We start from the raw sequence: 144,179 nt of genomic DNA on the forward strand, positions 1-144,179 counted from the left end.
TGTGTACTTTAAAACAGCATTTTTAATTTACTGCAAAAATGTATTAATACTGCATATAGGTTGGAGTTATTTGTTCCCCGTGCTGTCAGTAAACAGAAAGGATGAAAATTAGATTTTAAATCAATTATGTGAAAACTTTCTTCGATCATCGTATTATTAGTATGGTGATTGTGAACGATTCACAGTGATTTGTACCTTTAAGTTAAACCATACCTATCACACTGAGCATTCTTTTCTGTCATCTTGCAAAATCATACATAGATATTTTCAAATAGACAATAGAGTTTGAAATGCTGTAAAAGTTATCAGTTTAAATTATTTACATAACATTTTTGATTTAAAAATTTGCTTTGTAAGATAATAAACATTAATTGTAAAAGGCCTCTTTCAAGGGGAGATAATTTGCTGGAAATTTTCTATAGAAATGTAATGAGAATTTCATTATTTTTTTTAAATATTACAAGAAACAGAATTCGGTGACCCAAAATTTTCCTTTTGGAATATTAAAGAATGTCGGTTAAGTTTTCTTTATATTAATAAGACATTATAAATGACAGTTTTTAATCGTTCAAAATTCTCTGAAGAACCCATATAAAATGTCATAAAATTGACTTTGTTAAGGCTCAATTATCTCAAAAGTTAAGTGACGTATATTTTTTACGATAAAATTCTTAAGTATGTTCATTCAATATCATCTTTGAGAAAAACGAGGGAAATAAATATATTAGAAATACAATGTAGTATGTTCTGTTATATACCTTAAGACATCATCACAGAGAAATTTTTTTTTTTTCAGTATGTAAAGTAATCACATAATATTTTGCTAAAATATTCATTCTTACGGTATGTTATGAACTGAAAATTGCATGAGACGTTGAAAAGTCCGTTTCAACTCATTTCTCACCAAGAAAATGGTGTATATTTTTCTGATATTTCTTGTTTGGTCGGTTTTCTGAAGTCAAATGGTCTAAAATGTGTAACCCGAAGTTATCGTACCCAACAATTTATTGACTACTTCTCACTGTCCTGTCCGAATTTTACGTTTTCCTAAAATCATGAAGAGGTTAAAACTTCACCTTAAAACTTTGGATAATATTGAGGTTATACCGTGCTAGATTATACGATAAACAGCTGTTTTACAAATCACGTTATACGCCCTTCTTGTCTGTTTCGGTGTTTGAAGTCCCATAAATCGTAGATGAATTTTAAAAAGAGATATTTCCTTAAGGACAAACATTGTACCACAACCATAATTATTTTTTTTTTTGAGAAGTCGAGAATATTTAGAGGGTCAGACGGTAGTTTATTTGAAACAGAATGAAATCGATCCAAGTTACTTTGATGCTTGATGTAAAATGCTGAATATAACCGTTCCGATGTTTTGTAAGAGTTGTGCCCCTCATCCTAGGTCTACCTTCTTAAAGACACATACACATTTTACAAGAGGACCAAGACAAGGAAAATTCGTTTACAAAAGATATTTTAAATAATACCACCCCCCAGAACTTTTATACATGGTCAGGTAATACAATGTTAAAAGGTTCTTTATACAGCCAGTCACCAATAGATAACTGATAATACTGATATATGTGTCACCATTGAGAACAATTCCGTGAAAATAGACTAAGCCTTGTTTTTTTAATTGTCTGTGATTTCTGTAATTATATAAGCAGTTGTTTGTTTTGTCTACACCCACCTTTTTCTGTAACTCTGATATTTGCAAAAATTTATCATATGTAAAATACTCGTACATAGAAAAAGAAAACTCAACGAATTCTTTGATTCCATTATCTTTTATGGAATGTCTGTTTATTAACAAAAAAAACCATGGTTAATTCTACAAACAAATGCTCACACAAGAGAAAAATGACTTTACACCAGTGTTTGTTTTCTATCAAAATGGGAAAACAAACAAAGAATCTGAGACACCCAAAAAGAAAAAAAAAAAAGAGAATGGCTCAAATATTCCTAAATTATGATATAATCTGATTTGATTGAGTGGAAATTAGTGCATTTTTTTTTCAAATTACAGATGTTGGGATTTTTCATACCCAAGAAAAACTATTAATAACTCTATCTATGGTAAAATGCAAAAATTAAAATACATTACAATCATTTGAAAATCCACATTAATTTTTCAAACCATTTTATGAAGAAAACAAAAAAAGCATTCATTAATTTAATTGAACATTCATAACCTGCACATATACACACATAAATATAAAAAAATGACCACAAATATCGTAACCATGAAAATAGCCCAAATATTAGGGTTCAAGGAAGGGGAAAATCGTGTTAAACAATTCATCATAAATGAGAGGAAAAAGTTGTTCCAGAAAGATTGTGAATGGAGAAGAACAAATTCTACAAACATCTACAAAAACAGAGAAATAGTTTGCAGGACCATGTTCCAAACATACATGGGCAAAGACACAAGCCTACTCTGTAATCTATTAGCTGATGCCAATTTTTCATCCTAATACTTAACAGGTTTACTGCAAAAGACCAAGTTAAAAACTATTTGTTTCCTCTCACTAAGTTTAAGTAGCTGTCTTTGTAAGAGTCATGCAAAATCTGAAAAATGTGATACACCCTAAAAAAGGCTACATATTTTTATTTTTGTAATGAAGTTGTTTTTTGGGTCTATACTATGAAATGAGTAATTATTCATTCAAATCTGCCTGCTCTTAGGAGATAATCAAAGTTAAAAATTCAGTAGATTCTATTGTATTTGAGCGCCATTTACAGAGTTGTCTCCCTTAATTTTGAAATCAACAGCGCATTCTATATAATTTTTATCTTCTAAGAGCACGGGTTATATGAAAAACCACATTTTATTTTCTGTTTAATATGAAATTCCAAAAAAATATCAAAAATAAAAATATGTAGGCTTTTTACCCATGAATCATTTTGCATGATTCTTAGCTGGAGTGCTACTTAATAGGTAAAAACAGTACCGTAAGATTTTTTTTTCGTTTCATTTGGCATTAAATGTTTTGTATGTTAGATGGTTCTGTTTTGTTACATTGTAGAATCAAAGCACTTGGTATGTGAAATAAATTAAATTTTGAGTATGGCAAATTAAATAATGGCAAAACAAAACAAAGATAGTTTGTATTGAAAGTTATGAAGTTGCATCTCTGATAAAGCTCATGGCAAATATATGAAAAACAATTTGCATAGTTAAATCACAAAAACACACTAAGTCCCCTTGGTAACCATTGATTCTGGAACAGCTCAGGAAATAGAGGAAAGAATTTGGTGTCAAAATAATACTGAATAACAGGTGCAATAAATTAGACATGCAATACAATCAACAAAAATATGAATAAATACTGGCATAACTAACAAACAAACAAACAAACAAATAACAGATAATTTGGATATTGGTGCATCCCATAGAGTTTTGATGAGTCTTCATTACATTTTTTTGGTGAGTAATGCCGGATAAAAAAACCATTTCTTGTATACCTGTTAACTCTCAAACATTAGGAGGATACTCTCAGAAAATCAATGAAAAATTTGGAATATCCCACATTAAAAATATGATTCGTGGGTGGTTTCGGTTAAAATCATTACATTTTCAGTGAAAATATTAAATTACTAAACTTTTACATCAAATATACGCTTTTACAAAAAAATTATCCCATGCAAGGACATGAGACAAGTGTCACTAGGGGAGAATCTGTTCCAAGGTTAACAGGTATGTATCTTATATAAGAATACTTCAGGAGGTAGACCTAGGGCAAGTGACATAACTCTTGAAATCAGTGATGTGTCTGTATCATATTCAAGTTAACCAAAGCCTATCAAGCTTTCATTTGAAATGGAATAAAATCAGTCTGAGTTTCTTTGATGCTTACATGAAATTGATGTAAAATACTGAATACAACATTTCAGTGATTTGTAACAGTTGTGTCCCTTACCCTAGGTCTACCTCCTTAACATAAAATCTGAGCCTTTTCATTCAACTGGCCTGGCTAACTTAATAAGAAGTGTTAATAACTGGGAAAAAAAATTATTATTTCACTGTGTCAAAAATAGTACCTATTAATTCACAAGTTTTAATTCAAAAATGGGTGAAAAAAAATTGTTACACCACAGAAACTTATAACATAAGTTAAAGTAATTTAAGGAGGTAGTCCTCAGGTAAGGGACATAACTCTTGAAATCAGTGATATGTTTGCAACATATTCTGTTTCACCACAGCCTATCAAGCTTTCATTTGAAATAGAATGAAATTATTCCAAGTTACTTTGATGCTTAGATGAAATTGCTGTAAAATGCTTTCCACAAACATTCCAATGATTTGTAAGAGTTATGTCCCATACCCTAGGTCTACCTCCTTAATTTAATGAGAAAATACATTCACACACAAAAGTGGGACTTTGTCAATATACAGTATGAGACAGCTAGAATACTGTTTTGAATTGGATCTTGGGAATAAATCCACAAAAAACACACAGAACTTTATCCCTGAAAAATATCCATATATTCATCAGGTGAACAAGTTCATTTCTATAAATTATTTCTATTGGACGGTGCAGAACAAATTTGCATATTTTTAACAAAAGTCGTTTTACAAAAAAATTTCACCATAATTGCCAATACAGCTACAAAAATAAATGTTATTTATCAGTAAAATATACTTGTAGCAGAATTGGAGTTAAACAATATTCATATTTTAAAATCTTGTAATGTTATAAAATATAACATTATTCCATTTTCAAAATCTTCAAGAGAAAAAAATATATGTTTTGAACTCAAAACAAAAGCCAAAAAATGTATTTTGCAAATTAAATGCCACTTGCGCCAATCAAATACATGTATAACATACCTTTTTTTTTGCATAGAACAATATCATAACAAAATTATGTACCGAGTTTCAAAATAGTTTCATTTTCTTTACAAAAACATTGTGTATATGAAAATACTTCTGGAATGTATTACTAAAAAAATCTGTGTATAAAATAGATAATGAATGTATATCAAGAATAATATCTGACTATTTTTGTCTCACCTCTTCTAGAATAAAACATCTCTGGAAGTCTACATTTCTTAATTACTGGATACAATGTATATATATGTTACTGACTAGAGTTTTGTTTAAGGCCTAAAATAATATATATATGTTTCTGGGACCCAAACAACACTGGTTAACACATTATTTTTTATCATCACCTAAATTAGGATATGTAAATGTGGTTTTATTTGAATCCGACCAAAATAGTTTATGCCCTAAGAATTTGAATTTCATTAACAAAACACTGAACAGTCCCACAAACATAAAATAACAATAGATACAATTGTTGGCCTTACTTCTGAGTAATTATTAATTTTTGAGAACTAGTTTTAAATATGAATAGATTTTTTTTCCAACTCTTGTAATCTCTGTGTACACTGTGTAATGTGTCTAAATAAAAAAACTACTGAATATGATTTTTTAGGAATAAAAATAAATCAATACTTCAAATAATTTTCCTGACCATATTTGTTTTTCAATTTAAAAGAATAATATGTATCATAATAAAATAACAAATACAAACTCGGCACAAACACATCTATAAAACCATATTTAACTGCAAATGGTTTGTACATGAAAAAAAAATCAGCAGTATTTGTTAACAAAATGTATGAAAAGAAAAACAAACGAAAAATCTATTCAATTCTGCATCATTGGAATGTTTATTTTAAAACTTGCATAAAAAGATGAAAACAAATCAAAGCAGTATATAAGTTGATCACAATGTGCAGTGGTTACCATAACAACCTCCTATTTACATAGCTAAAACAAATATGCTTGTCAAAAAAATTATATTGACAATACTTATAAATTGATCATGTAATGAAAAGTGAATTAACTCCCCTTTTACAGTTCATATTGAAAAAATTATAATTTGAAAAAATACAAGTTTGAAATGTCAATCTATGTTCTACAAAAATATTCATTTTAATCAATTTTCAACAATTTCAAATTGAAAAAAAAAAACACCTGGAAAATTTAATAAATATTCATAGGACAAATAAGTCTAGAATGATTCATTTGCATGTTTCAGCTTGTGAGAAGCCATTTGAGCTGGCCCAAGAACACCATAATTACATCCACTCTTCAAGCAGTGGTAATGACTCTGCTTCTTTGCATACTGACAGGCAAAAAATCCACAGTCCTCTGAAATACTATATTTATGAAAGCCCTGAGAGTTTATGCTTTCCATTTTAGCATGGTTTTTGCGGTGGGTGAGAACTTTGCTTGAATCTGTACAACTATAGTCACATTTGAGACAGTGAAAATGAGATGCCTTTCCTTCATATTCACAACCAGTCCGATGGCAATCTTGATTCATACGAAACTGTTGCATTTCTCCACCAGTTAAACTGTCAATTCTTTCATGTCTTAGAGTGTGCTGGATAAGACGAGATCGGTCACTAAAGCTGTATCCACAATCATCCCTGGCACAATGAAAATGAGTGATTCCTGACCTGTAAGCACATTTAGGGTACCCACAGTCATCTTTAAATTTAATTCTTATATATCCATCCGGAATGGAATCATCTTTGAGTCGCTTGGGACTAGAACTTGTTCTTTTTTGTTTTGAGACAATGGTATCAATAAAGTCAGATTTTTTTGGAGCAACACGTTTTCGTCCAGACCATTTGCTGAGATCTTCAGCTTCATTAGAATCATGATCCTCCAAGTTCTCTGTTTCCGAAATGACAAGCCTTCCTTCATCTTCATCATTTGAATTCTCATTGACGACAGGATTCTGAGCTTTCTGAGCCTTGGCAATCATACTTGAGAAAGTATTAGGATTAAGATTGAGAGATGATTCAGCATCTTCCATGTCCTCCATTTTTTCATTCTCAAGTTTCACTGAGATAGCATTAAAATTTCCAGGCTTTGGAGCAATATTAACGAGACCTTGACCTTCATTTTTAGGAACTTTGATACCATGTCTGCCAATATGGGCTCTGAGTCGTGTTGGATCAGAAAAAGCTTGATTACAGTCAATGCAATGGTAATGGTCACGTTTCTTTAGTTTACAAAATGGCCGACCACAATTCTGCTGTGCATGATAATGCATAGAGTTCCTTAACATGGTCCATGATCTTTTCTGTTGGAGCAGTACTGCAAGAGGAGCAGCTGCTAATGGTGTCATTGTACTTGTTACTGTTGGTGACTGTAACTTAATAGCTGACTGCAGAGATGCCACATTAGATAGTCCAGGGGAGAGAATTGAAACACCTGGTAATGCTAAGCTTGAAACAGGAGCAGGTGCAATAGGAGTCAATGTTGGAGATGGTGGAAGTCCATTGCTTGAAGATGATACCACAGGCTGCATAGTGAAAATAGGTGAACTGGCAGAAGATGATCCAACAGTTTGCATAGTGATAACAGGGGAAACAGAAATTCCTTCAGCTTTGGAGAGGCCTGACAGTGGAAAAAATGTTCCTGATGTCTTTATGGTTGAATTTGGTATGATTGGCTTAGTTGCCAAAGTGTTAAGTGCAGTACCAGATGACATCTCTTGATTGGTTGTTGGAGAAACTAAGCCACACCCCTCCTCAGATGCTTTATGTTTTTTGTCATGTTGAAGCATTGTGCTGTGTCTAACAAAGGAATAATCACATTTGGGACGTACACAGTGAAAATGCCTGTTAGCTTTATTGTTATGACAATGTGGTCTGCGACAGTTCACATTTCTATCAAAAAATTCAAATCCTTCCATAATGTTGACAAAACTGTGGAAATCTTTGGCATGGAGGTTAAGAACGTCCATACGCTCTGTTGCTTGGTGACATCTAGGCCTTGCACAATGGTAATGTTGTTGAAATCTGTAAATACAGAACTCATCAGGACAATTCTCTCCTTGCTTAAAAATTTTAAATCCATTAATAACTTGTGGAATTCCAAAATTATCAATTTCAATAGCTTTGGTTGACTCTTCAATTTCCTCATTTGAAAGTTCTACTTTTGGAATAATAGGGATATCATTTTTGGGATACTTTGGTGGCCTCCCCCTTCTCTTAGGAGACCCATCTTCATTCTTAGATGCTGAAGATCTATATGATTTCCCCGCAGAAGCTCGGGCATACTCATGAATCCTGTAATGCTCCAGTCGCCCAAACGTTGGACCAGAATGTGGTACTACATGAGAACAGCCAGTCTGAAAAAAAAAAATAAAAGAATAACCAATACAAGGTCCAGTATCTAGTTTCTTTATTATTGTAATCCAATGAGATTACATTTCTGCGCTAATTCATGCAGATGAAAAACTGAAAAAAAAAAAATTAAAACTAATCTTCATACAGGACGAGGTCATCTTAACAGTAGTCAATATACATTTAACCTTAGAAGCACTGACAGCCCAATTTCAGTCTGACAGGAAGTTAAGTAGTGATATCAATAAGGATCTCTACTTGTTTTGAATCTTTTACACAAACAAAATGTTAATCTGTTATTGGCTCATGTCTTAAAGTTTTGATACATGATGAAGAAAAATAAATGTATGTTGATGTAAAACTGTAAAAGGTATAATTATTTTGAAAAATATCAATATATTCAACTTAATCTTCTCACAGGTTACACTTGCCTCAAAACTAATTAATCATTGTACAGACGCATGATTTATCATGAATTAGGAAGCAAAAATTTAAAATAAAATGCAACAAACAATTTGTTTACATCCAATGAAATATTAACCTTTCTTCTACACCACTTTGTATTTTAGAATCCTATACACATTTGTCAGTTATCAAAAACAGTTAAAAACAGGTGTCTTCAATATTAAACCGATCAATTCAATAACCTTGCTCACATATCAGATTACAGAGTGAATTTCATTTTCCCTGATAATTTTTTTTGGATCGCAAACATTTTTTTTTTTTTGAGAGAGATAACTAAGTTATCTTATGATATTTTGTATGTAAGCTCTTATGTTTATAGTCTTTTATAAAAAGACAATAACTTATGTACAGATTTCTATCAAGTATCATTTTCCTGATCAACTTTAAAAAATCTTAAAAGCTTTTCAGTGGTTTATTTATTTTTGAAATAAAAAATTAAATAATAACACCTACGTCTAAATACAATTGCATAATTTTTCAGTAATCATCTCACATCAAGGTTAAGGTCTCAGTATCGTATTAATTTTCCCATAGACTTCTATAGTGAAGTGCATATTTTTAGGATTTTTAAAAAAATATGTAAATTGATTCAATAAAACTTTCACTTATGTAGCATTTCTAAGGACATGTGAAAAAATAATTTCCCGCAAAGAAAATAGGGCGAGTCCACCTAGATCGGACAGAAAAGTAGTCTTGAACTATAAATAGCCATTTTCCCTACTTTCACTTTCATTTTGCACTCACCAAACCAACATTTTCAGTGGAACATTTTTTATGTTATTATGTTAGATATTCTTTTAAAAAAGATCTTCATCTTACAGTGTGATGTTTGCTATATTTTATAAGTCATTGTTCATATCTTTTGACAAAACATTAGTTTGTAGAGAGGCAAAAAGAAAATGTACTATATTTTTACAGCATCCATGTTTTGACGTATACCCGCTCAGGGATATGCAATACGATACTGGTACCTTAAATCATGCTTTAGTTAAACCAGTGAAATTGAGTTATTTCCCTTTGACCTTAAACCTCATCAATAGGACAGAAGTGAACTGTTTGTTGAACAGCTAAGCCATTGTAATATTATCAAGATGTTTAGGAAGAGTTCTTGACTTAAGGAGGTAGACCTAGGGTAAGGGACACAACTTTTACAAATCAATGGAATATTTGTAAACAACATTTTACACAAATTGCATATAAGCATCAAAGTAACTTGGACTGATTTCATTCAGTTTCAAAGTAAAGCTTGAAAGGCTTTGGTGAAATTAAATATTATACAAACATAACACTGATTTCAAGAGTTATGTCCCTTACCCTAAGTCTATCTCCTTAAGTGGCAAAAGTTTACAAAATCCATTACTGAGGTGTAGACACAGAAGCCAGGTTACAATCAGGAACCCATTAAAGTTGTAAACCATGTAATTTTAGTAAGCAAGAAAAAAATATGAAAAAAATCACTTTTATTTCTTTCATTATGACGAACATATTAAACTTGTTTAAGTTGAGAAAATGAGCAGTAGTCCATTCAATATCCACTATTACACTATACATCTGTGGTGTGGACGAGTTTCCATTATGGTTATGCAGGAAAATTACTTACCCATATACAATGGTAGTGTTTCTCCTTCAAACTGTATTCACATCCTTCAGGACACATATCTAACTGTTCATATGAAGAATAGGCCACTGGAGTGATTCTATCTTGTAGTTCATGGAATCTGAAATTTTTACATTATGCAATATAAAGACTTTATAGAATTATAGTCCCACATTACAAAACAATGAAATGAGAAATAATTCTATGCATTAATTTTTGTGAACATTTTTAATTAAGGCTTTCAATCATTTGAATTCATTATCAAGGAAAATCTGGGATTCATTGCCAACTGAAATTTGCCAAGAAAACAAAGTTCATGTTTACAAGCTAATAAAATTTCCAATGAAGTGGGTAAATCCACTTACCTACATCTGAATTTTACCACAAAAAAATAGATAAAGATTTAAGACTACAACAATGGAATATAACCATAAAATATACCTTGCATGCTCTCGAACACCATCTTTAGATTTAAAGAGAACCAGACATCCCTCTACCTTACAGTGGTAATGGTCCTTGTATAAATACTGACAGCGAGAATTACATGGATCATTTGCTGTGTATCTGAAATGTACATTATAATGTAAATAATTTTCTCTTACTACTAAAAGTCAAACAACAAAAAAGTTTACAATTACAGCAAATCAAATCTTGAGCTAACTTAAGATAAGATATACCGGTAATGTAGATCAAAAGGCAAGATATCAAAATAGCTTTTCAACTAGACGGCAATTATTGCTAGTGATTTTACTAGATGGCAATGACTGCTAGTGATTCAATCAGATGGCAATGATTGCTAGTCATTTAATCAGATGGCAATGATTGCTATTGATTTAAACAGATGGCAATGATTGTTAATGATTTAACCAGCAGGCAATGATTGCTATATTTTACTAGATAACTGCTCTCTAGGGTAAACTGAAATTTTAACATGCTTGCTACAGCTTGAATGTTGACTAATTTCATTTTATCATCTGGAGTGGGGTAATAATTTAAACCACTCATTACTTAGGAAGTCTCTATTTTTAAACTAAATCCTTCTATTTTACATTTACATGATCAATTTACAAACCTTATGAGGTAGCTTTTCCATGATTCATCTTTCTCTCTTCTATCTGTAGTCTTGGCTGACATTGGTGGAAGAAGATGCTGGGGAGCAATAGATGTTGTCATATAAACTGGTTGTTTATTCTGAGGAAGAGGGATAGAAAAGGAGGTCATTTTCTCCATTAGTTTTGGCTGAGACAGAGCTTCAACAGTCTTTGAAGTTGTGGATGACTCATCTGACAAACTTGGTATTGGAAGGGTCAAGGAACTGTTTAACTGGTCCCCGGATATTTTTGAGCCAAACTCCTCAACGACTGCTGAAACTTTCTCAGTTTTAATGGGAACCTCTTCAGCAATGGAAGAGTCATCAATGAAGGATTCTGATTCTGATTTAAAGCTCATTTCATCTGACATACTATCCTCCTGCATGTGGTCAAATTTGAAACGCTTAGCATCACCTGAATCTACACTATCTGGAGCCTCTCTTTTGATTGTTACTGGAAGCATCATTGAGTCTTTGACTACTTGAGACGCAGCAAAGGGGCTGTTCACTGAGTCCATGGACAAGTCCTGTTCTGAGTAAATTCCTGAGTAAGAGTTGTCTCCCATGCTTTCATTCATGTCACCACTGCCATCTCTGTATTTCTGGTATGCTGTTTCAAATTCTCTTCTTTCGTGTTTCCTCTTATGAGAGTAGAGTTGAGCAGTTGAATGGAGGACGTAATTACAGCCTGAAAACATAAAATTACACAAATAAGCATGTCTGTGTGAACTACATGTACTAGAATTTTATTCCACACCTGACTGAATACTGTGAAAGTACTATTGTTCGGGGGGACTTTCGTGGTTTTTGTGGGTAGGCCAAACTGCAAAATTTGGTTCTCAAAGAAAAGGACAATCCAACTGATGTGTTTACTGGAAACCTAAAAACCATGAATTTTGTGTTTTTTCCTTAGCCACGAAAATTGGTATCCACAAATTAAAGTACTTTCACAGTACATGTTTATCATATATTAAGGATTATTTGTAAATGCAATTAGGCCTATTTTCCTGACCTTTCTAGACAAGAGTGTTTTAAATAAAACATAACATGGAAGAGGACTCAGCAAAGAAAAAAACATTTCTTGAGTGGAGGTAAACAAAGAAATTTATTATACTTGCAATACTATTCATCTACCTCATTCTATAGTATTCAAAGATTGGACATATCTATCACTTTGTAATCATACTGGAGGGGGGGGGAGGGGGGGGATAGATTCAGAAATTCTAAAAAGGGGGTCCGTTCAAGTGAATTCCCATTTTTATCACATGAACAACCAAATTTTTCAAGCATAAGAAGAAAGCTTGTATCCACCTATGTAATTCGAAGGAAAACAAATTTTGACCCCAGCACCTACCTGGTCTAATGCAGTGAATATGGTTACTGACTTTAGAGTACCGACAACCCATGTAACCACAGTGTTCATACTTCATAAACTTCTTAAAACCATCTCTAGATAGAACTTCATCTTTCTGGTGGTAGGTTTTATGCTTTTCTGAAAAACAAAAAAGAAAAATAAGAATCTAAATCATAGTCAAAACCTAGAAAACTATTTGAAGTTTGAGTTACCTCCCTTGTACCTAATGATAACAACTATTTTAGAACTTCCAAATGGTTAGGATTTAAAATAAGTATAGTTCTTCACTTCTTTTTTTTACAGATACCCCTGGAGAGAAATAAATTCAATTTGAATGGTAAATTGACTAAAATCAAGTTCTAGGAGGATCATTTTAATATCAACCATTATTTCAATATCCCAAGTCTTTAAGAATAAAAAATAAATGGTCATTTATCATCATTTTACCAAGAATCATATATAAAATAAACTGAGAATGACCAGATATAAGGTCTCCTAAAGTGATCTCTGAAAATTAAAAGAAGAAAGCTATGAACACTGAACCCTGGACAAAAAAAAAAACACCTGTCTAAACATGACACCATTTCAAGTACCCTTACCGGTATTTCTTGTTTCAATTTATATATATATTGTGTATAATGTTGTTTTGGGGCCAGCTGCAGCCTGCCCAGTGGTGTGAGGGTTGCTTCATTGTTCACTAAAGTGCCATGGGAGGCCTTGAGCTGACATTTTTCATTCTGGTGACGTTGTCTCTTTGACATATTCGCCACATTCAATCACCTTATATTAGTGTAAATACATTCTGAACCTGGGTAAATTGATCAACTGTCTAAAATGAAAAAAAATGTTAAATCCTTAATTGGTTCTGTTTAGACAAATTTCACTGCATTTAATTTAATTATTCATACCCATGTCAGCTTTATTCTTGAAGGTAAAATTACAGCCTGATCTCCTACAATGGAAATGAGTGGTACGCTGCCCGTAGAAAGAACATGATGGTGTCCCACAATCCTCTGTTGCACGGAAACGTTGAAATCCTTCCTGAATGATAGCAGAATCTTTACGGTGATAGTTAGCATGCATCTGAACATCTGATGTACTAATGTAAACTTTGTCACAGCCATCCTACAAAGCGACAAGTTATGTATAATAAATTGGGTATTTGGGGGGGTTGGGGAAAGGGGGGTTCTAGCTTATTTTTTCTTAACTAGATTTATCTATAGAAGGCAAAAATAATTATGTGTTTAGTTCATATAAAACCAACATCTTCGTTGACATTTACCTTCTTTCCAAACTAAAATGACTTAAATTTAACTGGAAAAGATATAACAGTAATTTGAAGAAACTTTTTTAGACACAATTGAAATCTGCTTTAAAATAAAGATACTGGTATATTTCCATGATTTGTCTACACACTCCACCCCAATATTTTTAAAGCATATTCGAAGGAAAAGTTATTGTATGAATATTTTGAACCATATTGGCATAGTATAACAATTGACCAACTATGAAACACATATTATACATATCAGAATTAAAACATTGCAGTGTTCTAGGATTACACTTTCCCGTCACCAGGGCAAATGCAATTTTGGTAAGGGAAAGTTGTTTACTATGCTCCACTTTCCCTTTGGCAAGTAGAAAGCTTGAAAATTTTTTAAAGATTTGTAAAGTTTGAAAGGCAAACTTCAAGTGTGGGAAAGTTAATCTCCATTTGATTTTTCCCACGGAAACCTAAAATTTTGAAAAATCCTAGAACACTGCATTGCCTACTGAAGCAAACTATATAGAATTTTTGTTTACCTGGAGACAATGATAATGTGTCTGTCTACCATTGTGTGTACATGACCCAAACTTCTGGCTACAGTCATCTAATGGACTATATCTCATAAAGCCATGTTGTAATGATTCCTCTCTCTTTCTGTGCCACTTATAATGTCTGACCATTTCTTCTTTCTTGACGAAGACTCGAAAGTTACAATCCATACAATGGTAATGTTCCCTGTAGCCAAGCTCCTTGCAGTATTTAACTTTACAGTCTGTTCCATTACTAAATCTAGAAGAAAGAAAAATAATGTAAAGATTTTATCTCACTAAATACCCCACAAGGGGTATGTAAGTATATTTTTTTAACATTTCAACAAATAAACAAAAGTGTAAACATATTTACAATGCTACAAAGAAATGCAAATTAAAATCAGTATTGAGACATATAGGTATAATTCAGTAATGACAGGGAGTACAAAATTGAATATATTATATAAAAAAAAGTTTGAGTTATCTCCCTTCCACCATTCATATAAAAATAGTATTATTCAAAACCAAAGTTACCTTTTGAGATATTTTGAGTATTCAGCAAGTCCTTGCTTTACAGAATGTGCAGACAATGGAGAACTTGAGATCTGTTTCAAAGGCTTTACAGCCACCTCTTGTGAAAGTTTTGTTGTTACAGTTGCAAAAGCTGAGTTTCCACCTGTAAAGACAAAAAAAAGGTTTCATTACCGTAGCTCAAATGTCAGTAAACTGCCATCCACGTAAAAACAAACAGCTTTTCTGCTGTAGAAAAATCAAAAGAACCTTTGAAAGCATTACGCTGAACATCAACACTTAAAAAAATAAAAACACTCTGTAAGACCACTCCCATTTAAGTACAGTGAAATCGGTTAAAACAAAACCAGGTATAAAAATTTTAAAATATAAGAGAATAGTTATGATCTATATGTTTAAAGAGACAACAACACCACCAGGATGAAAATGTCAGCCAAAGGCCATCCATTGGTCTTCAATGAATGACAAGTAAGTCCTCATACCACAGGGTAGGATGCAGCTGGCCCCAAAAACATTTTTAAACCAGACTCTTCTTAAAGTTAAATGCAAATTAAAATCAGCATTGAGACATGTAATGACTGGAAGTACAAAACTGAAAATATTACATAAAAAAGTACGAGTGATCTCCTTGTCCATTAACTGAACATAGGTAAACCAAACAAGTGTCTAAAGTCCAAAAACAGATTTGGTTTAGACAGTTTTCAATGTATTAAGTGTATTAAGTTTTTGTAAGAATCAGGTAAAATGGGAAAAATCAGAAACATGCATGTTAAACCCCACAAATATGACAATATAATTTCATTCAAAGATGCTTTTTCTATTTGAAAAGACCATTATTTGATTTCTGCATCACTGGGTTTGCTCAGAAATTTTTCAATAGAATTCAATAGAGTTATCTGTCCTTGAAATGTTGATTTCCAGTGCATTTTAATGAAATTATATCTCAATTTACCAAAATGATATGGAAAATCTTGTCTTTTTTCCTTGACTCTTAATAGGAAGCAACTTCATTTTTCTTAAATTAAAGGTATGAGAGCAATGGAACAAATAAAATAGAACTCTGTAATAGATTTTTTTGGTGTACTTTATGTGTAATGATATTCTGAGTTTATTAAACCTTAATAAACAAATTAAAAAATAATGCAATAAATTTCCATATAAACAATTTGTACTGTTTGTTTGTTTTTTTTTATATAAATCTTCAGCTGTCAACATTTGCATGCATACTTAAATAATAATAAAATATTCTTTAATTGAAACAAAGAATATATTGTTTGGTAGAATAATTTTTCACTTTGTGTTGATTTCCACTTCAAAACTTGTCGCAATTCTTACATAAATTTCAAAATTAGAATAAATTACATCAAATTAAATTTAAAATGCAACAAGGTGAAAAAGTTTTGACAACAAAAGTCATGCTGGCACACGCATGACTAAAACTTTCTAAAAAACACTTATATACAAGGAAAATAATCCTATATTTTTTTTGGAAGTTTTTAACCATATTTCATTATAATACTAGGATAAGGGTTTTTTAAATGTATACATGGATATTTAAAAGATCTATAATGTTTTTTGAAAAGATTTGAAAACTGGCCAAATAAATTACTTGTTCGAACTTATTTATGGAAAAATCACAAGTTTAATCAATAAATTTACAAAATTTGATCTCCTTACTGATAAATAAGAATAACTAACTTTTCATAAATAAATCACAATAAATGAAATAAATGCTACTTAAACAGTCCTATAATCAATTCTTTGAGTTGTTCACCCTCCCCTCCACAATTACAAGATGGTATTGTAAATGATGCCATCCCTATTAGAACAAGGGATAATACACCCAATTCCATTACTTTCAATATCTAATTGAGCAGTTTTGGTAAAGTGACACCATTGAAATACAAATGTGCTTAACCAACATGAGCATTTTGTTTAATTTCAGCATTCCCTACTTTCATTCTAACAATACTTTTGACTTATTAGGCAAATGCATGCATAACAATTAAACTGAAGTTAATTTGCTTTTATATGGCAGTTCTCACACATGTATAAAAGTGACAAGGTCATTCCATAAACCAAGTTAAGGCAAAAAGGTAGTAACAATATCAGGTGCCTCAAAGGAATGAAGCCATTTCAGAATTTCCCCTAATCTTCATAAATGAGTCTCAACTTTGACCAAACAAGTGCTAAAAAAACAGCTTTGAATTCATTAAAACAATTATGAGTCAAAAGAGAAAAGAAGACATTAACAATTCAATTATTGTTCAAAATTAAATTTTGAATCTTGGTTATGACAGGCTAAATGTACAGCGTGTCAAAACAAGCGTATGCCGCGATCCTGAAGAACCCAGCCTAAAAACCCGTAGAATTAATAAATTGTCCCTAATGCTAATTTTATCTATTTATGTATGCAACAAAGCAACGTTGCATGATAAATTTTAATTAAAAATGTCTTAAAATCTCTAAAAATGACAGAATTTTGTCAAAAATTTGCATTATTAAGTGAAATAGAAGGAAGTAACTGCTATGGTCACGACAGAAACTTGATGTTTTTACAATTTAACATTCTCGGTCAAAATTATGACAGAAATGTCCCAATCTTATTTTGAAAAACTTGTTTAAAATTCTAAAATAGTTTCTTCCATAAACTGTTTATAAATAAATGACAAAGCCCACAAGAATTTCAAGAAAAATATGTTCAACAAAAATGTACAAATGGTTAACAAAAATCAGAATGCCATCACATTATATTAAGTCCATAAAAATAGTTTTAATTTATGGAAGCTGAGTGGATTTATAAATATTTTTCTTTCTATTGAAAGCCTTTGTAACTATTCATTTCATTTTTTGTCCAAATGTCCCAGCAGCATTATATGATACAAACTTCTGTAACAGACCTAAATATCGGCAAAAAAATTTTGAAGCATCAGCATTGGAATGATTCAAATACATAAAAATCAAAAAATGTGGCCTAACATGAACGCATGAAAGAGAGACGATCTACATACACAAAGTAGTGAGCCAAATAAAGAAAAGATTGCAAACAACTGAAGATAAGGGAAACAAGACATCACACAAAAAACTGAAGATAAGGGAAACAAGACATCACACAAAAACTGAAGATAAGGGAAACAAGACGTCACACAAAAAACTGAAGATAAGGGAAACAAGACATCACACAAAAAACTGAAGATAAGGGAAACAAGACATCACACAAAAACTGAAAATAAGGGAAACAAGACATCACACAAAAAACTAAAGATAAGGGAAACAAGACATCACACAAAAAAACTAAAGCACTAGCAGTATGAACTCCCACAAAAAACTAGGGAGTGACATATAACAAAGTGACACCTGACAAATGACCCTCAATATATCATATAAATTATATAATGAATCCACCATCACAAAGATTGTAAGAAACATATGTAACAAATGTTTAAATTGAAAGGTAAAAAGATACTGTTTAACAATATTTCTCTGTCTGTCTGTTGGAAAGCATTATAAATAATCATGCAGATACTTTATGAAAAGAAAACAATTAAGCATCTGATAGGACATTAAATGATACCCCTGCCATGTTGCAAACAGTAACAACTTAAATAGCCCTAAACTTTTGTGTAAATAATCCAATCAAATTGAAATGCCAAGTTGATCTGTATTTTATAATACTCAATAATTATACAAAGTCTGAAAAAGATCCTTGAATATCTTCTTAAGTTATCATCTGGAAAACCACTGATGGATGAACAGACCGACGGATGGATGAAAACTCTTTGGAGGGTATCACGTAACACCTTTGCCACCGTCTGGCAGGCTATAAAAATGAATATGCATCCATATTGCACAGATGCCTAACCATCAAAATTAAGGTTTGGATTTATTTTATAGGTTTTTAGTCAAAATGCTTATTTTTCTCTTTAGATTGTATTATGAAATTCTCTAAAGTGAACAAGACCTGAGACATTTTTTGCAGGCCATGGACTGTAGGGTCTGTAATTAAATGCTTCAGTAGATACTATTAAGCCAGATTCATAAAAAATAATGGTCTACATGGGCCAGTAGTCCCATCCTCAGGAACTCTGGGACCACTGGTCTACATGGGCCAGTAGTCCCATCCTCAGGAACTCTGGGACCACTGGTCTATATGAGCCAGTAATCCCATCCTCAGGAGGCAACAGGAACTCTGGGACCTATAGGACCACTGGTTATATTAGAATTTGATATAAACTGAGTTGTCCAATCCCCAAATCAAATCCTAAAATATGCCGTGGCAAATCTATTTTAAAGTTTTTAAAATCATTAAGTGGATAAACCAAATAGTTGCAGAGAATTTTATTTTTGAAAAAAAGAGTGACAGGAAGTGATGAACAATGGAAAAACAGTGTACCCTCCTCTATTTGGGGCAAGTGTAAAAAAAAGGTTTCTATATTGTCCTACATCTACAATGTAATTGAAGGATAGTTGACAGACAAATTCAGGAACTAAATATCTCAATGCCTCAACTTATTTGGCAGAGCACTAGATTTAAATGAGAAAACACTATTCCTACTGCTTGTATACTAGTAGTAAATCATTACCATTGTATTGTTAGGCATTCATGAATACATCAAAGTTCATTTAACTCCAATTATTCAGTTTTTCACACAAAAAAGGGTCTAATGTTAACTTTGAAAAGAAGTAAAAGTTTTTATCATGTTTTATCTGTAATAAATTGGCACAAAATGTCAACTTCCAGCTGCTTATCTATTTCACTTTTCACATTTTGAATTTTACCGAATCTAAGCAAAATATGGCAATGTCGATAAATTATCTCGCATTTCACCTTCAAAAGTACGATAAATCTTGAGAAGGCTTGCAGCTGACTTTTTCTTACCAAATTACCTATTTCTCCGTAAATTTCTATACCATATATTTGGACTACATAATTTACCATATCAACATTGTAATTTTATCAAAAAACCTCTTGGCAAAGGCCCCAGTTACCATACATACCCCATAAGGTTATACACTTTAAGTAAATCTATTTCTCAAACCTTTATAGCCCTAAAATTGGACTTATAAAACTCAAGACATGCATTAAAACTCTTGAAAGTACATGAAAGATTTTTTTTTTTTTTTGGTTCTCCTTTTATCTTTAATTTGCACATTCTAAACTTCTACATATAGAGTTTAACTAACTTCCCTGGAGGTTCAAATTAGTGGTCATCTGAGGTCCAGGACCCTCAATTTCTGACCTATGACCTTTGAACAGGACATTTCCCTGAAGGTTAAAATTAGTGGTCATCTGAGGTCCAAGTCCTCAGTTTCTAACCTATGATCTTTAATCAGGACCTTTATCTGTATTTCATAACATGTTTTCCTTTTGGTTTTCCTCAACTGTTAATTGGTGTGTACACACGTCATTTACAATAACTGTCAATAATGTGACCTGTACCCAAGCCAAAACAACATAGGGGTGAAATTATTAGACTTTGTTGATAGGTAATTAACAGAAACAATACAAATAATTAATTACCATCAAAAGCCCTTTGATCTTTAATACACATTCTTTCAAAACCGTGAACATTATTTTGTCGGCAGTACCGTCATTTACAAATGATGCAAGCTTTGAAATGTAATAAAAGGCCCAAAGTTTGGAATTGGCATTATACATGTCTCGACCAACAAACTGACAAGGTGTAGGGTTATAGAACACATTAATGGAAACAGTTCTTAGAATGCATTGCTATTTTTCACAAAACCAGCCACCCCTATAAACTGGCCATTTTTTCTTGTCCCAGTAGTGGCCGGTTTGGAGAAGTTTCACTCTACTTCTCAGTCCCTTTCTATCAATTTCAATTTTGTAACCTGGTTAAACCAAACACCTGTCTAAACTGGAAAAAGTTTTTAAGTCAAAAAAGGGGTTCAGCTTAGACTGGTTTCACAGTTTAATTTTCTCAAGAAAGGTTCATTTACCTTCCTGAAGTGTCAATATGTAACTGACCATTTAAACTTTAAATTTAGAGTAAGTATCTTGATCAAATTCAACTCATCTCATATAAATTAAAATTGTTAAAGTAAAGTAAATCTTTAGTATTCTATATCTCACCTGAAAAGACATTTTTTCCCTAATTTCTTCCAAAAGATGGAAGACCTCAAGATATATATTTTTTTCATTAATCTATCTTTAGTCACTTATTAAAAATTCTTTTAAAATTCAAGACTCAAATAGAGAGTTTTGTTGCTTAACTGAACATTCTGCTCCAAAGTTTGATTTTCAATAGAAAATCAATTAAATTTCGTTAGTAAAAAGTTGTAATACAAATGCATGACGTGTGTTGTTACCAAAATCAATTAAAGAACCAACGCACAGAAATTTTCAATGTCAGTTACCAACAAATGCAAGATTTTGATGTAAAATGAATATAACTCTTTTGTCGGCCCTAGCAATGAATACATGGAAATTCAATGTTTTAAAATATTATATTTATTTTATTTATGATATGCTCTCAACCTTTGAAACATGACAAGTATTTATCTTTTAGAGACTATAAAAATATAGATAAAAACCTTTAATATATTTGTTAAACAAGTTGTGATTTGAAGAATGACAAATTTTTGTTGCCATAACGTCCAATGATGAAAAATGTGTAACACTAGGACGTGCTAGTATGTTTTAAGGTTCACTGCCCAGATTTATAGTTAAACAACACTGATCTCAATCTCCTTTGTCAATAGAAAATTTCAAAATTTTCTTTGAAATTGAAAAGAAACTAAAATTTTAATTCAATATTTGGAATTCATTTAAATTTTACTTTTAAAACTGAAAGTTATGGAACTTTTTAACATCCTGTGAAAAAGTCCTAGATGCTTCAAATAGAAAGGAGAGTCACACATAAACAAAAAGAAGCAAATAAGAAAATATCAGAATCACATAGGAACATTTTCTTTTAGATTTTAAGAGTCAATGGACAAGCTCTACATGTATATAAGGAAACTTATGAAATTTTACTTTGGGCTGACAATGTACTGCCTATTTTAGGACCAATATGCAGGCCAAAAAAAAAAACAAGACAAACACCTAGTTAAGTCACAAAAATATCACCCAGATGTGTATACCATGAACTAAAATAAAAAAAACAAAGGCACCAAGCTATCTTAACCACATCCATACCTGTTAATTTTTGGTACAGTAAATGCGGAAGGTTTTCCTTTATTTAAACTGTCCCATGTAGGATGTTTTTACAGAAACGCAAATTTTCATAAAAATTCAATTATTTAATATTTTTCACAGAAAATGTAGTAATTTAAACAAAAAAATTACATTTTTATGTGGGAGATTCAACATTTTTCATTCATTTTGTGGGAGTCTCACTCTAATTTACATGTATATACATTGAACTGGAACTCTTCTTATAAACCATATATACAGGTTTTATACTATTACAAATTTCAGCATGACAGATTTATTCGAGTAAAGACAAAGCAAAGCATAAAAAACACAAAACTTCAAAGCAATACAAGCTGCAACATTAAATATTCTTTAATCAAACAAGGTTACAGACTGGACTGTCATATCTTCCTGTCAATGGTACTTATATCTAAATAATCTGAGTATCTAAGTTACATGTGTGACACACATACTATTCTATTGTTACAATTTTATATCATTTAAACTGAAATAAACAAAAACTTGGCGGAAACATGATTGAACAGATCTGTTTGTATAAAAGATATTCATAAACTGTAGATATCTCTAAGTACCATTATTTAATGTTAAATCTTGAAAATGTGGATAAATTGGGGTTGATAAAAAGTAGGAAAGTTCTTCTTTGAACAAAAAAAAAACAAGGAAATAGATGAATAAGAATCCCTCACAATGTTTTTAAATTTGTTTTATTGTCTGTAAAAATGTGTCAACTTTTTTCAAACCTTGCAACAATGCTAATTTTGTTTTTACCCCTGGTAAAATGAAACCCAGCACCAACCCTAAATTTGTTTTTTATCCTGTTAAAATGAAACCCTGTATCAACCCTAAATTTGTTTTATCCTCATTTTTTAGTCAGAATACCTTTCCAACAAAAAGATACTAAAGCAACTAGTTTTTATTCCCCCTTTAGTTCAAACAAAATTTCACAAGAAATGTACTGTATTATTAAATCATTTTAGATCAAACATTTCATTTTCTATTCCCTGAAAAATTTTAAGGGGAAATTTTTGAAAAATTTCTTAATGAGAATTAATGAGTATCAAATGTTTTAAAAATGGCCTTGAAACATTTTTTTCCTAAAAAATCCTGTCAACCTGTCAGACAACTATTTCTGATAACCAAAATAATTCAATAATGCTCAAATTAATGAAATTTCGGAAATTTATTACACATATTGAATGCATTACAAAAATTGAAATTTTCAAGATGAAAGGTGAAGAGTTTATTAAATAATGCATTCTAAAAAAATTTAAATCTTACTTTTTCTGTTATGTTCTAAAATTTTAAAAATTGATAAATCTTATTATGCAAATTGGATGGCAAGAATCTTTAATACCTCAAAGTAGAAAATTGAGTTGATTTACATGCATAGTTAATTATTTATCAAGGTCAGCCTTTTTTTGTCCTGTCTATAGAATGCATTAAATTTTTATATACCACCTAATAATTGCTCAGTAACCTGTATATTTAAATCATTCATAACTATGGATTTTCACAACATTTTGTTACAATCAAAAACAAACAGATCTTAGAAAACTTTTGTACCATAACAGAGAATAATGGTCAAATCTATATCAGTTGTCATAGCAACACTTAAATAATCTGAACAGTTATTATTACTCCATTAAAGTTAACATAACCTGTTGGTCTGGATATTAATGCATCAATTTATTGGTGAATTTTCTGTTTTAAGCACTCCCTGGCCATTATTGGACATTATCTCAAATGAAAGAAATTCCAATTAAAATTGTTTATTGATCCTTTTTACAAAATAATGGAAAACAATGGCAAGTTTATGTTAAAAACAATATGTATCTATGATATGTAACGCTCCCTTTCTTTCCAGACTGAATAATTTATTAATAAACACAGGTATTTTCGATTACTGGTATTTTTCTCTCTTTTATGGATTTGCCACCTAGGTGTTGCCCTAGTAACAGATCAATCAAATATTCTCCCGTAAAATAAAAGTTTTTGTGTCCCATACAGAGAAAAATCTATGGCTTTTATCTTCAAACACTTGGAAACCAGCGACTTAACATGAATAAATTCATTGTTACTCTGATTTAGCAAACTCTGAGATTATAATAAAGGCTTTTCTTAACAGAAACTCACATTCTACATATTTTTTGGTTAATGTTTGGTGAATTCTTGTCAGTACAGCAGTCTGCAAAAGTGACTGACACCAGTGGGAGTCTTACACTATGGAGGATAATAACAAAATTACCCAACTGATAAACTCAAGGCTGTAGTCATAAGGAATAGTCCAAAAGAAAGTCAATATATCAAATGGCAGTATCAGGGTAAAAAAACAGAAAGCTGGATATCACACATTCCAACAAAAAATGCCCAGAAAATCAGGAATCTTTAACAAGACTGTTAACATTTGTCATCATCAATTGTTTGTCAATGAGGTGCACATCTCAAACATGCATATAAACACTGTGCAGACAGTTAAAAAAAATAATGGTTCAATGCTTTGTTAGTGAGTACACTAACTATGTATTCCTGAGAATGATAGACATACAAAGTTGACCATCTACTAGGACTGCTTTCACTGTTGTTGAAATAGGTAAAAGAATACCAAAGAATGGCCAACTGAAATCCTGATTGGGTAAAAAAATGGGCCATTCTCAAAATAATGATCATAGTCACTGCTGAGAAACTAACATACTTATCAATGAAGTCAGTAACCATTTTAACATAGTTGACAGGGCACTTTAAAAAAAGGTAATTTTAACCAAATTCTACATAGACCTGGCCTGGGTTTCATAAAAAATCTCAAACTGAGATTTTCCTTCAATAGAGAATTGGTTGAAGTTTGAATTGAGGACGGACTTTAAGAAAATCTCAGATTGTGATTTTTTTTATGAAACCCACCAGACAGAATTTACGCGTAGACTCTAATTCATCTGAAATTTTCTTACCCTCATTGAGAGAGATAGTTCTCAGGGGTTTAAAATAATGCTGGTCCATGGTCCTAGAACCTCAATTTCTGACAAAGGACCATTAAAATTTATTTACCTAGGATCCTGAACCTTTCCTACTTTATTGGAACCTTTCACTTTCACCTGGTGGACCTTTAATTATGGATTTTAAGAGTTCAGAGGACCTGTCACTCTTGAATATAAATTTGAACCCCTGATTTTATCATTCATTAGCGCTTCTTCTATTACTTAGGTCATTTGGGAAAAAATTTGCTTCTATTTAAAGTTAGAGATGTTGCTTGAGCAAGAAAGTAAGAAAGTCCCAGAAACCCTCATCACCTTAATCAGCTATAAACTTTAAACTAGGTTTTTACAATAGTATACACTTCTTAAAATGACAAATCTCGATTTCTAAAACTTTTAAGCTATTCAATATCTTTGTCCTTTCTATCAGATTATGTGACATTCACTTTTGGAGAAACATTATACACTTCTAAAATTTGACTTTTAAAAGTCCTATTAAATGTCTTAAAATATAGGTTAACACAAAAATGATATCATCAGTGAAACCTGAAAAAATTTATGCATTTCCACAAATTTATCTTTACTTTATTCAGGCTCATACTCCAGAGATCAAATTTCTGATATATCTAGATATACGCATATAGTATAAGTCAGTAACTTTTTTCTACATTATTCCCTACTTTTTAACCATGTTCCCAAGTATGTAATTATAGGATTTGAAAAACAGGAAAATTATGAGTACGTTTTCATCATAATTACTGAAAATGGTTCAAATGACATTTCACAAGCTAGTGAAGTACTTGTAGAAAATATGAAATTTAAGTAAAAGTGTTGAAAAAAAAAACTAAAATTAGAATATGGCATTTCCTGCCCTCTGTGGATACTTGAATAAATTCTCTATTTTAACTCATATCAAAGGCTACAGAAAAGTCCCTCTCACTTAATACATATTAAACAGACTTCTTGAATTTCTTATATCAAAATTTGGATCTTAAAAATACTTAAAAGATACAAATTCCTTTTCCTTGTCAAGTAATGAGAACTAAGTTAAAACTAAAGGGTTATTCAACCCTTGAGAAAAACAATCCTGATACAGTAGTTTCAAATTATTTTTTTCATTTAGCCTTTTAACTAAGATAGCTTGAAGAAGATAAAAGAAGCTTAAAAAAAAAAAACATGAAAACAATCAAACTAAGACATGAATTTGAAAGTTATCTCCCTTTAAAGTCAAAAATTGAAACGGATATTTGCCTCCTAAAGTTTAAAACAGAATGAGTACAATAAAACTATGATTCAAAATAAAAAAAGAACAATCAAACTAAAACATACAGAAGATGCATAAAATTTTCAGTAAACAAATATGCTTTCCCTTTAAGCTCTTCAAATGAATTTTGAAAGTTATCTCCCCTTAATGTCAAAAATGCCTTCAAAAGTTCAAATTTAATGTTTAAAACAGAATGAACATGATAAGGGGATTAGTTTATATGGAGACTCAAACCAGTACATACTAGAATTTAGTTTTCATGTAACCATGCCCAGTATCAACATTTCTACAACAAATATCCACTTCATTTTATTCTTTTTATGACTCAATCTCACCATAAACACAGTTTCTTTGTAGGAAGAATTTACAAAATCAGGTATTTTTCAATAAATTGAAGGACAAAAGGCTTATGAATAGTATGTGAGATTGCATTTTTGTACACTAGTTACAAATTTGAATACTATTAAAAACTTCCAAAATATGATCTTTTTGTGTTTTATCATGGGTTTTACATTCAAGAATAAAAATTTTATTGAATTTCAATTCAATCAATTTTTAAACATTTACTTTTACTTTGGTTTCATGCCAAATACCTATTTTCTCTCATATTTAAGAAATAAACCTATCCTGCAGTACTTGTTTTTTAAATTAAACTTTCCCTAACACATGACAAGAAAGTTCTCATTTTTTGCATTTAGTTATTTGACCATAACTAAGTTTACTTAAAAAGCTTAAAAGAATATATTGAAATTCAAACAAAGGGTGTTTAGAGTTGCTCTGGTAACTCTAACTACTGTGGCTTATAAAAGGAAACATTATAACTTATAACAAACTGAAAATATGAAAATAATCCTTTTGTTCCATTTTCTTATACCAAAGTCTAAATCCTTATTGTTAAATCACCGAGGAAGTTAGGAATATTTTTTTACTAGAGGTTTAAAGTCTTCAAAATCATTTAGTAATTCTTTTTATCAATATATATGCCTTATAACACGTTTCAAGAATCTTTGAAAAGGTTTTTGAATGGTTTCCCAAAAAACTCAATAATGAATTCATTTCACAAATATATATTTAAATATTTTAACAAAACAGTGACTATGGAATTGTGCAAAATGGAATTTTTATCAAAACCTACTGGTTCCAATAGCATTTAAAAACATTAAATTAATCATATGTGTACACATTTTAAAATAAAGTTTACATATTGTGTTGTGGTTGCTATGGGGACATAGATCTATATATTACCTAATTAAGGTATTTAGTTTACAGGGTTGACCTTTTTAAATAGATTAAAGTTTGGCGACGGTAACTATAGCATTCGTTGGTCCATAGACTCATGATATCGTAGTTTATTAAACTTAATCCTCTATTCATTTATGTGAAAAACAGTTAAATACTGTATAAATCTTATAATGAATATTTAATTTACCAGTTCGTTCAAACAATAATGTATGGAATAAATTCAATACATCTGATAACCATTTTTAAAGGGTTCGTGTTATTTCAAAATTGCACTTTTTTTAAAAGACGAATAAAAGAAATAAATTAATAGATCTATCAAGATTTACAGTCCAACGCTCATGTAAGACTGCACTTATTTGTTTTAAAAGACAATATTTTAATTAGAAATAAAGAGATTTTAAAGCTATATCTCCATATCATATTACTTATTCACAAGTTAGCCAGATTTTACAAAATTATGCATCAATTTTTTAACAAAGTGGGGGGGAGGGGGAGGGAGGGTTGACTTCAAGTCCCCTTTTGTTCAAAGAGGAAGAATGGATGGACAATGCTAACACTTTTGTATTATTAATAGAAAATATAATAAATGCAAAGTTTAGCATTTTTAAGTGAAGTTCTAAGACCATGCCATAAATTAGAGAAAAAGTACACTGGAATTTATTGAAAACCATCTCAGTGGACCATCAATATCACTCTCACTTCACAATTAATAGCTTTTACCCAAATGACAGTCAGGACAAAAATTGAAGGATCTATCTTTAACCTAAAATTTCAACAATTTAGTAAGATCAGCACACAAAAATGCACACATTTTAACTTGACCAAATAAAATTTTACTAAAGCTAGACTTCAGGCTTCAAGCTAGAAGTACAGACATCAATTTCACAAAAGTTGATGATAAGTTACAACATCGCAACAGAAAATAGCACTGTGATATCATAACTTACAATCAACTTTACACTTACAATTTTGAAGTAAGCTGCAGTCTTATTTCAAGAAAAAAAAACCAATAACCATTTCCTGACTATTTCAAAAAAGCAAACAAAACTATAAAAAAAACCTACCATCTGTCTGTAACTTATGTGCAGTGTTGACAAAGTTGGAATAAATGCCCTTTCTGTCGACAATATTAGTGAAACCATTCTTCTGGGAGACAGCGGTGATAACTTTAGCAATGTCTTTGCCCTGTGACATAGTACTCTGTAGAAGTTGATTTGGGTTAAAGTTACTGAGTTGGGCCTGTCTTGCCATGCCGTCAGAGTTCCCACTAAAACCATACATCTGGAGTAATTCATTCATTGTACTCTCTGCATAGTCTTTCAGACCAGAAGAATCTGGACTTTTTACCATATTTTCAGCACTTTTATGAATATTTCCAGCAGGTTTTGATAAGTCTTCAGCAGTATCAATATGATCAGCAGTTTTTGATAGATTTTCAGCAGAGAAAGAAAGGTCTTCTGGTCCTTCAACATCACTATCTATAATGTGTTCGCTTCCTGAGGATCGTGACATGGAAAGATCGAGGGGTGCATTGGTTATGAGACTAGATTTAGGGTTTGAAGCTTTACGAGAATGCTTCTTATTGTAAAATGATGTTGATGATGCAGATGAGTGTTGGTTTGTTTCACGTATCGCAGAGGCTGCAGCAAGAGCAGTGGCAACATCTATTGAGTTTCCATTACCATTTTCTATGCCAACAGCACTGTCATTAGAAAGATCAGGTTTATTGTTAACAATTTCAGATTCAAGACTTTCACCTTCATCTGATTCATTTTCTGGAGGAAAGTCTGTATTTTGATTATTGAGCGTATATTCAGCAAGTTCATCTTTATTGTCAATATCATCAATCTGGTCAATTCTATCTCGAACCTGGTTGATGTTTCTTGGCACAGCTGATTTTCTTTTCCTACGACTAGAAGATGGGACGGCACATGACAGGTTTTCCCTGAGGTCTAATGGCGAATCACAGTTACTGTTGGTATCTTCGTTTTGGTCCACTTCCAAGCGCTTACCGTTATAAAGTGAACCTGGCATGTCTACATTGTTATTACTTTCCTTGTGGTCTGGAATTTCATTGTCAAAGGAAGTCAGTTTAGACAATGCCACAGTTTCTGGACTGGGACTATCATTACTTATCCTTTTTAATTTGGCACAGATGGCGTCAAGTGATCTTGGCTTAGTTTTTGTTGCTGCCATGTTATTCCAGCTTTGGACCCAGCTATCTTCGTTAGAAAATCTGCGGCCCCCTATCTTCTGAAAAATACAATATGAAATTTTTCTATATAGACATTGTTCAAAGTAACAGAACTTCAAATTGAACTTCCAAACTTTTTGTACAATTTCACCTCATTTTGTTTTTTAAGAATACACATTGAATGTTACACACGTACATGTGTGCAACACTTAAAACCTGGGTGATGATTCAGTTACAAATTTTTCAATAATGATTTATAATCACCAATTGTAAAGTTGACTTATCAAAAATGGAAGATATACATATATAAAATATGCATCATTCCACTCACTTCATCAACAAACTGTACATGAATATTTATTAAATTCTAAATGTCTAAAAGAGTTGAGAGAATTTCAAAACAAAAAATTCCCACGTATCTATAGGTCCTTTATGTCAGTAAACATGAAATTTTTCAAGTAAATGAATTTCTGCTTACCGAGTCATAAAAATTATTTAAACTTTCTACAAATTTACTTATGTTCACCAGAAAACGTCAATAAAATACTCTAACCCAATTTTCCATAATCACTCCTACCAAATATGATAAAAAAAGTCGTTAAAATTTAGCGTCTTCCCTTTATATGAAAAATGAGTATAAACATGATCAATACCATAGCAATAGATAAATATTCTTTATAAAACTTTAAATTTCTGTCTTTCTTAACAACTAGTAAACAAGGTAACCTTCAAAAGGTGACAATCATAAAAAAATACTTAAAGGGACATATTCAGAGAGTAGAAATCTTTAGTTTTTATCTTAAAGTAATTATTTAAGCCCTATTGATGTCCATTCACAAAAGAAAGATTTTTAATAAAGAGAAAAACAGGCATTTACTGTTTTTGTTTAAATCTTCTTAGTTCTGATTGAGAAAAGACAGAACTTATTGGAAACAACTTGTAATAGAGAAATGAATCGGAAATCCTGATCAATTAGAAGTTATATTGATCATTTAGAGAAAACTCAGGCAAATATAGTGGTCCTTCAGATAACTTCATCTTTCCAAGTGTACTGCAGGTGTTTAGCTTAAGTTGCACTCAACTAAATTAAGGTTGTGAGGACTGTAACTAAATGAAGAAAAAAAAATTGTTCAATTTTAGGTAACCTTTCAGACCTGAGACCCCAGAGGTTAAAATTAAAACTGATCCAAGGTCCCTGATTCAGGACCATTGAAACTCATCTACTTAGGTCTTGGGTCTACCCTTGTATTGAGGACCTTCTTTTTCTTCTAGTGAATCTTCCTTTCATTTAGGATGCAAAAAAGTCCTGGACTTTTCACTCTTGAAAGTTAATTTAAATTTTCTTGTGACCTCAAAATATATTTTCTCCAAGAATTTTGACACTTATGGGGTCTAAATGACCAAACAAAGCAATAAATGTTATAGCATAGCCTAGCACTAGATGTCATCACATAACACTTAATTAATTACAATGTGACTAGAAATAACTGAAGTAGAAACCAATTAATCTGACATTGGGCATTAAATTATGGATTCCTGTTTTCAGCTGTAAAATGTGGCTTGTAATAATAAAACTGGCTAGTTCCAACATGGATGATCATTGCACTTTGACAATGAAGCCATACCCATAGTAAGAATGACTATTATGTTTCCAGAATTGAGAAAAAGACTTATTAGGTATTTGCTGCTCCTTTTCAAAAGACTTCACAAAATACCTCAAAAAGCAGGGGTTCACATTAGCTTTCAAGAGTTATGGTTTCAGGACTATTTCTTCATCCATTTGGGGAAAATGAAAGCTCCTCAATATGAAATATCAGTGTAAGAAACTGATGGTCCAGTACTCAGGAAAAAAGACACTAAAAGGTCCTGGTTCAGAAATTGCAGACCCTGACTTCAGACCACTTCTAATTTTAACCCCTTCATAATGCAAAAGGCATTTTCATACAAAGAACAAATGAAGTAGGAGGGGGGCATCACTTTCCATAGAAAGATTGTAATTGTTCAAAATGGTATAGTCAATGGTTAAGCATTACTTCATTAATAAATGAATAGGGACTAAGATTGGGTTATATCATCTATATTATTTTCACATGTCTTACTAAATAAGCATTTACTATTATCAAAATGCATTTAGTGCATAGACAGAGAATTTTACAACAAAATTTAAGTTCACAAATGATATACATTTTCCCAAAAGTTAAAATGAAATCGAATGATATTTCATACATAAAATCTTCAAGGTTAAATAAGACAATGAAATTTCCCTTCATGCCCAAGTCCAAATCACAGTTTATATAAATCTTCTGATCTCACCCAAACATGACTTAATGACTATTTAACCTAAATAGTACAAGTTATATAAAAAGCCAAAAAATTGAAATTTTTCAACAATTTCACAATGATTAATAATAAATCTACAACTATCAAAATTTACCTGCTATGTATACAATTTCCAAAACTTAGATCAGGTTTTTGTCCAGATATAATTGTCAAGGTATTTAATAGTAGCCTGTACATATATCTAAATATACAGTTTTACAAATAAAGAACCTTACCACATAAAGTTTCATTGGAAAAATCCAGTATACACAAATAATACAGTTTAATCACACAATGTTTAAATCTTTCACAAAATTTTAATCTTCCATTAATACCTCAAAAAACGGTATCGTTCCTATGAATAATTATGAGACGAAACGTTTTTATAATTTGCATATTTCTGTGACATTTATATAACTGATATTGTTTAGTAATTATTAAAACAGAATGAATAGACTATAATGACAAATGTGTACACGACATTTCATCAAAATTGTCACATTTATTGTGATGTAAACATAAATTAACTAATTATCAAAATTAATTTAACAATTTTGGTGTAATATAGTGTTTATATTTATTTCCTCAATGAACTTTGATCCCTTGTAATGAGACTTTAAATTGTTCATTATGTCACTTAAATCTTTTGTCAAGTGATACGACTTACCAACCTAGTAGAAAACATTAAACAGTCTTTGTGAATCATCTCCCTTTTGAAAATAAATCTCAAGCATTATCATAGACAAAAAAAGTTGATGACAAAACAAAGAGTTCTGAAGAAATTTTAGCACTTATACTTGTAGTCACATGCAGGCATTTTTTATGAATCCTCTTGTCATATAAATGAACCACTTCTCCCCCTTAAGGCTTTAAACACTAACTGTGGGGCTTCAAATTATGAAAGGTTCATCAAAGCCCTTTAAAACTTTTGGAAGATCTTATCTTGTTATCAAAATGTGAGAAAAGGGACCTTTATTCCTCCATTGTCTGACTTTAGCACAATTTCTGTTTTCATAAGAAACCAAGTCAAAATTAGAGTCTATAGAAACTCTCATCAAAGAATTCATACAGTTGGCTTATAGTGGTACACAATAGTATTATGCTTCAATTTAAAATCATTTGCAACATAAAAATTCTCATTTAAAACAACTACATTATACCAAGAACTTAACTGGATGGTGCAATGTACAAAATATGTATTCAAATTTCAAAATGGTCAATAAAATTGTCTTTCATTACATAAGTGACCCATCAGTGTTGTATACACAATTTTAATGCAAAATTTAAAAGGCACAAATGAGTCTGAAATGCCCACCTGAGGCTCATATGTTTACCTTAACTAGTGAGAATAAAAATTCTATAATGGCCTTTTGGTTTAATTTTGACATGATATTATTATATATCATAACTCATCCTGCAAAATTTACCAGGTACCTGCTTACTGTGTGTGAAAGTTGTTGACATTGACAAAAAGGGGCAATAATTCCTTAACTGTGTTAACATAAAACTTTGGTCTTGTGGTTTAAATTGAAGCACTAATGATTTTATAAAATTTCATGTATTATCTGATAGGCTGATGTTTGAACTACCTGAAAAGTTGGCATATGATACTGTATACAGTATACAGTACCATTCCATCATTTTGTTTTTGAGATATGTGTAACAAAAAAAAAATGCAAATGCATTAAATATGGCAGAAAAAAAGGGCAATAACACCTACAATGAGTTGTCTTCCGAATCATTCTACATTTTATTAACAGTTATGGCAACCTTTTTGTATAAATTACAAACATGACTGATATAGTTTTGAAACTTCATATGTCAAATATGATTATGACAAACATGAGAAACAGTAGCTCCATTTTTTCAGAAGAAAAGGTTTTTGTAAAACTTCAATGGACAACAAGGCATAAAGACAGTCACCAAACATTGGCTTAAACTCCTATGGGTCCAAACATTTGGTGGCTCAAAAACTGTAGGAAGAGATATCTACACAAATCTTGTCCCCCTTTCCAAACAAACAGATGGATGCACAGACAAACAGGGGTAAATTCATATGTCCCCCTCCCCAAACAGTCAGTTAGTAGGACATTTTATCTTAACTTCGTCAGTCACAATGTTATTACCTATCACCCTCAGGACTGATTTTATTTTACATAATTTCATTTAGTCTAAATTTTGAAAAAATCTGAAGTATACAATGTATGTATACCAGTTTATTAAAACACTTCCTTCTCTCAAAAACAAGTTCACTTAAAATCTACCTAAATATACAATACATACATGCTCGTAAGACCCTGCTTACTTTTCCTATCATAAATAAGTTAAAACAAGATAGCTTGAAGTAATTGATTTCAGTTACTGAAATAAGAAAAATTATCTAGAAGAAGAGAAGTTTTTGAAATTTTGAAGTTTTAATGAAGAAGTATCATCTAAAATTGAAAGGACAAACTAAGTTGTCACTAATAATATGATTATTTTCTTTTTTTCAGTCCTTAAGTTAAGGTATAAGACCATGGAACATGACTTTTGTAAGGTCAGGGTCAAGTTCACCAACTTCATTCCATAATTACCTTATTATTTGCTAAAAATCAGAATTTGAAATAAAGAAAATATGGTTTCAAATTTCATCATGCTATGAAACATTACTAACATTACACTATAATGATTAAGTACTTGAACAGAATAAAAAAACTGATATGTGCTTCAAACTTTACTTGCAGTTATCAGTACACATACATACATAATCTTACGATATGAAAAAAATATACAAAATGCTCTAAATTTAATACATATATGTTAAGATTTTAAGCGAAGTAGATACACCTACCACATAAGGTACTTCATCTACTGGCGAAATCCACAAAATCCACGTTTACAAAAACTCAAAGTTTACCTATCTAAAGCAATAAGTACTAAGATAGTCCGACTCTCTATAATATCAGTACACTCACCTTGACGACACTGCAAATTTTGGTACAATTTACAACAGATTACACAGTATATCAATTTAGATAAAATTGACAAAAATAAAATTGTATAGTTAAGTACGCATTTGGAAAGTTATATGACCCTACATGACAAATCACCCAAAAATGTCAAAATTTTGTCAGTGTCAATAATTTTTTTTCAGTTTTATAATTTGGTAACATGACTAATAAAATACTGATTTACAATTTGACTTTGCTGAGAGTGTGGGAAATGTTTTTGTTCAACATGTTGCCAGAAATTGATATCAAACACCAGGAACAAAACTGCAATATGAACATGAAACGGAATGATGAAAATACTCAATCTAACAGAAAAATAGAAAAAATAAATGGATAATATCAAATTTATCTTGTGTTCTAAGACAAAGACATGATAATCAGACCCAACAAGCAGAATGGTAACTAAGTGGCAAAGAATAAAAAAAATATTCCAAAACCTGGCCTCTGGTGGACTCTTTGAATGCAGAGTGTTTTGTTAAATTAGATCTTGTTAATCCTAGATGAAAAATACTGTGCTCTATGAAAATGTATGCTTATTTATGCTTACTTAAGAAGCCATTTTTGTGCAAGTACCATTAAACTTCTTTCACCATAATCAATGAATCTGTATAGTAATTTTAGTATTTACAGGATATAAACATATTGGTGAAGGCAGTTTTTACATTGTGCCTGTCCCAAATCAGGAGTTTCTAGCCTCTGTATGTCTTATGTTTTCACCTTTAGTTTATTTTTTATGTTACTTGAGTATAAAAGGCAACTATTTTGCTGTACCTATATATGATGATGGTTTGGGGCCAGTTGCAACCTGCCCTGTGGTGTGAGGGGTTCCTCGTTGTTCAATGAAGACAAATGGGTGGCTTTGGGCTGACACTTTTATCCCGGTAGAGTTGTTGTCTTTCTTACCAAACCTGTTCTCCTTATATTTGACCATACATCACAGAAACTAGATATTGGTTTAAAGATGTAAAATCACTAGCAGAAGAAAAACCTTAATACTCCAAGTGAATTTGGATTCAAATGAAAAAAGACACCATGATTAGTATACACCTCATATTATACCAGTTAACATTTGGAACAGTTCATATGGGAAATTCTTCCTCCCCCATCCCCAATGACACGGTCTCATGTGACTCACTTTTACATAAAAGCATTTTTTTATGTAAAAATTGATATATTTGTACTTTTCACAGAAAATACTGTGATTTTCACCAAAAAAAACCTCACACAAATCTGACATTTCAAGTGGATTTTCTAAATTTTCCTAAATTCTTCATTGACATTGGAGTTATTTTCCATTGATTTTGCAGGAGTCTCCCCCATAATGTGGGCAATTTTAACCAAAAACCTCCCAATAATTTACAAGTGGGAGTTATTTTCCATTGATTTAGTGCAGTCTCCCCCATAATGTGGGTAATGTTAACCAAAAACCTCCCAATAATTTACATGTGGGAGTTATTTTCTATTGATTTTGCAGGAGTCTCCCCCATAATGTGGGCAATTTTAACCAAAAACCTCCCAATAATTTACATGTGGGAGTTATTTTCTATTGATTTAGTGCAGTCTCCCCCATAATGTGGGTAATTTTAACCAAAAACCTCCAAATAATTTACATGAGGGAGTTATATTCCATTGATTTTGTTGGAGTCTCCCCAATAATGTTGGAGATCCACATGAACATGTATGCCTGCTTGTTATAGGGGGTACAATGACTGTATTTTCCAAGAATGCTGCGAAAAAGAAAATTTGCTAAGTACAAACCCTTTTACTAGTTCCTCTTAACTCACAGTTAAATGAGACCTTGAAAGTTTGCAGAAATTCTTGGAAAAACAATCAGTTCTTTACAAAAGTTCTACATATCATCTTACAAAATAAAAATTATATTATCATAGTAATACTTTTAATGTTAGATAAAATTGTTACATTAAAACTTTGAAGCCTTTATAGAGATATAGGCCCAACATACAATCATTTTATTTGACTATGTTAAGTATAGTGACTATGGAATTTTTTTCATAATATACCGTATGTGTTTTTTACAATTTTGATGGTTAATGATATCGCATCAAGCAACTAACATGCCCAAAGCAGTAGAGCTAAGGGCATAATGTAGAGATTGAAATGGGAAGTGGGGTCAGTTTTTGAACAGTTAAAATGAGTACAGAATATGGATGCTAAAGTACCAGTATATAGGTCTACAAACTACTAGCTACATGTATCTGACTGTAAGATGCATGTAACTTGATAAGTGAGCATGAAAAAGATGGTACAAAACATGACCAAATTTCTTTCTCTTATATTTTTTTCAGGAATCTTGAATCTTTTGTCAAGATTATGTTAAATGGATTTTGTATTTCTAAATCTTGTTGCAACATAAATATTCAGAAGCTAAATGGTTGTGACAATAATCCTGACAGTTTCTACAAATTACCAATCAACCAAAGCCTAGAGCACCAGCTCTTAACATATTTCTCTCTATTTCCTTCGAGTAATTGATTTTCGTCAAGTCTCTTATTATGTTAACGAGAAATAACCTGTTAACTAATTATTCAATTTAAAAAAGTGCTTCAAAGAATTAATAATCAATGTGAATTACCTGATTCAGGTGTAAAAAGTAAGTTGTCCAATATCTCCGAAAAAATTCACCTTTTTACAATATGCTAAGTAGGAAACTTCTAAGGAATTTCTAATTTCAGGTAACTTTTGCACCTGTGGGTTCCTATAATAATTTTGGGAATTGTCATGGCAACGCTTGATTCTATTGGTGAGAGGCATGGTATGGATTGGAGTTACTATAACAATCAAATTGTCCTAACAAAGATTTTCTAACAAAAATCAATTAGCTAGCAAAATTCTTGTTTTTATCGTAAACCAACCTATTTGTATGGTATTGGATAAATTTCAATTCCATGATACACCTGCCTTACCAATCAAATATACTAATTTGAAATATTGAAAATATTGTCGATTCCTCAATTTTCCTTTTTTTGGCATAGAACCCAACATTTTCTATCCAATAATAATCATCTCTTTAGAGATCAACGCATATCAATTGTTTGATATCTGAGATGCAGGAAACGTTTGCTTTGGACAATCAAGAATGTGGTCATTTTATTTGTATTCTAATGCATTTAAAATTTCAGAGGTATCCAAAAGCTTAATTAAGTAATTTAAGTCCTGATTATATTCAAATATTTTTTGAGTTATTACTGTAAATTAAAATGCAATCATATTTCTATATCTTCCTTCAAGTTAGGTCTCAAACTGAACACATTAATATCAGATATCCCAAATAATTGTCACTGTTTGAGGACTGTCCATTTTTTTGTTACTATCCACAGTGAAAAGTTCCAGTTCTAGTCCCAGTTTCAACTGAATGATCTACTTCAGGAAAACCATAAGTCCCCCATAAAATGCCAATGAATAGGTTTGAAGATCTCAAAACTGTTAAATGATTTATAAAAGGCCCTAGGTAAAAAATTGAGGATCCTGGACCTCAGAGCACCAATTATTCAAATCCATGGTACGAATATCTGTTGGTTTAACATTATTAACTGAAATGACCAAATGACATGCTTAAAGTAGAGAAAATACAAAATCTAAAAATCTAATCCATGAGGAGTGATTTTAAAAATGTAAAAAAATTACTAATGATGAAATAAGTTCATTGCTAACATTAATCATATATGTCTTAACTTTTTAATCATAAGATACATGTACCGGCACTCTTTATTGTGGTTTACATACATGTGCCTATTACTAACATTATCATTACCTTCATCACAAGGGGTAGTAAAGTTCAAGAAGTTAATTCCTTGAAATAAAAGGAATCAGAAATAATTGTTAAGTGATACTGCATTGTGTTAGCCACAATTTGTGACTAAATACTCAGATTTATGGAATTTTAAAGTTTGTTTTAAGGACAGGAAGTAAGTTTTTAGTGTTTTAAACTTAAACAACTTCCTAAGGAAGTCCAATTAAGCAACATCAAATATTGCTACTTAAGAAAACTCTCAAATTTTGTGAAAAAGTATTTCATAAGGGGAGATAACTAAAAAAGTAACCTGAAGGTGCTTGCTCTTAAGGCCATCAGTAAAAGAATTATTTTAACAAAGGTAGCAAATTTTGTAATTTATAAGAAATTTTTAACCAAAGAATTAAAACAGAGTAACAGATATGGCAACTTCTTTTGCCAGTTGATATGTTGATTGACCCATACTTTTATCAAAAACTGATAAAAGCCTGAAATTTTCAGTTTTTGAAATACAAAATGTATAACAAATATTTATGTAACAATCTTAGAAACAGCTGCAAAAAAATTATTTGAGCAATTTAAATGAAAGGAGGTTATTACTCTTGATGTTGTAAATATAAAATTGTTTTTAACAGCTCTTTTGAATAGTTTTTGTTGATATGGTGATGTATATAAAGATGTACTCATGGTGTTATACTAATAATTTGCTAATGTCTACCCATTTCCAATTTTCACAATGCTGTTATTTATCAAATTTGTTTGTAAAGAATGTCATACATGTATGTACAAGATATGATACAACAAGAATTACCAAATGCAAATATGTGCAAAAAACTAAATTGGATAAGTCAAGTTGTTTGATTGTTTGAATACACAGGTGGAGAAAATATGATTGTATCAATTCAAGGACTGGTAAAGTTGCCATGTTATACAAAATTTTGAAACAGAAAATACTAAGGGAGTCAGATAAAGGAGGCTTAAAAGCAATTAAATTATTTTTTTTACAAATTCCAGAACTGAACTGACAGACAGACAGACAGACATACCAACAAGTCTATCTATTTCTTCTTTGTCTTTATATTATAGATAAGAAGATTAGAAAAAGACCCCAAAAAATGAGAATACAAAGCAAATTTCAATGGCTTAGGTTGCAAGCTTTTGAATTGAAGCATAAATTCTATTGAGATATTGAAGTCTTACCTTTTAATATTCCAGTTACCAAAGGCAACTGAAACTATATGGTAAACCCACTTCTATATATGTATACACTTTAGAATCATATTAGTTAAACATATATATATAATGTTCATATTCAGTTTAAAATCCATTCAAACTTTGTTTTTCTAGAGAAAAGTCCCACATTTTCATCTTGACAATAAGTCTAGTAAAATAGTTATAAATCTACACTTTCATTATTTTTAAATTCCATTTCATAAATTCTTTCCTTCCTAGCATTAAACTTCTTAAAAATTTAAAAAGTAGGTTTGATATTATATTCCATAGAAAAAGTGGTTTATTTCACACTTGGGATCAAGCCAATTTTTCATTATGGTTAATCTTTAAATTTTCATGTCCCAAAACAAAAGCTATCTTGTTACCATGGTAATTTAAACAGTCAATGGTTAAATAAATTACCTGTATGAAGCATTAAAAACAAATGACAGAGTTGCTATACATATTGGGTATATATTTGCATTTCTACCTGGGACATTTTTTCATGACTAAACCCGTTATATCTGACTTATGATTACAAGTTTCCATGGTAACACTATTTCTATACAAGACTATGCTTGTCAATCAATAAATTTTTGAATAAATCTTTAATTGAGTGTAATAGTAAACATGTTATAATACCTGAAGAACTATTTACCTTTTAGTGAAAATATCTATAAAACTTAAAAGGCCATTGGCTATAATGTAAAAGTATTGAGTTTAAAAGTATTTTCTTTCTTGCAAAAAAAAAAATGCTTGAATAGGATGTGCTAAAAAGAGAAAGGTTCTTCAGTTCCTGATTTGGAGCAGCATATACATGTAATAACTGTGTTAGCTGTAGTAGAAAATATGCATTTCAACACTGTCACAGAAACCATGGCATAGTCAAGTGCCATGGCTAATATCAAATGTATTAGAATAGGCCATCCTCAAAATTTCATTGGCCACATTCAAGCTCAACTATAATTTAGTTAATAGCTACCTTCTACTGCTATTTAAATAAAGAATAAAGGTTTCATCAGACTGTTTCTTGAACCACATTTTTTTCAGAATTTGTTCCCCCAAAAAAAGGTGGTTATATCAGTTGAAATTTTGCATTGACAGTTTTGGGATAAAAACAAAAGCTTACTTGAATGAAGTCTAGAGGTAAAAAAATACAAGATTGTTTATTTTCAAAATGCTTTTACCGTCTTCAATTAGGAATACTGTTCTTATGACTAATCAGATCAATTCTCATCTAAAGGTCATTTAAATTCTTTGGGGGATTTAAAACATTACATGCAGTTGCAGATCCACCCTTTTTTTAAGGAAACTTTTGTTAATTTTAAGTAATATTTTGGCAAAAATTAGCCAATATTTGCAGAAATCACATCCCAGGCCATACTTAAAATAATATTTGTTTCCCCTTATCTGACCCTATCTCCTGGCTTTGGGTAAGTAGGTAGGGAAATATTTTGCCCCCAAAGTTCATCTGATACTGTAACATCCATCTGATCCTGTAACATCCATGAACGAAGAAGTGAAAAATGTTGCTTTGATTTTTTTTAAAAATCTTGTCAGAGAATGCCAATAATTTATTTGGATAAGGCCATTTTTATGGGTTGGTAGGGTAAAGGGAAACAAACTTAATTTTAATTTTGGCCCTACTTTTTCAAAGTATCTGGATCTCCCCTGACATATACAAATGTATTGACACTTTAAAAGTGATCTCTGTATGTAACATAGATTTTTGTTAGTTAAGCAAAGTTTTTGCTATATTTACATTTAGATTCATGGCATTTTCTGACATTTCTTTTCCTACTATCCCAATTCTCTCCATTCATGTACACGTATATATGTACACCAATCAGATAGTTATTTTTTTAATGGGTGCAATTAACAACTTGAAAATTTTATTTTTATAATCTTATCCGAGTTCATAGCTTAATTCTAAGCAAAAAAAAACATTTTTTAATGATATAAACTAACCAACAAGGGCATTTTAATGTATATATATATCTATATTGGTTTTTCAACTTATGCATAAAGTATTAACTATAAGCCTATGATGATTCACATGTCCTACACCAAATTAAGAAAAAAACACTTATTATTGGCATGTACAATTAATATTTAAAAGCAAAACATAAAAAATTAACCAAGCAATTAATTAATGTAATTAATTTAATTAGCTGCAATTGAATCAATAATAAGCCTTTTATAGCCCTACCTCCTACTATATTAAATACTAAACAACAGTATGATATATCAATTAATTGAATAACAGAATTAAGAAAAATGGGTAATCAGGTATAATTCGTCAATTACTATATGTTTACCTGTTTTCACCTGTATGGTCTTGGACCAGAAGAAAAAGTCGTCTGCTAAAAGTTTTTTTCGGCATGCAATTCGAGACGAAATAATTTATGTAACATGGGGAAATTCCTTTCCTACTCATTTATAACGTGCAGCGTCCGTTGGCATGGTGACACAATAACAAATTTGAGAGAAAAACCGTTTTTGTTGAAAAGTTTTAGTTTTTTAAATGTGTTGTCGGTAAGGTAAAAAAAAAGCACAAATCAAAATTACAAACACTATAACAAACAAATAAATTACTCAAATAAAGGTACATACCACGCAAGAAGACAAGAAAGGCTTACAAGTAACTTTTCACGACAAATCTGACTTCTGTCATTCGTCCCAAAATCATGCTGGAAAGTTAAAATCCTATTCTCGCCAGTTTGCAAAGTGCGCGAGATTTTCCGTGACCAACATTTTCTGCATTTATGCTTATTTTCAGCCGTTTGTTGTGTGCCGTAGAAATTAAGTAATTCTAATTTGTTATTTGTCGATAGCCACAAACATAATTTGACAACTTCGTACTAAATCTTGGAGTAAGAACATTTTTTCAAGTATGGTCACCCTGACAACCGTCGGCCATTTTTTGTAATCAAAACATTCAAAACGTGTTTGACGCTCGTTCCGCAAAATGTCAGATAACGAAGCAGAGGAAACTTTTGGGGAGGAGGAAGATAATGCAGAGGAAGCAGGAGGAGAAGAAGGGGAAGAAGAGGTACTCGGTGAAGATGAAGAAAAGCTCGGGGAAGAGGAGGAAGTGGAGGAAGAAGAGGTTTATTTTGTTTACACTTTTGTTTGTTATTAGCAAAAACAAATTAATATGACATATGAATATGACGACAATAAAATACGTGATTTATGGCTTAGTAATACTAATGCGAAATTAAAATTGATTACCCGATGAATAATTTTAACTGCAGTATACGACAGGTGCTCTTGCAGGCGCATTTACTTTTTGTTTCATCAGTTCATCGATCTCTAGACTCTACTACTGGATGAATAAAGCCACATACATACACCAAATTTGAAATAAATTTATTCATTTGGAGAGGGCAGCTTTGCTAAGTGGTTAAAGTACCCAACCTAGGAATCAAGTGGTTGACACCACTATGGGTTGAAGCCCTGTATGTGCAAATGCTTCCATATTAACATGTACTTGTCAAGGAGTAGTTCTTGCCAGCTAGTTATTCACACTATCCAATTTTTCATCCTCTCTTGTGAAACAAGTTCACACCAAAAATTTAAGAAAAAATTTCTGATTGCTGATATTATGCTCTCTAAAATTAGCTATCATATAAAAATTTTCATTGACTTGAGGAATAAAATTTTAGTGTGCTGATTGGCAAAAATTTTCTGTCCTAAAAATGGCAAGATATACTCTTTGGCCAGTACCTTCCATATCCCAGGGATTTCTCTGATTTTCTAGCCTGGAGTATCAGACTTTCTCCCCCACAAACCTAGTGATTGTTGGCCTGTACATGCATATACTTACATTATATTCACCAGCCTTAAATAAAAGTTAACCTTTACCTTATTAGGAGCCTAGAAAAAAACAATATACATTAAATATCTGACGTACAAGGTGATTTCAGTATTCTTATTACTTATTCATCCTACATTAATTCTTCTCTTTAAGAATTGGCAATAATAAAAATTGTGTTTATTGAAAAATATTTATCATAGCCAATTCTTATAAATTAATTTTAAAACATATTTTTATCTTTAAACATGAGAAAAGTAGCTTTGAATTTAACTGAATAGGGACGTGTCAATATTTTTTTATCCATTGAGATATAATAAAATTATTTTAACCAATCAGATTAAATTATTTGTCTCAAATTAATTTATTTAGAGATGACAAAAAAAAAAAGAAATCAAAATTATTTTTAGAAATGACTCATATCAATTTACAGTTGAGACAGATCAACTAAGAAATTGATATAGCTTGGATTTGATCAACCTGCTACCATTTGTGTTGTCTACTATAGTACTCATTGTGAAAAGCTAAATTAATATTTCCTCCAGTTTGTCCAACAGTGTTTCTTTCGATATACTGCAATCGTGATTTTTAAAGATTCTCATTCCTTCAGATACATGTATAATATTTTTACAATATGATGATATTGAATTCAAAGAGAACATTGTGAAAGATAAAAATCGGTAATGTGAAAATATCATACCAAAAATTTTTTTTTCAGAAAGTGCCAGATATGCCTCTTGCAGAAGAGCAGATAGCAGAATGTTTATCACTTCTATGCAAAACAGGTGATGGTCTAGCTCATGCGTATGTTAGACTTGATGTTCACGACAGGTTAGTATATATGCTCATGTCTGGAAATGTATATGTGTAAATGTTTATATGTGACATGTTTGGATTCAAGTAATCAGTTGCTGATGCATTTTTAATTGATCATCTTAAAATTTTGTATAATTTTAGTTTGATCAATATAGATTGTCCCTTCTCAATATGACCAGTGACATCCATTTTTTTATCTGTAGATATCCTTCCTATTTACCAGACTTGACCTGAAAGAGATAGACCTAGGATAAGGCACACAACTCTTACAAATAATTGGAATGTTTGTATCAACTCATGTAAGCTTTAAGTAACTTGGACTCATTTTATTTTGGTTCAAATGAAAGTTTGATAAGCTTTTATGAAACTGAATATGATACAAACATATCACTGATTTCAAGAGTTATTTTCCTTTCCCTAGGTCTAGCTCATTAAATAAGCAGCACAACAGGTGACAAACAGGAAATAGGAACTGCTCACCCTTCACCTTTAATGTGTTCTCCATAAGATTTAACATCCTGGTAACCCATGAATTTCAGTATAGCTTCTTGCATCTAAAAATTATAGTGTCACATTTGTATTGGACACTGTGGAAAAGTCTTTTCAAATAGTATCCTGGTAAAAAATGTAGCATCAGGGCAATGTGATGATATATATGGCCCTTGGGAGATTTCTTTAACCCAGTTTTAAGTTGTGTTCATGCTGTGTACTTTTTTGGTTCTTTTGTGTTGAATAATTCATTCTTTATATATTGTCCTTTAAAAGAATTTCCTTAAGTGTTCCTGGCATGTTGAAAATCTTCATTTAACTACCTCCAGTTGAGAGATAATTTAAACCACTTATTACTGAAGGAGAATCTTATGGAAACAATGCAAAAGATTTATATACTGTATATATTGTCAACATCCGTGTTATAAGATGAAAAATCCTATTTTGCTTACACTAAGGCAGGTTTTATATTCATGAAAGCATTGAATGACATCCTTTTTTTTTTAAATCATTCAGTACGTCGAAGTTCATAATTGAAAAAAAATAAAATTATTTTAAACTATGGGTATAGCCCCAGGTCCCTTTTGTGGAGGGTGGTTATTGTGCATACATGACATACACTTCCATGAGTTAGGGTTTAGGATAGAACAAAGGAGTTATACTCATAAAGTATGTATATTAAGCATGCTCAGCTAGACATATATTATCTTGCAGTTGCCATAAAAAGGTTTATTGGGAACCATGCTGTTGTTGTTTTTAGTTGTATGTACAAAAGTACCAGATACTTGTGCTTATTGAAGTACTAACTTATGAAATATGTGCATTTCTTTTTTTCAGGCAACTTACAGATATTGGAATATTAAAAGCATTTATTCATCTTCGCTACCTTGATTTGAGCAAAAACAATCTTAAAGACATTTCGTGTTTAAGTGCACTAACTCATTTACTGACTCTGAAAGCAGACTTCAATATGTTATCAACTATAAAGTTAGATGAAATGCCATTCTTACAGATTGCTAGTTTTAATGACAATAAATTGAAAACTTTGGAAGGATGTAGTCACCCCATGCTTGAACAACTCTGTGTAAATAGTAAGTAAATACTGCACTCTTTTATATATTAATATATAACAATAATTTTTTATTACATTATGTTATATGGAGTAAACATGAACCTTTGTAAAAAGGTAACTATACAAAATATGCTTTAAATAGAAAAATAATGGACTTAAATATAAAATTGTTATGTTGGAATAAAAATTGCTCATAAACAGGTACATACATATATGTGTATTTCATATCATGTTGTACACTTCAGACAGTTCATGTGGAAAGATTGCTGCTGTACACGGGACTCAAAGTTCTTAAACCTGATAAAATACATACATGGAAATGTTTTTATATAAAACCATAATCTATAGATGAAGTCAAATCACCCAAAAGTACTGAGTATAAAGTCTTATTTTTCCACTTTGTTTGAAGCCATTAGCTGATTTTACTCTTGGGTTATATTCAATATAAAAGGTGCAATTAAAATCATATTTATTCACTATAATTCTCTAATTACCATTTCTGCGAACAAAGCAGATAGTAAAGCTTTGAAGATGCATAGATTATAAAAAAAATACAAATCCATTTCAGATAATTTAATTTCAAAGGTGGATGCTTTAGAACCAGCCAAGTTATCCAGACTTCACACGTTAGAAATTAGAGGCAATAAGCTTACCACCACAGATGGGTTCAACCTTCCCAATATAAAAAATCTTTTCATCGTAAGTATACCAATTACATTTTTTTTTACTGTTAAACTATGATCAAAAGAAAAATGTAAATTCCATGCAGTTATCTCTCTGAATTAGCAGTGGTAATAATCTTGTAACAAAAGGGAGATAAATCAGATTTGTTGAGGACATATAAATTTATGAAGAATTTATTTAAGTGAGGCATAAAAATGATTAAATAGCTACTTAGTTAGTAAAGAGGTATTCTTTCTCATAAAAGGGCATTTTGCAATGCATTACCAAAATCCCAATGCAATATTTTTTTTTATTTTTTGGGTAAAATTATGATTAAATGCTAAAAAATTGGTTATGACTGAAATCATTTCCTGTCGTCATCTGATATTAAGTAGAGGGATGCATCAAAAGGAAGAAAGGGTACTTTACCCCTTAATTTTTGCCTGATCTGGATAATACATTAAATATATATTTTGGGTTTTTAGTTAAAATCAGTTCAGCTAGTAGAAATTTAAAAAAAAAGTAATATAATGATGTGATTATTTCCACGATTTAGGCTCAGAACATGATTACAACAATTGAAGGCTTAGACAGACTATCAAGTTTGACAACTCTTCACATGAGAGGAAACCAAGTTAAATCTCTGGATGGATTCTCTGATGGTCTCCAGATGTTACAATACATCAACTTAAGGTATATTTTAGGGTATTTAGTCGCATAGATAAAGGGAGATCATCACAGATTTATTGTCATATTTTTTTATTATTTAAAAGAACATGCAGCTGTTCATAAATTTAAGTTAATAAGTTGTATATATGTATTTAGGTATTAATTCGATTGTTAAAGGGAGATAATAATTGACAATGATTAATTATAATACAACACAATTTAATTTTCTTCTATTTGTATTTGTATTCAATCTGCTAGACTAAAGACAAAACTGTGGGTTACCTGGTATAGTCATGTTTATATCTATAAAGAAACATGAAAACTACCTGTAGAATAGAAACGTGTCATTTAAAAAAATGGTAGTGAACCTGATGTTTTAAAACTACACATTTTAATATTAAGGAGGTAGACCTAGTGTAATGGACACAACTCTTATAAATCATTGGAACGTTTGTATTCAGCATGTAACATCAATTTCATGAAACCATCAAACTAACTTTGACTGATTTCATTCTGTTTCAAATGGAAGCTTGACAGGCTTTGGTGAAATTGAATATGATACAAACATATCACTTATTTCAAGAGTTATTTCCCTTACCCTAGGTCTACCTCCTTAAGGAGAAAAATAAACCAAGTGTATGGCTAGAAATTTAATAATTTATAGATGATTTGGATGGTGGAGACTATAACAGTGCTTCACATATAAGTTTAACATGTTTTTTTGTGTCCAATGGAAGGGGTTTGTCATTTTTTAAACTCACTTTTTTTACAGTTTTTAACATGTTTTTGCTTCCAGGGGAAGGGTGTTCATCATAGTCCCAAACCTTGCTGCCTATGGGTATGTAAACTGTGTTATAGGCAAAGAGGTGACAGAGAGAATTTAATTCTGGCTGAATTTATTTTATATGTGTTATCTCTTGTAAACATGAAATACAAGGCCTAAGATATAATGGCATTTAATTACAGGGAAAACAGTATCATGGAAGTGAAGACAGAAGTTCCAAAACTACAGTGTCTTCCATTGCTGAGAGCTTTAGTGTTATCAGGTAAAACATTGAAAAGAAATATTTGATTAATGTAAAAAAAAAACATGGGATAAATGATTGAGAGCTGTTGTATTGTTAAGATGAAGTTTCTTTACTTTATCTCCTTATTATGTATTACAGACAAACCTGTTTCCACAATCACCAGTATCCAACATAAACCTGTCATAAAAGACTATGATTAAAGTATCCCTATCATGGACCTTTGTCAAGTGTGGTGAATAAACCTGTATATAAAGACTGTCTATCGTATGTGACCATAATTTTGCCTTACATTTTAAGGGAGAAAAGTCACATTACATAGGTTTGACTGTAGATGATGTAATAAAAATTGAAACTACTAGAAGTATAATGACAGAATTCTAGTGAGCCACTCACATACTCCACACTTTTTGATGTATTCGACTCCCAGTTCAAGAAATAAATCCCATGTAAGAATATGACTTTGTAATTTAATTACATGTAATCTTTATGGTTACCAACACTGCATCGGAGTTAGAAGGAAATCTGACAATTGATAAAGGAGACCAGCATTCTCTTTGATTTGTACCTTATTCCTCTTCTTTGTTGCCTGGGGTATAAAATTCAGAAGTGTCATTGTTTTCCCTTTCCTCTTTTGTCCATCTGGAATGTTACTTTTTATGAACAACTCGGCTGGTGTTTCATGAAAACAGAGGATGCTTATTCTACTCACTGATGCACCTAGTCCATGCTCCCAGGTTTTAAATGCATATTACTTTGGTCATTTCATGTTCTTTGTTTTGTGTGTCTAATTTTTTTTTGGTCATTAACCCAGGATTAGGTTCTATTTCATTACCATTCTAATGCTGGTTTTCTTGATTTTCTTTTCGAAAATTGTTTAAAGGATATGATTTTCATTGGCAATATTCTATAAAAAAATAAATTTTATTTTAAGAAAATCCATGCACAGAGGAAGATGATTACCGAATTGAGGTACTGATTGCTTTGAGGAAATTAGAGAGGTTGGACAAAGAGGAATACCAAGAGGAGGAAAGAACAGAGGCAGAGGCTATTGCTGAACAGAGGAAAGAGGAAGAGGCAAATGCTGAGGTATATATTACTTCTTGATATGTTTAGAGTGACATCCCAACACACAGTAGTGATTTTACCCTAGCCACATATGCAAGTTTCCTTTTTTTTTTAAAGCAGTCTTAGCAATTATCAGTGTGAAGCAATTATTTAAACTTTATTAAACCCAATTGGATTTTCATGGCTTACATTAAAATCTTTCTTATGATTTTATACTTATATGTGATTTTTTTTTTGTTTCTTTGATCCATCAGTCATTAAAATCCATGGTATTCTAAAAAAATCATATTTACCATTTGTTTCTGTACATATTGTCCCTAAAATCTATCTGTAATAGTAAATAGTTGTTTTTATAGGTAAATAAATTTTAAGGGAGGAAGGAAATTATGTTCATCTACTGTGTATTTAGAAATGCTAGACTTTGTATACCATGCTAAATAGACCCCTTTAATATTTATTTCCATACAGAATAAGGAAGATGACCAACAACAAGAGGAGGACTAGAGTAGTATGTTTTGTCACTATGTGAACAGCTTTCAAAATTGTCTTTGTGCTTTTCAGGCTTTAGTTTAAAATTTAGTCAAATCCATTCCTGATAAAAGGGAGATAATCACATTTTTTTGACATTGCATTGATCAGTCACTTGGGGTCTTGGTTATTTTAACTATCCTTCCATTTAGTAATAGGTAATTGGTGTTCAATGGGGAATGAATGGATTTGACTATGGATGAGGATCATAAAGTTAGTTTTTGTGTCAACATCAAATCAATCAAGTAAATTTAAGTTTACCATAAAAAATGTCATTCCACCACAGCTAAGCAGAATATGAAGATTAAGTTTTGTGATCCTCATTTTAGTGATTGCTCTGTTTTGTTATGATGAATAGGCAAATCAGTATGAGAGGGTTTACTTATTCTCCATGACATGCTCATTTTTTGTAACTAGTAGCAGTTTTCTATCATCATTTGAGAACAGTGATGTTTGTATTGAGCAAAGAAAAATACTTTGTAAGAAAAGTAGCCAAAAGACAACTTTTTCATCTTAAATGTTTGCCATTTAAACCTTTTCTGAATATAAGTAATTGAATATATACATTTTTATGATTTTGAATTAAGAGACTTGGTTTCAGGGGGTGCACCTGATGTGCATCTCCCCCTAAAATTGGGAAACAATTTTTTTTGCATGAAATTTTAAATATTCTCAAATTATATCTCCAAATATTTTTTTTTTGCCACTTAACTTCCCTCTTCATTTTATTCTATTAACAACCCCTAACCTGAAATCCTGGTTTGCTTCTGATTACAGCAAGTTGTATAGTTCAGGGTTAGATTATTGCCTGATTAAAAATACCTTAGGTAGTAGACTGGACAATTAACAAGGAAATTTGTATTTTCTGTTACTTCATAGGTATTTCAACCTAAGCTTGGTAGAAAGTTTAATTTTCATTGTCAACTGTCAAGTTAAATCCTAAGGAAGTTCATTAGGTGTTTGTCATTTAATTAAAGAAAGACCTTTTATATTTTCTGAAGTTAACTATTTTAAGTGCTATAACATACGACAAACTAGAAAGCTGTTACTATATATCAAATATGTAATAGGAGATAATATTTTTTATTTCAGCATTAACATGTGTGGCTCCAACTTTGTACATTATTTTATATTACATATATCATGTAAATTAAGTTTTAGGTTCCGCAGCGTTGATGTACGAATTTGATCACATAACAATACTCCCGAAATTATTCATTTAAACTATTAAACATGGATTCCATGTTCAGTCCAGTATATAAGGATCTGAAAAATTCCCAATGATGTTAGAACTGTAAAATTTGCAAACAAATGTTTTGTCGTTCCCTCAGCGGGACTGGAACTCTTACCACCGACATCAATGGCAACACTGCCAGCACAAAGTCCAGTACCCTAGACCACTCAGCCAGCTAGGCTATATAAAAATATAGCTTCCGATAAATGGGTCTTTTCTCCTTGTTCTAATACAATGTATTTAACACTACAAATTCATTTTTTAATATTACAAATTTGATTTCTAATATCACAAAACCCTTTTTAATATTAAAAAATCATTTTTTAATAATAAAAATTAAATTGAAAAAAAAAAGATTTTTGTCAACTTTGGCTTGCAATATTTATCTTAAACATTATTGAAGTTCATGCCATATGACTTTGTGCTTAAATATTTGAAATGTTGAATGTGTGCTTGATTGGATAAAATTCTGTTTTGATTTATCTTTCACTTTTTTAACAATATTTTTGGTAGCTTATACATAGCTTAAGCAAAGATGGCTAATTCTGTATCCATCAGTCAAAATTAGACCTTAGGATTAAGACAAAGAATATTATTTATAGAGACACTGTCTCTTTCTCAACAACCACCAGTTGTACAAAGGATTCTGAAACTTGATCAAAGAAATTTTGATTAAAACAGTCATCAAGGAAAACGTTTGGATGCACATGCTCAAACCATATTTCTGAGATTTTTTTGTATTGATATTACTGATATACTGTGAAAGTACTATTGTTCGTAGGGTACCAATTTTCTTAGGAAGACCTAACCACGAAATTTGGTTCCCAATGAATAGGAGATTCTCATTAATGTGTATAATGAAACACTTCAAAACCACAATTTCAAAGTGCTTTCTAACTATAAGTAGAGGATTTGCAGTCAGATTACTGGTTTATCATGAGGACTGCTAATTTTTTTTTAAGTTGTATTGCATTGCTTGGTACAGTTAATACTTGCTTAATTCTTGTAATGACTACTCTATAGTTAGTTACTAACATCTAACCAAACCTAGGTTCAAAGTAAAGTTCCATAATTGAAACCAAATAATTTCCTTTTCTTTTAAACTCATTTACCAAGAATAGGTTTCATTATTTTACACCAAAATATTTTTATATCAAATTTTAATGTTTTTTCTCAAACTATTTTGAAAAATGACTAAAAGGTCACAGATTTTATATTTCAAATGTGAATAGAACCAAACTATTATACAAAACTTATTTATACTTCATATTTATGATTGAACAAAATGTATCTATAATTGATTTGCGTTATTTTTTGTTTCAGAATGAAGATGGATCTGATGATGATGATGAATAAGCGAGATAATCTGCATATCAACCAAAGTTTCCTAATCTGTGATATGACTTTTTGAACTTTGTAACAGTAGAAATTTGTCACCTGTTCATATTTAAAAATGTCATTGAAACGTGAACAAGACTTTAAACAGTGATCTTTGTTAATTTATGTTTTATTTACAATAAATATTTCTATAAAAAGTTTTTTGACATCTTTAGTTACATTCCACCAGAGGAGGTTTATGTTACACCTGGATTTTATTTTAATAGTTATTTCTGTATAGATGGATCCTCTCCCAGTCCCCTTTGAACTGCCTTGGTATTTCTTATTTGCAGAGTTCAATAAAGGATATAGAATTAAGTTCCACTGGCTAAAATGATCTATCCAATTTTTATATTACTGCAAAAAAATGATCAGTCATATAACAGTATCACCCTGTCATTGTTGTCTTCTGCTACTCTTTGTTGGTATCTATGAACTCTTGTTTCTTTATAATAACACGAGTAAAACTTATCTGATCATTTTGATTTTAACACTTTGATAATAAGGACAAGGTGGTCAATGCCTTTTAGTTTTTAGGGATTTTTTGTTGATTACATGACGTTTGTTTCCTTATATGGGAGTACCTTTGGAGGCATTGTCTGAACAATATTAAACTTGTGGTTATGATGTTTGAACCCTATAGAATCCATCAAACAAAACAGCTGAAAATTATGCTTTAAGGGGGTAGACATAGGTAAGACATATCTCTTGAAATTAGTGATATGCTTGTATCATATTCAAATTCACAAAAGCTTAAAAGCTTTCATTTGAAACAGAATGAAATCAGTCCAAGTTCCTTTGATGCTTACACGATATTGATGTAAAATGGTGAATACAAACGTTCCAATGATTTGTAAGAATTAAGTCTACCTCCTTAAGCAGTCCTTTTGATGCACATGATGGTAGTTTTCATACCTTCTGGGGAATAAAACTGTTCAATCTACCACTATTCCATTGATCTTAATCCAATTAATGGACATCACAGCTGAATGATGATACACTGTTATCAGTTTTCGCAAGTTATTGATATCAGATCTTTTTTATCCACATATTCATCTAGAATTCTAGATCCATGGATACTCTCTTGGATATCAATGGTTCTATGCGACGGATACCAATTCATCTTTAAGGTCTTTCAGAATTGTTAAACCAATAGTACCCCTTTTAGGCTCACCTGGACCAAAAATGATGAAATTATCATTATAGCAAGACCTCCTGAATCCTCCAAGAGTTCAAGTTGTATGTCAGTTGGTCTTGATAGGTAAAAAAAATCAGATTCTCTTTAATCTCCTGTTTTTAGTCAATAGCTAAAGCCAGAGTGTACCTCTCTTGTTCTGCTATTTGTCACAAGTTGAATAAAATCCTCAGTGTGGCACAGCTAATATAATGCAGAGGTTTTACTATAAAACTCTGCATGGTCATGACATTCAAGCTTAATACAGATGTGAATTTGAATTGTGATTAAATACTCGAAACGGTATAGGTTATGCAAAATGAATGTGGTCAGACAAGAGGCTTCCAGGGGCCTGAACCACTCACCTGGTTTGAAATAAATTGAACAAGGAGTTGTTAAACAATTTTCACCAAAGAAGACTTTGGTAGGACTTACCATAAGGATCATTTCAGCATTTGAACATTTCCTTCTATCTATCATAGTTTTCAAGATATTGGCTAAAACTGAAAAAAAATGTCATTTTTCACCATTTAAGGGCTACTCTTACAAGGAGTAATCTGACAACTTTTATCCCTGAAGACTTATGTATTTCTAAAATAAGGATCATTTCAGCTACTAAAAGAATTTGACTAAACCTAATGGTTTTGGATATATCTGTGAAAAACTGCTGTCTGACCCCTATGTTCTATTTTTAGTAATGGTGGCCATGTTTTTCGACGGATCAAAAATCCCAACATTCTATGCAAAATATCCAAAGGATCATTCATAACCAGTTTGGTTCCAATTGGTCAAGTAGTGTCAGAAGAGAAGATTTTTGAAAGAAATAACAATCAAAATAGCAAAAATATGTCAAAAAGGACAATAACTCCAACATAGCTTAATGGATTAAATGAAAACTTCAACATAGGTAGATCTCATCATGCAGAACACTTTTAAACTTGTCAGAATTTGGCTAAACCTAATGGTTTGAAGATATATGCGAAAAACTACTGTCTGACCCCTATGTTCTATTTTTAGTAATGGCAGCCATGTTTTTCGATGAATCAAAAATCCCCACATCAGTTCTATGCAGCGTACCCCATGAAACATTCATACCAACTTTGGTTCTAATTGGTCAAGTAGTTTCAGAGAATTGTTTTATATAATTGTTAACGACAATGGACGCCAAGTGACGGCAATAGCTCACTTGGCCTTTTGTGAAAAACTGCTGTCTTGAGCCCTGTTCTATTTTTAGTAATGGTGGCCATGTTTTTCAATGGATCAAAAATCCATACATCAGTTTTATGCAGGATACCCCAAGGAAAAAAGGGCAACAACTCCAACATTGCATGACATAATAAAATAATCATTTGATCACAGATAGATCTCATCATACTGAACACTTTTATCCTGTCAAAATTTCGCTAAACCCAACGGTTTTGGAGATATATGCAAACAACTACTGTCTGACCCCTATGTTCTATTTTTAGTATCGAAGGCCATATTTTCGACAGACCAAAGATTCAGCCAGGTGAGCTAAAAAAGATTCGAACACCAGTTTTTTCTCATGCAACTGTTGAACCCTTTGGTAAGAGCCTTGTTAGGGAGCGCTTAGATCTTACCTTGGTGTCTGAAATTTTCCTATTGTGCACTTGTATCAGTGCTATACATGTATTCTAAATTTCTATCACATACATCAACAAAAATGAATAAACATATAATGTAGATGTTTATTTAAAAAGAACCTAACAAACAAAATTCCATTTTCTTTCTCTTTCTCTTCAAAAAAGCATTTCTGTCTATTTTCAAGTAATAAATAAAATCTACACAAAATTTTTCTGTAAAAAACTGAATCTGTTTCAAGTAGAACTGTTCCCTGATGATAGATGACTGGTTCTTCCTGGCAATGATGAGTTGATGGGTAGCAGTGGGTGGGTTATCTTCCGCTTCACACAATACAAGGTCATCCATCATCGGAGCTGCGATTCATTTAGTGCTGGTGGAGAACAAGGCAAGGAGTCCTGCAGCTAAACCTACAGATGCTAGATAATTACTGAAGATGGTTAAGGACAAAAATTAGCATTTCATTTTATCCTGTTTTTTGTAGTTAATACAGCAGTTTTGAATATTTGCTAAAATCTATATGTGACCTGTATCAAACTTTGCGATGTCACATCCTTTATTACATGCCTGTATAAGAGGGCTTATCTTTATCATACCACTTTATCACACCCATAATCAGAATTTTCTTTCATTTTTTCTCTTCAAAGCAAAATCAGAATCACATGTTGTAATAGTATCACATCAACCCTAAAACCAGACCATGACCACATAACCACCAGAATACACCAATGCAATTAAAATCTAATTAAAATGAGACAATCAATTGTTCCATTCAGTCACTGCATTTAAGATCTAACAACACTCTGTTCTATTTTCTGTTCAACCAATCATGTAAATTTATCTTTCATGATTTTGAAAGGAAAAAAACCCAAGGAGTGTGAAAAGGTCAACTCAGAAAGTAGAATGGGATATTGTTGGATCCTGCATGCAGTGACTGAATTGAACAACTGATAGGTCTAGTTTTAATTAGAGTGTTGGAAGATAATTAATCTGTTATACTCTTTATGGAAATTGCATTCAAATTCCAATAATTTTTTTCACATATCTAATAACTACGGAATAACAGCAGTTATGAAATTAAAATAGAAAATATTACAGTGTGCCAAATTGAGCAAGGTGTGATGGTAATGGTGTTTATCAGGGATGTCACAGTCATTATAACTTCACGTAACATTGTCAATTGTAATTGCCGGAGTAAGAAAATATCAGGCTGTAAGCACAATGGAAAAACAATAAAGTAGTTGATAAAGAAAGGATACAATGTAGGTCCAACACTTTTCAGGATGTAGAAAGAACAGACAATCAGCAGAACGAGGTAGAGAGCATTGTTGTAGAAGATTGAGAATGTGGTGGCTTCATAGTCGGCTACTTCGTTCTTCTTCCATAGAATTCTACAAGTAAAGGTTATAAATACATATTAAAAGAAACTGACTTCTGTGATATTTAAATACAGAATAAAAATCAGGACAATTTTAAATAGAGGGGGTGGGGGTTAATGCATCACAATCATTGAAGTTACTATCTTGAAATTGGTACATGACCAATTTAGCTAAACCTGAAGTAAAAAACTGAGTAATGATAACTAAAAATTGTTTTTCTCAATCATAAACAATTCAATATGCTGTGATGAGCACATTACCTACAGACTTGTCTATGTGTCATTTTTTTGTAATTCATTTTAATGTAATTGAAATAACACAAACAAGACCTGCTAAAGACATGATATAAGTCATTTCATCAGCCTAAAATTGTGATTTGTATATCAGATGGTGGCAGAGTGTAACTGTTCCACACCAAACTCTTAAAGAAACCAACACACACAGAATCTCCATGAAAAAAGCAAAAGAATAAGTATTATAAGACAAAGCATACATGTTAACCTTTGGAACAGTAAATAAAGGACATTCTCCCTAATTGTCTCAGTCTCGTGTGGAAGATTTTTACCTTTCAGCCATTTTTTATTGTAAAAATTCAAATACTTAGTATTTTTCTCAGAAATAAAGTAATTTCAACTAAAAACCTCACACAAAATCTTACATTTTATGTAAAAAAAATTTCATTGTTTTTGTGGGAATCTATCCCCTAAAGTGGTAGAGTTAGCAGATATATCTCAACGGATTTTATACATTAAAGATTATGAATTAACAGTTAATGTTTCCTATCTGAATCTAATCACTGTGCAAGAACTTCAGTCAAAAGTAAAATGGTGCTAGTTACTGCTACCCGATACCTTATTCTATGATTTTCAAGTTTAATTTTGCCCAACAAAAAAGACATCTCCTGCCCTTTAATTGATCTTAAGCACGCCTGAATCATGGAGTCAGTTGATTTTTCATCTACATATACATGTAAATTAAGGGAAACAAAGAAAGATCTGTTATACTGGTTTATATCATACATGCTGAAGTGAGATTCAAGACTTGACTGCATTTATTTTCATTTTTTTTTTTCAAAATACAACTGATTGACTAATGATTGCATTTTGAAGCTTACCATGAATCTATTAAATTGAAATACCTTTCATCTTTCTCTTTCTTTGTCATTTTCTTGTCATCAGCAAATTTCTTGGTCATTTCTCTTGAAACAGCATCTTCTCTTTTTAAAGCAATCCTGTTAAGAAGCGTTAATAATTTTTTAAAATCAAATTTCCATAACCAGTTTTTCTTTCAAGAATGACAATACCAGAAAAGAGGTTTCCTTAGACCAATTTAGTATGGCACTCAGTGTGGGAAACCATTTTTTTCCCAACTTGCCATTCTGGCTAATGTAATATTGAACTTGCTAGTCAAATAAAAATTCAGCTAGCCAATTTTTTTTCTTTTTTTTTCTGTACTATCATCTGTTTTCTCTTGGATTTGATTATCTTCTGCCTTTTTTTCTTTCTTCAACTGTCTTTTCATTTTTTTTTTTTAAATTTATCAAAAACTTTTCCATTTTTGAATATTCCCTCCCATTGAAGTTTTTCATGTACTTTACAGTAACAAGTACTCCACTTCTGAACTCATATTTTAAAAATAAAATTATATTTCAACAGATTCATCATTATGAAACAAGAAAATGTTTATCATTTGCTTCTTGTTTATTTAAATTTTGACGATAAACAACTAATTTGCAAGGTAACATATCTTAAATTACCCAGATAATTTCGTTTGAATACTAATATGAGATCGGGACCGTCGCATAGGTTTTGGCACATCCTGTATACCGGAAATTAATATGGCAGATAGTAAAAAATGGTTTACAGGTCAATAAAATTGTGCCTATCATGCCAAAATTCACTTGACATATTCAAGCTAAACTTCTTAAAATGTAGGGAACATATTTTGAATGTATGATGTTAAGGTATGTTTTACTACATGTAAATAACCTGTTGGCTCATTAACTTTCCTTGGAACTTGCCAATCAAATGACGGTCGCCTAATTGACGAGTGTAAGCTAATGAGAACTCGCCACATTACACATCTCCTCGTATTTGCCGAGCTGGCAAGTGGTGGTTTCTCACACTGGGTACTGCACCATGCCTTCATTAATTTTCTCATCATGTGTTCCCAATTGATGTCAGAACAGCTTTTAGGTTTACATATACTTCAGCATTTTCATGTGGTTTGCAATTTATACACTTTTTCAACATCACACTACAGTAATGGTGTTTAGGCTAGTTTCCATTACACCATAGCTGTCACATTTAGTACATAGTTTTTTTAATCTAATTATGTGCTACCTTTGTTTTTATAGCAATTAAACCTTGTTTCTACATTTGTGTTTTGGTTTACTTAGTATTTCATTGATTTGTATGCAAACACATTTTTCAAGAATTCCACTTGAAAGTCTCTATCATCAGTAATAAGAGTTGACTGTGTAGCCTTTTCAAGATTCTAGATTTTCACTAATGTAACTTGTTCTGCCTTAAAAAAAATATTAAAACAAACTGCAATATCACTACTTACTTGTGCTTAAGTATAAACTTGACATTTTTATATGCTAGAGCCACAAGGTAAGTGCTAATTAATGTTCCAATGGCAAACAGAATACCAGACTGGTATAGATCCATCTGATGAATTCTCCAGAATAGCCCTGAAATATTTAAACAAATGCAAAAGAAATTTGAGGTTGTCCTGTAGTTAAAGCATTTTTATAAAGAAACATTCTATCTATTCAATCATTTTTCACTGATCTAAGCCAGCTGACCTCAACTTACATGAAAAACTTCTGGAAGGAAGGTGAATAAAAATAAGAACTTGGTTTATTTCTTACCTATATCTTGGTTAAATTTGAATTCCAAACTTAGAATTATGAACCAAGATTTTTACAAAAAGTCAATTAGTAGGACTTAATGATCTTAATCTAACCCTGCCCCTTTCCCACATTGAACAGCTGTTCAAATATGCTCTGCATACCAGCTAACATGTTTAATATTTTCATAAATATTCTTCTGACAAATTACAAGAGACTATTAATATGGAACATGGACTATTTTTTTTTCAACAGCTCAACTGATTTTTACAGAGAAAAGTTTTAACAACTTTTATGAAAAGGTTATACTGTTAACTGATATGTATGACAGTATGATATATCTAAAAAAGGCTGTAACCAAAAAAGTTTTATCACTCTGCTAACCATTTCAAGTATGTTAACGTGTGAATCCTTTTAAAATACTGTATGTACCAAAATATGCAACAATGCCAACATGGAAGAAAAAACTGGCAATGGCATGATTACTTAATCCCTTTAGGGATTCGTCGCTGGAGATATTTTTTTTGTTTTGATCGGTGGTGGTCAAAACAAAAAAATATATATATATCTTCAGCGCCGAATCCCAAAAGTGATTTGATGATTACCGTATCATATTCACAGCGTATGTGGCTATGTCTACTCACAGATTGGAATTGCTGAGACAATAAGAGCGTTCCCGTAGAACAAAGCCGACGATTTTGTAGACACATTTCTACTAAAATCTTGGAGAAGCAATTCCTCTTCTTTGGTAAGCTGCTTGTTCTTTCCTTTTCCAGACATATTTCTGATTAGTGACTCCGGCTGAGAGGTCGATGTGGCAAATGCGATCAGGAAGTGACAACGTCGAAAGAAGGTAGATAACTCTTGTGTACCAGCTCGTCACCAGTAATTTGTCGCCCCTAAAAGTAAATTATAACAAAGTTCTTCTTGTTTGTTTTTAATGTTTTATTGCTTAAATCTCTTTCTCTTCTGTATACTTCTATTTTTATCCATTTTTAAGCCATTGATGTGGCTCAATTCGAGTTCTACAGATAGACTTCAAGATAAATAGATGTATGCGAAAGAACGTGGTCCAACTTTCCCTAAATGTTTATTGGCATGATTGGGAAACATCCAAGCCAATAAGTTTTTTTAATCCTTAGAAAGTAAAAGCAACCGATCATTGAAACAAAGAAATGCCATTTTAACTAAAACAAAAAAAAAACACAAACTAAAAACCGCTTCTCAAACGATGAATGTAAGATACGACTGTCAAGTCAGTTGGGCTACAAAAAATATCGTAATTAACCTACATATATTTACTGTTTTTATGTTTTATTTATTATTATTTTTTTATACTAAAAATGAAGTTATATTTTCACACAATTTTTAAGCTCATTATCAACCATCATGCGCTTTTAGGTGAATTTTGTATTTTTTTTTTAAATCACAGAACACAAAACAACAATAAATTGTAATGGTTGCCACGTTGCGGCTTAGAAATTTCCGACTCAGTGTTCAATTATTATAACAGCAAACATTTTGATAAGGCATTTTGACTGTTGTTGTACTTTTCTTCTATCTGATTTTTCACAAATTCGCATTTTTAGGATCGAACAGAAAGGTGTTTTTTTTTCCTTTCGGAAAATTTCGGACATTAGAATATCTATTGAAATGGGCCTTACTTGTGGTCAGAATCCTGAGTTAGATGGCACAGGGTTTTTTTTCATAAATAAAATGCTTTATTTGTTTTAGCTGGATGTAATACGTCGCAAACGCATATATTTTCCCCGGTTATATTTCACTTGTAATGATCAATTTCTGCTCTGGGATATGGACATGTGACTAATAAAGACCAACGTAAACGCACAAAATATATTTAAATAAAATAATGTATTTTGTACACTTCCAAAGATTCTTCCGAGTTTTCATTTTCCCACACACTGCACTTAATAAAACGTATACCACACTGCACTTAATAAAACGTATACACCAGAGGACATCTTTGAATATCTTTCGCAATTTTCTTTGTAAATAAGTTTAATTATCAACAAATTCATGTAATCATGCAACAAAAGAAAGAGAAATATTTGTTTGCAGTTGGATACCTCTTTGGTGACAATCAACATATGAAGAAGCCGATCTTGCTGTAACCATCGACCTAGCTTTCTGCTGGAGCTAAATAGTGATGTCCGTCTGTCAGTAAAATTCGTCAACCCGGTAGTCCGTTCGTCTAAATCATTGCATTTTTTCTCTGTATTTATCACGGCCACTTAATATATTTAGACAGAAGCTTTAGATATGCCATACCTTGGGATTCGTATAGCAAAGAATCTCACCTTTTCTGGAACTCCTCAGCTGGATTCCCCCCATCTATTGTAAAACCTCTAACCTGATTTTATGTGTTTTAGAAACTTTCCAGAAATCGGCAAATACCGACAATGCACTTGATGGTATCGCAAGAGTCGTAATCCCAAGTATGTACCATAGTTTTTTCTTCTGTTACTCTACATCAAAGAAAAAACGGCATAAGCATCAAAATATGTAATCCATATAAATAAGACGTTAGGAATGTCTGATCATGAATGTTATATGAAAAAGGAAGGAATTTAATTCATTGGCAATATCCTCCCTGTTACATTGAGTGCATACCAACATGTTTTTCTATACATGAAAATGCATGTATATTTGTTATCCAAACATTGCAAAATTAACATGCAATTCGAGTTTGAATTAGTACTGTTCTTAAAAACGATTTTGGCGGATTTTGATTTGCAAAGATCTAATTAATTTTAAAATTGGTGAAAAAAGATTTATTTTTAAAGAGTTACCATGAAGATTTCGGTATTCTACATAGATAAATTACCTTTTCTTGAATAAATAATTAAAGGACATGCGGTTGTAGGATCAACAGTCTTAGGTACATCCAAACTTTGGAATCGAAGCAAGACTGCAAATTTGCAATACAAAGATTGGTCACTTACCCGGCGGTATTCGAACACTTTCTTTGTATGCCCTGCAAAAAAAGTAGAAAGTTACAAAATTATACGAATTTAAGCCTCGATACCCCTTTTTTCCCGTTGTATATGAGTGACATCGTTGCTGATGAGTATTGCACGAGCAGGCCAGCAGACAGGAATTTGTAGAGGTGGTTCTTTAGACACGCGGAGCGAGTTTTGCATCTCGCGCGACGAGGTGCTATCGACTTCAATCGTTTAAGGGGGTCTTCAGAACCCCAAGAACTCCCCGGCTACAGGTGTGACGAGACACACATGCATGAGCAAAATCATTCATAAACACTTCAAATTATTCTATGTTACTTTATTGTTGATATCACAGTTATGCTGTTCCAACTAATACTGTCTTCAGGGTCGGGTCCATGATTTAAAGCTAGGTGGCTCTACAATCTAATTACAAGTAGATCTTGTATTCCCGCATTCAAGAACGTAGTGGACAAATTACAAGAGTTAGTTTTTTTATTAGAACGGGTGGCCTAAAAAGAAATAAATGCCGATCGAATCTTAGCGTAGACTGTGAAAAATCAAGTTACCATGCACAACAAATTCATTTTTTTCCAAATTTAGGGGGTGCGTAGGCCGGACCCGTCCTTCATGAATCTGCATGTATCTTCGTTGCCACCCATTAAAATCGTGAAATCCTATTACTTTCTACACGTGAGAGCGTAATGGGAAATATGAGAATTCTTCTAAATGATGACTATAGAAGTACCCGATGCGCCAATGAGGTTTCCTGAAGTCAGTTTTTAGATGAACGAGCAAAAATGAAACAATATCCCTTAAATTTCTTTTGGTGGTTGATCGATATATTGGTAACCTTAGCTTGTACCCCTGAAGACTTCTGGAGACAGGCAAATGCTAAAGATTGACAATTTTAATACAGATAGCTCATATTGTTAAACTGATACTTAATAATTATAAATTCTCCATTCCACTAACGACACCCGCGTCGATCTTTTCTAACGCCCGCGCCCCGTGCAGGTCCGGGTGTTAAAAGAATAGGCCTGCAGCAGCGCTAAGCTTGTCGTAAAAGGCGACTAAATAGTGCTCAGAAACCTAGCCGGGGGCTAGGCGCTCTGCCCACAGAGCAACTGGGATGTGTGCCCCAGGTGGGGTACCCCTGGCGTGTTACATGCTGGGGTTGTCAGGCTATAATACGGAAAACCTGACCGCAAACCATAGTGGTGCACCGTGTTGGGAAAGATGCCACGTTCCTCGCACGTTAAAGAACCCTGCTGTGGTATTCGATAGGAGTAGGAACCTTTGCGCTCCGCCACAGGAGGCTAAATTGCCCGACCTTACCCATCCCCCTTTTTCCAGTGGCAATCAAAATTTGTCGACCCTATTATCCTTGTGACCCATCCTTTTTTTCATTTCATGTTCATTTTATCATCCATTTCATGTTCATTGTCTGAATATAGCTGAAATATTGCTGCTCGGACGTTAAACCCCAACAAACATCTAACGCCCGCTCTTGTTAATTTATGCATGTCATAATTCTAGATCCGCCACTGAATTGTCAATTCCTAATTATCATATAAGAGAAAACATTTATTTATCCAGACAATATTTATGTTCTTTTCTTCACTCTCCAATCTTTTCTCGTGCAAAACCCGTAGCGGATGCAGAAAATCAATTTAAGGGCCACCGTGGGCACAGAAGAGTCCTCGATAAACACATTTTATTGCACATATAAACACACAAAAATACGCTTTTTTATATATTTTGCAAATTGATTAGCAACACCCCATCCCCGTCCCCTCTAGATCCGCCGATGTATAAAGAGTACTCACTCCGGGCTCTTTCGGTTAATTTCGTGTAAAACTTTGGCAACAAAGAGAAACAAGTAGCCTTAATGGAACCCTTGGGTAACATTCCCTTTCAAAATCTCTGGGTCCGCCCACGGCCCTGCACAGTATACACGTACATGTAAAAGTACTTTTTTCCTTGCAACGGTCGTTCTGATAACTACCATTATATGCGATGTATAAAATCCCCGAAACTAGGATTGTTTAACGATGATACGTCATCTATATAGCGGAAACTGAGATTAAATTAAGAATCTATTGCAAAACGATTTTCTTTCTGAGAAATTATTACCTCCTTTTACCAGGCTGGAGTTTATACAATTTACTTTCACAAAATTCCAGGTACATTATATATGCGAACTTGTAATGAAATAAATAGAACATATAATATTATCCTCATATAAATGTTTTATTAATAAAATATTTGTTGCATTTCTAGTAGTTCTGATGATACTTAATTACAGCAACAGCTACGTCATAAGATTTGTGGACCACGCAATAAGTATCCCATGATGGATAAAACTGGTAATAAGACATACAAACTCGATATATATTTTCATTGTTTTCATATTATTCAAGTTTGTCTTATAATGAGGGAGTCAATAAAGTAAATTATACTTGTCAGCGACATAATATATTTGTAACTATGAAGTCCCTATTCTAGCCAATATGCCATTAGTGGCTTTATTTTTACACTGTATTTGATATAATGAAATGTCTTTTTTTCTTTTCTCTTATGGAGGTTTAATTATATATAGATGAAAAACTTTAAAATTTACACAGTTTGCAGATTAAATGTTCTCAATAAAAAGACCGCGCCACTGCCTACTGTGTAGATTGTGAGATTTTCCGTGTTTCTAAGATCTTACACTGGAAGGGCAAATTATACATATTCTTAGAAATACTTGTTTAAGTGAAATAAAAAAAAATCTTGAGACTACATGGTCTTTGCAGGGGTTAGCCACTGTTTCAGAATATTTATCATATTCTAATTATTGAAGTCGAACAAGAAATTAATGTTTTAGAGTTCAAAGTCAAGCAAAGTAATTCACTGAACTCGAGGTCTCGCGTTTTGGAAATTTAAGGAACGTGAAAGTGATCGAAAATGCAACATGTATGACCTAATTATTTATTACAAAAGGTTAAAGAAGTCGCTTACACTCCGTGGGATTATTTCCAAAATTTGATAAGTTTAAGATATATTTTCATATTCGATATTTTTATGGGGTTCGTACTTCTTAATTTGCAATATAAATGATATTTTGTGCATTTGTGGTTATTTTTCACAAAAAGAATAAAGATGTTCAATTTTTGTCATCTTAGCAATAATACGTCGAGGCTCTCTATGAGATAATACATATGTTTATTTTTAGTATTTGAAAGACATAAAAAGTGTCATTTAAATAATTATACAATTTATTATTACTTCAAGAAATTTCCAGGTGTTACAACAAGGATGATTTAGATCTTGAAGATATAATGCTTTACCTTTTTGAAACAATAGATTATAACCAAAGGGTACTTCGATTTTGCTCCTCATTAAATCACGTGATCAGTTATTAACTAAATCAAGAAAATTATGGGATGTATCAACCAATCATTGACGTCATACTGCGCATGTTCGATTGATATTTCAGCGACGCTGGGGGAAAGGACAGGGCACCCAAAATTGGCGATTTAAAAATCAAAACAAAACTTTGATGCCACCCCTAGGAAATCGTTGAAATACAATCCTCAGTTAATTAAGAGCTTAACTAAGTTTGAAAATGCCAGGTGGGAAGTTTGATGAAGATGAAAATATGGAATTTGACGAAGAGGCCGGCGAAGGTAAAACCAATCAGACATTGTTTAATTAGCTTTCTGTAACAAAGCATATTTCACCTTTTGAAATTTGTACCTAGATTGATTTAGGATAGATTTATTGTTACATTTGTATTGTTATATTCACATGACACCCATAATTCACCCTTGAAGCGCACATGTAAACTTAAACATGTTCAAAATTCAACTCAACCACGAGATTCGGAATCCCCCCTTTGTTCATTTGCATATTTGTGGTAAATACAGTCTATTTTTACGTTGTGTCTGGAAGTAGGCGCTTTTATAACTTTCAGTATGTTATGTTCTTTACTAGAAATGATTATGTCGTGCGAAAATCAAATTTCATTGCAATTAAGTAATCAATTTATTAACGTGATGGGGATAAATATCGAGCTAAATATCGACGGTGTCGGCATGTCTTTGCGCATGACCAAAGTTATTTTAGTTAATGGGGTCATCTCAGCAACAAACTTATGGATGACTTTAAGGTCTAAAATGTTTAAATCCGAAAGAAAAGTCGTAAATTGTGGAATGAGAAGAAACATCATTTTTTTTTACTGGATTGTTAATTGTCCCAAATAAGGATGGAGTTAAAATAGTAACACCACATGGTCTAGTTTCACTTTCAGTTTAGTTTCATGGTCATAGACATACCACAGAAAACTTGAAAAATCAAAATTTAAAAAAGAAGGAATATTGAAATTCCAACATGTCATGTAGTCTATATTGATTTCAGACATGCAGCCTTCTTCACTATTCCAAATGTCTAAATTACCAACTTCACCCTTAGCCCCTGTGACTGAGACAAAAGAGTCTATACGTTTGGGAATTAATTGTAAGTACTGGTTCCAATCTTCCTGCTTCTGCTTTCAGTTTGCATGTTTGGTTAGATGGAGCCCAGTACATGTTAGAATATTTTTTTGATTATTACCTAAAAAAATGCATTTGGGAAAGAAAGTTTACATAGTTTGGAGTTATTGTTTTTCTTGCTTTGATAGTACTGTTACATGTACAGTCACTTATATCTTATTATTTTTCTTGCTTTGATAGTACTGTTACATGTACAGTCACTTATATCTGAATAAATTCATGTCTCTGTTGTGTATGCTAATCAGTACCAAAATAAAATTTGTGATGTATTCTTCCTCATATGGTTTATATTCTTTCCCACATGTATATATCTTGCACATTACTTCTGATCCAAAACTTGTTTACCCAGAAAGTTCAAATTGAATTAATACTCTTTGTAAATGAACTCCCTATTAAATCTTAGTTAAATTTTTGGGTGTAATCCAAAGTGGTAATTTCTTGCAAGTTTTATCAGTTATTTTAACTCTGATTATGGGAAAACGATGTACCAGAAAGTTTGTTTTTTATGATCTTCAGATGAAGGTACATTTTGTTCATATAATCTCCTGAAAGAGACTTATTTTGTAGCAGACTGATTTAACTATTTAGTTCAGTTATTCAAACAGGTTTTGAATCTACAGAATGTGCTATGAATACTATTTTATATTTATCAGTGTATCGTGACTTTTTTTTTACATGTCTGTGTATCTTATATTCATGAACTGTATTATTATTATTATTATTATTTATTTTTTTTAAGGTTCGTTTACATGTAAGATATCATTTTCACATTCTTCATGCATATTATGGCAACAAAGTCATAAAAGGAGGTTTATTTCTCAAATTAGTAGTGTAACTTGTGTCCATGTATAATCTACAGGGGTACTAGTAGATGTAGGCATTGAATTTTATTTTAAAATTACATGTAACTATATTTTTTATGGTAAAGAGTCTAGAAAACATATAGACAATCATTAATACTAGTTATCAGGTAATTTATTTGTTCCTTGTCATCAAATTGATTGTTGTAACATCATTTTATAATACTCCCACTCAAAGAGTGGTTGCTACATGTATATTTGAATCGCATTGTCCATCCATCTGAATTTTTTGTCTTATTATTTATCTCTTCTCCTAATGAATGGAATGATTTCAAATTTGGTATTTGGCTTCATGGGCATATGTTTTAAGCAATTTTCAGTCTTTCCAAAGGTTCAGTTTTTTTTTTTCAAGACAATCGGTACTGTGATGACATACTCTTTTCAGGACTGAACCAAGTTTTATCGTCCATTTTGACCTGAATCAAGAATGACAAATATAAGAAATTTTCCAGTCTTCCGGTCTGGCATTCCGGATTTTTTACTGGTCCTGTCACATTTTACCAGTGATATCAGACAGTCTGATGAACCTTCAGAAAGACTGAATTTTGGTTGTTCTCCAATATCAACTTCCTGTGACTGTACGAGTGCAACTTAAGTGAGACTTCCACTGAATTCCTTCTACATTTATACATGTATATTATTTGTTTTATGTCTTCTTATCGAATAAACTTTCATTTTCAGCTTATTTGTGTAGTCACATATTCACATAATGAGATAACACAGGATTGGAAATTCACTGAAAAATGATAATGTAACCAGTTTTGAATGATATGAATTTTGTAGAAAAAGGTGATCCAAATTATATTTTTGAAAGTTGCTCAGACAGAATGGTAAAGCTAGTATTTCAAACTATAAATAATGATTTCATTGTACAGACATGTAGCTACATTTAGGTATAGATGTTTGACAATAGAGTAAAAATGCAAAAAAAATTGAGGTCAGTACAAACTCTCTATTAAGTGACCACACAAACTTCAGGATCATGTTATTTGGAATCAATTGGTTTTCATGCATTATCTGGGTTATTAGTAAGTTGATCTTGATAAAATTAGTATTTATTGGGTGGTGATAGGCATTCCTTAAAATTTATATGAATACTCAAGTGTGTGAGTATAAATCTTTATTGAGTTGTACAACAAGTTTACTAACTCCAAAATCCAACTGTAATTCAGTTTAGAGGCAAGTCCATATACATGTACATGAAGGAAGAAAGGGCAACATTTCCTGGTTTGTTGAGAAAACGCGAGTGTGTAAAAGTGTATGAATCTAAATCATGTACTATTTGTACAAGGTCCCATACCCCAAAAAGGTTTTGATGACTTTATGGGTTATGGCCCTAAGCTTGTAAGATCAGGGACCGAAAAGGGGTAAGATTAAAAAATTTTATAAACAGGCTAAAGGGCTAAAGTTGCTGTAACTCAAACAGGTTTAAGCATAGACTGTATTCTTTTATTCTACAAGTTTTGTATTTCTTTGGTCTGATTTTACAATTCTGTTGTTCTGGTCAGAATCCTGTGCTTTGTTTAATTTAAATTTAAATTCGGAGTTACTTAAATATTGTCGATTCAGGTTCCAACTGTGGCTGTATCATGATGCGTTCTGCAAAGCATTTTATTTAGCTACACATATGATATAGTTTTGAGTATTTATTATTTGTTGTGTGCATTTTTGATTCTTTGGGTAGGTATGACCTTTGTCCTTTGCCCTATAACATGTTTGAATAAGCATATTCCTTCAGTTTGATGAATTCAGGGATTGTACAGGTCCTTGAATCCTGTATTATTGCCAAAAGTCCTTAAAAAGTCATGGAATTTTATTCAAATGACATATTGTTTTATTAATTGTTGAAATAATAAAAAACAAAATGCTAGAAAACTGTAAAACCAAGAAAACCAAGTGGGTTGAAAATGAAGAATACAAATGTTGGCATCAAAGAGGATGTGGTGCAGGAAAGGCCAGATGCACAATCTGTGCAAAAGACATTGACATTTCGACCGTGGGGGAATCGGCTACGTTGGCCAAAACATATTGAAGGGCCAAAATATTCACAGAATTAGTGCCAAGTTTTTTATAGGTCAAAGCAATCTAATCCGGGTAAATCTGGAACTTAAGAAGCTTAGATTCTGCTCCTGTTAGAAGTCATGATATGGCATACATAAATATGCTGACAATAATTGAAAAAAAATGCACAATTGTTTGTGGTTTTGGTTGTGGAATACTAAAAAAAAAAATCCTTGAAAAGTCTTGGAAAATTGGAACAAAAAAGGTGTATGGACCCTGTGACTTACAAGAAATGTGTGAATTACTGCCAATCATAGTTTTGAGTTTATATTTACATTTGCAGCAACATATGTACATTTTGTAGCTTTGATTCTAACCACCATAACTACCAAAATACCGAGTACCTTTAGCCTTTATTCGAATATTTGATAAATTGGACACATGCGTTGTTCTTTTGAATTCATTGAAATTGACTTGTCTCAGACATTTTTAGTGATTAAATAAAAGTATCGCAGGAGAATGTTTTCAATTTGTATTAAGCAATGCATGAAAAAATGATTATATTGGTATGCAAGTCAAATTTTACAGTTATGGCACATTTTTAACTCTATTTTGTATATACATGTATGCTGAAATCAATGACATACATGTACATGTACATCAACTGTTTGCATCACATTTTCATGTAATGAACTACTAGCTTTTAGTTTCAGGTTTGCATAAGAGATGCATGTTGTACATGAAGAACACTCATTTTAATTCAGATGTTGATACCTTAATTTTAAGATCAATATTAATCATTATACGTATACATGTAGAGCTCTAAGAATTGAATGTCACATGTTAATAGATGGTCTACCATTATGTTTAGAACTTTTGCTGTTAATCCTCAGTGCCATCAAATTTGGATAATTACTGAAGTCTGAGAAAATTCTTGACTTTGACATCATCAATTTCAAAGACTTTGATTAGAGTCACCTGGAAGTTTATAACATTTTCAGACCTAAGTTATTTGTAAGTATTGTGGCACTCAGAAAATGAAAAAGAAGAAGAATTAGAAGATGAAAATGCAGACCATACAAAGTTCTGCCACACATTTAAGTGGTTCTGAAAGTTTTTTTTCTTTCTGAATGAGGAAAAATATTCAATGATGTTATAGGTAATAATTTGTATGGATTTATAGAAGGTTAAAAAAAAATAAGGTCACTACAAAAAGTATGTGTAGCTGCATACTTAAATAGTTGTCTTCTCTCTACTTATCAGATGAAAGCTTTGACGAGGAAGCAGCTTCAGAGAAAAAAGTAAAGAAAAGAAAGAAGAAAGATGGTGAAAGACAAAAACGCAAAAAGAAGAAAAAGAAACATGATGATGAAATTGTAGTATGTTGATTAATTTCGTCATTTTCTTCCGTATTTAACACTGGACTCTTGCTTCTGAGTGATTCAGACAAAATGATGAAAATCTTTGTATTTAGCCCCTCTCTTTGACCTGCATTTCTTGAATATCTTTGTTAGTTGTGTTACACTTGTGATTTACAGAACTGAAAAATATACAACTGGCCAATGAACCATTGCACATTTGGACATGTAAAAAGAATGTGTGCTGATGAAACTCTTATGGTGACCTCTGTATTCATTAAGTTTAAAACAATGACATACATATCTTAAAGCTTCTTAATTATACCCCCGCTCCGAAGGATAGGAGGGTATGCTGTTTACCTTTGTCTGTGTGAGCTATTGCCATCACTATGTGTTCTACGTCATGTTGGTGATATCTTGATTTAATCACTACTATGCCATCACTCATAAATGGGGGTATCACTAGTATGTCACAGATTTTTTGTTTCGTTTCTTTTTTAAAACTTCATTGAATTGAGTTGTAGATTTGAAACAGCGTTCTAGAAGTTTAGAAATTTAAGGCCATACTTTGGGAATAACTATCCTAGAACAGAAATCAACTAAATTTATAAATGTAACTTCTCCTAGTCTGAATTCAACAGGGAAGAGAAATGGACACATTGTCAGGGGGTTTACAAAGTGATTCATTCTGACGCAATTAAAGGAATTTCTCTTTTTCAAATCTGGACTCTACTGCTCTGTTTCTTTTATTAGACTATGTTTACTTCTGATTTTGCTGTTTGTTTGTTTTTTTTTTTTTTTGGCCTTGTAATACATGTAGCATTTGTTTATATCTACAGGATTATGGCAGATCTGATGATGAAGATTACTCACCTCCAAAGAAACAGAGAAAGCAGAAGGGACCTGCAGTTACCCCTACTGCTAAGGTACTGCTAAAACTGTTGGCTTTATTTATTGTTTTGTGTCAATGGGTCTGAATTTGTTATTTTGTGCAAAACCTCATTCCTCCCCCCCCCCCCCACACACATACTTATTCACATGGCAATGAAGTTGTGCAATGCAGGCAGGACTTGAATATGGTACCAAAGTCCCTTAATGAGGTTCCCTTCAAGTCTCAACCCAAAATGTTTCTTATGTGCAGAAAAGAAATACATCATTAATTTTGAAACTGATTCAGGGTGTATAAAGGTTTAATTTCACTGTCCTTTTTTTTTCCAGAGTGACAAATCACCCTCCGAGAAAATAGCAGAGGAACTAGGTGTAAATAATATTGAAATAGAGTATTCAGATGATGATTTCACATCACTTAACAATTATAAACTGTTCAAAGAACATATACAGCCTCTGGTACAAGAGGCCAACCCCAAAGTTCCGATGGAAAGAATGGTAACACTGATAGGTGCTAAGTGGAAGGAATTTGCCAAGCTTGTGGCTGAGAGACACAAAAGAGATACAAGCACAAGTACGCCTCCATCAGCAAAGAAAGCCGAGGAAACTCCTGGAAGGAGGAGGGAAACAGATGAGGGAAAGGACTCCTCTTATGTTCAAGAAAAAGGTAATAAAGTAGATATTAAAAGTATCGTAATCAGATTAATACTCTTCATGTATATAAAAAATGGAAAATGCTGAAGTGCTGAGTGTTACTGAAACAGGGGATATCATAGAGGTGAAATTCATAGGTAACACAAAAGCTGACACAAGGTCAAACAACAGGAATGACAAAAAGATATACAAAACACATGGTAGGCTGCATGAACTCGCCACCCTTTTTACAAAATTGAAAAGGAGAAAAATAATACAGTGTAAAGCTATGGCATACTTCTTAATGTTCAATTGTATTTAATCAAAATCATGTGAATATTTGCAGTTGAGAGAATATGCCTTTAAATGGATTTTTATCAAAATAATAGCAAGGGATTGAATACTGGTTTGTAATGTATTTAGAACTTGTCTAGAATTTGGAAATTGACAGTTTTATTTGGAAGACAATTATCATGATTTTAAACCATCTTTGGTTGGCATGTTTTTAACTTGTTAAGGTTAAATTTAGTAACAGAACAATATTCAGACATGAACAAGCATAGTAGAAATTGAATTCCGTATGTAAATTGGAAAGTTTGCTTTGCCTGGTTTTCCAGATCAAGTTTGAATTCTTGGAGGCAAATTACAATTAAAATAATGATTTTTTTTGTCCAGAAACTGGTGAAAGTGGAGGTGATATGTCAGAAGAAGAGCAAGAAGAGGACGAACCAGAGGGAAGACCAAAGAAAAAAGGAAGGAAGAAAACAGTTGCTCCTATCAAAATCAAAATTGGCAAGAAACGAAAGAAGAAGAAGAAGAATTCTGTAAGTTGATCTTGTTGGATGTATAATCCATATTCAAGGTAGTTCTGATAATCTGTTCTTTTATCCCTAATTTAATGTTTGCAGATTTGATATATTCATCTAACAGTTATTTCATATTTGATGATTCTATGTCATTGACAGGATGAAGAAGACAATGCATACAACACAAGTGATGAAGAGTTTGATCGTCAGTTGGAAGAGGCCGCCAGGTTGGAGGAAGAGGCAAAGGCAGAAGAAGCCGCTCTGCCAAAGAAAAAGTCCAAGACAAAACGAGGTCGGGGTAGAGGGGCAAGAAAGAAGACAAAATTGACAAATAAATTCCCAAACAATGATCCTGATGCTGAAGGATACGAGGTTGGTATCCATAATTCATATATTAGGTGATTGTCATTGCTAGATAGAAATGGAGAAATTGGGACTGGTACCATGCCCTCTCAATGTCCCATGCCTCTTCTCCCTCTGAGGGCTAATTTCAAAGTGCCCTGATGGAATATAAATTAACATTAGAAATAAAAATATGGTGAAACACAACAAGTACACCACCAAATGACATTAATACAAGATAGTATATACTTTCATACTTTACTTAAAGGTCTACAACATGTGTAAACAGCACCTTTAGATTTGAACAATAAATGTGATAAAATCCACAGAATGATTACAATTAAAAATCAACTAAGGAGTAAAACTACAGAGACACATAAATGACATCTCATGACAGTTGACAGGTACATGAAATCTGTGGTGGGATAAAATAGTTTTATAAGGCCTTAACTGTCCCCTTTTAATGTAAGGTCAAAATTGAAGTATTACAAACACTTTAAATGTTAGCATTTCTCTGCTTCAATTAATTAAGTTGAGTATTTTTTATCGATTTCAGACTGACCATCAAGACTATTGTGAGGTATGCCAACAAGGAGGGGAGATAATCCTCTGTGATACATGTCCGAGGGCTTACCATTTGGTCTGTTTAGAACCAGAACTGGAAGAAGCCCCTGAGGGTAAATGGAGCTGTCCTAGATGTGTAAGTCTCTTACTGAGAAATTTTTGTACATTAAATATGCATAAACATACCATATAATGACCTAAAGGTTTGTTTTGGTTGCTTAAAAATTGAACCAAGAAGTCTGTAAGGCTTTTTTGAAATATCTTCCTATAAAAGAGTAATCAAGGGAACCAGACAGGATTCAAGTGGAAATTGAAAGAATCTACTCCAACAATTAGACTAGACAGGAAAAAAAGACACACACAACAAAGAAAATGAAGTAACCCAAATAATGCATACAAAGACAATAAAGTAACTGGCAACTCAGATTTCACTTGGATCAGTTGCACTGGTTGGGCAAGTGTCCTATGATTTTCTAGAAACACCTGCAATGTTGCTCATCAATGGAATGCTTCTGTCTGTTATTGATAATAGATCTTTTTGTCATTTTTTTCAGGAAGTAGAAGGTATTAAGGAACAAGAAGAGCTGTTATTGATAATTTATCTTTTTTTTGTCATTTTTTCAGGAAGGAGAAGGTATTAAAGAACAAGAAGAAGATGAACACATGGAATTTTGTCGCGTATGTAAAGATGGTGGAGAACTTCTGTGTTGTGATCAATGTCCATCGGCATATCATGTCCACTGTCTCAGTCCACCAATCAAACACATTCCTGATGGTGATTGGCATTGTCCAAGATGTTCAGTAAGTTGTTCTGTCCAGAGTTACTGCCCATGTTTTTACTACACTGTTACCTTGGACTTGGAAAAGAATTTAATCTGTGCATATTTGTTAAATGTGCAGTAATCTTAATGCACGAAATTTAATTTAAATTCATAGGCAAGCCAAAAGATATCCTGTCAGCTGTTTAAAACTCATGATTTTTTTTATGTTCTGCTTGCATACAAAAAAAAGTCTTTATTTTACCCCCAATCATTTTATTTTTTAATATAGCAAGAACCACTGAAGGGAAGAGTTGCAAAGATTCTGACATGGAAATGGACTGAACCACCAGCAGAGGAGGGAAAAATGGAGGAATTAGACCACACTCACCCACATCTCCCATCAGTTAAAAAGGTATCCACATGATCTTGAGGTTTTTCAATAATTTAAGCAATGTATGGTCATATATATACGACACCTTAATGATATTGCTTTTCAATAGAAATTTGATGGTAAGAACCACAGCAATGCATTCCCCAATCAATATAAGTGCCTTCACAGTATTTTTTATAGTAATGTATTTTGATAACTGTAGAAGTATTTCTTTCTCTTGATATCAGGCTTATTATACAAGTGGCACTTATTATACTCCCTTTTGCAAAGTGAGGGATATATAGTTATCCTTACATCTGTTGCTCAGGGGGAACCAATCTATTATCCATTACTCCTCCTACACCTAAATGGAGTTGAATGAAACTTTCACAGGATCTTTATAACATGTTCCTATTGTGCATCTCCTATTTTAGATTTTGATACGAATCAATTTGGGGGTTTGACATAGCAAAACATGGACTTTGTTATTTATGATTATTTATGGGGACATGTGGGAGCCCATCTCATATCTGTTACTCCCTCTACACCACTGAATGGAATTGAATGAAACTTTCACAGAATCTTCTCATGCACTTGATTGTTTGGATTTCGATCCAATTCATTATGGAGGTCAATAGATATATGTAACCAAAAAGGGAAGTATCAAGTTAATGTACACTGCTCACATTTATACTAGCTTATTTATGAGTTAAGTTCTGATTATATCAGCGGGGTATACTGTTTTAACTTGTATACTTGTCTGTCATTCCGTTTGTAATCAGAACTTTTGTAACATTTTTCTTAAGGACTACTGATCATAGCCAGTTGATATTTGGTATGCATCATCATCTAGTGATCCTATACAGCGTTTACAGGTTTCAGTTCTGTTGGACAAGTACTTTCTGTTTATGGACTTGGTTTATTTTCAAACAAATTTACTGACTTTTTTTTATTTTCCATTTATGTGAAAAGTAAAAAAATATATATGTCTCTAATTTTAATTCTCCATTTATTTCAGAATCGTAAGCCTACACGAGAATTCTTTGTAAAGTGGGCCAACATGTCATACTGGCACTGTAGTTGGATATCAGAAATAGCCGTATGTTATTCTTACTTAGAACATGTAGTTGTATATTATAAAGTATGTATAATTGTTGTATATTATTTAGTAGAAGGGAGAAGGAATTAAACTGCACAGGTAAATATTTTTTCATATGAATAAAGTTCACGTGGAATTCATATCATCAGTGATTTTCGGATGAATTTCACATGGTGAAAATCGGGTGATAGTATGGTGAATGTTGGTCAGGCGGGTGGGCAGGAAAATAATTTTCATAAGAAGTACTAATTGCAGCCTCGTGATACTTGGTATCCAGCATCAGGTACGTATCCCATACCTTGGGATTTATATATATGTGACTAAGAGCCAAAATAAGGCTGTTTCACAATGCCAAAAGCATGACATTTTTCTCAAAATGATCCCTAAAGTTCTCAAAATCCTGATATTTAATTCATTTAATATGACATGTCTGGTCAGGGCTCAACAATTAAGATAAAAAAAACTTTTTTTATTGCTGCTTTTAAAATGCTCAAAAATTCACATTTCTTCTGTAGGTAAGAAAGGTATCATTTTGCCTGTGTATAACAAATACTCTAAAGAATTTCAGATTTTATTTGACTTGAAAATTCACGTTTTGTTTTGGTTCTGATTAAAAGCTACAAAAGATCATAGACTTTATGGAGTCAAGTGGATCCTAAATTCTTTGTCAGAACTCAGTCATGAATTCAATAATATTTCTTGTCAGATAGTTTATATGAAGTTTTTTTTTTTGAATAGCTTGATGTATACCACCCAGCCATGTTCAGATTTTATATGAGAAAAAATGATATGGATGAACCGCCACCTTTAGAAGATGGTAGTAGTTATGGACAGAAAGATTTCCACAAAGATAAACACAAAAGGGGAAGTGATGGGGTGAACTTGGAGGAGAAATATTATAAATATGGAGTACGACCTGAGTGGTTACAGATACACAGGGTTATTGCTCATAGGTCTGCTTTATTTTAGACTTACAAAGGAAAAGTTGCAATTTATATTTATACAGTGAAACCTGCCTTATCTGAACTCCTTTTGGATTGAGAAATGTGTTGGTTAAGGCAGTTGGTTTGTTTACACAGGTTGTAGTTTTTCCTGTGTAAAGTTAATTTGTTTACTGTAGATTCTTTACTGTAATCATGTTGTAACTGGCTTGATAATTGTATTGAAGAAGTTAGAATACTAGTAGGAGCAACTTATTAACTTGTTTGAGTGCTGTTTTTTTACAGTCTGTTTCCATAGTGTGGCATTTATTTTGTGAATTTGACTGATTAGTTTTAAATGTGTATGATTTTCCATCTTAGAAATCCTCAAGAATTCGGTCACGCACATTTAAAATAATTACTGGGTAGCCCAACAGCATGGTCCTATGTCAAATATGAAATATGAGATTAAAAAAACAGTGATTTCATGTCTTATACATGGCCATTAGTGTAACTCCATTAAGTACAGCTGAAATTAACTCTATCAGTAAACTACTGTAACAAATTTTCATTGTAGAAATTCCAAAGAAGTTCGGTGGTATTTGGTCAAATGGTGTGATCTCCCATATGATCAATCAACGTGGGAGCGAGAGGATGGTGACATACTTGGTCTGAAAAATGCTATTGATAATTATGAAGTTCTTAAGGCTGTTACTAACTTTGGTGACAGGAAGGGACCAGGAAAAAAGAAAAAGAAAAAAGACTTGCCTGCTGAAGTTATAGCTAAACTCCCACCAGCTGTCCCAACTTCTGATGTAAGTATTGGTGACACTGGTATTACAGACCAGGTTTGCTTTATTGCAATGTTCTGCCTTTTCAAATCCAGATGTAACTGATATGATTCCCTTTTTTTAACTGTTTATTGACTTCCAATTTTGTTCATTTCCATTTCATATGTTCACCTCCTATGATCGGGTCTGATTTGAGAAGATAAAGTAATTTTAACATAGTTCAGTTTCGGAGAAAGTGAAAGAACCTCGCTGAAGTTTAGATTTATGTCATGTATTTATACTTGAAGAAGGTATTTAGGTTTTGAGAAATTCTTAGAAACTACATATCTGGCATATTATATACACTGTATATGTAAGTTTAAAAAGAATCGTAGATTTTTTTTGTGAAAGAATAGTTTTATGTGCACGAAAAGAAGGTTGACAATTTGATGTTCTGTTTTCTTTTAGCTAAGAAAGAAGTTAGAAAACCAGCCAGAGTATATTAATGAAACTGGCGGAACATTGCATGGATACCAGATGGAAGGTTTGAACTGGTTACGTTACTCCTGGGCTAATGGCACGGACACAATCTTGGCTGATGAAATGGGTCTGGGTAAAACTATACAGACCATTACCTTCCTTTACTCATTATATAAAGAGGTAAGTTTTTTGAAACATCGAAAAAAAAAAGTCTTGATAAGAAATAGTGTAATTTACTATTTTTGAAAACATGGAGATAATTTTATGGTACATGTATTTCATGTTATTTTTAATTAACTGCAACATCAATGATTTTTTCCTGTCCTTTCTCTAATAACCTATGCATGAATAGACTGCTAAAATATATATATATTTAGATGAATGTGTGAATTTGTCTTCCTCAGCCAACAAATTTATGGATATGTCTGATTAAATTACCAACAGTTATATTAGACAAAGGAAAAAATATTCCTTGATGCTGTTTCCATTACATGTATAGAAAATCCGCTGTTTTCTGTATGAATTTTGTCATCAATATTTTAGGGACACTGTAAAGGCCCATTCTTGATCAGTGCACCTCTATCAACCATCATTAACTGGGAGAGAGAATTTGAATTCTGGGCTCCTGATCTCTATGTTGTGACTTACATTGGTGATAAAGATTGTAGACAGGTTATCAGGTAAGGTAGCAAACAGTAGTTGGTTTCAAAAAATGATGGAAGTGTTGAAGCATAGTTAGTTTTGATGTCATAATAGAAAATAGCATTGTAATGTCATTTCTTAAATTTTACTCTTAGGACATCTGTGAAATTGCCCATCACAGCCTGAACATGTTTTACTTTGTTTACACTGTCTTTATCTTATAATACAGTCCTAATATTGAAATAAATTGTTGAATGCCAGGACCTATGTTATATGATACTTACTAGATTTATGATTGGTTGAAGGTGTTAATGGAATCTGTCACTAGTATTTAATTGATGTCATTGCAACTATGGTGAAAGTTTTTGCTATGCTTTCAAAAGTGACATACATGTACACAGGCAGATGTTGTTCATGTACAATTCATGTGAATCCAGCTTAACATGAACTTCACATAAACTTAACATGAAATGAAAATGATCACCTAGCTTTATATGAAAAGTTCCACAAAATTCTGCTGAAGGCTTACTTTGTCTCAAATGTCATTTGCTTGATTCAGGTGAAAATCATATAAAATAATTTTGCCTGTAAATATATATTTTAAATGCCAGTTTTATACTTATCGATTGTCATTTGAAGTTACTTTTACTGGTACCCTGATTTGGTAATGATTGCTCTCAATCATTGTCATCTTATTTAAAAATGATTTGAATGTTCGCTAAAATCCAAAATGACATTATGAGATTAATTGAGTAATGTGTTCTATTTTCTTTTTTTTTTTTTTCTTCTAATAGAGATTATGAGTTTTCATTTGATGAGGGGGCAATCCGAGGTGGACCTAAAGCCTGTCGTATGAAGGCAGATGCTACTGTTAAATTCCATGTCCTACTGACCTCCTATGAATTGATCAGTATAGATACAGCTACCCTAGGCTCTGTAGATTGGCAAGTTCTAGTTGTAGATGAAGCTCACAGATTAAAGAATAATCAGTCTAAGGTTTGTGTTAAGAAATACTGCTTGTCTTAAGTAGTATGATGGCTCATTGTTCTCATTGAATATTTGTATCATTGTTACATGTTAGATTGGCAGAAATATCCACCAATTATAAAAAAAGGTTTAAATTTTGAAAATGTAATTTTTCATACCCCATATTTAACCATATATCACATTAGAAGGAATTAATATGTTTTGGGAGTATTTTTTTATATTTGTGTCACAATGTCAAGGACAACCACTATTGTGTAGACATTTACAAGATTTATGATATTCCTTACAGTTCTTCAAAGTTTTGTCAAATTACAAGATTCAGTATAAACTGTTATTGACTGGTACTCCGCTACAGAATAATCTAGAAGAACTTTTCCATTTACTCAACTTCCTAAGTTCAGCAAATTTCCAGTAAGTATAATTATCATTGATAATTTAAATAAGAAATATTGAATTAATGATTTTGATATATTCGCTTACAGTAAACAGACATGTTTATTAATCTAGCTTCTGTTTTTGTTTTACATTTGTTTCTTTCAACACCTGTTAGTCCTAAAGTTAGGCTTTAAGACTATGTTATTCTAATGTTAGAATTTAAGTCAAAACAGTCAACTTCAATGGGAAGCTGTGTATGACACATTTATATTAAAAAAAAATTCTAACTAGGCAAAATAATGACTTCTATTTTGTAAAGATATAAATGTTAAAACTAGTTTTAAGAACTTAAACCTACAAAGAAAAAAAAATCGCAAAAACTTCATATATATTAGTTAGAGAAATATAATGCTTAAACTTAGAAATTGCACCCTTTCAGTGACTTACAAGGATTCCTTGATGAGTTTGCTGAGATCTCCAAAGAAGAGCAAGTAAAGAAGTTGCACAATTTATTAGGTCCTCACTTACTGAGAAGATTAAAGGCTGATGTACTCAAAGGAATGCCTTCAAAGAGTGAATTTATTGTCAGAGTAGAATTAAGTCCCATGCAAAAGTGAGTACTTTAAAAAAAAAAAAAAAAAAAAACAACTCAACATCTGGGCCCATTAACAAAAAACTGGAAAAACTATGTGCGTCGGAAGAAGTTATTAACTGGTTGTGACATCATCATTTTAAATGACTTTGATTTGTGTTACTTGGAATATCCTTAGACTTGGACTTGGTATTGTTAGCTCCAGAATGTAGACATTTTGGTTGAATCCCTTCAAATCAATACTGTAAAAAAGATATAATGGTTTAATTTTTTTGTCTATGAACATTTAGAGTAGCTTTGTGTGTAGTGTATAAAAATTCTCTAATGTAAATGCATTAATGAACTCCTTTTACTTTAGGAAGTACTACAAATATATATTGACCAGAAATTTTAGTGCTCTGAATGTAAAGGGAGGTAATCAGGTGTCATTACTGAACATCATGATGGATCTGAAGAAATGTTGTAATCATCCTTATTTGTTCCCTACAGCTGCTAATGTAAGTGATAAAAATGTTTCAGTGGTAATGTTTTTAATTTTCTTGTTGGGTCTTTAAATGCAGTCTTATTTCTGGTGGGTCTTTTATTCTTAACAGGAATTTTTATACTGCATTTTATTTCAATGATATACAATAAATCAGAGTTTTGATTTAGTGCAAGCATTTTTAATAATTGTAACTATACTGTGTACTTAAGATTCATATGCTATAAAATCACCTCTTCTGAGTAAAAGAATACATACTACTATAGTTGGATTATCTTTTAACCTTCTATTTACTTCCAATTTATCAACTTTTGTTTTTGTTTCCATATAATTTGCTCTGATTCAAGCAGTGATTTTTTTTTTGTACAGAATAATCGATTAATCATCTTTATTGTAGGAAGCCCCTAAGCTGCTCTGATATAAGCAGTGATCTTTTTGTACAAAATAATTGATTAGTCAACTTTATTGTAGGAAGCCCCTAAGCTACCGAATGGAATGTTTGAAGGGACAGGATTAACTAAAGCCAGTGGTAAACTGGAGTTGTTGTCTAAAATGTTGAGGAAGTTAAAAGATACAGGACATAGAGTTCTTATCTTCTCTCAGGTTAGTTTGAAGAGAGTTCTTATCGTGGCACAGGTTAGGTTTGAAGAGAGTTCATATCTCTCAGGAAGCAAATTTTTGGTTCTCCATATGCTTTTACTGAATATAAAGAGGCTTCTTAGTTGTAACTAAGTTAAACATTTAAGTGTCATCATCAAAAACTAAACAGAAATTTAAAAAAAGATCCTAATATATTTCTCACTTGTATCCACTACATGGAAAGATTTCTTAAGAAGAAGAAACTAATTTTGAGTTGAAATGAACAATGGTGTAATTCTTTAATGAAGTCTTCTCTGGTTTTAGATGACAAAAGTGTTAGATATATTGGAAGATTTCTTAGAAAATGAAGGTTACAGATATGAGAGAATTGATGGTGGTATAACTGGAAGTGTTCGACAGGAGAGCATTGACAGATTTAATGGTAAATATATGGTGAACATTTCTCGTTGCAATTTTCATGTTTATCTGTTGATAGATGAATTTCAAATTTGGTACAAATGTTTGTGGACTTATATAGTTGTTGCATATGTCGTAAGCCTTTTTGGATGCTGAATATAACAATTTTCTGTATGAATGGGGTGTACCTAAAATGTTAACGGTGTAACTTCATGCTATCTTTGGTTGTTAAAATCATAAACTGATTTTACAAAAATCTTGAAATGAATTGATGTCTATTATAGGACTCGCTGCTTCAGGAACCAAACACTATTTTTTTAAGTTAATTTTCATGTCTTTGAGGATAAGAAGTTTTATGGGTGATTAGAATACATATAAATAAAGAAGTTTAATGGGTGCTGTTGATTAAATGGAGGGTAACTTTATTTTTCAGATTTTATCTTTTACCCTTTTCCAGTAATAAAAAACAAATATTCTTGTGATTGCATTGAACTAGTAGTTACATTGGAAACATGTATGGAAAACATTTTACATTTGGAGGTATCTTTTTGTGCAATTAAAAATTGGTTAAATTTGTAACTTGCTGGTTTTCTTTTTTTTTTCAGCCCCTGGAGCAGAGCAGTTTGTATTCCTGTTGTCTACCAGAGCTGGTGGTCTGGGTATTAATTTAGCTACTGCAGATACAGTTATCATTTATGACTCCGATTGGAATCCTCATAATGATATTCAGGTATACTTAAATGATTCTTGTTCTCTGTAATACTGACAGTTACGAACATAAAGATTTTGTATCTGTGCCTTTGGATCTTGAAATTGCAGGTTGTCAGTTGACATGAACAGTTTCTATGAAGCTTTAGTCACATGATCACAGAAGAATTTTTAAGGAATATAATCCATACTATAATCCAATTTTTAATTTTGTGGATACATACATTTGTATTTTTGTGTTTCAGTATATCAACTTGATTTCACTGCTGCTATTCATGACTAAATCTCTGTTCAATATGTTTTTCATAATAAAAGACCTTATTTATTTCGATTTAATTTCACTATGTTTCTTTGCTTGGGAAATTTGCAAAATTTGATAGCTTGTCAAAATTCGTTGATTTACAGTATATTGTTCTGAACAAAAAGTGTCAAGCATAATACTTGTGTTGTGTTTTCACAATATTTGGAAGGAATTTTTCTATTAGCAGTGAAGACTTACAGATGAATTTCTACTTTTAAGAGCGTTTTTCTAATTGAATGCAATGCAATTATTGGATTGTTTAATCATACAACTTTTAACTTCCCAGCTCCTTGGTTTAACAGAAGACATCCATTTTGTTATTACATGTATGTTATTGCTTTGTATTGAAGTTATATAGACAGACTCTGCTCCCTTTGTAGGCATTCAGTCGAGCCCATAGAATAGGACAAGCCAATAAGGTGATGATTTACCGATTTGTCACCAGGGCATCTGTTGAAGAGAGAATTACGCAGGTGGCCAAGAAAAAGATGATGTTGACCCACTTGGTTGTACGACCAGGGTTGGGTAATAAGACAACTAACATGTCTAAACAAGAATTGGATGATATTCTTAAGTTTGGTACTGAGGAGTTGTTCAAAGATGATACGGATAGTAAAGGTTGGTACGATAAGTTTATATAAATGTACATGGATAAATTTTAATTGTGTAGGGAATCTGGTATAGTTAAGTGTATTTAAGTTTCAGAGAAGAGGATGAAGGTAGTAATAGAAGTATATAAGTTATATTCGTACTACTTGGTCTGAGTAATGGCACATCTTCAGAAAATTTACCTATATTTTTCTTGGAAATAGACACACCATATTGATTTAGTTTTCTGCAATGTTAGTGAGTACTATGACAGTTGGGTAGAGTTGTTCTTCCCTAGATTAAATAACAATTACCTGATGAACTTTCATTGGTAGTTGACTGCCCAATTGAGAAGGAGATTTAAATTTGTTATGAGTACATATTGAATTGTTTGATAGAAGTGTGAATCTCCTTCTTAGTTACCCAGTATGCACTTTAAGTATTAGGGAGCAATGAATTGCTAATATGATTTTCATTCCCAAGAATGTTGCTTCATGTGTAAAATAAACAATCTTTATCATATAGATAGTAGTGATTTAATGAATGTTCTGAGTGTAAAAATATTTGATAATTCACGCTGTGAAATGAATTCAGTAATTTCACTGACGGGACTTTCTCCTGCCAAAAGGTCACAATATGAATATTAAACCTCTATGCACAAAAATTAAAACTTCCACTGAAAATAGCAATGAAAAATGGAGAAAATCTGTAGCTTGGAATTAAATTTCATGGTTTACCTTACCCATGAAATCCACAGAAATTGGTACCCTACAAACTGTAGTACTTTCACAGTATCCTATTATTATTATTATTGCATTATAATCGAGTATTGTATTATCATTAGGAGATGAAGAAGGCTCTGATAACAGAATTGTGTATGATGATGAAGCTATTAACAAATTACTGGACAGAACACAAGAAGGCCAGGAAGAGAAGGAGGAAGCCATGAACGAATATCTTGATTCATTTAAAGTGGCTAAATATGCCGTCAAAGATATTGAGGATGTAAGCAAAATGACTTTGACTTGTTGACATTGAAATTTGTAAGGATGAAAATATTGAAGGATTTGATAGTCCAATTTTGATAATAGAAAATTTTGTCATCCATGAAAATGATGATACAGAAAATGCTTCCAGTAACTTGTTATCATGAAATAGTTGAGTAACAATATGACTTAAGCTTAGCCTAAAGTGATGGAGCTATTTTTACTGGAATACCATATAAGTTTGTGTGACTATAAGTTTAAATAATCTCTTCTTAATTGCATAGGTCATTTCTGAAATATTTCACTACTGACAGAAACCAATCATGTTTCAGAGAATCTACATATGTACATGAAGGACGTCTGACACTTTGTCCGAATAACTTCAGTTTGAAATGTTTAGCACATAATGAATATTCTTTTTATAGGATGAAGAGCCAGAGACCGAGGTCTTGAAACAGGAAGCAGAACATGCTGACCCTGCCTACTGGGAGAAACTTCTACGCCATCATTATGAACAGCAACAGGAAGATCTGGCTCGTACACTAGGCAAAGGCAAGCGTGTGCGTAAGCAGGTCAACTATAATGACGCTATGACAGTACAGGATGATGATACATGGAAGGAAAATGTATCAGATTTTGATTCAGATTTCAGTGCCAATGGTGAAAATGATGATGATGATGATGACTTTGAAGAGAGAGAAGCAGGTATACTTATATATTTAACAGTTTATGTTGTTATTCTTAAGAGAAAAAAATGCTCAGATATAAAACATGTGGGAAAAGCAGGAAAACAGATGGCACATTTACGTAAATTTGATATGAATCTATGAATACATACCCTGTTTGAATAGTGGACTCTGTCAAAACTAGCATTCAAATGACCAACATTGAAATGTTGGATTAGCCAAGGTGTTGGAATCCTTTGGGTAAGGAGTTCTCCAAAGTTGTTTTGGGGGACTAAATAGATGTGTGGAATTTGACAGGAAGTTGGAAATCTCAAGAATTGAACTGGTCAGGTTCCATTGTGTTAAGAAATACTTTGTTGTTGCAAGTATCATAAGTTAAGTCATAGGTATGAAACATTTATCTTTAACCTTATATATAGAATATCAGAATTAATGGAGAAAGAATTAATATAATAAAAATTCACACTTCAATTTCAGGTCGTAAGTCTCGAAGAGACCGATCAGATAAAGACCGTCCACTGCCACCCCTTCTTGCCAGGGTTAACGGACAGATTGAGGTATGATGTTCACTAGACCATTGAGTGCTTGCCATCGTATTACAAACAAAATATTGCAGTAATTTTTCTGTGGTATAAAGTTAGTGTTATCCTGTCTGAACACCCTGGATATTACTTAGTATAAGTTATATCCTTCCCTTAACAGACAGACATTAATTTTACTGTATTTAGGAAGGCATGCTGTAGTCAATGCATGACTTTTAAAGGCACAGTAATACATTTGTGGTATATACATGTATTGACATGCTTATAGTAGGAAACTACATGAAAATTGAGCATTAATAGTTATAGTCGTCTTGAAAGTGCTATCAATATTTAAAAACATAGTTCAAATTTATTTGTGTTTTGGGCTGAGTTTCTGGAAAATTATTTACGATACTTTTACATAAATAGAATGTGACTATATAGAGATTTATACCCAATAATCCTATCTGATAACACCAATTAGTGTCCTTTTCTAAACACTCAATTAGGGGTTTAGTTGCATTGAATGTATTTAAATTATATGTACATGTATGATGTTATTCAAATGCTAAAGCAGGAATTGTTTTATACTCTGAACAGGTGCTTGGTTTTAATGCTCGACAGAGGAAAGCCTTCCTCAATGCTGTGATGAGATATGGGATGCCTCCACAGGATGCATTCAATTCACAATGGTAGGTTCAACACATAAAATAAGGATTATTTTGTTCAGTTGTTGGTTGTCAAGTATAAAAAGTTTGAGAGGACTTACATGAATCATTTTTTTCTCGACCGCTTAAGGTTTTGTCAAGGGCTTTCTGAATGAAAATAATTGCAAGTGAACTTTTTTATTTATTTTTTTTTGTATCTAGGCTAGTCAGAGATCTCAAAAACAAGTCAGAAAAAGTGTTCAAAGCCTACGTTTCTCTCTTCATGCGACATTTGTGTGAACCTGGAGCAGATAACTCTGAGAGTTTTGCTGATGGTGTTCCAAGAGAGGGTTTGTCTCGACAACATGTACTAACAAGGATAGGTATTATGTCATTGGTGCGTAAAAAGATACAAGAGTTTGAAGCTATCAATGGTGACTTTAGCATGCCCTATGTAAAAGCCAATGAGGCAGTTGAAAAACTTAAGAAGGAGAAGAATTCCTCAGCAACAACATCAGCGGCAGCTTCTCCTGCTCCTGCAGTAAAGGAGGAAGTAAAGGAAGAAGTGAAAAAACAAGGGGAAGATGAAAAGAAAGAGGAGGCTGCCAAAGATGGTGAAAAGAAGGAAGAAGCAAATAATGTTGAAGTGAAAGAAGAAAAGGCTGAAGAGAAAACAGAGGAGAAAATGGAAGTCGATGAAAAGAAAGAAGAAGCAGCTAAGGAAGAAAATGGTGAAAAGAAAGAAGAGGTAAGATCTTGAATACCAAAAACAGGTTTTTTGAAGAAATAAATATCTCACTGGAAACAATAGTTGATCCCCACAATTAGAATATTGCAAATTTAACCACAGAGTTATGAAAGCAGTTGTACACGTGACAAAATTCCTTACATAAAACAATAGATTTTTGAGATACAAAGATTTTTTTTCAGGTGAAGGAAGAAACAAAATCAGAAGAAAAGCCAGAGGCTATGGAAACAGAAGCAAAAAAAGAGACCATAGAAGAGAAAAAGGAAGAAGACGAATCCAAAGAAGAGAAGAAAGAAGATGAACCCAAAGAAGAGAAGAAGACTGAAGATGAAGAGGAAAAAAGTAAAGGTGAGTGTAAACATTGATGGTTGGTTGTAGTTTTGAAAGTGGTTACAGCTGATGCTATGTTCTTCTGGGGTTTCATTTTTGCCAGTACAATTTCATTAATGATGATGAAATTATATGATTATTTTTATTTTAAAATGAGGACTGAAATTAAAAGAATTTGTTAAATAAATGATACATATTTAATTTCATGTAATTTTTTTTTCCAGAAAAAGAGGCTGAAGAACCCAAAGAAGAAAAGGAAGGAGACAAGGAAAAGAAAGATGAAGAGGAAAAGAAGGTGGAGGTGAAAGAAGAGAAACCAGAATCTTCAACTGATTCTAAGGATTCAAAAGAAGGTATGGATTCATGGAGAAAGGTTTTGAAACTCAATGATTTTAAATTTAGTCATTTAATTATTCCCCACTTTTTGGGTAGGTTTTTTTTTAGTTTTTTACCTTTCAACTAATGTACAGTTGATGCTAGTTAAGTTTAAGTCGAAGGGACCAGGCAAAAGTGTTGGAGTTATCCAAGGTTTGTTTCATCCGAGGCGGGATATAACTGGAACTGTTAGGTGGGTGATTGTTTCTACTTGTACATATACTTTACTTTATTTTTAGATATTTTGTGTGTGTTTTATATACTGTTTAAGAGAATGGTTTTTTTATTTTTTCTTTATCGGATATTAGTACATAAAATGCTGCCTTGAATGATTCAAATCAGGAATATTGTCAAACCACGTGCACTACGTATTGCTATGATTAGATTTCATATTAACTAGTGTAACGAATGTATAGTTATTGAAAATACACTTACTATGGTCTGTTTGATGTGTAAGTCAATGTTATGATACCATTTATAAAAATACAATTCATGTGTAAAATTTTATTACTGAAATATCTGATATTACAGATTGTGGGAATTTGGATGTGTGATTAAAAGAAATTGTTGCTTCACACTATACAAGCTATTTTAAATTAATTAAATACTCAAATCAAGCCATAAAGGTGTCAACAAGAATTTACATTAGCCACACTAAGTGTTGTTAAAATCAACTTTGTTCATGGTTTGTAGTAAAACCATCAGTTTTCCAACTAATAAGTTGACTTCGAGACATCAGGGTTAATTAACCTCAAAGCCCTATTAAGCGCACTGGTTGAAAACCTTGAATAATCTGAAGTAAAATTGTATTGGAGTAAGGGGAGTTTGTAGGGACTCTGAAATTAGTTAAATTTTCCGAAATTTCAACTCTTCCGAGTTGGACTGTACTTGACTTTTTAGGAAGAGACACTAGTATTCAGTGGCTTTATTTCTTTCTTTGTTTTATACAGCTGAGTTAAAGGAACAAGATGTGGAAAAAGAGAAAGATAAGGAACAAGAACCAGAAAAGGAGAAAGAAGCCAAGAAACCTGAGAAGAAAGAAACAGGAGATTTAACTAAATCTGAAGAGAGCAACCAGAAATTCATGTTTAACATTGCTGATGGAGGCTTTACGGAGTTACATACCCTGTGGACCAATGAACAGAGGGCACTGCAACAAGGCAGAGAACATGAAGTGTGGCACCGACGCCATGACTACTGGTTGCTGGCAGGCATTGTCACGTATCTTTGAATGATATTGATGATATATTTAGGCTTATTTATTTGGTTTACTAGTCAAGGGATCATACTGAAACTTTACATGCAGTTTCATTATTCATTGGGTTTAGACCAACTTGTCTGTAGAGAAGAGACAGTCTGCCATGAACTACCTGAAGTTGGTTGTTATTATAAAAAAAAAAGCAAAAAAAACCCTTAGTTTTCTGTTGATTGCTTTTTTTTTTTCCTTTTGGGCAGCCTTGAAAGCATAATTTAGTATGTTACAGATATCATTGATCTAACTTCTCAGCATTATTGAATCTGTCAAATGTCACTCCAACTTACCTCCAGTTAAAGTTTTTACGTCTTACTTAATTTCAAAATTAATTGATTTTCAGGAATAGTGCATTTCTTCAGCATATTACTAAACTGAGTAGATAAGAATTATTAAAAAAGAAATTAAAGGAGAAAAAGATAATTGTACAGATTCAGGTATACTTAATGTATAATGCCTTTGTTGTGAAAGCTGATAAAATTTTATAAACCTTCATAACTTTGTTCTTTCAAACTCCCTGGTAGGCATATTGAACAGTCATTTTATGTTTGTATTATCATTAGAAAAGTTATACCTTTATTGACCTTAATCTATGGTAGTCATGGTTACGGGCGTTGGCAGGATGTCCAAAACGACCAACGATTCCAGATAATCAACGAGCCATTCATCAGTGAACAGGGCAAAGGGAATTTCCTTGAAATCAAAAATAAGTTTCTTGCTAGAAGATTTAAGGTAAGGGCATAGCTATAAGGAACTTTACAGTTATTAACAAGGTTTTCTGTTTTCTCAAGTCAAAAATACTTAAACACCAGTCTTATTAGGGGAAAAAAAGCCATAATAACAAAACATTGTTTTTCTAAGGGCTATTCCAGAAATAAATGTATGGGGGAGGGAGTTGGGAGGCATTTTTAGTTCACCTGGCCAAAGGCCATGTGAGCTATTGCCATCACTTGGCGTCCTTCGTCGTCGTTAACAATTATGCAAAACTCTTCTCCTCTGAAACTACTTGACTAATTAGAACCAAACTTGGTATGAATGTTCCTTGGGGTATCCTGCATAGAACTAAAGTGGGGATTTTCGATTTGTCGGAAAAAAAAACATGGCCGCTGTTACTAAAAATAGAACATAGGGGTCAGACAGTAGTTTTTCACAGATATCTCAAAAACCGTTGGGTTTATCCGAATTCTTTCAATCTGAAATGATCCATATTAGGACTACAAAAGTCTTCAGACTCCTTGTAAGAGTTATTGCCCTTGAAAGGGGAAAAATATCTTTTTTTTTTTTTTAGTTTTCAGTCAATATCTTGAAAACTATGATAGATTAAAAGAAACTTTCATTTGTTGAAAAGATCTTGTGTTAGTCCTACCAAAGACTCCTTGAGTCAAAATTGTTGGACAACTTCTTGTTTAATTCATTGCCTTTGAAAAGCAAAATTCAACAAGGTGAGCAATTCAGGCTCCTGGGAGCCTCTTGTTTATTGAACCTCTCCATGCATACAATTTTAATTGACTAATTTCTTTTATTGTTAGGGCTATCTTAAATAACAACCACCCATCAAATTTTAATAGAGGTGCCTCCTGACACCCCCTTACAATTCTGGAATAGTCCTTTATACAATTGACTTTGAACTGCCACTTAGAATATTACTTAACTGACTTTTAAAATAGTACTTTTAAAAACTGCTTCATAGCAAATTAATTTACTACAATGGCCTCTGAAGTCGTGGTAAGATCAAATTTTGAATTTTGCAAGAATGTTGAAACTACTGATAATTCATTTTGTTTTGCATAAATTGCTGATTTAAATGCATTTTGTTCATGTACATGTATTTTTGCAGCTTCTTGAACAAGCATTAGTAATAGAAGAACAGTTGAGGAGAGCAGCCTATCTCAATCTCACACAAGATCCAAATCACCCTGCAATGGCTCTTAATGCTAGGTACTACTTAGAGATAAGGTTTTGCATTGATGTAAAATTTTTGTTCAGTAACAATAATGATAGAACATGACGAAGGCCATATTTTAAAAAAAAATTATTTTTTATCTTATTTTTTTCGAGAAATTCCTTTGAATTGAACAATACTGTAATTGTGCAGGATGTTCAGATTAGTTAAATCAAAGGAGTTAACTAAAATACTCCATGGCAATAAAACTTTACTTGAATGTGAGATATGGCAAGAAATAAGAGCCATATCTCCGCCACGAGACATGCTTTCGTTTTTAATGATCAATGTTAAATAACAGCCACATTCGCATTGTATATTTTACCTTTCTGTCAAGCGCACAGACGAATCTGTTAACTAATTAAAAGTCTATTCCGGACTGGATATGAAAATTTCCGGATTTTACTGTGATAAAAATGGCAGATGCATGAGGGTTTTTAGGGATGCAGTGGTGCCTGAGAAACTAGCATAGTATTTGTTTTTAGCCTAAAAGAGTTCTTTGTGTTCTTTGCTTGAAAATTCTACTCTCCTTTTACAAATAATGGGAATCATGTGTTAAATACTTAACGTGAAAGCTAAAAAAATGTCCCAAGAAAATGAAAATTTTCTAGGTTTTAGTACGTAATTGTACTGTAAATTGAAGAATTACTTTAATACCCATTAATTGGAGGTATATAGAGATAGGGGTGTCCTTCCATCTTCAAAATATCTTAAACTCCCATTATACATTTTCGATGCTGGATTTTTCTCTAAACCTTAAAAAATAAAATTCTATTTTCAGCTAGAATTTCAAAAACACAATGATTTATGTATGCATTAGTTTCAGGATTTACATTATATTAAAAAGGAAGAATCTTCAAAATGCAATAATACTAGTACATTGTATCTTTGATAATCATAACAAAAAAAAACTGTTACACACGTGTATATCCTGTATAGTTTAATCTATTCATTTCTTTCTACATTTATTTCTTTTTCTAGATTTGCTGAGTTGGAATGTCTAGCTGAAAGCCATCAACATTTGTCTAAAGAATCCTTGGCTGGAAACAAACCAGCGAATGCTGTACTTCACAAAGGTAAGGAAATCATTTATTTATAAGTGTTAAAAACCAAATCTTTAGTTGTTGAAATAGATATTTTGGAATGTATTATGTTACAAGTACTGATCAGTTCAAAATTAAAAACTAGAAAAAAAATTGGAACATAACCATACACTCTGTTAGATAGATCAGGATTTGGAAATAATTTATTGTAGACATAAATATATTATAAAACAAATTTTTTTTTTTGGATAAATGATTGTTTCACTCAATTGTATTGTAGTATTTCTTCTGCTGAATATAGTGAAATTCATTATACTCCCACTTATTAGAGTGAGGGCTATATTGTTAAAATCCAATATTTTTGTTTGCAGTACTAAATCAACTGGAAGAACTTTTGAGTGATATGAAGCAAGATGTCAGCCGTCTACCAGCAACACTTGCTAGAATTCCTTCAGTCAGCCAACGGTTACAGATGTCAGAAAGGAGCATACTCAGTCGATTAGTCAATCCAAATCAAGCTACTACTGCAGGTCAGGTTGTCACCACGGCACCACCCACCGTATCACAAAGCACTATTGCCATGACAACGTCGGCTGGAATATCACAGTCGGCTTACCTTACGGCTGCCAGCCTCCCTGGGGCTTATTCTCCTAATCTGCCGGCAGGCTTCAGACCTCAGTATGGCATACCACAGCCTCCTTTTGGCCAAGGTAATGCTGAATGCTGTGTCATTGAATTTTACCTTAATTTTTTTCTCCAACTCTTTTAAATTCTTTGCTGTGTGAATGTCTAAAAAACAGAAGTTTTCACATCTTTGCTAATGTGTGTTCTAATGAAAGTAAATGTGAAAGTTTCTTCAGTAATTCTTTTTTTTTATACTAATTGATTGCTTAATTGGTTTGTCTCTTAGTAAGAAAGAAAATGATAACTGTGAATAGTCTTGCTTTGTTGTAACTAGCTTTAAGGCATTTGCTTAATATGGCATGAGCTATTTCAGGGTTTACATTTATTTAAATCCAAAAAAAATTGTATGATTTGAGATTTGAAATTCAAGCAGCATTAAAGATCTTTGAAATTATGTAGAACTGACATTCAATAAGTAACTTACAATTGGTATTTTTTTTTTTATAATTTAGAGAAAGAGAATTATCAAAAACATGGAGGTCGAAGCCTGTTGCAAGGTCTGGTGAAACGCTAATGGCATAAATGTCAATTCACATGCATGCATGTAACTCAATCTCTTTTTATCCTGAAAGGCCTTAATCATGCAAAAGAGTTTTTTCTCATTATAAATGTATATATAATGTATCACACACATTAATTTTTAGTCGCACTGTTTCAGGGCCATTGGGATTTCCCATTATTCCTGGGTTACCCGGGCAACCTGATATAAGCACAACAATGTCTGCTATGTTGAGTGGTAAGATCTGATGTAGTGTAGCTGCCTCTATTTTTATTTTATTTCATAGAATTTGTTTGCTGCTTTGCTGGATTTTTATTTTCTTTTTTGTTGTCAAAATTTTTGCATCAATGGTAGAGCTGTTAGCAATTGACTGATTATTTTTTATACGAATGTTGCTGATTGGGTTTTGTATGTACACATAGATGGTATATATAATCTGCTGCCTTGGGCTTGTGCATATATATTGTATGCTCTGTTTTTATTTTTTTTATCCAAATAGGTGAGAAAGATGTATTGAAGAGAACATATAATTGCATGTCATAAAATACTTAATACAAAACTGTGTCAAAGAAGAAATGGCCGGGTTGCCATGAAGTACTGTTTGTACTGGAATTGCATCCAACAATATGGGACCCCATACTGAAGTCACATACCAAGTTTCTTGTGAATGTGATTTATAGTTGTGGAGAAAAATGTTATGAAACATTTCACATTTGACTGGAAATGTTGAAAAATATACCAAACTGATAATCAGGAAGTAGAAGTATGACAGATGTGAAATTCCATCCCACAATACAGGACACTATATTGAAATGCAGTAAACATAATAATTCCTGCTATTTTCGGAGAGGACAGAATACCATGAAAAATAGTAAAAATTAATTTTTAACACTATATAATGCCAAACCTTTTTGAAATTGCGAAAATTGAAACCTGCAAATGTGTTTGCTTGACAGAATCCATGAAAATGTTGCCCAAATTTCACATTTGAACAGAAATGTTGTAAAATATACCAAAGTCAGTCAAGAGGAGGTAGATGTACGACAGACCTGAGACTCCTTACTGAAGTTGAATACCAAATACCTTTTGGCTGTGATTTATAGTTGCCTGGAAAAAAAATCTTGTGAAAATATTTTCCTTGTCTGCCTGACTGTTGTATAAGCTCACTTGCATGAGTACAACCCTGCCAAAAATGGTTAAGCAATCATTTTTCAGAAATTCTTTTCATGGGCTTACTTTTTTGTTAAGAAGAATTAGGTCAAGTAATGCAACACTTTTTACGATGTCCAATGTCCAATTTTTACGATGTTTTTTTTTATTTTTCAGATGAATTGATTTGACTATATGTTTATCACACTTAGAAAGAATTAAATTATGATTGAGTACCTGTAAATACCAAATCTTTGGTAGAACTTGTATTCGAGTAATTGTCTTGTAAATTTTTCATTTTTTATGCATGGATTATCAGGTATTAGCTATCAGTCAATTGCTTACTCTATTTTTTAGGTGTAGAAGAAAGAGTTAAAAAAATATCAATTTAATGTTGTCTATCGAACATACAAATGCTGCACTACATTACATTGTATCACTCTGCTTAATGTAACCTTTGAACTATGATCATTAGTTGGTTATTCCAACATGGTCATGGATATGTTGGATGTAGAAGTTCATTGTCATGAAAAGGATAGCAATGTCATGAACATTACCAATTTTTAAAGGCTTTTTGGGGATATTCTAATACATGCAGTATGATTGGTTGTGTTGTACCTCAACTCAAGTATTTTTGGATAGTTTTATTTTTTTTATTGTGACAGAAAGTAAACAATAGAAAAACTAAAATGATTAAGCGTAAGTGTTTGCAAGAATCAGGCAAAATGTGAAAAATCAGAAATATGCATGTCAAAACCTCACTGATCTGACAATGGAATATCACTCAAGGATACCTATTCTATTTGAAAAGACCATTATTTAATCTCTGCATCACTTGGCTTTGCTCAGAAATTTTTCAATAGAATGTTAGAAAAATGAGGTTTTTGACAGGTATCTGCCCTTGAAATGTTCATTTTCAATGCATTTCAATGAAATTATAACTCAATGCACCAACATGATATGGAAAATCTTGTTTTTTTATTGACTGATGGTGCAAATAGTCAAATTACACACATAATGATGTTTTTTTTTCACCTACTGCCTGATTCTTACGGGGACTGACACTTAATAGATTTTGACATTTTTTTAGTGGATAGGTTGATCAGGGCTGTTCTCATACTAAATGCATGAGAAACGGGACACTTAATAAAGGTTGTTCCTGTATTAAATGTATGGAGGATGAGAACTTTTTTCTCTCCCCTGTTGTACAATACATAGAATGCCACTATGAATATTTGCACTCCATGTATGTTGAGGCCTTTTTCAGGTTGCTTTATAGTATGGGTTTTGCCCATCATTAAAGACCGTGTGATAACCTGTAGAAATTTAATTGTTCATTGCTTAACTTTAGGTGGATGACTGTCTCATTGGCAATCACATCTCCTGTTTTTATACACTATACTTACAACCCATAATATGTTAGAATACATTATTGTCTGTCCTGGCCACCATTTCACAAAGCACCAACCAATGGGAGTCACGTGCACATAAGTCTAATGTAAGCTTAATGACGTGGAGTTGATCCACCAAAAAATCATAGCCTGAAGACGATTTTTGAAACAACAATTTAGTCTTTCAGTCAAATATGCATGGATTTAGCTTCAAATTAAACTGAGATTTTGGAATGAAAAATTAAAATATTATTTACATCATTGACATTGCTACCCTTGCTTAGTGATGCTTATGGTTAAAGGTGAAATCTTGCGATTATTCCAAATAAAATACATGTAATATGTTCTTATACTGTACCTGGCTCAAATGTAAGATGTCAGTGTATTACTGGTATTTGCCTGCCTTTTGACAGGCATATTATGGTATACAGCTGTATGTACAAAGAGAAAGGGGTTGCTATAGTGGAGCTTTTTATTATTTTTTATTGTTTTATATCTACATGTTAGCAATATATATAGAATTAAATTTAATACAGCTTCAGTTCAATAGGTATGCACGTTATTGTTGTTTTTTTTTTATGAATAAATAGCTTTACACTGAAATGCATGCAGTTAAAGTACCAAAATTTAATTACATGTCTTTAAGACTCAGTAATTCATTGTTTCTCGGATGTCTTTTAATGTAAATTTATATCATTATTTTGATAATGTGGTCTTCTAAACAGATGACTGTGTTTATCAAATCTATTAATTCTAAAACAAGTATTTTGAACAGTGTATGGTATTGAGTAATTTCTACTTTTAGCTGGTATTCCAGGCCAAGTTTCTGCCCTGAAGGGTCAAGTACAGCCTAGTCCATCTCACAGATCTCCTGCTGGTACTCCAGGTAAGTTTCCATGGAAACAGAAAAAGGTTTAGTTGATTCTTTTTCCAGTTTCCTGGATAATATGTTCTTGTGTTAGGGTGTGTGTTCAAAGCATTTTGATGGTGAGTTTGGTGTCAAAAAAGTCTGTATAATATTTAACACTCACTTGTTATTTGGTACATGAATGCTTGACAATCACCAATTTTAACTTGTGGAATACATAACATACAATTAATGTTGATATGATTTTCAAGATATTTATTTGCACATGATAAAACTTGGTTTGTTTATAGATTTACATGTGGTTTTATATTGAGAATTGTGAATTTGACGAAGATAAAAGCTGCAAGACTTTTTAACAGTATTAACTTTCATGATAGTGGCTTTCTTTTAACCAGTCAGTGGATGAAAAAAATGCTAGCCTCATCTCCAGAAAACTGTAAAAGAATTCTAAGTTGTTTATGCTCTCTTTGCTGAAACAGGACCTTCTGGATTTGAGCAGAGCCCATTTTTGCCAGGAGAGTCTTTTCCTTGGGTGGTTTCATCCGAGGCCATAAACAAGACAATTGAAAAGACCTTACTTGGTCAAAGTACGTCTAAATGAAGGCATGTGACTATTTCACAATTTAAGCATGCTACCTAAAGCTTGTTGGCTTGATACTTGTGTTATGCTTTTGGATTATCAAGCTTGATTGTAGTCGGATTTAAACTGGAAATTATCAGGAAGATATATGCTTTCATATATTATATTGTTGTTCAGTTGAAATTTGATTTTGTAATTGTTAACCTCATTCATATGTCCAGAGTCGATGTTGTATTGTACAATTTTATGATTAGGTTTACCTATCTAAAGAGTTCTTGGTTGGAAACATAATTATTTCCCTCGCAATGAAGTTGTGAAGGGTATAATGTTTTTTACCCATCCGTCAGTCCGTCGGTCAGTCCATCTTCAGTTTTCCAGACTTTTTTTCTAAAGGCTTGCAGATATTGATATTTATAGTACGAAGTTCATCATGATAAGTTAGATTAATTTTCGTTCTGCTTTGTTAATTTTTACCGAAATTACAAGCCTTGAACTTAGCAAAATTCACAGGAAGAAATGTTTCCGGACTTTTTTTCTAAACGCTTGCAGATATTGACATGGTTTTTGTTAAATAAATTCACCATGATAAGTTACAGGTCATGTTTAATTTTCCTTCTGCTCTGATGATTTGTATCGAAATGGCGCGCCTTGAAACTTACCTAAATTCACAGAAATAACCTTTGCAGATATTGACATGGTTTTTGTTTTATAAATTCACCATGATATGTTACAGGTTATGTTTAATTTTCCTTCTGCTCTGATGATTTTTATTGAAATTACGGGCTTTAAACCTACCTAAATTCACAGAAATAACCGTTTTTCTGACTTCTTTTTTTCTAAACGCTTGCAGATGGACATGATTTTTGGTATATAATATCACCATGATAAGTTACAGGGCAAGTGTATGTTTTGTTTTGCTAAGATGATATTTACTTTGGATTAACTAAAACTCAAAGAAATCACAGTCTGGAGTTTGAAACTACCATTCTGAGTAACAGAATTTAGTTAAAAGATCAAGGTCTAAAGCCTAAAAACACTCAAATTCCTTTTTTTTATTGGGGTCCTTATACATGTATTTCTCTATGAACAAATTTACTTGAGTATCCAACATTGGTACACGTGGGGTATGTGAGCACGCTCACTAAGGTTCTTTAATAGTTTTTTATAAAATTTTAGTTTATACATGTACAGAGTGTCAGCAGTGTCTTATATATGTAAATACTCAAACATGAAGGACTCAAATTTGAAGTTAAGAAGTGATGGTTGGAATTTTTAACATAGACACAGTTTTGAGTCATAGGAAGCTCTTATATTCCCATTGGTCAAGACTTAACCCATGACAAAATCATTATTTGAGTACATAAAGCTCAGTCACTAATAGGCAAAGCCTAAAATCGTAACAATTTGTGTGTTTTTGTCAACACTTCCTAAAGATGCATCTGCATTTGAAATGAATGCATAAAAGAAGTGGTATGAAAGGTTCAACTCCATTTAAATATTGTATACAGTTGATTAGTTATCCTCGTTGGATTAACATAGGTTTTCATTGGTTGGAGGTGTAACATTGCTTTTGATTGGCTGTTGGTTTATTTTGATGAGTGCATGGCTTTTATGTATTTACAGAAAATATTGCCAGTGAAATTTTGCTATTATATACAGTAAAAGCAGATTGCATGTTACAATAGATATTTTGAGACCAGATGTTTTATTATGTACTTGGATGATATCTTTTGTCAAACTCTGAAAGATTTTAGTTATTAGTTAATGCAAGAAACATTGTCATGAAGAATTTTTATATCCCCAAAATTTCAGAAGGTAAATGAAGATCATGGTGTCTGTCTGGCTGTATACAAATTTTTTGTTACATTTTCTCTACAAGACTACAACTAATTATAACCTCTAGATATTTTTTCACGATTCTGTTTATATTTTGACCATATGATTACAGGGTGGAAAGCAGGGGGTGTCCTTGTTTGTATTGGGACCATATGGTTACAGGGTCGGAAGCAGGGGGTGTCCTTGATATTGGGACCATATGGTTACAGGGTGGGGAGCAGGGGGTGTCCTTGTTAATATTGGGACGGTATGGTTACAGGGTGGGGAGTTGGGGGTGTCCTTGTTTATATTGGGACCGCATGGTTACAGGATGGGAAGCAGGGGGTGTCCTTGTTAATATTGGGACCGTATGGTTACAGGGTGGGAAGCAGGGGGTGTCCTTGTTAATATTGGGACTGTATGGTTACAGGATGGGAAGCAGGGGGTGTCCTTGTTAATATTGGGACCGTATGGTTACAGGATGGGAAGCAGGGGGTGTCCTTGTTAATATTGGGACCGTATGGTTACAGGATGGGAAGCAGGGGGTGTCCTTGTTAATATTGGGACCGTATGGTTACAGGATGGGAAGCAGGGGGTGTCCTTGTTAATATTGGGACTGTATGGTTACAGAGTGGGAAGCAGGAGATGTTGTTGTTAATATTGGGACCGTATGGTTACAGGGTGGGGAGCTGGGGGTGTCCTTATTTATATTGGGACTGCATGGTTACAGGATGGGAGGCAGGGGGTGTCCTTGTTGATATTGGGACTGTATGGTTACAGGGTGGGGAGCAAGGGGTGTCCTTGTTGATATTGGGACTGTATGGTTACAGGGTGGGGAGCAGGGGGTGTCCTTATTAATATTGGGAACGTATGGTTACAGGGTGGGAAGCAGGGGGTATCCATTTGTGATCTAACTTTTCCCTAGTTTTACTTGTGAATTAAAAAGTTGTATCCAGTTGCATGCATAAGATATTTCATTTCTTTTTATGTTGTGAGACCTTGCCGTTGTTCCATTTCCCTAATTATTACAGCTGTGGTAGTTATTCTAGTATTACACCATACTATTTTAAAAATCTGTTAAAATGGGTTAAACTTGGAAAGTAATCTGGATTTCTTTCATTAAAGTTATTGTTTCAAAAGTCTAAAAATAGACTGAAAGCTTCTTTATTGCTACGTTTTATTACCATGCATTCAATGTCTCAGTCAGCAACAGTCAACTTGATAAATAAGTTGTCTAGGAGCCAAACATCTAATTGTTGAATAAACTGATGATTTTTTTTTATTGTAGGATCAGACCACAGCAAGGACCCAAAAATGAACGGAGGAAAGAGTGTTATATGTTTGGATGAGTAGAAATGATTGAAGTGCTTAACATTGTACATATCATGGTGTCTCATAGTCTGTACAGCATTCCATTTGGGTTTTAGTGAAACCATGTCATCTAGGTACATCACTTCTCCATATCCAAGGATAGAAATGGAACTTTTAATAAGAAACACCCCAGGTCCATCCTATTTACTGACCTGTCATGGACTACTGAATTCCATATTCAGATTTTTGTATTTCTTGTCTGTTATTAACACAGATTTCCACAGAATTTAAATCAATTGTATGTGTAGAATAAATATGCTATTGTCAGAGTATAAGATTGATTTCATGCAACATTTAAAATTGTAAAATCTATCAAACTTTCTTTGAAATGATACAGAATACTTCTCAATGGAATATACAAAAATTATTTTGTATTGATATGGTTTTGTCATTGTGTACATGTTTTTCATTATTGTTACATGTTAATATTTCTCATTGTTTTGCATTTGTATCCCCCTTCTAGGCAAAGGGATTAAATGATGCCTATTATGCTTCACAAAACTTGTTCAGGCCAAAGAATAATATGTCTGTTTCCTGCTACCCTACCTACCCTAAACATTTTATGACTATTTTGGCCCAAGCACTTTTAAGTATAAAGTCTAGATTGTTCCCCCATTAACTCTGGGTAAAATGTTTTTTGAAAAATAAAATGACTTCTCTACCTACTCTTATTTTTTATGGCTGGTAGCAGGAAACAAAAATATTATTTCTTTAGGACTAATCATGCCTCACAAATGACTAATCATGCCTCACAAATGCTTGTATTTAATCTTAAAGAAAGTGGTCAGTTAATCTTGACAGTAACTTGGGTTGATTTCAGGGTGTGACCTATTTAAGTGTGACAGTAACTTGGGTTGATTTCAGGGTGTGACCTATTTAAGTGTGACAGTAACTTGGGTTGATTTCAAGGTGTGACCTATTTGTGTGACAGTAACTTGGGTTGATTTCAGGGTGTCACCTATTTAAGTGTGTCATCTTTTTGCCTTTAAGGGAGGGGTTAGTTTAAATAAATATCATGTATCTTGAGGCTTTGAAATATTGATTATGATTTTTTTTTCTGTTGTGAAATCCAACTGAAATTTGAATTTGAAGATGCATGTGTTGAACAAAAAAATGAAAACATTAATGTGTTATGTTGGGTTCTCTAAAATACTTATGGATGTAAAAATGATATTTTATTAAGTAGCAAACATATATAATTAAATTTTTCAATTTGGACGATACACTACATTTATCTAAGGATGAATTTCAATACAGATTTGTTACAGTTTTTTGTAGGACATATCCTGAAGGAAAACAAATGAACCAGAATTCTCTTTAAGCGACTTTCTACTGTCATATTAATCAATGGATGTATATTTTGTAATTTTGATAATGTTATGGGTAGCTGAGCTTGGTTTGCATTCAGGAGCTTGAGGTACATTAAGGATGCAGGAATTAATCATCGATCATAGTTAAAGATATATATAGTAACGTTATTTCGTTAAATGTTCTGTAGATTTTATATTGTTTTCCATGTCACTTAGTTCTCAATTTACAGGTATCTATAGATACTTTCTTTATATAAATTATGCAGTCATAACTGCAAATGCTTCTATAACCAGAAAATAACTCTTTCAAGCAATGCATCCTGAAGAAAATGAAGTGAAAATTGTTTTCACAAATTGTCGTTATGATTTTTTATCATTATTTATTTTGACATGTATAAGTTATTTTTGTATATAAACTGTCTTAATTTTTATAACCACACAGTAGATATTAGAACAATGCAATCAACGATCTTGTAGTGGAAGAATCAGCATTGCAGTGCGATCAACTTAAATATGTAAAGTATCAATGTACTAAGGTTACATACTCTGTTTTAAACACTTGTTATCTTGGTAACCGTATGTTCATTATGACATCAATGTTAAAAAGTGACTGTAGGAATAAAAAAATTCCAGTGGTATTCTTGTTGTTTATAATGTGTATACCCCTGTTTATAACGTGTATACCCCTGTTTATAATGTGTATACCCTATACCCCTGTTTATAATGTGTATACACCTGTTTGACATGAGTATAAAGTTTAATTGTCCATTGTGAGAATCCTACATGGGAACAATGTTATATTTAGAATGAAGCTTTGGCTTGGTGGTGTTCCATACATGTCACTTTAGTGATAGGTTCATATCAACTTTTGTTGACAGGTTCTTTCAACAAGTCCAGAACAGCACAAAAAGGGGAAAATCTATGGGGAAAACTTGGGTGGGAGTGTTAATGAACAAGTCCCTAACAGCACAAAATGGAGTTAAATCTATGGAGAAAACTTGGATGGGAGTGTTAATGAACAAATCCCTAACAGCACAAAACAGTTAAATCTATGGAGAAAGCTTGGATGTGAGTGTTAATGAACAAATCCCTAACAGCACAAAACAGAGTTAAATCTGTGGAGAAAGCTTGGATGGGAATGTAAATGAACAAGTTTCTAACAGCACAATACAGAGTTAAACCTATGGAGAAAACTGGGATGGGAATGTAAAAACAAGTCCAACAAAATCCAAACTACTAAAGAAAAGGTTACTAATTTAAACAAGCAGGATGATCCACAAAAAAAACCAAAAAAAAAACAGGTGAACTCAGGTGCCTTGGAAGGTGAGCTGTTTTATATGCTTCTTCCAAGATCCCAGTCTTGCTATCTGTTGATTCCATAAAGAGGAAAATCATCCTAATGTATAACTGATGGTATTAATAAATAACACTAAATAGTGGTCAATTACCAAAACACAAACATCAAAAAAGGAAAAAGAATATTTTATTACAAAAATAGCATCACAAGAAACATTAATTAAACATTTAAAAAGAATGACATTGTGAATTACAATATCAAAACAAAACTCAATAATTTCTGCTTAACAATTGATCAAAATTGAACATTCTTAACAGGAATTGCACCAAGAAGTAGCAGTGATTGTAAAACCTACCCAGTAAATATAAGCAGACTTCCTCCCATGTCATATCTATCTACATGAACACACACAGTTGGGAAAATAGTTCAAAGACAAATATAAAAATAGGAGATATTGTATGATCACCAATGAGATGGTCATCCACCAAATGCCAAGCAACGAACAATTCAACTTCTTTGGGCTGTTCCATTAAAAGATGTGAGGTACCTGGGGAAGGCACTTTTTCACCAGAGGAGTCACTCATAGAAGTTCTATTGATGTTTTGAATTAAACTTTATATTTTCTCAAGAGACCTGGACACCCACCCATGGACAAAGAATAAAAGTGTTCCCCGAATCCCTCATATTTTTTTTTACTGGAACAGCCCTTATAATATAAACATGTAAGTTTAGTGTTGACTTAAGTTATAAAACTTAATCTAATATCATTTTTTTTATAAAAAAAAAAATCTAAAAATTCACCTGGTCCAATGCATTTAACATACTATTAGGGATGTTCGCTGGTTATGTTCAGCCATTTTTGTCAGCTTATAACACTCCTCTGGGTTTATCAATTTCAAAGCATTTTATTTTTGCCCAGTGACTGCCCCCCCCCCCCCTCCACTTTTCTTTACATAATTTCATTAAACACACCTTAAAATGTTATTTGGTAACTTCATGAAATCCTTGTTATTTCGGTATTGTTTTTAAAAGATAAAAACCTACTAAGACAAAACCCATGAAAATCTTGAGAAATCCTTTCCTGCCAAAATTTCAAATGCTAATACATTGTACATGTATCTAAAAAATGAGCACACTGACCTATCCTTCTTCCCATATCACTCTAGCACAAAAGATCTTAAAAGATTGCCTTGAAATATTTGTTATTATACAGACCAACGAACATCCTTGATAACATGTTTTATAATATTCCTCACTGCCCCAAAATAAACATCACAGTAAGAAAAACAGCTATTCATCAATATTCACCTTGAATTTCATAAACTATATTCCTTGTTAATTTATTACAGAAAATTTGAATGTTCATCTACAAAATCAGATGAGATTGATGAATGAACCTATTGGAATATAGTATATAAAGAGTGCTACTTGACACTAAATACATTATGTAAGACAAAATTATAAAAAAAGGTAAAAATATACTTTTCTAAATCATTTCTCATGAAGTGTTTTAGCATAATTAAGTAATAAAATAATTGGTCCCTAATTTTAAAGGTAAAATTTCAGAATCAAAAATTTATTCTTAATATATATAAAATAACTTTAAAGTGGTAGTTTTGAATGCGTGTTGGACCAATCCTGACGTAAAATCTATTTTGAAAACCAGTTTATATTTGGCTAAAGATATTTTTACTGATGCTCTATCGATAATTATCTTTTTCTATGTTTTACTGAAAGGAAGTATAGATGCTGTCAAGTTTACAATTTCATTTCATCTGGTTACATTCATACTAAAAACAAATGTTTTTTGGTCTTTAAAAAATGAAAAAAAAAACATACCAAATGACCATCTAAGTGTAACAACCTTATCAAAACAGAAATGCTATATACAAGTATTATACCAGTACTGTGGAATCTATTTAATTGCATACCTGTTGATTGCTTACCCTAATCATTTTCAGGAACTACAAATTCAAAACTATTCCCTATCTTATGTATACATTAATTTCCTTTCTTACATAACAAAACAATAAAAATTAGAAAATTCCTCATTAAATTAATAAATCATTAGACTATTTTCCAAATTTCCTAAAAAGTATACCTAAATGTATACATCGATAATGAAAACCTTAAGTTTTTGTAAGAAATTTTTTTACAACAATATTCTCTCTTTTCTCCTCTGTGTATTGAGACAAGCATACAGTTATATATTAGAAAAGTAACAGAATGAAATCAATCCAAGTTACTTTGATGATTACAAGAGATTAATGCCAAATGCTGAACACAAACATTCCAATGATTTGTAAGAGTTGTGTCCCTTACCTCCTTAAGTGCATACCCATCTTTAAATATAGCTTAAACACTGAAACATTGAAATTCTTTAACAATAAATATGTTGAAGTATCTTCTGACCTGATTTTTATACTTATACAAACATCTTTTATCAAATAGTTAAAGCAACAATAAATAAACACTTGTAGTCAAATCACCATACATATGTGTACATGAACCTTGATCCCAAATATGTATAAATATGTTCATGTAAGAAAATTAATGAAAACTATAAGTACCTTTATCATGAACATTTCCAAGCATCTAAAGATAAATTGTCCAACTGTCTTACTCTTTTATGTTGCCACAGAAACCACATAAAGCCTAATACCACACATAAAAATGACTCTATATAATATCCATCGAGAGTGGTTTGACAGGTGCCCCCAGCTGTTTTACAGGCCTGTAGTAATAAGATAATAAAAATCAAATTGATGTATGCAATGTTTTCAACTTTCATATAATTGTTTGTGATCTTGTAAGTGTCAGTCTCTGTAAGAATCAGGCAGTAGGTGAAACGTGGAATGAAAAAAAAAACACCATTTTGAAAGTGTAATTTGACTATTAGCACTATTATTCTATTAAAATCAAGGAAAAGAGACGAGATTTTCCGTATCACATTGGTAAATTGAGTAATTTCATTGAAACTCACTGAAAATGAACTTTTCAAAGGCAAATAACTTTGTCAAGAACCTCATTTTTCTAAGTTTCTATTGAAAAATTTCTGACAAAATCCAGTAATGATCAAATAGTGGTCTTTACAAATAGAGAAATCTTCATTGGGAAAAAATTTATTTTCAGATCAGTGAGTTTTTGACACGCATGTTTCTGATTTAAAAAAAAAAAATGAATTGAAACAGAATGAACTTGAGACTATGAACGAAATATGAACTTTCTTGAAAATATACTTTACCTCCTGTGAGGCTGTTGTAGAGCAGTCACCAGATCCTCCTGAACAGGTCTTCCAGGTTAAACCTTCCACTAACCATAATGCCATTGTAGCCGGCCAATTGCCTCCTACAATAACATTTAATGTTATATTTTAATATAGGATCAAGAATGTACACAATAGTGCATAACTGACGCTGAATAATACACATTTAGGAATACTGAACTTTATTTAAAATTTACACTTTTACTCATGGATCGTTACAGTGTATCCATCTGCACTATGAAAACTTGATTTGTTCAACATGTCATAGTTTTCCTTTCCTCTTTCGTCTACCCTGGCTTTGACTTTTTATGAACAACTCGGCGGGTGTTTCTAGAAAAGCAGAGGACACTTACCCTACAATGCACCTGGTCCATGCTCTCAGTTTTTAGTGGAGTCCGAGTTGCTCATTTACTTTTGTTACTTTGTATGTATTATTTTAGTTACTTTATGTTCTTTGTTGTGTATGTCTGTTTTCCATGTCTGGTCTTTGTCCCTGGATTACATTCTTTTGATTTCAACTAGAATCTTGGTTCCCTTGATTACTCTTACAGTAAACATAGTATGTTAGTTGTTGCTAATTTTCATGGTTTCATTCAAATAAATTTGCTGGTATTATTTTTTTTGTTGTTTTGAAAGTAATTAGCGTTCCATAGTGCAAAAAAAATAATTATCAGGTACTACTTTTTTTTTTACACTTACAATAGTGTGTGTCAATTGTGAAAATAACAATAATTAACAGTATATCATAATGAAAATAAGTGTTTTACATTTGTTATTGACCAATATAGAAAACATTTGCAATTTGCTTGTAATAAAAGAAGATATTCAGGAATGCTTTACATTTTCTTCCTAGTAACTTATCCTCATATTTTCTATATTATTGCACACTATGTTGTCTGTATTAGATTAGACACAAGACTTTACCTGATGGATGTATAGATTCTGCTGCAGTAATGATTAAAATTATTTATCCACTTAATATGGTAACATAAGATTTTCTGCATGTGAGATTCAGCAAGCATGTTGAAATTTTTATTTTACCACAGGGAGAAGAGAAATGATTTTAATCAAGAACAGGCAGAAGGAGAATCAGTTTCTCACATGAAATATGTAGAAAATTTGAAAAATGTAATATGGCAGGAAAACTCTTGCAGAATTTAAATCACTGGTTAAAAGTCACATGCATTTTAATTAAACGGCTTTGAGTGGGAGAAAAATACATATCCACTGGATAATTTATATATAGCCCTGGTTCTAGTGTGTCTACCTAAATTAGCCAATGTATTAAGTAATGTCATGTATGTTCCTCCTATTGATGGGTCACTAATCTTTGCATGGAATGCCATCTGTGAGACAAACATACTGTATAATGCTACCTACAATGTTCCAAAAAGATTTTATAATCAACAATGTCATTTTATGTCCAGAGAAATGTATTGCTTTTAAGTCTTCAGGTAGAACAAAAAAGAAATAGGTAATTCATATCAACAAAAAAGAAATAAGTGATTGATATCATCTGACCCAATTGTTTTCAGTCCCAGTGCTATTTTCAGTTTTAATGCCATCTCTATAAATACACAATTTTTCAACTTTTATATTTTTGCAATTGCTACAAAAAAAAAAGGAGAAAAAAAAATTATTGCACATTTGAGAGTTATGAAAAAAAAATTTATTGCATTAGAAAATCAAACATTAGAGAACTACAATCATACCTGGTGTAAGGCATAACTACAATCATACCTGGTGTAAGGCATAACTAGCCAATATAATAAAATAGAAATATGCTGGGAAATTTCCTGGAGTTTCCTGGACTTGTGATGATAGCCATACTATAAAGGTGTATAACAATCCTAGTAATAACCTACAACATACCATAAATTATTCATAAAATATACACATAGATAAATTATGATAAAATCCTGTAATTTGATTGGACAAATCTTTATATCAAAAAATTAATTTTTATGCTGACTAATCTTTTCAGTGAATTGCATTTGTCTAGCACTTGCATATTTGCATGACCGATAACCCAACATAGATATTTTCAGAGACCTGTGGTGTCTTATTCTCTTAGATACAAGATACACATTTCTGTAATCAATGTCCCAAAAAGGGCAGAGTTATTACAACAATTATATTATATAGTTGCATAAATATGGTCAGTAACATTTAGCCTGCACTCATGAGAAAAAGCCTTGCATGGCCTGTTTTAAACTAGACAAAGGGGTGCCCACGTACTCCATTTCAACACAGCTACCACATAATGTATGGTTGTCAAATTCATTTATGAGAAGATTATTGTGTTTGAGCGACACATTTGATGCCCCTGCATGTATTTTCTGACATAAATAAAAGTCAAGATCATGCACAGCAACATTTTGTATTATACACTTAACACAATAAAACAACAAAGTCTTCAGCATTGCAACAAAACACACCATGTCAATGGTAAAATGACTAAGTCCAACCAACCCTTAAAATGTAAAATATTGATTAAAACCATAAACCTTGATAATCTTTAGATCTTTAATGCTTTTATAATTATTCTGTAAATTATTTACTACCTATCTTAAATACTATAGAAGGAGATCTTTGGAATAGACATGTACCCTATTCTTTCAAAATGGTGTAAAAATGACCGTCCAACTGTCCATGAAAATGTCAAATATTGATAGAAATGAAAACCCTAATATTATGCACATCTTTAATCCACATATAATCACTCCGCAAAGTATCAACTTCCTGACCTAAATACTGTATTTTACTATCATGTAATCATTAATATTTTGTTTATGCTACAATTTTCACAATTTATGCGGAATAGACATGTACCCTATTCGCTCAAAATGGTGACAAAATGATTAAGTCCAACAATCCTTAACTATCCTTAAAAATGTAAAATATTGATAGAAATGAAAACCCTGATAATATGCACATCTTCCATCCATATATAATCCTGCAAAGTATCAACTTTGTACCTTAAATACTGTAGGAGGAGTTAAGCAGAATAACTATATACCTTGAACAGGACAGACGGACAGGTGTAAAACAATATGCCCCTAACTGGACATTGGGGGGGGGGGGGGGGGCAAAAAAAAAGATACAGAGAGAAGAAAATATCAATCAAAGTGCTGTTAGCACTGGGGGTTTTTGATTCTTGTGAAAATTGTAGCATCAACAAAATATTAATGATTACACTGATCACATTATATGTCATTATCTCAAAAACAGTAAATGACAGGGTTAATTTGGTAAGCAAACTTCTTAAACCTCTTGTACTTAGGCTGGAATTTTCATTCGAAATTCAATAAAAAAAATTTTTTTTCAAAATCCCACCAAAAATAAATAAGTCCATTTTTTAGCGTGGTCCCCCTAAGCCTCTTATAACTTGAAAACTGTAAGGGATACCTGAAATCTGATTGAATAATGCAGGCAGTGATTTTCATGCAGAATCTGATAACAAAAAAATTCAAAATCGCACCAAAAATAAAATAGACAATTTCAAAAAGATTCATTCACTAATAGTAAAGTTATTGTCTGGACATCAGATAAATGCGTGTTTCTACCCACCCACCCCTCCATTTTAGGCCTCTTATTTCTGAAAAGTTCAATCGCACAAAAACCAAGTGTCTACAGACAACGACAATGACAACGCCGTACCAATATACAACCTCAAATATTTTGCAGTGGTATAAAAAGCCAGGGACGGTGCAACAGAACTATAAAGAATAGCACTATAAGCAGGTTTTTTTCAGGATTTTGAAAGCTTTAGTTACTTTCGCATGAGAAAATGAGAACAATTTTTATGGGTTTTTTTACCAAGGTTAAAGTATTTTTAACCCTGGTGAATGTCCTGTCAGTAATCTTTGGAAGTAATGGCGAAAAATAATTAGATCAGACCTATCGATCTTATCTGATTAAAAAAAAAAGTTGTTTTCACAATATTCTACAAACTACGAACTTATTTCATTGAATCAGCAAAATTCAGCAGAATCAAAACTGAACAAATTTGGCAGCTAATGCAGCTTTAACTAAATAGTATCTTTAATGTGTTGTCAGGAATACATTATTTATACACATGTACAAATTGTAAAGACAGCCTTGCACTTAAGTATGAACTAGCTGTAGGTGCAAAGAAGTATAGCCTTACTTACCTAAAAGGCATTGCTCTAAGAAACACATTCATTGGTTTAGGACCTGCAGTAAATTTACTGATTACCAATGGTAATACAATCTGTATAGGGATCATAGGAACAGCAAACAGGGCTAGAGTCTGTTTCTGCATCCCAGATTCAATCAGCTTCAAACCTGTCAGAGCATCAGCAGCTGAAAATCCTATCTGAAATAGAAATTAATATCCTCATCAGAAAAACAAAAACTTAGAATATACATTTGTTAATCACATTCGCATACATGTTAACAAGCTAAGTCTTGTATTGTCGAACTGAATTCAAGTTCGTTATTGCTTACATAAATGTATGTCTCACCCATTCCAAACTTAAAGGAGTATAACTCCCACAAAATTTAGTGGATCATAAATTTCTGGTATTATGCACAACTACATATAATTACCTATAGAGTTTCATGAAAATTTGTGCAGTAGTTTATAAGAGTCTGATGAACAGTCATAAAGACAGGGCAAATTCAATATGTCTCCCCACTATAATTTTCTTTGGCTTAATATACATGTATTAGAGCAAAGTCTGTATAAAAGTAAATAAATGAATGTATGCATGAACTTTCAAACATAGCTTGAACATAATAATTTTGATCTGTTCCTAGAACTTGTCTAAAATAACTCTTGTACTAGTAAATGACCTTGTTTTCAGGACGCTTACCCTACCAATACACCTGGTCCATGCTCCCAGTTTTTAGTGGAGTCTGAGTTGCTCATTTACTTCTGTTACTGTGTATGTATTATTTCATTATTATGTTCTTTACTGTGTCTATTTTCTGTGTTTATGTTTTTCCATGTCTGGTCTTTGTTCCTAGATTGCATTCTTTTGATTTTTGCTAGCATCTTGGTTTCCTTGATAATCTTTCAAATATTCAGGCTCAGATAGAGAAAAATCTCAATTTGAGAAATTTCTCAAATAATCTTGTGAAAATGAAATATCACAGGACCGATGGACATGTCAGGTAAAATGCCTTTGGTCCTGTAAAAAATATTGGTTTTTTTTGTTGACCAAATAAAAGACAAGTTCAACATATGAGATTCAATCCGGAAGTCTATAAACCAATTTCGCATAAACTGATTATCTTTTATTTCTAAATGATCTGTTTGGTCAAAGTTTCAGTTGAGGAAGGATTTGATGAACATCACAATTTGATATTTTTTTATTGACACCGGGCCCAGGCCTAACATAGTAACCAGACTTTGAACGTTTGTATTCACCATTTTTCATCAATCTAATGTAAGCATCAAAGTAACCTGGATTGATTTATTCTGTTTCAAAGGAAAGCTTGAAAGGCTTTGGTGAAACTGACTATGATACAAACATATCATTGATTTCAAGAGTTATGTCCTTTAACCTAGGTCTACCTCCTTAAATGTTTATCCAGTATTACAGATTGTGTGTTTTTTCACAAACAGAAAGGATAAGACTGAATAGACACCAGGTTTACTACATTATTTTTACCTTTGCAGTTAATATAATGACAGCATAGGAAATCACTGCAGGTAGACGTATAACACGACTCAGTTGTTTATAAGTGTCAACAATTCCCATTTCAACATTAGCATCAGGGTCATCCTCCTCCCGCTTCAATATCCATACTAAAGTTGTGGTTGTGAAGAAAACTATTCCCCAGAAATACAGGAAACCTAGAAAGAAAATATCTCTCTAAATCTAAAAAGTATCAAATAGTAAATTAACCGCCCCAAAACTTGTAGGTCAAATATTAATAACCCATTTTTTCTAATTAATTTGAATTCATCCATAACTTGTGACATTTTTTTTCAAGATATTTCTTTATTTCAAAGGTTTTATCAATACATATAGGACTACAAAATATTATTTGGAGCCAGCAAAAACTTTCATTTAAAATTGTCAATTTGAGGTATTGAGGTATACAGGCAGTAGACTTAGAAATAATGTTACATCAGTTTTACAATAAGGCGAAAAAAACAAAATAGTCTTATTTCCTGCTACACACAATGTACTAGCTAGAAAAAAAATTGGCTAGGTAAGTAGGGAAATTATTTTATTTTTCCAAAAAAACATTTTTACATTGAGTTAATGGAGAAACAATCTAGACATTAACAGTGCTTGAGCCCAAATTTACATAAAATGTTAACAGTAGACACAAAGAGGAAGGGCAGGGTAACAGGCAACAGATATCTTCTTTTTTTTTTGCCTGATGCTAGTACTTACTTGCCAATGTAACAATTCCAGTATCCTGTGGTTCAGACCTTAGATACTTGTTACAGAAATCAGCTGATTCCAATGCTAAAAATAGAACATTTCCTAGGAAATACCCTGCCGTTTGTCCCACTGAGTTACAGGTACTGGCCCAACCTACATTGCGTCTGGAAAATAGTCATTATAAAATATCACAGAAAATAAAGTGACCAAGTCAAGCAGATACATGTACCGGTATGTGTATAGAAAAACTATTAAAAACACTAATGGATCAAATCTGTGAGCTCTTTTTTATTTGTATGAAGGTTTTTGGTACATACAATGTACAACTTAATGATCTCTTAATTCTGTGATCAGCACAAAAAGCATGTTACCAATACAATTTGTTTTATTTTAGAAAAAAATTAAAACGACGGCATCTTTTCTCATCATAAAAATGATCATATCAAATTATTTAAGAATAGATTTTTGTTGTTTTTTTTTCTATTCAGGGCCACTTCCAATTCTTTGGAATTGGATTTTGGGACCCGTTTGTATAACTCCCACAAAATGATTTACAGGGTCACGTGACCAGACTTACAAGCCCGATAAAAGCCTGAACAGTACCTTGATAACATTGTTAATGCCCATCCATCCACTGCAATATCCTGAGTAGCAGCTAAAGTGTTGAGTAAGAAAAATATTACTGTCAGATATAAAATGCCCACTTGTCCTGAACCATTCTCTGTTCCCAGCATACCATCAACATTCCAAGAGAGAACTAACATAAAAACCCCAATTAGATATTGCACAGGGACTAACCAAGTCTTTCTCCTGCCAAACCATGAAAAGTAGAGAGAATCTACAAGTGGTGCCCATAAGAGCTTGATGCTAAATGGCCAAAATACAAAACTAAACATGGCCTGATCTTTGTAGCTTACTTTTCTACTAGTAAGAAGCATGGGAATACTCCCTCCTAACCCTAGGGGAATCCCCTGAAGTATATATAGAAACATCAACAAGGCAATGTTGCCATAGTCTCCTTTGAGTTCATTCTTATCCTTTTTGTCTTTTTCGTCTTCCTTTGAATAATCTGGTTGAGGTATATTAGCAGAATATGTCATATGTGGTAGAGATTCGTAGGATTCAAATTTTGTTTGCTCCACTGTATGCGGTACTTCTTTTTTGCGTTGCGTTGCCATTCTTAGAGCCTCAACTGTCAAAACGAAGTCGCCTTTTTGTTCCCTTGATCCTTTCTCCAGTATGTCTTAAATGATGAATTGGTCAGCAGCTTTATTCACTTTATTCTTTGTTCCATGCACTGTCACATTCACTGAATTTACACTGCAGAACAATAATAAATAAAAATCATAAAGTAACATATCCAAATATGACAGTTAAACCAATGTATGAAGACTTCATGTATTAGCACATTCACTGATCATCAAAATCTCCTAATTTCCTCATACATATCCAAATTTAAACATACAATCCCCTATTTTAGGATTCTTATAATGGATTCAATGTTCCACCATTTTTGACATTATGCAAATGTATATAATTCTTTTTTCTTAATATGGGGCTGTGAAGAAATGTGATAAGCTTTCCGAGAAGAAAGTCTCACATATTCTCCTCATGTAATGAGCCTTCGCCCTTAAAATCATGGTGATGCACTGTAAACAAAGATTTAAATAACGCTCGTCAATGGGTGTTTTAATGAAAATTTGAGGTCATACATTGAGCTCTGTCCATCATAAGCATAGCATAAAATCATATTACAAAATATCTAATAAATACACTGCATTTATGTATCTCATTTATACCAGAAGTCTGTTATATATCATCAACATCAAATTTACAAATGTAATTAATCTTCGTATTCTAATTTTACCATAAATGTGGAAACTTAATGTACATATCCAAATTTTGAATGGATACTCTATAATAATTTGACACTGATTTTAACGGCAACAATTTCTAATGGAACATTAAATCCATTATATAAATCCTAAAAATTAGGGATTGTACCATTAAATTCTGTAAAATATGATGAAATTAGGGAGATTTGATGATCAATGAATATAAATGTAGTATTTTAATACAGATCTATAATTTATTATCTGTAACAGACCCCATTTAAACTATCTTTTTTTTTATTAATGTAACTAAACTAGTACAAATGAACTCATAAATACATAATAAGTTTTCTCTACCATCAGCAACCAAATTTTAAAAACAAAAAGTGGGTATGGTCCAAAATGTGTAACCTGTACCTGTACTTCCACCAACTTTTCTCTGCACCCTAATTCTATTTTGTCAATTACTTCATTATTACATATTTCCAGCTGAAAGTTGGTACACATTTACAAAATGATATGATGGTTACGCTATATTTAATGATTTTGAAAATATTTTTCGAAAAAATTGATTTTATTCGATTTTCTCTTTTCAAGATGTCTAAAATGTGTAACCTGAAATTCCCATACCATAAATTAAAGTCTGGTATTTTTGTTATCTGTACAATTTTAATGAATATTTGACATAAAATCATCATGATAATATCAAAATTTTCATTGATGATAAATCAAAATCACATCAGACACTATTTAAGAGACTGTGATTTTTATTCTGGATAAGATTGTATCCAATCTTTACTGGTACAGGGATTGACGCTAGGTATGCTACGGAATTCAAACTCAATCACTTCTTTCTTTAAACAATATCAAATCTTTCAAAACTTTATCCAAAGTCTTAAAGTGAAGTTTTAACTTATTCATGATTTAAGAAAACAATAAAATTTGGATAGGAAAGTGAGAAATAGTCAATAATTAGTTTGGTATGGTAACTTCTGGTTACACATTTTAGACCTTTTGACTTGAGAAAACTGATCAAACAAGCAATATTAGAAAAATATACATGTACTTCATTTTCTTGATTAGAAATGAATTGAGACAGACTTTTTTGATTTTCAGTTCTCAACATACAATATGAATGAATATTTTAGCAAAACATTATCTGGGTAGGTATCGGGTGGTTTCGCCCTAGTTACATGTTCACCCCGAGTTGTTTCGTTCTTATCAATTAACAGGTAAATGATTGATTTTTTTAATAAATAAAAGGTATTGTTATTCATGATAAACTAATTAGTACTCTAAAGAAAAATAAAAGAACTCGTTAAAAAAACATGTTTGCAGAAAATAAGTAATTAATCCTAATTAAGGAGCAATTAGGTATTTATTGAAATTTTGATTGGTTTTTCAGTTATTAAGAAAATTAATATAACGGACATAGTTATTACAGAAATATTCGTCAAACAGTAATTGACAATAAATGTTATTTTAAGCAATTGCCAAAAATGTATAAAAGACATAAGTTCGAACTGGCATATTCATTCTTGAATTTGTATCTTGACATGCCCTTATGGCAGACAACTTGTGTATTTCTTGTGACCAGATAGTCCGACCTCGTCAACATGCCATCACTTGTGATGCATGTAACAGATGGCAGCACCGTACATGTGATACAGGTAGGGAATGCTTTATCTAATTTAGAATATCATTTTTTTATTTTAAAAAAATCTAAAATTCTTACATCAAATTTCTTTCATAGTCTTTCAACAATTTTCTTTTAATCATTTAGTTAAAGTATTTATTTAAAATTCTTACAGAAAAGTTACATTTATTTAAAGTTTTTATTTGAATTTCTAATATATATAGAAATACAAAAATTTCATTCATATTTTTTCATTTATTTTTTTACATATTCAATTGAATTATTTATTTAATAATTGATATAGAACATGTACATTGTTAAAAATAATTACATTTATTTAAAATATTTCTTTATTTCTTATATTAAAGTCTAAAAGTTATATTCAAATTTTATCATTTTCTTTTTACTTATTCAATTAACCTGAAGAAGACCCTGCTCAGCCACAACCTGCCCAGCCAGAGCCACAACCTTCCCATCCAGAACCAGAACCAGAACCCATGCAGGTCAACAACCCTATAGATGCCAGCTTTGATGTAAACCAAAGAGTAGCAGATAACACAGAAGAACCACAGGACATGGGAGTTTATATAAAAATTTGTAAGTATTTCATCATGTTCAATGTTTTAGTTAAAATTTTAAACTTGTCCTTGTATTTCTTTTATCTTATGAAATCTTTATTCATTATAGATTTTACATTGCTTTAATTTTATTGCAGATCCCTTAATGCAGAATCTGATCTCCCAGACGACATACTACCAGAGGAGCCAGTGGTGTACAAAGTTCTTGAGAAGCAAACGCGGTGGCAGACTCCTGGTATCCAGTAATGGTTATTCTTATGGTGTTAAGGTATTTTAATCTAATATAGAACTGAATTAATATAGAAAAGAATTTTTACATGCGACGTGTAAATGTGCCTGAGATTACGCAAATTTAAATTATTAATTAATTCAATTGATATGTAAATGAGCGTCAATTGTTATCTCTTTACAACAGTATAATCTAAGCACTTGCCTGAGATTACATAGGTAATAAAATAATTAAGTTAATTGATATGTAAATGGACGTCAGGTGTACCTAGGCACGAGTCACATGTATATAAATTGCAATTGTTATTGTTGTTATTGTTTTTCTGGTGTTGCTATTCATTAAACTTCATTTTGATTATAATCTGTTTTATCATGCTTATCTGATGTATTTGCCTGATTGATGTTGTATAATACATATTGGTAAATATACTTAATAAATAAATAAATAAATCAAAGCTTTTGTTTTGTCAATTGTTTGCAATTAATTACCAAGTCCAAGAACCAGTCCAACTGAAGACAGCAAGTATATATATATATATAATGCTGCTACACATTAAAAGAAAAACTAAGAAAGACTTCAGCAAGTTTACAGATTGATGAGTTATAAGAGTAAAAACATATAAAGAGTTCAACAAAAACAAAAGACAAAATAAACAACAACAAAAAAACAGCAAAAGAACAAAACAAAACAAAAAACAAAAGAAAAAAAAAACAAAAAAAAAAACAAGACACCCCCCAGAGCAGGACATGCTTAAATTTCTAGTCTTGCATTATTTGGTAGATATTAATTGGTTGTGCAGTTTTACATTTGACTTAGTTTATTTACACACAAATTGCATAGGCTTAAATGCTATTTCACAAGAGACATAGAATAATTATAGTGAATAAATACAATAAAATAATAAATCAAGAATATTTTTTGATGTGGATACCGACGTGCATTTTTTTTTATTAATAAAGCATCTGAATTTGCTAAATCCTTAAATTCACTATTTTATTTTGATATACAAAAATCAGGGCAAAACCACATCGGGTGAAGGAGATTTAGGGCGAAACCACCCAGGGAGAACCGGTAGTAGGGCAAAACCACTCAGGTGCGAACCGGAATTAGAGCGAAACAACCCGGATTCATCTGGGTATGGGTACATGTACCTTTTACACTTTTAAGACCCTACCAAAAAGTGTCCTAGAAATTGACCCTGTGTCAAAATACTAAAATTATTTTGAAATTATGGTTGGAACAAAATATTTTGTAATAAAAAAAATACCAGTTTTCTTTAAAGAAACTATTTTTACAGGGTAAAATGTATTTTCACATGCAAACACAAGCAAATGTCGAGGAAACAGAGAGAAAACAAACAGATGTTAACTACACCTTGGATATGCATTTATTTTTTTAAATACATATAAATCGTCAGACGATTTTTTTTACTTTGAATGCGTAATAGGCCGTAAATTGGGTAAAGGTTCGAACAAATATATACAGTGTACATGAATGTAACTGGTTGCTTCTTCACGATTTTGGAAGAAACACATCACAGTCTTTGCTAGGCGATTGACAATAAACTAAGTGCGACGAACACTCTTAAATAGTATAAACATATTCATTTAGATAATTAAATACCTGTTTCATTTAAAATCTTAAAATACCATCGCATATGTTACTTCAATCCTCGTTCTAAAAAGGAACGTGGCGAATTTTCGTCTGTTCTCCAACCGGAAGTTTACATCGTTATTGAGGTCAGGTTATAATAATGACGAATTGCCCCGAGCGTAAACTTGTTAGACCATCAGAAATTTGGATTTAAGTTTTGCTCTATTTTTCTTTTGTTTTTGCCTCGATACGATGACCCTTCAAAAATTTGTTTTAAATTCCCTAATAAATACAAAAACTACATTTGACCACAGATTAATATTAATCAAAGTGCTGTTTGCACTGGAGGTTTATGATTCTTTTGAAATTGTAACACGAACGAAATTTCAAAGATTACATGAAGTAAAATAAATTTTCATTTCCCATATTATTTAGAACTGATTTCCTTATTAATATACTAACTGAGTGTCAATCATTAAGTTCCACTGATTTCTGAAGTATTTAAACAGAATCCAACTTCAGACACATATACAAATTTTGTTCCATTTCAAATTTTCCCAAAATTTCAAACCTCTCCTAAATTAAGTTGCAATTACATTCAAAAACTTGTTTTTACTGATTTTTATCTTATTACTCTGTAACTACACTATTTTTTACTGTACTAAGCTAAATCAATTTTAGCTTAAGAAAATAATTTCTTTCATTGATAAGCACAAGATTTCTGGCCATAAAAGAGTTATTGAATGATATTAAATGAATTACATTTGGACTATATATTCGTGTAGGTTCATTTAGTAGGAAGTTATATCCTGGTATGAACCGATGACAAGGTAATTTGATCCTGAAAAATACTTACACCCCCGAGATATAAATATACATTATATGTGTTTTGTCTTATTTTTGGTACGGCCTTTCAGTTTTAGGTTTGTCAGTGTGATAACCTTTTCTTAATTCTAGGACAGTATATTGATTCTCATTTTCGGATATCCCTCAATAAAAAATGTGTTTTGTGGATTTGCCGCCAGATTTTAGTTTCTTCCGTTGCTGATATGTTGTATCTTTTTTTTTAAAAAACTAATGTTCTTAATTTTTTGTTATATTTATTCATTTATGTCTATGTTTTTTCTTTGTTTTATTTAACGTATATATCTTCTTATTTTGAATCCTCAGGATCGACACACATGCATGTTATAAATAACAATTGTACAGCACAATAAGAATTTATTATGAAACTATTTGATAATAATTTAATTTGATTTGAAACAAGCTTTCTGATTTGTTGGTTTTCTTTGAGAAAAAAAAACCAAGTTATTTTGTATAACCTGGCTTGGTACGTCATTAACGTCGATTGGTCCGCATTCCGTGATTCAAATAATCCAAAATTAAATAACGTTTTCATTATGAATCAATAATTAATGTTTGGACTCATTAATCGCAAATTAAATAATAAGGTATATTTCTAATTTTTGAACAGGTTATTCTCAATAATCTGGTTTGGGTCAATTTACACTTTTTTTTATAAACCGCTTAGTGTAAACTGCCGCAAACTACATTATTGAGTATAACCTGTTAAGAATGAAAAACATTCCTTGATAAACTTTCAAATTATTACTTTCCTTTTCGCGTAATGGCATAATCTTTTATAAAGATAGTGATTCTATATATTTAGTTTGCGAAGAAACTCGCATGCAAAAATAAAAGAAAAGAAGTTTATCAATACTATATTTCTGACATTAGAGTTGAAAGTAGCTACACTATGACAAAGAAATACTGACTAAAGACTAAACATTTTATTAAATCACGAGCCACAATGTGTTTCGTTAGGAACAAGGAGGATATTTGACATATTGAAGGTTGCTGATCAGTGGAAACTCGGACTATAAATATACATTCACTAGATACGGTAAAGATACTCGAGTTTATGAATTCAATACAATTTTGAAAAAACTGCAAAAATGTTGTAGCTTTCTACCTAAACGAAAAACCGGGAAAACACACCGAATATATATACATGTAGAAAAAAAATTTCATAAAATCATTTGAAACACAAGACTATACAACTAGAAGAGGTGTCCTTACAATTACAAAAAAACAAACACACAAAAAAAAAAAAAACATTATTAAAAATGCCAATGTCTCCCATAATCAGGTCTCTTCTATAATTAGACATGTAACCCACAATCACATCTCTTTCATAATGAGATCTTTCCCATCATTAGATCTCTTCCATGGGCAATTACATTTCCCTCATAAGCACCCTTCTACCGTAACCGTTTCGATCATCAGATTTCTCCCGTATTTAAAATTCTCCCAAAATCAGATCTTTTCTACAATCAGATCACTAGCTCCTGTTCTCAGATCGTTCCTGCAATCAGATCTCTCACACAAACTAACATCTCCTGGAATCAGATCTCACCAGTTGAGAGTGAATTTAATGTTCTTACCATCTTTATAAATACATTAAAACAAGTACTATCTTTAAAAAAAAGATAGCCAACGCAGTAAAATTTTGTTCTTTTTTACTTCTAAGTTTCTACATTTCTTTCAAGAAAGTAACACATGGCACGCAATTTTTAAGGTTCCGATAAAGTTTTTTTTTCGAGCACAATTCCAAATTTTCGATGCAGATTTTTCGAGCGCAACTACGTTATCGGTATTTGGCCAATCGGGAAAAAGAACTGCGATCAGTTGACTTGCGTTTCCCTAGAAGAGCGTCCTTAAGGTCAAAAGGTAAAAAGCTATACCGATTGCGTCGGAAAAAGCTTTAAGTGCTTAATGAATGAAATGTACAGTAGTTGTGTATATGAAGCCATCTTGAAATGAACAGAATTTGATAGGAAATTTGCGAGAGTATTATACGAAGATCTTTTCTTAAAAGAAAATTTACATGCATTCCACTGTTACTTTCCAGCCACCAGAAGAAAGATTAAATAACATTTGGTTTGAGAATTTCTTGGAAACATTCTAAACAACATATCAAAAACAAGAAAAACTGTGAGCAATGCTAACTAAATTAATATTCACACTCCATTGGCATATTAATATGCACTTTTTGACTTACAAATTGATTTGGATCCAAATCCAAAATAAGAGATGCACAAGATCCTGTTAAAGTTTTATTCCATTCCACATATAACATCATGTGCATTCCATGTAGAAGAAGTTACTGATAAGACATGCATGGGCACCCTATTTCACCGTACACGTATTCATTAATGACCAAGACAATGCTCTGCTATGTGAATCCCCCAAATCGATTTAGACCAAAAATTTAAAATGGGAATATGTAATAATAATTCTGTAAAGGTTTCATTAAATTACAATGGTAGTATAACGGATTAGAGATGGGTACCCCTCTGTGTACTGAAGGAAGGAAGAAAGTACGTACAGACAGAAATAAGAGAGAAGGATGTGAGGAAGGTCGTACACCTCATTATACCCCCATTTTGCAAGTAGGGGGTACACAAAAATATGCGATTCAACGTTGAATAAATCGATCTTGTACATATGACATTATGACAATGACACAAATTGTGCATGAAGTTCAATGTCGGAATAATCTATATAGACAACCACGCAAATACAAAAATAAAAACGAGACTGGTGTGTATTAGATCATGTGATGCCTTACTGCCAATCCGTGGGCCGTTACAGAGATCTGTGTCACAAAGCGTGACGCATCCAACTTTTTTGGAAAATGCATCATAAAAACATGACGTATGATTCATTGTCTTATTTAACCCGTCATATCGGTTACTTTCCAATGAATACTCATCATTCACTGAGAAACAGTCTCTTATATAGGCCTGTAGCAGTCCTAAAGTAGAAAAAAATAATAAGATTCGATTAGTAAGCTTAAAGTATCAACATGTTCGTTCAGTGATTTTGCTAGACTATAAGGTTTTGTATGCTAGCTGTGAGTGAATACTTTATTTATACCGATGCGTGTTTTAGGTGTATGGGTGATACTTTTAATTTTTCTTGAACACTTTTTACATGACAATTAGTTTATTTCGCTGCTCATTAAATTGTGTAAAAGAATAAATTACCAAATCTTAGACGTTTTCAACATATACTAACTTGCATTTAGTTTAATTTATTGAAATAAAAAAATCATGTTTTCAACAACTTTTCTTTTTTTTTCATAGAATATACAAGCTTTACAGAGGTGTTACGGGGGAACAACATATGAAATGTAAAAACGTTTCACATCCAATCATAAGATTGAGTTAATACCTTGTTCTTCTATTCTCTCTATGATACATGCGTCAACATTTTTATTGCATTTTTTGATATATCTGTTACGATTTTTAGAAGGAGAATCTGAATCAGAAACCTCAGAGTGTGAACCGTTATGCCTATTATGTTCGGCTTCCATTGTAGCTGTATCGACGATACAGTCACCCGTTATCGAACTATCACCACATTGGAAGCAAGATAAGGCATCTGAAAAAAGAGTTTAATAATTTACATTAATAAAAATTATAAGTGGCAAACGAATTACAAAACTTTAAAATAGTATTCAATTGTTGTTTGTATAGTTTGAGTTTAGCAGTTGACTTCCGTGTTTCCACAATTAATAAATAATATATGGCAAAGCAATGTTTAAATAGCAGTCCGCCTAAGAATCATGCAATTTTCAGTGTAAGTGATTTATTGATGTCAGATATTCCATCCAAATTGACTTTCAATTAGCTGCATATATCGGAAAAACAATAAATACAATGAAAAAATGAAAAAAATATACCATAGCAACATCCATTCCTTAGCAACCACCAATTTAGGGCCTAATAATATCATTGATCATGATTAATGGGTCATTAAATTCTTTGAATTCTTAAATTCTTCGTGATTCTTTCAGAACAACTTCCCGGTTCTTGCTAACGTCACTTGGGATAAGAAGAAACTTCATAATGTCTTACGGCCTTTATAGTGTCATTAATGTCTTCATTTGGGTAACGTTTTTAATCCATCACATTCAAAGTATCAATTGTACATTTAAGTTCGAATTCTTAATCTTATCTTGTTTCATGGAATTTGTTATTGAAAAAAATGAATCGCTTGATATATATAAGTAATACGTTCATCTAAACTAGAAAGTGGCAAGTAATTCTCTAAAACATAAAGGAATGTTTTTGATTTTTGATATGAATCCATGACAAAACTAACCTGATCTTCGAAAAGCAACCACAGCAACAGTGAGAAAAAAACATGCACTTCGGAAAGCCATTTTGATATTGCTTCCTTCTAGATAACGTACAAGCACTTTAGGCTCTTGAAAACACAGCAATAAATCTTACGAATGCATATTGATTAGATATTGTCATCTGAAGGACTGTTTTTGCACCCATTCGATTTATTGTGCATATAAAGAATTTTAAAAGCGCAAATTACACTCCTATAATGTATGCTTGGTAACAGGGACCCAGTCGATAACGCAGATTATTGCTTTTCAATTAAAACAAGAATATGAAGTAAGAATAAATTGTATTCACCTATTTTAACACTTATATTAATTTAAATTTAAAGAAAATAAATTGAATTCCCAAATGGGAGAGGCAGAGGGATGCAAATATCTCCTACATAGGCAAATATTGTTAACGTGCAATTTGTGTTAATCGAGCTTCATGTGAATTTTATATAGAAGGTGTCTAATAATGGCCTTATGTACACAGAGAAGATAATGTAAGCAAGTACAGAATGTTCGTATGTAAGAGAATTAAAAAGAACCAAGATTCTTGCAGAAATCAAAAGAATGTAATACAGGGACAAAGACCAAACAGAGAAAACAGACACATACAACAAAGAACACACGTACAAAGCAACAAAAGAAAATGAGCAACTTGGACTTCACCAAAACTGGGTATTTGTTTTGCATTCACTTTGGCTTCTTAATTTGTTCGTGTACATTTTGTCTTCCTGAATCTGAAGTTTTTATTGTTTGTTATGTTCATTGTTATTCGTTTTAGGCGTTTTCTATGGATTAGGTCAAATTTAGTCTTTAATGAATAGTTGCACTTCATTTACTTTTGGGCCTTTTACAGCTTTCTTTATGGTATGAGTTTGCCCATAATTTAAGACCGTGTGGTGACCTGTAGAAGTTCAGTTGTTCGTTGCTTGACTTTTAGTGGATGACTGTCTCTTTGGCAATCATACCACATCTCCAATTTTCATATTTCTCACTTGTTCGTTGACATAAATAAGCTAAGATAGATACAATGCAATTAAGAGTGGATATATCCATTCTATTTATTATAAAATATATAATATATGATAGAAATTTAACACACCTCTATTCTATGATATTCCTGTTCAGAGATAATAGCATATTATTTTATCACAGTGGTGTTATTTGTTCACAATTATTCTTAAATACAAACAATTTGAAAAGGAAGAATTATGACGATTACATATAAAGTACATATGGCTTCATAGTTGTTTTTTTAATTGATTTTTAATTAACCATTAATTGCTTAATGTAGGATATAACGTTTAAAAAAGTTTACTAATACCAATTTTCAGGTTTTTTTTCTGTCAAAAGAAAGAACAATATATAGAGAGTTCAATTGTATATTTGCAATATTTTCACAATTTTAAACTTTTTAAAGAATTATGAAGTCAAAATTTCTCTATCCATGTAAGTCATTTTTTATATCATAATTTTCTTTTGTGTTTTAAAAGTCCAAACTCATATAAACTAAAATGAAATAAATACGTATTAATGTCATTTTATAGAACTTACATTCTAATACGGGGTACAGTAAAGATAAAAGAATACAATGCCACCAACTACATTGAAAAAATCAGTAAAGCTTTGTATGGCTGACGTAAAAATGAAAAAAAAAATATCAAAACATCTTTTACGCAATTTCATGATTATAAACTAAAATTGAGATATTTTATGACTGCCCATAATTTATTGGCTATTAAAATAGGGGTTAGCAAAATATTTGCAACATTTCAAACCTACCCATGCCTACCGGTACTTAAATTATGAACCAAATCAAGGACACTCCATTTTATCATTGTTTTACCACAGGCAGGCCATTTATGTCGCATTGGTTAACTAACGACATAAATGGCAAGGTCGTGGTAAAACAATGATCCAATGGAGTTTCCGTGATATATTTCGATTTTAATAGGACAGGTTTCTTCATATTTTTGAACAGACGTAGTCTATATATAGCAAGAAATGTTGGTCATGTGTTTATCACCTTTTTTACTATAGCTGTGGTCTAAAGAGCATTTGAACAAGTCTTATTAAAATGCTTGATTATATATCGGCCGCCATGAACACCTGAGAATCGGTATTAGAGGTTATTTAAACATGTACAGATTGGTTTGTGGACTTCTACACGAACAGAAGTTCGTTAGGATGAACATTAGAAACCTGTTATATATATATATTTTTAGTGACTAAAATACCCTAGAAACTGTATAGACTAGTGAGAACATATACAATTATTTGAAATTAAAAAAAAAAAACTCACTATCTACGTAGAAAAAGAAAGAGGAACTCACTTTCTATACAGAAAATAAAATAAAACCTTTTGCAATACCTCTAAATCTTGTATGATCATAGTTTTCATCATGATTAATCTAAATATACATGTACCTGTAAAATATTCTGTGCATTCAAAAATCAATTCAATATGTAAATTAAAGTTTGAACGCAGGATCCAAGCATTGCAAATTAAAAACAATTTGGTAAATGATGTTGTCATGGATACATTTTTGAAACAAAATTTCTGCATTAAACGTGTTTATGGACGATCTTTTCGTGTAAAAATATGAATGGTTGTACCACAGTTGTGTTTCACAAAATTTTATGAATACGTAATGAATAAATTTACAGTGTGTACAAAATATAGGAAATCGCATGCGCATCAACAGAGAAAGTTAAATGATAGTGTTTCCATCGGACCTGTTCAGTTAAACTTCAATGCTTTGTCGTCGCAGCATACTCGTAAAATATGTCTTGACTACCGGTAACTAATAACTAGCAATATCATAATGCTATGCAGTTTCCGAACCGTCAACTGTATTGTAACAAGTTAAACATTCCCCAACCAAATTTTACTCCATTATGAACATTACCATGAATCTTCCATATAAAAGGATATTCTTAATTGACGTCATATTAAAATGAATAAAGATGTGAAGATGATACATTTGTTATCTTAAATTGCCATATGTTGTGTTTTGTCAAATATAACTCTTAAACATTTTGCAAAATAAATCATAGCGATTTTACTTACTGAAAATATATACTTTGAGTACATGAATTTTCAACTTGACCAACAAGATGCTATGCGAAATAGGTATGATGTAGCTTTTGTTTCTGCTAAAAAGTAGATAAGTTGATATAATTTTTTTCCATCAATCTGAATTATTAAACAAAACAAAAAAAAAACAAAAACAAAAACAAAAACAAACAAACAAAAAAAAAAAACAACAAAAAACAAAACCCCCCCCCCAAAAAAAACTAAACAAACAAACAAACAAACAAATAAATGTAAGTATTCTAACCCAAATGGTTTGACAAAAATATATATCCCACCTCAAGTTGCCTCCTGACTATTTCAAAGTTTAGATCAATATATCGATTCAAGACCTTAATCTCTTGTCAAAATTTCACTCTACTATAAAAATCCTTGTTTTAAGAAAATGCATCCAATCTTTATTTGCAAGTCATAAGAAGATTATTTGTGAAGGATTTCTCAGAAACATTATAAATAACATACCGAAATTAAAAACATGTGATTCTCCTCCGAACAATAATAAAAAAAAACTGTAATTTGATTTTAGGTGAACGCTTTCTTCATAAAAAAGTCGAATCATAATTTAAAAAAAATAATGTACATAAGACAATATAAAAATTCCACAAAGTGTGCATGAATTTGGAGTTTATCGTCAGAATAGATCTACATGTACATTAACAACCACGTACATATGAAGGTCAAAAATAGACCCAGGTGTATCCGGTTATGTGACGCCGTACTACCAATCTGCGGGCCGTTACAGAGATCCGAATCACAAAGCGTGACACATGCTAATCGTTTTGTTCCCGCACTATAGATACAAGACGTATGATTCCTTGTTGCGTTTAAACCATCATATCGAGTACTGTACAATGAATATCCGTCGCTCTTTTTGAAACAGTCTCTTATGTAGGCCTGTAGTAGTCCTGAAATAGAGAGAAACCACAACTGCCTTTAAAAAAATGATAGCCGACGAAGTAAACTTTTGTTCCTTTTACTTACAATTTTCTACATTTCATTCACACATGGCACACAACTTCTATTTTTGATACAGTTGCCACTAAGTTATCAGCATTTGACCAATCGGGAGACAGAATTGCGATCAGATGCCTTGCGTTTCGATAGAAGAGCGTCTTTAAGGTGAAAGGGTAAAAAGCGAAACTCTATACCGACTGCGTGAGAAAAAAACAAAAGATTTGATTATTAAGATATAATACCAACACTTGTTTAAGTTCAACGAAGCTCAATTATTTTGTTTAGCTGAAAGTGTTGTAGCTATTTATGCGCACAATTTAGGTTTAATACTTGAGATACATTTAACATAAACATTGTGAGTAAATGCTAGTTATCTTACTGGCAAAAGTGTTGTTATTCATGCATAACTTGCATTTTCGAAAAACAAATGTACTTGTGTTTTTCTTGCAAAATCATTGCCTTCGTCCTAATCTATAAAAATAATGACTTAACAAAACAAAACAAAACAAAACAAACAACAAAAAAAAAGAGTTAAAATATCCCTACATTCCTACTCTCTGATGACAGTGCTAATGCACCATTCCTTCCTCTTTAGAGCCATTACCTATTTCTTCTATTTTCTCTATGATACATGTATCTTCATCTTCATTGCATTTTTTAATGTATTTATTATGTATACGTTTTTTTGGAGAATCTCTAACGTTGGCATCATCATCATCATCAGAAAGTGAAGTGTTATATCGATAATGTTCAGCCTTCATTGTAGCAGTATCGACGATACAGTCACCTGTTCTCGCACTATCGCCACACTGAAAACAAAACAAGGCATCTGAAAAGGAAAGAAAATTACTTCTTAGTACCGGTTTGCTAATTTACATAAATAGATAAATATGAGTGGGGTTATATCACTAATAGAATTCAATTGAGTTCAAAGTAGCAGTTGAGTTTCTTATTTCTACGATTGAGTCGGTTGGGAAGTCTATGTTTTTAACTTGAGAGACAATAAAAATACAAAGTAAACTGTCAGTGAGGAGGATTCCGTTTCTTTCAATGTTTAAAATGACGTTTTTAGACCAATAAAAGTGAAAGTTTCGTAGTCAAGGTAAACAAACATAAACATAATGAAACCATAATTTATTTTGCAAATAATGTATTTTGTCCTCTTAGTAACTGTTATCACGAGTCGATGAAATGAAAATGTCTTTTTTACAGGGATTTCGACACTGAAATGATAACCTTGATACAAGCAATGAGATGACCTAGAAAGTGGCAAGTTATCTCTTCAAGAAAAAAAGTGATGTCTTTTTTTATATAAATCCATGACAAACTAACCTGATTTGTAAAGAAAAATCATGGAAACGGAGAGAAAAATCCAAACATTACGGACAGCCATTCCGATTTCCCTTCCTTTTAGATAACCTACATGTGCATTTTGATAATGATAACACAAACATTCGTATTGATTAAATATTTGTTAACTGAAAGACCAATTGATTAATTTTGAAGACGGCAAATAAACCCTATCGAAAACGCTGGAAAACGAGGTAAGAATGCATTTGATTTTATTAAACAATTTTTTTTTTCGACACAGTCGGTATTAGTTCGTTTTGACATCAAGTGACACTCGTGATGCTTAAGCATGGCAACGCAACCGATGATGCTTACAACCTCTCTTTTTATTGGACAAAAGTGCTGGTCACCGCGAAATTTGAGGCTCCACTTGGGGCATCGGTGTCCCAAATAATCTCAATCGCTTTTACATAATTTATAACCTTTTATATACTGAATAATTGGGAAAAGTTTTCCTTGAACCAATGAATTTGTTGAAGTACGAATGACACATTGATTACTCTGACCAAATAAAGTCTAAATCAGATTTGTTTTTAACATAGAAAGTAAATGCGGCGGTTATCTATTTAAAGATAGTACTTGTTTTAAATGCAGGATTTTTTTTTCAGTGTGAAGCGTGTTGTAACTAAAGATTTCATTCAAAATAATAATCAGTTTTTTTTAATTTGAAGGTGGGATGTAAGGAATGCGAAAAATTCAGTAATGGAACAGTACTGTAAGTATAACAGTACTGTGGCGTCATTGTAAAAGAACGTACTGTTTCAGTCGTCGTCAAATTACAGTTAGAAATACAAAAGAGAAATGTATAAGCCCTGATGTTGTACTGTTCATGTAGACCACTGTCAATCAAACTCGGCATTTATCGAAACTTTCTACACATTTTGTAAGGATGTTGGTAGCTTTTTATAAATTACCTTTGACTTTAGCTCTTATTCGATATACATAGCGCTTTCATAGAAAGGATGTAATATATGTATTTACTCACATAGAAGTGTATACATACATTTACTTTATATTTCCATCAAAACGTTTAACTGTTTTTTGTAAGATTTTATCTTCCGTTCACTCTGAATTATGCTTGTAAACTCATAAATTCATCAAAATTAAGTTTTGCTTTACATGTAATTCAATTGATGTTTGGGTGTATTCAATTTTACATGTATTTTGTCTTTTTTTACTAGTCCCTCGACCTGCTAAAAGTCCTAAAAACAATTGAATAAAAGTGTAGGTATAAATATTTTAGTTTATTATGAAAATATTTGATAAAATATAACAAACTCTATTCTATATTATGACATTTCTTCTCAAACATAATTGCATTATATCATTATATAACAATGATGGCATATCTGCACAATTTTATATGCTAAAATATATATAACATGCAACAAGCAACTGTGGCCAACACGTGCTTCATAAATTATGCGTCATTGTTTTAATCACTATTTCTTTATATATGCAAAATTACGTTTTGCAATATAAATATGAGCCGTTCCAACGCTAATTTTCATGATTTTTTTTAAAAGAAAGACAAATATAGAGAACTTAATTGTATATTTGGATAATATTTTCAATAGCGGTTTAAAAATATCAATGTTTTAACATGAACAAAATATTACGATGTCAAAATAAGTTATTTTTTGACATTATGATTTTCTTAGAACGATTTCATGTTCATTTCATCATCCCTTTCATATTCATCGCCTGAATATAGCTGAGATAATGCTGCTCGGGCGTTAAACCCGAACAATCAATCAATCAATTTTAGAACGTACATTTGAATAGAAAGGCGTATATCTTCTACGAAAATGTATACATACCATGTAGTTTTGTAGTAGTAAGTTATTTGCTACGTTGCTAGGGTTAAATCTAACAGACTGTCGACTCAATACTTGTTTGTACAAAGCATTACAAAATGAATTTGTTTTTACACTAAGGATTTGGCATACTATTTGAATAATTTCATAGATAGTAAATACCCATGCTTCATTGATACTTAAGGAGGTAGACCTAGGGTAAGGTAAATAACTCTTGAATCAGTGATATGTTTGTATCATATTCAATTTCACTTACGACTTTCAAGTTTTGAAACAGAATGAAATCAGTCTAAGTTACTTTGATGCTTGCATAAGATTGATGTAAAATGCTGAATACAAACTTTCCAATGATTTTAAGAGTTGTGTCCCTTACCCTAGGTCTACCTCCTTAAATAAGATATAGACAGCCAAGAACACCAGGCAAAAATATCTACATCGGTAACGAGTGGACATTTGAGCTCAAATAACGTTTCTAAACTTTCATATGAACTGAAGTTCGTAAAACATTGAGAGTAGAAACTTTTATCGTTGGGAGATATTCCAGTGACGAAAATGTCTAATTGTTCATTCTTAACACAAATCAAATTCTAAGCAAATCATAAAATAAGAAAAGTGACAACTTACTTACTCATAGCAGACACAAGTCATTTCGTGCTCGCACTCAAGTGATCACTCGATAATATACACTCACACGTCTTTCACCGGAAAACTCTGGACTTGATAGACAGGTAGTAATAGCATTTTCAAGCAATTCCAAAACGATAAAAGCAAACGGATTATCATATATGAAAAAACACAAAGACGAAAAAGAAAACTCATTATCTACACTGACAAGAAAGCAAAAACTCGCGAAACAAAACTTCCCGGATATGTCGTATTAATTGGTTTCAGTATGACTGATTATAATGGTTTAGATTCTGAATACAAATTAATTCGAAAGGAAATAATCGCAGACAACAAAACACTGAAACTATATGAAAATGAAAGAAAAAAGAAAAAAAAACGCATTTCAAACGAAAAATGATGTAACTAAAATATGCATACTACACAGACACGCACATGTGTCCCTTAAGTTTAAAAGTGCAGATATATCATCGGACAGAGAACACGTGAATTAAAATCCACCATTACATACGAAAATGTTATTTCATTTACAACCATCTTTTCAAATTCAAAATTGCAAAACCCAAATTTATTTACAGTTTTTGAAACTAATTTTGAATGCAAAATCCAAGAAAATGCAATTCCAAGCAATGCAAATTTTAAATAACGTGGTATCTAATTTTGTCATAAATTCATTTTTTTTATATTTTACAGGGGCGGATCCTGTTATTTTGAAAAGAAGGGGTTCCAGCGTTGGTTGCTCATAAAATGTGGGGGGGGGGGGGTTTGCTAGTAGATTTTTTTGTCTATTATTTGCATGAAAACGACAAACTTTCCATTAAGATGGAGGGGTCCCAACCCCCTTCACCATCCCTGGATCCGACACTGTTTTATTTCAATTTCTACTTAAGTGTGTAAAATAGGTAATAGACGATCTTATTGAGTGATAAATGATTACTTGGTTTTAAATGATGACAATTTCACAATTTGTTGCAAATATATACATTGACAGAAAAGATCTACATAGACATCCAGGTCAATATAACAGTCAAAACGAGACTCAGGCGCATTCGATGATAAGATGTTGCACTGTCAATCTGTGGGCCGTTACAGAGATCAGTATTACAAAGCAAGACGCATGCCATTCGTTTGGATCCTGAATCATACATGCAAGACGATTGATTCCCATGTTCAGCTAAATTTGTAACCAAATTGTCAAATCGAGTACTGTTTAAGGAAAACAAAGTGCCTAGGTGAAAGCAGTCTCTTAAATAGGCGTGTGTCTGTCCTGAAAAAAAAGACAAGGTGGATTAATCGAGAGACCTTAAATATTTATGCTTTGATGAATCCACAATTATATGTATTTTTACAATGTACTTTCTTGGATTTGAATTGCTGGTACATCCACACATACGCAATAATACTAATTTACTTTACGAACAGATTTCATCTTCTTTTGATGTAATGCCCATTATCTGATGAACTGCCTTTAGTAGTTCAATGGACAATTAATAAATAGATCCAAACTTGATGTCTTTTCATAAATATTTTCTAAGTTCAATTGAAAGTTTAATTTGTCAGTAACTACCTACTGTTAGTGATTGTGATTTGTCAGTAACTACCTCCTGTTAGTGATTGTGATTTGTCAGTAACTACCTACTGTTAGTGATTGTCATTTAATCATAGAACATATATTCCCTGAAGTTAATCATATTGCTTTCATTGAAAACAAATTGCCTAGATTCATTGAGATTCAAATAAGATTTATTGAAAAGCGTTTTCACCCAAAACATGTAGTCACACATTTGGTTAAACAATTATCTCACAGATAAAACATTCAAGTACATAAAAGAAGAAAAACAAAAATAAAAGAAAAGAAAAAACAAACAAACACACAATGAAAATACAGATATCACACTAACAGATGAAATACAAACAAAGGTCTACTTTTATTAGATTCCAATACCCAAAACAATTTTTAAAGATTGTCTGATAAACAAACTCCGCAGAAGAAGTAATACATTTTATTCTTCATAGTGTATAAACAAACTATGTGCAAGGCATTGCGTAGATGGTTTAATACCAGTTTATTTATGCAAAACATTACCAGATGAATAAAATTGACCATCTTTTATAAAATGGATATTCTTGAACGGTATCAACTGTTTGGTCAACAACATCAATCAATGTATTATCTTTGAAATGTGATTGATGAATGATCAATGATCAGTTTGAACTATAAACGTCTGGTTATTTTGATAACAATACAGATTTTTAAATTTAAGTTGGATCGTCGAAATCCACTTCAAAGAGCTTGTAACTCTCGTTCACGATGACCTTTATCCGGATTTTCTACTGTTAAAAAGCATTCAAAACGGAGGGCTGATTTGCTTTTATTTTACTACTTCCGGGTACATTAGTATAATGCATAATAATACTAATTTTACAAAACTTATTAAAGAGCAGAAATAGTTGAGCATCATATTATCATTATATTCACGCATAAGAAGATTACACTGGTAAGATCGAAGTCGTTATTTTCCTATGCTTTTGAATGGGAGATAGTGGAAGAGTAATCTAGGGAACCAAGATTCTAGTAGAAATCAAAAGAATGGACCAGACATGGATAACAGTTACAAACAACAAAGAACATAGTATCAAAATAATACATACAAAGCAACAAAAGCAAATGAGCAACTCGGACTCCACTAAAAACTGGGCACATGGACCAGGTTACCGATAAGGTAAGCGACCATGCCCTAGAAGCCAAATTTTAAGAAGTCTAGCGCGATATAAAAAAGTTTGCGTAGTTACGGCAAGCTCTGGCATAACATATGAAAACTCCATACGCAGCTACTGAAGGGATGTTGCCACAGAGGAAAGGAATGTTGAAAATATGAAAGAAAAATCCATCGCCTTCTGGAATGGAACCTATTCTTGTGAATTCATACAGTCAGATGACAAGACTCGCATATCTTGATGCAAAATGTACTAATCATACCCTGTTCTTCAATTCTCTCTATGATACATGCATTATCTTCACCACTGCAGTGTTTGATGTATTTATAGTCATCATCTTGAGATTCACCATTCGATAAACTGGTATTATAGGCGTAAAACTCAGCTTCCATTGTTGCCGTGTCTGTCACACATTCGCCGGTTATTGAACTGTCACCACATTGAAAACATGTCAATGCATCTGAAAAGAAAGACTTACCCGTAACATAATCTTGATGTATAATAGATAATGAACGTCGTTGTCTTTGGATTAAATTCTTTGGAGCACTGTTTGAATTTCGTTTCCTTGTTTTCCTTACAGCCACTACATGTAAATGTGCAGCAGACCAATTCTATACGTTGCTTGTGAGAATAAGGCGTGCATGGAGTTTACATAAAGATGAACCGTTACTCATAACAAAGTAATACAAGTAACATGTGTTTAATGAATTATTTAGTACAAGGATATCTCATCGACCAAAGAACAATATATATTAATGAATTTGTGATAAGTTTTCTTCGAAAAAGGTTTGCCTTAAGCCAGTGATATAACATTCACATACTTTCGTTTCTACGGAATTATATCATTTAAAGGTCCTCGAATGAGTCGATTGTGAATAAGAATCAAGAATCAAGATTTTTTTTGGGGGGGGGGGTTGGGTGGTTGGGGGTGGGATGCATTCTAAGTGTCAGGTTGGAAATCGCGAGTAACATTAATAGGTCTTGTACAGGGACCACTTGTATCAGAATGGTTTCAGACCTCATTGATAATGCCTTTACTTTTGTCATTTCACTTCATTTGGTAACTTTATTTGAAATTTTCCAAGCGAAGTGTGACAAAATTCTACAGATATATTTTGAAAGCTTATTTTATACATAATTTTTGACCCAATATTAATAATATAAGTCAAAATTCTGAGGAAGCATTTTCGCCATTGAAAAACATAACGTTGGTATAATGGAATGTAGCCAATAAAGGTGGTCCGAATAATCTTCTAAAAAAACATAAAGACTTCTGGTTATTAACCATGAAAGAACTAACCTGATTTCTGAAATACAATCAAAGAAGCGGAGAGAAAAATCCAAACATTTCGGACAGCCATTCTGATTTCCCTTCCTTTTCGATAATCTACATGTACACTAAATTCATGATAACAAACAATAAATCTTACACATTGATTAAATATTGTTATCTGAGAGACCTTTTATTGCACCCATTCAATTTATCGTACATATATAGAATTTTGAAGAGTGCAAATATTTTGGTGACATTTATGATTTGATTTTGTAACGTATTAGGAAAATGTCTTTGAAATAAGTTTCATAGTTGAGTGGGTGGCATGGAATTGAATGATTTACTGTTTTAAAGGGACGAATATATTAAAATATACTAATATCTTATAACGTGTGTCCACCCATAAGGTATATTTTTACAGGTTTCATAATATGTGAAAGTTGAATGTCGCGAAATATTAACTCAAGTTATCTGATAATTCTGTCTAAACCAGACAGAGGTTGGTTAATCAAATCTCAAGATAATAAATGAAATTCTTACGTCCCAAAAACAACTCTTCCTATGTCATTTCCTTAGATCTGGTATATATCTTACAATATTTTTGACTGGTTATAGTGTAAAAATTCCGGCGGAAAATTTTCCCGTACTTTTCTGTATACATAGTAGAATGTAACCAAATTCAAAAAGTTAATATCTCAAGTGAGCAACTTTCATCACAAAAAGTGTGCTACAGTTAAACGCGTGAGTGCAGCAAAAATACTAAAATCTAACTTTTTGCTTAAACCGGATATTAAACGAGCTAAGGGGAAGGGGGGACCTCCGGTTATAATTATCAGTTTGTGTTCTACTGATAGCAGTTTCATTTGTATAATCCAATGTTCCGAACTAGTACCAGTTCAAAGTGATACACCAGTCTTTCAAGTAAACACAGAAGGTCATGTTTACACTGTCGTAACACTTCTTTGAAAATAAAACCTTAAGAAAGTAGTTCGTCGCACAATTTTTTTTTAAAACCGACATATTTTGTTGTCCCGATACCTCACTTACGCACTCGACGAAGTCGTGACATTTATTCATCAATTTAAATACAGGCTTGAGACAGGCTACCTAGTCAATTAATGTATAATGTGGAATGTTTTTAGATTTCAGAGAATTTTTTTACAGGTGGCTCTCCGCTTTAGGAACTTGTCAGTACAGTTTTGAGGCTCTCTGTGATTTCTTATGATGTTGATTTAACGGAGCTCAAAGACTTCAAAGGTAAGACATGCAGAGAAAAGCAATATTTTGTGTTTCTGTACGGTCTATAAACATTTTTTATGTTTCTTGCATTAGAATAGTTTTAAATTGTTGTTCAAAATTAGCTGGGTAAGATAACTTGGACTTGTAATGTCGTTGGAATACACACGCGGTTAAAGGTCCAATCCATTTTTCACGCCCTATACACTTTATCGTCTTGAAACTGTCGTTGATACAAGCATGCAATACCCACCAACATTCCGGGTCTATATAATCTTACAAGGTATAATGAATTGAAGATACAGAAAACTCACCCTTCCATGGAAGGAGAAGCATTTATAAATACCATGAAAGCAGAAGTTCAGACAGTTTGTTTGCGATTAAAATTCGTTTTGCTGTGATTGATAATTTTGAAATCAGTAAGGTTAGATCCTTAATATACAGATTTGAATAGTAAAAAAGGTCTTCATACCCAGTTATGTTCACAATGCTGCTTAGGGCTGCTCAGTTATCTCTCTTTATACAGGAGCCAAAATAACACTTTCTCCATTTATTGGATTAAAACAACCCATTTGCTGGACTTCAGAAGGAGTTTGTTGATTAACTCAAGTTAATTAGAGAAAGAATCACCTGCATAAACTGAACAAAATTATTTTAAGTCCGGTTCGGTTTAGAGAGATTTCACTGTACTTTCTTTTAATCGGTTTCGACAGCTAGACATGCTTAAAAACTGCATTTTTATAATATCATAAAGAAAGATCATTTGTTAGTTAAAACGTAATTGATGTTTGTTGTCAATATAATATATTTTTACACAATCGACCTCATTAATCATGACGATTGAAGTAATAGACGGATCAGTTTTGATAAGAACATGAATGTAAGAATAGTAACACGCGAATTCTTTATCACAGACAAATGGTCTCATAGTCATAGTGTGATTCACAATCTATGGGACTGTATTTAGACACAAATTTGCACTATGCCGAAATAAACATTGAAATATTGGTACCATATTTTTCAATCTGCGCATTATAAATTTCCTATTTCCTGCAGCAACAATTTTTAAGCAGAGAAAAAGCACATGCTTTTTCCATGTTTAATCAGTTTCTTTCTATGTGTACAACATATTATTTTTGTTAAGGAGGTAGACCTAGGGTAAGGGACATAACTCTTGAAATCAGTGATATATTTGTTTCATTAAATTTCACCACAGCCTACCAAGCTTTCATTTGAAACAGAATAAAATTAGTCCAAGTTACTTTGATGCTTACATGAGATAGATATAAAAATGCTAACGTTCCAATGATTTGTAAGAGGTGTGTCCCTTATCCTAGTTCTACCTCCTTGAGAGACGACCACTTACTTCGGAGGAGGCCTGGTACATTTTGTGGTGTCAGATTATTTATTTCTGACCATTTCAGGTCAAAAACTTTATTTTCTACCACATCAGAAAAATTCTTTATTTGATAGGAGGTGTAGGCCAGAACATTAATTTTCAGGGCCTAATAATTTATTTCCAATTCAGAATCAAATGGCCATCCCCCTATAATGATATAATAAAAAAAAAACTATCATAACTGGAATTCAAGTTGTGGCTGGAAACTTTAAAAGAACCACTAGAACGGAAGTACTCTAGTATATACAGATTTGTAAAGAAAAGAAGTCGGCTTTTTAAGCGAGTTACAACACTGCAGTCGGGAATTCCCCTTCATGCTGGAAAACCCTCAGAACCACTCCCCCTTTTTTCAAAATCTCAGGATCTGCCCCATGTACTGTAATAGTTGTATAAATGAATTATTTGCTTTTTTTCATTTAGTTGTAAAAAGGATCAACAACGACAATTACATCACCGATAGATTTGAATATCAGCATTTTTCAATATAACAAACGTAGACATTTTCCGTAGAACTTGAGGGCTTGTGTATCGAGGTTTGCAAGCTTTAAGAGTCTTCCGTCGTTAAACACGATTTTTATCAATACAATAAGCAAGTGCATATATACCTTTCATATCTAGACAACATTCAAAGAGTCAGTTAAAATCAAACCTAATCGATATTTAATTACATGATTTGCGACGAACTACCTGTTTAGCTCGGCCGTTCCGAAAGGTATTTTCTGGATTTTTGTTATATCCGCGTTCCTAAATTGTCATGCAGAATGCAAGTGTGTTTTATTGGTTTCAAAACCAGGTAACTAAACAATGCTCCAATAGGACACTCATGATTAACGTTATTTTAAAATAATAAAAAAAAAAAAAACACATGTAAAATTTAGTTGACATTTTAGATAAATAACTCTTTTTAAGTGTCAGCACTTGTAAGAATCAGGCAAAATGGGAAAAATCAGCAACATGCATGTAAAAACCCCTCCGATCTGACAATGTAATATCACTTTCTCTATTTGAATAGCCCATCATTTGATCTCTATATCACTGGCTTTGCTCAGAAATTTTTCCATAGAATGTTAGAAATATGAGATTTTTGACAGGGTTATCTGCCCTTGAAATGTTCATTTTCAGTGCATTTCAATGAAATCATAACTCAATGCACCAACCTGATACGGAAAATAGTGTCCTCTTTCCTTGATTAAAGTATCAAAATGACGTTTTTTTACACCATGTTTCTCCAACTGCCTAATTCTTACAGAGACTGATACATGTGTATTTCAGTGTTAAGTAGCAGTCTATATAAAAATACGTCGGGGTGATTCATGTATGTCAAAAACTCACCGAATTTACTTTCACTTCTTGTTCAGAATTTGTTACAGACCACATATCCAATCTCAGTTCGTTACTTAGAAACAAAAAAAATGTATGATTTTGCGTTGTGTTGACCACTCGTGATTGGATAAAACCATTTGTCCAAATAACCGAAGTAGCAATATGCAAATGAAGAAAAATCCATCCGCCATTGATGAATCAACAGGCGCTACTGTCTAAATAATCATAGACGGTCACCTGGGAGCTTATAACTTACAGTAGCGAATAAGTATGAAATTGGCACTTTGCAAGAGTTATCATTCTTGATTTGAGTTGTTTTTGTTGGTTTGGTGGATATTTTAAAATGGGAGATGAATGCATGGTTTTGTCAAAAATACAGATCTAAATGTAGATAAGACTATTGTTACTTGAACATATAGCACATGTAGACCGGAAAAGCATCTTTTGTTCGATGAGTTTTTGTATACCACGATTGACCTCTACCATAGGCAGTGTCTACATTTTATATGGACTAGTACTTAAAAAAGAAAGTCGTTTTGTCGAAAAGTAAAGACAATGTAAACTGACCCTGCCAAAAATATTAAAACTCAAGATAAAAGATAAATTGTAATTTATTATATCATTCGTCGGTCTGTTTGATACAGCAACCGAAAACTCTACTACAACGTGTAACAAAGGCTCTTACTGTTTCTCCAAATCGTCTGAAGCACTTCCTGGATTTGGACACGTGAGTAAGACTAGCCAATACAACTGGGTCCCCAAGGGTCTCTTTTCTTTCTAATAAAAAGTCTTCATTTTGTGATAACTTATCGGTGTCTACGCTATACCGAGGTTGGGTGGTTGGTGATAGTGTTAAAGATTCGTTAAGTTCTACATGTTTCTCGTTAGCTGTGACCGGAGCATCATCATTCTTTATCTTTTTATCTCGTATATCTTCAATAAACGATTTCCTTGGTGCTTCGCTTAAGCTTCTCTTCACGAACTCATATTTTTGCCATTTGTTCTTAGCTTCGATTGCTAACTCATTTTCTACTTCTACTTCTCTTCGGATCCTCTTGGCCTCTTTCAAAACCCTGATTGCCTCCTCATCTTTGTGAAGGTAGTGCAGACTTTCCTCCATTTCCCAGTCAGGTCTTGTTTTTCGTGCCGAAAAATTATCACTCACACAAGTGATTTCATCATCTGATAAGTTTTACACAAATACATTTTCGATTGTTTTTTTCCTAAGTTCTCTACTGACACTTAATGAAGATTTGCCATCTTTTCTGAATTAATTATGTCTAATATATACAATACAAATGGAGAAAGCTATAAAGATCTAGCGTAAAAAGTATCAAGGTATTGAAATTGGAATATTAATAATTTCAAAGCATGTACATGTATGTATGGTATTTAAAAAAAACTGTACGATATCACGGATATTTCTAATTGAGTTTACTTACCATTACAACAACTGTTCCAGTCTCGTGTGTCATGTGGTCTTCTTTCACCTACTAAGCGCTCGAAGTCCTCTACATATTCATGAATTAAAGAAAGGAGATGTCTGTTTTCATTTGTAATACATATAGCGATGTCTGATGTGAGAATGTTACTGAATCTATCTGTAGTCTCGATTTCCTGTCTCCGTTTTGTTTGTCCGTTTGGTATTTCTTCCTCACCTTTCTTTGCTCTTTGTACATCGGTTTTGACATCTTTCATCGTCGTTTTTCGGATTTCTTTCGGCCGTGCACCAAACTGCACATCCCAAAAGTGACGGTCTTCCTTTCTATTGGTTTCTTTATCTTTTGTTGTGTCACATGTACTGATTTTAGTAGTTACCCAAGTGCTGACTAGGTCGGTTGGTAAGTCAAATAATTTTATCGGGCACGACTTATCATTTTTTGTCAAATTCTTTACGCCGCAGCTTTCCTCTTTGGACACTACAACAATCTGCTGTTTGCGCTCATCATTACTGCCTTTGCAGATAACGCTCGAGTCAATATATCGGAAATATCTCTGTGAAAGATTCAATCGTGCTTCATTACTGCCTTTACCGATAACGCTCGAGTCAACATATCGAAAATATCTCTGTGAAAGAGTCAACCGTGCTTCTGTCATATTTAAGAACATGGTTGCTAATGAAGCTTGAGAACGTCGGACTGTGACGTTGTTAAAATATCTTGTCATATGACATTAATTCGACGCCGCCAGGAAGGGACCAGGGTGATTTGTGACGACAGAAACCAGTCTCACATATCTTTTTGTAATCTTTGATTTGAATTTGATTGAAGTTAATATGTGGGTGTTGTTGTAGCCGGAGCTGGGGTACAGAAGACGGAACACGGATACAGCGCGATAGTTTGCTTCTTTTACTACAAATCACGTTTACATCCCCCCAAAAATACAGAAAAGCTTGAAGGGATTTTTGTGCTTTTGCATTCATTATACCAAGATAAATACAATACATACGATTCATTTTTAAAGATTGTTCCTGATTTCACAATATTAGATTGAAACATTTACGCGGGAACACACAGCAAAGAATAAGTAACAATTTAAATTATCTATAATATATTATTGCATATGTATAACATATTTCATATATGCTCAATAAATGATACATGTATTATTATCAAACAACACATATATTCCACAGAAAGTAAAACAAAAAATTCAAAATAGCATGAAATTGAAACACGTGATAAAGGTTAGGAATCGTATACAGAATCACTGTTATTGCAGAACAAGTACCAGATAGCCGACGCAGTAAAATTTGTTCTTTTACTTTTTCTACATTTCATTCAGGAAATAACGCATGACACGCAATGTCAATTTTAGATATTTTTTCGTTATCGTTATTTGGCCAATCGGGAAACAGAATCGTGATCAGGTAACTTGCGTTTCCATGGAAGAGCGTCTTTAACGTCAAAGGGTAAAAAGCGAAACTATATCGACTGCGTCGGAAAAGCAATTTGAAAGTAGGCATCGGGCAATATAAACTAACATCCGAAATCAAAATACATTACATTATATCTTAATTAACATTAACAAACAAAAATAAAACAAACAAACAAACAAAAACAAACCCAAAACAAAACACAAATAAAAACAAAAATAAGGAACAAAAACTCCCAAAACAAACAAAGCAAACAGATAATAAGACAATAGTGTTCAAAAGCAAGACTTGGAATTTTCTTGAGCAATTATTCAATCGTAACCTTTTAGCCGAATGCTTTTAGAGAAAGCATCTTAATACCAACATGATTTATATACTCACCTAATGAGGAAGTGGTGCAGATAATCTCATTCTTGATTGCGCCAATAAAATATGAATGC

The 144,179-nt window shown here is 32.1% G+C and overlaps 9 protein-coding genes and 1 long non-coding RNA gene across 26 annotated transcripts; 3 read left to right on the forward strand and 7 right to left on the reverse strand.

The window, feature by feature from the left end:
- Positions 1 to 1,774: 1,774 nt before the first annotated feature.
- LOC148601981 (zinc finger protein castor homolog 1-like) lies at positions 1,775 to 42,824 on the reverse strand. 6 transcript variants are annotated; one of them, XM_088554192.1, is made up of 10 exons: positions 42,726 to 42,824; positions 28,711 to 29,899; positions 14,998 to 15,139; positions 14,470 to 14,722; positions 13,575 to 13,791; positions 12,667 to 12,804; positions 11,295 to 12,000; positions 10,664 to 10,786; positions 10,226 to 10,343; positions 1,775 to 8,165 (listed from the first exon to the last, which is right to left on the reverse strand). In XM_088554192.1, the coding sequence occupies exons 2-10, from the start codon at positions 29,840 to 29,842 to the stop codon at positions 6,030 to 6,032; spliced, it is 4,965 nt and encodes a 1,654-aa protein (XP_088410318.1). In that variant the 5' UTR covers positions 29,843 to 29,899; positions 42,726 to 42,824; the 3' UTR covers positions 1,775 to 6,029. The 6 variants fall into 6 exon arrangements, with proteins under 6 accessions (XP_088410318.1, XP_088410321.1, XP_088410322.1 ...); XM_088554195.1 differs by lacking the exon at positions 42,726 to 42,824 and adding an exon at positions 40,101 to 40,346; XM_088554196.1 differs by lacking the exon at positions 42,726 to 42,824 and adding an exon at positions 35,114 to 35,192.
- An 82-nt stretch (positions 42,825 to 42,906) lies between these two features.
- On the forward strand, positions 42,907 to 53,031 carry LOC148601982 (leucine-rich repeat-containing protein 23-like). 2 transcript variants are annotated; one of them, XM_088554197.1, is made up of 9 exons: positions 42,907 to 43,221; positions 44,648 to 44,760; positions 46,072 to 46,325; positions 46,875 to 47,005; positions 47,526 to 47,662; positions 48,605 to 48,684; positions 49,598 to 49,752; positions 50,200 to 50,239; positions 52,817 to 53,031. In XM_088554197.1, exons 1-8 carry the CDS (start codon positions 43,081 to 43,083, stop codon positions 50,233 to 50,235), a joined length of 1,047 nt encoding a protein of 348 aa, XP_088410323.1. In that variant the 5' UTR covers positions 42,907 to 43,080; the 3' UTR covers positions 50,236 to 50,239; positions 52,817 to 53,031. The 2 variants fall into 2 exon arrangements, with proteins under 2 accessions (XP_088410323.1, XP_088410324.1); XM_088554198.1 differs by lacking the exon at positions 50,200 to 50,239.
- A 2,710-nt stretch (positions 53,032 to 55,741) lies between these two features.
- LOC148601983 (translocon-associated protein subunit gamma-like) lies at positions 55,742 to 60,723 on the reverse strand. The gene is made up of 5 exons (XM_088555580.1): positions 60,524 to 60,723; positions 59,594 to 59,720; positions 58,164 to 58,256; positions 56,906 to 57,037; positions 55,742 to 56,076 (listed from the first exon to the last, which is right to left on the reverse strand). Exons 1-5 carry the CDS (start codon positions 60,657 to 60,659, stop codon positions 56,010 to 56,012), a joined length of 555 nt encoding a protein of 184 aa, XP_088411706.1. The 5' UTR covers positions 60,660 to 60,723; the 3' UTR covers positions 55,742 to 56,009.
- Positions 60,724 to 66,298: 5,575 nt separating this feature from the next.
- On the forward strand, positions 66,299 to 103,731 carry LOC148601984 (ATP-dependent chromatin remodeler Mi-2-like). 10 transcript variants are annotated; one of them, XM_088555792.1, is made up of 39 exons: positions 66,309 to 66,510; positions 67,241 to 67,339; positions 71,499 to 71,614; positions 72,433 to 72,519; positions 72,812 to 73,148; positions 73,790 to 73,938; positions 74,080 to 74,292; positions 74,819 to 74,962; positions 75,451 to 75,627; positions 75,877 to 75,999; positions 76,976 to 77,056; positions 77,795 to 78,009; positions 78,554 to 78,791; positions 79,215 to 79,406; positions 79,770 to 79,906; positions 80,663 to 80,864; positions 81,145 to 81,266; positions 81,670 to 81,843; positions 82,181 to 82,319; positions 82,775 to 82,906; positions 83,207 to 83,324; positions 83,905 to 84,029; positions 84,689 to 84,926; positions 85,741 to 85,901; positions 86,308 to 86,587; positions 87,046 to 87,125; positions 87,690 to 87,781; positions 87,959 to 88,484; positions 88,667 to 88,832; positions 89,039 to 89,167; positions 90,140 to 90,410; positions 91,041 to 91,173; positions 92,279 to 92,379; positions 93,365 to 93,459; positions 93,798 to 94,136; positions 94,563 to 94,607; positions 97,955 to 98,035; positions 98,497 to 98,604; positions 101,701 to 103,731. In XM_088555792.1, exons 1-39 carry the CDS (start codon positions 66,450 to 66,452, stop codon positions 101,763 to 101,765), a joined length of 6,291 nt encoding a protein of 2,096 aa, XP_088411918.1. In that variant the 5' UTR covers positions 66,309 to 66,449; the 3' UTR covers positions 101,766 to 103,731. The 10 variants fall into 10 exon arrangements, with proteins under 10 accessions (XP_088411921.1, XP_088411918.1, XP_088411916.1 ...); XM_088555790.1 differs by lacking the exon at positions 94,563 to 94,607 and adding an exon at positions 94,769 to 94,846; XM_088555793.1 differs by lacking the exon at positions 94,563 to 94,607 and adding an exon at positions 94,769 to 94,846 and having other exon boundaries at positions 98,497 to 98,620; positions 101,701 to 101,839.
- An 828-nt stretch (positions 103,732 to 104,559) lies between these two features.
- Positions 104,560 to 120,035, reverse strand: LOC148601985 (acetyl-coenzyme A transporter 1-like). Its single transcript, XM_088555801.1, has 9 exons — positions 119,919 to 120,035; positions 114,624 to 115,340; positions 114,030 to 114,184; positions 113,295 to 113,479; positions 111,810 to 111,994; positions 109,396 to 109,516; positions 108,923 to 109,031; positions 107,635 to 107,738; positions 104,560 to 107,124 (listed from the first exon to the last, which is right to left on the reverse strand). The coding sequence occupies exons 2-9, from the start codon at positions 115,196 to 115,198 to the stop codon at positions 106,966 to 106,968; spliced, it is 1,593 nt and encodes a 530-aa protein (XP_088411927.1). The 5' UTR covers positions 115,199 to 115,340; positions 119,919 to 120,035; the 3' UTR covers positions 104,560 to 106,965.
- A 1,558-nt stretch (positions 120,036 to 121,593) lies between these two features.
- Positions 121,594 to 125,160, reverse strand: LOC148601986 (uncharacterized). The gene is made up of 3 exons (XM_088554887.1): positions 125,058 to 125,160; positions 124,125 to 124,334; positions 121,594 to 123,705 (listed from the first exon to the last, which is right to left on the reverse strand). The coding sequence occupies exons 1-3, from the start codon at positions 125,116 to 125,118 to the stop codon at positions 123,449 to 123,451; spliced, it is 528 nt and encodes a 175-aa protein (XP_088411013.1). The 5' UTR covers positions 125,119 to 125,160; the 3' UTR covers positions 121,594 to 123,448.
- A 944-nt stretch (positions 125,161 to 126,104) lies between these two features.
- Positions 126,105 to 130,604, reverse strand: LOC148601987 (uncharacterized). Its single transcript, XM_088554888.1, has 3 exons — positions 130,457 to 130,604; positions 129,729 to 129,953; positions 126,105 to 129,075 (listed from the first exon to the last, which is right to left on the reverse strand). The coding sequence occupies exons 1-3, from the start codon at positions 130,515 to 130,517 to the stop codon at positions 128,813 to 128,815; spliced, it is 549 nt and encodes a 182-aa protein (XP_088411014.1). The 5' UTR covers positions 130,518 to 130,604; the 3' UTR covers positions 126,105 to 128,812.
- Positions 130,554 to 131,698, forward strand: LOC148601988 (uncharacterized). The gene is made up of 3 exons (XR_015917015.1): positions 130,554 to 130,668; positions 131,146 to 131,189; positions 131,656 to 131,698. It is a non-coding gene; the product is annotated as an uncharacterized LOC148601988 (long non-coding RNA).
- A 1-nt stretch (position 131,699) lies between these two features.
- LOC148601989 (uncharacterized) lies at positions 131,700 to 137,091 on the reverse strand. Of its 2 annotated transcripts, XR_015917014.1 has the most exons (4): positions 136,934 to 137,091; positions 135,896 to 136,093; positions 132,697 to 134,182; positions 131,700 to 132,484 (listed from the first exon to the last, which is right to left on the reverse strand). XR_015917014.1 is itself a non-coding variant. In XM_088554889.1 (3 exons), exons 1-3 carry the CDS (start codon positions 136,992 to 136,994, stop codon positions 133,914 to 133,916), a joined length of 528 nt encoding a protein of 175 aa, XP_088411015.1. In that variant the 5' UTR covers positions 136,995 to 137,091; the 3' UTR covers positions 131,700 to 133,913. The 2 variants fall into 2 exon arrangements, 1 of the variants encoding a protein (XP_088411015.1); XM_088554889.1 differs by having other exon boundaries at positions 131,700 to 134,182.
- Positions 137,092 to 141,483: 4,392 nt separating this feature from the next.
- Positions 141,484 to 142,961, reverse strand: LOC148601990 (uncharacterized). The gene is made up of 2 exons (XM_088556267.1): positions 142,307 to 142,961; positions 141,484 to 142,046 (listed from the first exon to the last, which is right to left on the reverse strand). Exons 1-2 carry the CDS (start codon positions 142,959 to 142,961, stop codon positions 141,484 to 141,486), a joined length of 1,218 nt encoding a protein of 405 aa, XP_088412393.1.
- Between the last annotated feature and the right edge of the window lie 1,218 nt (positions 142,962 to 144,179).

The sequence above is a fragment of the Perna viridis genome, chromosome 12 (genome assembly GCF_037379345.1).
Source record: "Perna viridis isolate PV_CMFRI_1.1 ecotype Kerala chromosome 12, ASM3737934v1, whole genome shotgun sequence".
Classification (NCBI taxonomy): domain Eukaryota; kingdom Metazoa; phylum Mollusca; class Bivalvia; order Mytilida; family Mytilidae; genus Perna; species Perna viridis.

Coding starts and splice junctions, on each gene's coding strand:
- LOC148601981 (XM_088554191.1), bottom strand. Junction 14,723..14,997: donor TACTCAAAATATCTCAAAAG/GTAACTTTGGTT, acceptor TCTTTCTTCTAG/ATTTAGTAATGGAACAGACT. Junction 13,792..14,469: donor CACATTATCATTGTCTCCAG/GTAAACAAAAAT, acceptor GTCGCTTTGTAG/GATGGCTGTGACAAAGTTTA.
- LOC148601982 (XM_088554197.1), top strand. CDS start 43,081: ATGTCAGATAACGAAGCAGAGGAAACTTTTGGGGAGGAGGAAGATAAT. Junction 44,761..46,071: donor AGACTTGATGTTCACGACAG/GTTAGTATATAT, acceptor TCTTTTTTTCAG/GCAACTTACAGATATTGGAA. Junction 49,753..50,199: donor AGGAAGAGGCAAATGCTGAG/GTATATATTACT, acceptor ATTTCCATACAG/AATAAGGAAGATGACCAACA.
- LOC148601983 (XM_088555580.1), bottom strand. CDS start 60,659: ATGTCTGGAAAAGGAAAGAACAAGCAGCTTACCAAAGAAGAGGAATTG. Junction 59,721..60,523: donor TGTCTCAGCAATTCCAATCT/GTGAGTAGACAT, acceptor TAAATATTTCAG/GGCTATTCTGGAGAATTCAT. Junction 57,038..58,163: donor AAGAAAGAGAAAGATGAAAG/GTATTTCAATTT, acceptor CTTTACTTGTAG/AATTCTATGGAAGAAGAACG.
- LOC148601984 (XM_088555790.1), top strand. CDS start 66,450: ATGCCAGGTGGGAAGTTTGATGAAGATGAAAATATGGAATTTGACGAA. Junction 79,907..80,662: donor GATTGTAGACAGGTTATCAG/GTAAGGTAGCAA, acceptor TTCTTCTAATAG/AGATTATGAGTTTTCATTTG. Junction 87,782..87,958: donor GATGCATTCAATTCACAATG/GTAGGTTCAACA, acceptor TTTTGTATCTAG/GCTAGTCAGAGATCTCAAAA.
- LOC148601985 (XM_088555801.1), bottom strand. CDS start 115,198: ATGGCAACGCAACGCAAAAAAGAAGTACCGCATACAGTGGAGCAAACA. Junction 114,185..114,623: donor GCATTAACAATGTTATCAAG/GTACTGTTCAGG, acceptor ACTATTTTCCAG/ACGCAATGTAGGTTGGGCCA. Junction 109,032..109,395: donor CTAGTTATGCCTTACACCAG/GTATGATTGTAG, acceptor GGAACATTGTAG/GTAGCATTATACAGTATGTT.
- LOC148601986 (XM_088554887.1), bottom strand. CDS start 125,118: ATGGCTTTCCGAAGTGCATGTTTTTTTCTCACTGTTGCTGTGGTTGCT. Junction 124,335..125,057: donor GGTTGCTTTTCGAAGATCAG/GTTAGTTTTGTC, acceptor CTCTTTTTTCAG/ATGCCTTATCTTGCTTCCAA. Junction 123,706..124,124: donor AGAGAGAATAGAAGAACAAG/GTATTAACTCAA, acceptor TTTCTACTTTAG/GACTGCTACAGGCCTATATA.
- LOC148601987 (XM_088554888.1), bottom strand. CDS start 130,517: ATGGCTGTCCGTAATGTTTGGATTTTTCTCTCCGTTTCCATGATTTTT. Junction 129,954..130,456: donor GATTTTTCTTTACAAATCAG/GTTAGTTTGTCA, acceptor TTTCCTTTTCAG/ATGCCTTGTTTTGTTTTCAG. Junction 129,076..129,728: donor AGAGAAAATAGAAGAAATAG/GTAATGGCTCTA, acceptor TCTCTATTTCAG/GACTACTACAGGCCTACATA.
- LOC148601989 (XM_088554889.1), bottom strand. CDS start 136,994: ATGGCTGTCCGAAATGTTTGGATTTTTCTCTCCGCTTCTTTGATTGTA. Junction 136,094..136,933: donor GATTGTATTTCAGAAATCAG/GTTAGTTCTTTC, acceptor CTTTCTTTTCAG/ATGCATTGACATGTTTTCAA. Junction 134,183..135,895: donor AGAGAGAATTGAAGAACAGG/GTATGATTAGTA, acceptor CTTTTTTTTCAG/GACAGACACACGCCTATTTA.
- LOC148601990 (XM_088556267.1), bottom strand. CDS start 142,961: ATGACAGAAGCACGGTTGACTCTTTCACAGAGATATTTTCGATATGTT. Junction 142,047..142,306: donor CTGGAACAGTTGTTGTAATG/GTAAGTAAACTC, acceptor AAAACTTATCAG/ATGATGAAATCACTTGTGTG.